At 40.6% G+C, this 122,265-nt stretch overlaps 7 protein-coding genes, 2 long non-coding RNA genes and 5 pseudogenes across 9 annotated transcripts in view; 12 read left to right on the top strand and 2 right to left on the bottom strand.

Annotated features, from left to right (window-relative positions):
- Window positions 1–2,594: 2,594 nt before the first annotated feature.
- LOC122640908 (G-type lectin S-receptor-like serine/threonine-protein kinase LECRK3) lies at window positions 2,595–4,173 on the top strand. Its single transcript, XM_043834194.1, has 2 exons — window positions 2,595–2,613; window positions 2,969–4,173. The coding sequence occupies exons 1-2, from the start codon at window positions 2,595–2,597 to the stop codon at window positions 4,171–4,173; spliced, it is 1,224 nt and encodes a 407-aa protein (XP_043690129.1).
- A 4,123-nt stretch (window positions 4,174–8,296) lies between these two features.
- Window positions 8,297–9,541, top strand: LOC122640833 (G-type lectin S-receptor-like serine/threonine-protein kinase LECRK3). Its single transcript, XM_043834085.1, has one exon. The coding sequence runs from the start codon at window positions 8,297–8,299 to the stop codon at window positions 9,539–9,541; it is 1,245 nt and encodes a 414-aa protein (XP_043690020.1).
- A 4,415-nt stretch (window positions 9,542–13,956) lies between these two features.
- On the top strand, window positions 13,957–16,525 carry LOC122640730 (annotated as a pseudogene).
- Window positions 16,526–19,895: 3,370 nt separating this feature from the next.
- On the top strand, window positions 19,896–22,301 carry LOC122640595 (annotated as a pseudogene).
- Window positions 22,302–30,141: 7,840 nt separating this feature from the next.
- On the bottom strand, window positions 30,142–37,328 carry LOC122640432 (annotated as a pseudogene).
- A 6,476-nt stretch (window positions 37,329–43,804) lies between these two features.
- LOC122640417 (G-type lectin S-receptor-like serine/threonine-protein kinase LECRK4) lies at window positions 43,805–45,154 on the bottom strand. The gene has a single exon (XM_043833605.1). It carries the CDS (start codon window positions 45,152–45,154, stop codon window positions 43,805–43,807), a length of 1,350 nt encoding a protein of 449 aa, XP_043689540.1.
- Window positions 45,155–47,110: 1,956 nt separating this feature from the next.
- Window positions 47,111–47,651, top strand: LOC122660806. The gene is made up of 3 exons (XR_006332790.1): window positions 47,111–47,271; window positions 47,384–47,512; window positions 47,604–47,651. It is a non-coding gene; the product is annotated as an uncharacterized LOC122660806 (long non-coding RNA).
- Window positions 47,652–47,719: 68 nt separating this feature from the next.
- LOC122660813 lies at window positions 47,720–49,734 on the top strand. The gene is made up of 3 exons (XR_006332791.1): window positions 47,720–47,730; window positions 49,353–49,426; window positions 49,598–49,734. It is a non-coding gene; the product is annotated as an uncharacterized LOC122660813 (long non-coding RNA).
- A 10,963-nt stretch (window positions 49,735–60,697) lies between these two features.
- LOC122640333 lies at window positions 60,698–63,249 on the top strand (annotated as a pseudogene).
- Window positions 63,250–75,320: 12,071 nt separating this feature from the next.
- LOC122640191 (G-type lectin S-receptor-like serine/threonine-protein kinase RLK1) lies at window positions 75,321–76,947 on the top strand. The gene has a single exon (XM_043833348.1). The coding sequence runs from the start codon at window positions 75,321–75,323 to the stop codon at window positions 76,908–76,910; it is 1,590 nt and encodes a 529-aa protein (XP_043689283.1). The 3' UTR covers window positions 76,911–76,947.
- A 2,282-nt stretch (window positions 76,948–79,229) lies between these two features.
- Window positions 79,230–79,943, top strand: LOC122640122. Its single transcript, XM_043833260.1, has one exon. The coding sequence runs from the start codon at window positions 79,230–79,232 to the stop codon at window positions 79,941–79,943; it is 714 nt and encodes a 237-aa protein (XP_043689195.1).
- Window positions 79,944–81,208: 1,265 nt separating this feature from the next.
- On the top strand, window positions 81,209–83,028 carry LOC122639996 (annotated as a pseudogene).
- A 5,709-nt stretch (window positions 83,029–88,737) lies between these two features.
- Window positions 88,738–91,196, top strand: LOC122649145 (G-type lectin S-receptor-like serine/threonine-protein kinase LECRK3). The gene has a single exon (XM_043842518.1). It carries the CDS (start codon window positions 88,747–88,749, stop codon window positions 91,168–91,170), a length of 2,424 nt encoding a protein of 807 aa, XP_043698453.1. The 5' UTR covers window positions 88,738–88,746; the 3' UTR covers window positions 91,171–91,196.
- Window positions 91,197–114,742: 23,546 nt separating this feature from the next.
- The window catches only part of LOC122667256 (PH, RCC1 and FYVE domains-containing protein 1-like), a 16,637-nt gene continuing 9,114 nt past the window's right edge, over window positions 114,743–122,265 (top strand). The window contains exons 1-5 of the mRNA XM_043863508.1: window positions 114,743–115,298; window positions 118,021–118,107; window positions 119,233–119,322; window positions 119,655–119,741; window positions 119,874–119,993. Of these exons, the coding sequence (XP_043719443.1) occupies window positions 115,251–115,298; window positions 118,021–118,107; window positions 119,233–119,322; window positions 119,655–119,741; window positions 119,874–119,993 (432 nt within the window). The 5' untranslated portion in view covers window positions 114,743–115,250. The remainder of the gene's footprint in view (window positions 115,299–118,020; window positions 118,108–119,232; window positions 119,323–119,654; window positions 119,742–119,873; window positions 119,994–122,265) is intronic.

The following is a 122,265-nucleotide window of genomic DNA, read 5'->3' as shown; positions in this document are numbered from 1 at the left end:
TTTTTTTTGTTGGTTTGTGTTACTTGTCCAGCTCTCCATACACAGATGAATGACAACTTTTTTAATTCCCGCCCCTCTTCCTCTAAAGTTTCGAGATTGGAGACCACTCCATCATTGGTATAGAGATCAATCTGGAATTGCCAAACGCTTCCCAAAATTAGATTTTTCTTATGGAGGGAAGCAATAGAGCGGTGAATCTTCACGTACGTGAGTGTACGTGAACGATTCACAGCCGTTCAAATAGAATATTCTCACAGATTGGATTCCATTTGAACAACAGTGTACGTGAAGATTCCCCGCTCAAAGCAACAGATGGCCTTGCCATAGGGGAAGGATTATGTAAACGGGGTATGTCTATTGAGTCACGTTGCCTTCACTGTGGAGCTACAATGGAATCAATATTGGACAATGTGCTTCTTCACTGCCCATTTGCGAAGGCAGTCTAGTTTGGGAGTCTCATTTCTTATAAAATCCCTATTTCTTCCCATGAGGACTTCACTGTGGGCTTGTGGCATCTTGGATTCAAGATTAATGGAAACGATCTGATGTGTTAGGGAAGAAAAGGAAGAGGGGGTCTCTGCAGCTTTATAACATGGACTCTATGACTAGCTCATAACGATTTGGCCTTTGGGAACAAACAAATGTCCCCTAAGGAGGTGATCCAACCAGCTCAAAATGCTCACATGGAATTCTTGTCAGCTTAGTACAGAAACCTTACATTAGCCCACATTCCAACAACCCCTTCAGTGGTTTGCGCATCATGAAAGCCTCCAAATCAAGGTGTTTTGAAGCTCAATTCTGATGCCTCATGGAAACCTGGTCATAAGATTCGGCATGGGTATCATGATCAAAGATCACCTAGGGCGACCTCATGTGGCAGAATCCAAGGTTGTCCTCTTCGAGTCTATCATGTGGGCGAGGGTCTTGCAATTAGGTGTGGAATCCTTGAGGCTATTTCTATTGGAGCGGAGCGGATTGAGGTAGAATCAGATTGTAAGAATGTCATTTCTCACATTCTTAATCCTTCAAGTATCATCCCTGTTTATACTCAGCCTATCATTGAAGATATCACTCACCTCTCATCTTATTTTTGTGGATTGTAAGTTCAATTTTACTTCTAGAAAATCCAATGGTTTAGCGGATTCATTAGCCATGCCAGGAAGGCTCTATCTATTTCGTGTACGATAGTATGGAGGGAAAACTGTAATTCTTCTTCCATGAGTTTAACACGAAATGAAGTCTTTTTCTTACCCAAAACAAATTTTCACGTATAATTTCTTGATGACAAACATTTCTCTAAACACCTTTAATAACAACATGAAAGGGTAATTGTGAAGGCAAAAGGACACATGGCATCACGATATCGTAACATAAAGCATTCACCTGGAATAATCTCAACATTGCCTAGTTCCATAAAAAGAAAAAATCTCCAGTGAGTTTTTCCAAGTCTTGTGTTACTTGTAAAATGAACCCTAGAATAGTCCCAACATTATTGCCTAGCAAGTCTCCAATGGGTTTTCTGAGTACTTGTAAAATGAACCCACCATCATTGGTATTTGTGGATTTTAATCCTCTCCAATTCCCCAAACTATGCAATGTGGCAGTTTGGGGAGGAGATTTTGGGATCAGGATCGTTTCCAGGGAGCAGGGAATGCCCAAGGTGCTGCCAACCGTTGGACTGTGTTGCACACATCCCTAGGTGTGCGCCAAGATGTGTGCGGCATAGCTCAACCGCTGGATGCCCCCTGGCAGCACCCTGGGCGCACGCCTCCCTGGAGATGAGCTAAATTTGAGATTTTGACATGTGATAGCTCGGACATCCAGACATCCAACGCTTCTCCATTGTGTCGAATTTGCACAAGGATCTTTATTTCTTCCAGTTCTCTGCCCGGCCCAGTTTCCCAGTTATTCTAACAAGCGGGGCTGGAATGACCACCCTACCCTTGCCCGAACACTCTGCCCAGGTGGGATCCACCACCCCTCAGAGGAACTGAGGACTGGACTGGACAGGGAACTGGAGGAGATACTTTTCCATTTGGACAACCGTCTTTTTAGGTTAAGCAAACCAACTTCCAATAGCAAATTAATTAAGCTGTCACCTTGTGGATAAATCCAAAAGCTAATCAGCCAGAAGAAAGGATTCTTACCTTATGTTCAATTGTCTTTGTTAAGCGGTCAAAGCTGAAAGTGTAGAGAGGAGTAGATATGCAAAGATAGGAGCCCGGAGAAAAAGGAGTTTAGAAATTCTAGTATACTTGCTTGGTACTCGGTGATTTTTATAATGTTATTGTAACAAGAAAAAGTCAGGTTTGAATTGTCCAGATAAAGAAATGTAATCCAACTTACGACACAATGGAGAAAGTTTCCCAATAACCAATATTTTACATGGCTCCTTTCCATTGAGGTTCTTGTTTGAGGTTTTTAATTCTTCATTTTATTACATTAACAAATATTTTAAGAGATAAGTTCCTGCAGAAGACCGAGTTGGCCGGTAACCAGCAAGCTCAGTTCCTGCTTCCAAGTTTCGAAATAAGTTTGAAAACTAATTAAATAACGTGCACAGAAGGTTCTTCAGGTAACCTTAATTCATTGCCATGACGTTCAGTGATCAAGGTGACACCAACTTTGCAGCTACTTATATGATCCTGAATTTTACTACCCGGCCTCAGATTGGATTTATACCAACTCGATCCAAGGATATCATTATGACTGGATTGACACAGTCTTCGCTTTGTCGTTCAAAGAACTATGTAGACTGAGTCCCCTCTCTCCCTATCTCTGAAGAAGCATTCATGGCAGAACCGCGCAATTAAACTTGACTATTCTTGTTATCAATAACTATAAAAAGAGACCACTACTATTTATTGTAAATCACCAACCCAACCAATTACTCGATCTCTTCCAATTCTCACGGCGTCTGCTACATTTGTGTTTCTACTCCTTTCATCAGCACTTTATATTTCTGCAGTAGTAGCCGATCATCATAGATCATCCAACATTAGCTTAGGTTCCTCCCTGTCCCCTTCCTCAACCAATTCATCATCATGGCTTTCACCTTCTGGTCAATTTGCTTTTGGGTTTTACCCACAAGGAAATAGCTTTGCCATTGGAATATGGTTTGCCCAAATACCTGAACATACAGTCGTGTGGACATCAAATCGAGACGATCGACCTTCCTCTCGCGATGCCACGTTGCTCCTTACCACTGATGGTAAATTAGTCCTGAAACGCACACCAAAAGACCAACCAAAATCTATTGCGGACGACTCACAGTCTGCTTCTTGGGCTTCCATGCTTGACACCGGCAATTTCGTTCTATATAATTCAAGCGGAATGATCTTTTGGCAAAGTTTTGATTTCCCTACAGATACCCTTCTGCCAGGTCAACGTCTACATGCAGGACATGAGCTGTTCTCTAGTCTATCAGAAGCCGATCACTCCACAGGAATTTTTAAGCTCAACATGCAAAGTGACGGCAACCTTGTTCAATATCCAAATGAAAATCCACAAACAATCCCAAAATCGTATTGGGCAACAGGTACGAATGGTCAAGGTGACAATGTGACATTAAATCTTGATGATGATGGTCACCTTTATTTGGTTAATAGGAAGGGTAAAACTATCTATAATCTATTCACCGGTGGAAATTCCGTCGACGGGACGGTTTTTTACCGTATGACGATCGATGTCGATGGGATCTTCAGAGTCTATTCCATTATTGTGAATCAGAAAAGTTACTACTGGTCGATGAAATGGGAATCGTCCACCGATAAGTGTAAACCCAAGGGCATTTGTGGTTTGAACGCTTATTGTACTCTCATGAATAAGACGGCCATATGCGACTGTATTCCTGGTTTCAGCTTTAGAGATGAGAGTCACCATAATTTGGGTTGCGATCGAAAGTTCAATGATGAGAATTGTGGAAACGAAACAATGTCTACGTTGAAGAACACCGAATGGGAAGAAAATCCATATTACGCAATTCTATCATCCACTACTGAAAGAGAATGCAAAGAAGCTTGCTTGGCAGACAAGTACTGTGAAGCTACATCGTTTCCAGACAAGCAGTGCAGAAAACTGAGTTTCCCGTTGAGATATGGCAAAAAAATACAAGATACAGCCACCACTACAATTTTTGTGAAGTCAGCAGGTAAGAGTTGCAGTGCCACATGATTCCACCACTCCAATAAATCTTTTTCCTCATCAAGGCTCTGCCTGATTGTACCTAGCTAAAATAATACTGGGAAAAAGTGCATGTTGAATTTTCATTTTCGATGTAAAATGTCATTTGTAAGGCTTGTTGTCATTTATTTTATATAATAAAATTATTTAAAAATTACAATTAAATGCCATTATAGTCACATGTGAATCATGCAACCCTCACCATATAGATGTGAAACCCATAAATGGACATAGGTCCCGTATGTGCATAGATATAAACATCTCATTTTATCACCCTTGTGGGATAGGAAATAATGAGCAAGGTGTCCTAAGAGGTTGTGGGACCCGTTTTTTAAACTCTGGTTCCTATTAACTCTGGTGATGTTTTGAATCCTTATAAAGAAAATGGCTTAAGATATATATGTCAGAATACACTTGGTAAGGTCAGCCAAGTCGACATAGGATAAATGACCTTGAAATTGGCTTAAGTTTCAAGATTTAACAGTCGCCATTATTAAAAATAGTTTGAAAATGTTCTAATTTGGCAATTTTATTTTATAAGAATTACTTTTTGGTCTTGTGGGACACATTGCAGAATTTATTATCACTAAAATAGTTTCTAAATTAATTTCATCTCATTTAAAAGTATTTGGAATAAGCTTTCAAAAGAATTTTGAATCATAAAAATTGAAGTTTTAATGAAAAAGATATGAATGTTTTAATTTCAATGAAATTTATGGAAAAGTGGCTAAATTAGACTTGGCTCGACTTTGGTCCAAACCCCTGGTCCCATACTAAGATTGAACCTAGCATAGACCCAAAGCCTTAAAATGGCCCTAATGCCCTATGAATAGGCAAAATCCAGGCTTGGGTTGGCATGTAAAAGGAATCTGTTGAACGTCATCGACTGGTTGGCCGACCAGTTGCCGACGCTAGATTTTGGGTATTTCCAAAATACTAAAAAGTCTTGAGTTTCGCGGATTTTCACGTGTGAATAAGCCTTATCTGGCTATTTCCAACCCAAGGGCCCACCTAAACTCAACCAAAAACTTCCTAAGAACGTAATGAAAGCAACCAATTGAATTTTAATCAATTACAAACCAAGGTTTGGTACCATGAACGGCAGCTACGATATGCCAAAAATTCATTGGTTTTTCTTGAGTAACTTGGTCTTATCTAAACATTATCACATTATCATAAGAGCCTCTTTGCACAACCTCACTTCAATGAGTCCGGATCAGGTTCTTGTACAAGGGGATTTGAATCCTCTGTAGCGTGTAGCGTGACAAAGAGTGTAGCACATCATTTGACGGCCCACAGTGCTTGAACACGCAATCCAACACACAGATAGATGTTGGGCTACATATCCAAACACTTTGGGCCATTGGATATGCGTTACATTTCCTGTCGCCTTACAGACGAGCCCAACGCTGTCCTGTACTGTGGCTATGTGACACCTATCCAAGGGGAGACGGAGAGACTTTCTTGTATAAGGACAACCTTTTGACATCTAGGATCAGTGGGCCCAGAGGGGGCAGTAGATCCCATAATTGGGTGGAGATTGGGTCCCAAAGACCAACCTCGTTCAAGGACCCGATCTGCACTCTAATATCCATTGGTGCTTTGGAGTGGGCGGCGAAATTCTTTGAATGTTGTGAAAAACGAGATTTTAAGTTAGGGAGAATGTTCTCTGTGCCATGGGCGCAATGATCACCCTGCCCCCCTGAGTGGCAGGCCCATGTGTCTGGGTGCAGCCTGCGCAGCAGCACAGAGAATATGAGCCCATAATAGAAGTTATTTTGTCTCTCCCTCTTACCCTTGGATGAGAGAACAAAGAAAAGCCCACATACAACAATTTTACCTACTTTTAACATAATTTTCAAGGGTGTGTTCGTTGGTTTAAATGCAGCTTGTCAAGTTTATGTTTCTGTAATTTATGCCACAAGCAGGGAGGGGCAGGGTCGAGTGGAACAGGGGAGTGGGGCTGGGTTGCAGAGGGCGGGAGAACAAGGGATGGGGTTGCAGGGGTTGGGAGGAAGAAAGGGGGTGGGGCGGTGTTGGAGGAAGAAGAGGGGATGGGGCGACGGTTTTACTTCTTCGTCGCTGGTCATCACCTTATGCGAAGAAGAAGAGATAAAAATGGAGAATGTCCGAAATTGGAGCTGAAAAAAATCCAAGAGAAGAACAGGTATGGAAGGGATTGAATTAAAAATTAGATAATTATTATTCTCTTGTAAGGTTAGGAAAGTTGGAGTGGAGTAAAAATAGGGAAAAGTATCTCCTCCAGTTCCCTGTCTGCTCAGTTCCCCAATGCCTCTAATAAGGCAGGTGGATCCCACCCGAACAGAGTATTCGAACAGGGGTAGGGTGGTCATTGTGCATAACCCCTTTGTTAGGGGCACTGGGGAACTGGGCCAAGCAGGGAATTGGAGGGATAAAGATCTGAGTAGAGAGTGTATCCTCTCTTAAAAGGATATTTCTCCAAGTACCTTCTCCTTATGCCACCTATCCATTCAGGGAGAGAAACCTCTGTTACTTCTATTATATTTTTTTTGGGGCACTATTCTCTGTGCCGTAGCGCAGGTTGCGCCCAGGCACATGGGGGTGGGCGCAATGACCACCTTGCCCACTGCATAGGCTGCCCATGTGTCTGGGTGTAGCTTGCGCTGCGGCACAAAAAACATTCTCCCACTTTTTTATATTTGTTTATCTTCTCTCCCTAGGAATCCATTAAACATCATTTGCATTCAAATAGGTAAATAACTCTTTTTGAGTGGTGTAATATGCTCTTCCCAACTCTATACAGTTTTACCAAGAAATCGCTAAAGTTTAATTTGAAAGCGGTGAGACAATTTACCATGGTTTGAGATATGGGTATCGCATCTCCTTATCGATATCGCAGGTCACTTACCCCAGTATTATGTCAAAACAATACAAACAAAGGATAAAACAATAAAAAAATCAGAGGTAAACTAACTTGTGTAATACGACCGATCTATATCGATACCATATTGATATTGTATCGGTTTTACATGTGATCAATACCCGATCCGATACAGTGGACACTAAAACCATGTTTTTTCATATCATATTAAATCACTGTTTTTATGTTTTCTTTGATATAATTTAATAATAAACTAAATGATGACAGGTTGGATCTCGTTTTATCACTAGGAGTTCCACAGAGCACTCGATAACATGACATAAGAAGAAGATAATTAGAGAGGATATCCTCGTCAATGTCGTTGGAGACTATTCAAACTCGGAATTTATAACGACTGAAGATGACAAGATTATTACTTATCAAAAACAAAAAAGATGACAAGATTAATTTCTCCGTCTGTCCTTGGACAGGTGTTGCACTGCCATCATATCAGGACAGCTATTACTTTGTACTCAATTTTTTGTTTTTTGTGTTTTTTTTTTTAATTCGAATATTATCTTAGAAATCCTCTAAAATATTATTAAAATAAAAAAACCAATAAGAACAAAGGGTAACCCGAAAAAGATCTTGTGCATCCGGGCAGCCGGGCTGCATGTGCAACGCCTAACTCAAGGCACCGCGCTTTAATCATCTTGACCTTGTTTGGGCAAGACGCTTGGGCAACGGTAAGACGATCAAAGCGCACCGTCTTGAGTCTGACGCTGCACATGCAGCCCGACTACCCAGATGCACAGAAGCCAAGTCCCACATAACCCGCCTTACCCCAATTGATCAATCGCCCATTCCAAGAAATACTCCATAAGACAAATCATAAAACAACAAAGAAGAGGAGACTTCCACGTTCATTAGAGGCTCCACCAACGGTGGCTAGACACACAGTCCCGAGTCCCGACAAGTGCTGCCTTCGCTACTTGTGGTGGCGTTTTAGTGTAGTCGTCACTCACAACTCACATCTCTCTCTTTCCTCCGTCCCCCATACTACTAAGAGCTTTGTTTGATTCGTTATACATCAATTACGACGACTTTATTGTATCAATTTAGATTTTGAACACACTATACCCTAATTAAGGTGACACCAGCTTTGTCTCTCTTTCGCTCTCTGAAGAAGCCTTCATGGCAGTATAAAAAGAGGTCACTACGTATACACAATTGTAAATCATCAACCCAACGAACTACTCTCTTCCAATTCTCATGGCGTCTGCTTCATTTGTGTTTCTACTCCTCCTCTTTGCACTGGTTTATATTTCTGCAGTAGTAGCAGATCAGTCATCCAACATTAGCTTAGGTTCATCGCTTTCTCCTTCCTCCACCAACTCATCATGGCTTTCACCTTCCGGTCAATTTGCTTTTGGGTTTTACCCACAAGGAAATAGCTTTGCCATTGGAATATGGTTTGACCAAATACCCGAACATACAGTCGTATGGACATCAAACCGAGACGATCGACCTTCCTCTAGAGATGCAACCTTGCTCCTTACCACTGATGGTAAATTGGTCCTGCAACGCACACCACAAGACCAACCAAAATCAATTGCAGACGATTCACAGTTTGCCTCTTCGGCTTTCATGCTTGACACCGGCAATTTCGTTCTATACAATTCAAACGGAAAGATCTTTTGGCAAAGTTTTGATTTCCCAACCGACACCCTTCTGCCAGGTCAACGTCTACATGCACAACATGAGCTGTTCTCTAGTCTATCAGAAATCTACCGCTCCACTGGAATATTTAAGCTCAACATGCAAAGTGACGGCAACCTTGTTCAATACCCAAATGAAAATCCACAAACAATCCCAAAAGCATATTTCGCAACAGGTACGAATGGTCAAGGTGACAATGTGACATTAAATCTCGATAATGATGGTCACCTGTATTTGGTTAATAGTAAGGGTACCACTATCTATAATCTATTCACCGGTGGAAATTCCGTCAACGGGACGGTTTTTTACCGCATGACGATCGATGTCGGTGGTATCTTCAGAGTCTATTCCATTATTGTGAATCAGAAGAGTTATTACTGGTCGATCAAATGGGAATCATCCACCGATAAATGTAAACCCAAGGGCATTTGCGGTTTGAACGCTTATTGTACTCTCATGAATCAGACGGCCATATGTGACCGTATTCCTGGTTTCAGCTTCAAAGAAGAGAGTCGCCATATTTTGGGTTGCGAGCGAAAGTTAAATGCTGGGTATCGTGGAAACGCAATAATGTCCAAGTTGGAGAATACGGAATGGGAAGAAAATCCATATTACGCAATGTTATCATCCACGACTGAAAGAGAATGCAACGAGGCTTGCTTGGCAGACAAGTACTGTGAAGCTACATCGTTCTCCGACCAGCAGTGCAGAAAACTGAGTTTCCCGTTGAGATATGGCAAAAAATTACAAAATACCGATACAGCCGCCTCTACAATTTTTGTTAAAGTTATCAGCTAGGAGTTGTAGTGCCATGACTACGGCACTCCAATAAATCTTTTTCCTCAAGGCTCTGCCTCTATCTAAGTAAAATAATACATGTAAAACTTTCAATTGAAAATTTTACAGGGAACAAGTACATGTTGACTTTTATTTTCAATGTTTAGAAAGTAAAATATAATGTAAAATGTTGGGGAGAAAACGCTGCCAGGGCTTCTAAAGCCTGCACGCACATTGTGGCCAATGAGAGCATGCTATTTTTCATGGGGACAGAGCGACATTGTGTCTAAGCATTGGAGCCATGCTAGCCATGCGACTAGGTAGCGTTCTTTTTTCATCACTCTCAAGTGTGTTGCATCATCTGATGCGCTGCGTGAATGTACTGGGTAATGCACCACACTTGAGGCAATGAAAATCCCTCCCTCCCATAGAGTACGAAAAATTATAAAGTACCGACCTATTAAAAAAAATAAGTGCTATAAATCTCGAGTCCGGATCGTGTACTTGTACAAGGACAACAATTGTGGTTGTAGGACACTTCTCGTCCATATCAATTTTTTCATTTATTAATTCTCTCTTTCTTATGCAAGGATAATACTTTTTTCTTTTTTATTTCTTTTCAAGGTGGGTCAAAAAAACTTTTCCCTTCCATTAATTACTTTACACATTACCAGAAAAATCTCCAGGACCTTCCTTCTTCCACCATCTTTGTCTCTCTCAACGCCATATGAACTGAGAACATTCTTTTTCTGTTTTGCTTTTTTTTTTTTTTTCCTTCTCACAGTGAGAATACATTACTTTAAGATCGTCTTAGAATCTGGGTGGATTGCAAACTACTATCTATCTCAACAATTACACTACCCAATTAAGCGACTTGGAATTTAGGTGGATTGTTACAATTCTTAGGGAATCACTGTATCCCATCAACGCATAGAAATAAATATAGAACAGATGAAATGTGCCCAAGTCACTCCATCAGTTAACATAATTATTGAAGAACGCTAATAACGTACATTTAATCTGATTCAATGACCCAGGAACAGTTGGTGTAGATCCATCAAGTCTTAGATTCGTAAGGTCATAAGCGATTGGTGACCAAACATAGGCCGATCTGATACGGTATTAGTTGTGACCAATACCGATGCGTATTGTAGGTATAGATTGACAATTCTATAATGAATATTTTCTTGGCTGATTTGACCAATATCAGATTTATACCAGTGGATGAGTATTAATCTTGTATCGATTTTGGAACTGACCGAAACCAATTCCGATAACCTAACCTATCTCTCTATAAGGGAAATCAAAAGCAAAACATGGGATGAGCTCAAATGCCGTTGAGAGAGAGAGAGATAGAGGGGAGGGGGGAAGAGGGAAGGGAATCGGGATCAGCTACGTACCCACATGGGGATGGGTGGGGACAGATCTGACCCCTCCATGGGATGTGAGAATGTTCACGTATGTGAACAACTCACAATCGTTCAAATGGAATCCATTTTATGGAAATGTTCTATTTAAACAGCTGTAAGTCGTTCACGTACGTGAACATTGACTGGTGTGGGAGTAATAAATGACAATGAAAAAGATTATTTTGACTTTTGGATATTAAATGAAAAGGTTCATTTATTAAATCTTTTTTTGCATAAGAAAGAGATAATTAATAAATGAAAAAATTGATATGTAGGAGAAGTTAACGGAACTTTAGTCTCCGTCCTCCCTTACACAAGTGTCATATAGTCACTGGACAAGGACATGATCCAGACTCAATCTTGGGGACGAAATAACCTGGGAGGGTATTTATGAACCCAAAGGGAAAATGAATTATTCCATTTCTTTGGCTGCTAGCCTTGTAGCAGGAACATTCCTGCTATGTCTATAGAAGTAAATTTTTTTCCCAATCTCTGCTATAATCACAGAACAACACAATTGGTCTTTAATTCCATTTCCCTACGGCAAAACTAAGTTGTTGAAAAATCAAAACCAGAAGTCTCACCGTCTTGCAATCGACGTAGCCCTTATGTTGACGTGCATTAGTGTATGTGGCTCAACGAAGAGTCTGAATGGACAGGAAGACTAAGGAGCGATGAGAAAATATTGGACGATCATCTTCTTTTTGGAGCTTTCAATCTTCTTGATTTTGTTAAATCATACAGTACGTTCTACTAGAGAAAGGAACTAAAGCTTATGTTGACTGACCTTCTTTGTAGGGAAAATTTCATGGACACCCCTCTAAGTATGCAAAATGTCACAGATATTTCAAACTTGGGTAAAATATCACAGACACCCCTTAGTTTATAATTTTATTTCAACTTAGTCCACTTCGTTAGGTCTCTACAATTAAATTGTTGTTAATTCTTTTATAATTTTGAAGTTACCCTTACCACAGGGTTAACTTCCCATAATACCCTTAAGGGTAAAACACAAACACATTAACATCGTTTTCGCTGGGCACACCATTCTCTTTCATCCCTTTCCCTGCGTTGAAGGAGGAAAGAAGAAGGAGGAAGAAGCAAGAACAGGATCTTCTCCAGGCAATCGATGCCATATTCTATGGACCAAGAATAATCTATAATCTCTGTGTCTTAAAAGTGGTATTTAGGTGGGAAGGGGGCATGGGTTCTTCTCCACTTGTCTGACCTCCTTCCTTGGAACCCGACAGACGGCGGTGATTTCTGTTCTCCACGATGAAGATTAACTTGACCAATATACCATCAGAATAGTATTATTTATAAGAGCACTGAGCTAATTAACTCCTTATCTGATGTCCTTATTTCACCTAATGAGCCGACCATAGGATCTGGACTCTTAGCAGTGATGGAACTTATTCTTCCTTTTAAGTTGATCTGGAAACTTGAGGCTCCTAGGGCCCTCTGAAGTTCAAGATTCTGGCTTGGAAGGAGACTCATGAGAACGTGAAACCTGTAATTCCCTATGTGCATAGTGAAAAATTGCAAATTTCGAATTCCAAGAAATCCCTAATTGCTAGATGCAATCTCGTTCATGAAATATACTACCTAAAACCTAAACAATTAAAAGCATAACCATTTCATTTAATGGAAAGCACGCGAAAGAATGCAGGAAGCTGTGACAAGGAATTGGAGAAGAATTACGCAAGGATAAGAGAGAGAATTAGTTGTATTGAAATAACACCGTCAAATTTTCCAAATTTAGGGGTGTAATTTGAAGCAGTGAAATTAAAAATGGATGGAGAAGGTTTCCGCTCAATTGTCTGCTTTTTAGCTTTTGATCGTTTCCCACAACTTGAATTTTTGGATCTGATCGATCCATTTCCTCACTTTCATTTGTAATTTTCTCTGAGCAGAGAGATCGCATAAGTAAATGCTTTGTAAAGGGCTGAGGTTTCTGCAAGCCCAAACACCAATGCTCTGTAGAAACCTCTCTATTTTTTTTCTTGCCGATACCTTTACTGGCTCTAGCTCTTCTTTCACAGATACACCCCACTTTCTGGAATCTTCAAAGCCAAAACGAAAAATCAGAAATAGAAAGAGGGGAATTTCACAAATTTATAGGAGTTATGCTGGATCTTAATGTTGTTTCGGCTGATTCAACCTGCATTGAAGATGAGATGATGGCGGACAAGCTACTCGATGGATTCGGAAGACAATTGGACGACTCCGGGACTTCGAATTCTTTTATCGTTAATGCTGAAGCTTCCAGCAATGGAGGCGACGAGGACTCTTGCTCCACTCACATCAGGCGTCGTGGTGGTGGCAACGACCTCTTCGCTTTCAGCTTTGATATTCTTAAGAAGCAAATGACGCCACCGACGCCATTGAAGTTGAAGACGATGACGATGGTGATGAGGCAGAGAACGTTAGGAGAAGGTAAAATGGACATTTTAACTTTTAGAATTTTGTATTGAAATTACTAAAGGGTAAATTAGACATTTTAACTTTGGATGCTAACTGAGCTTAACGTCAAAGGAAAAGTTGATATTTATTCCAAGTTTGAGATGTCTGTGACATTTTGCATATTTAGAGGGAGTGTCCGTGAAATTTTCCCTTCTTTTGTAGAGCAAATTTTCCCTTCTTTTGTAGAGCTGTAGTCACTAGTCAAAGCATAACGTATAGAGAAGAGTAGAAATTGAAAGAGTCCTAGGACTGTAGGAGTAGTGCTCTGTGATTGTTCTAGAGTGCCGGACCACGCAAGTGGGTGGGACCCACTCCCCATCGTATGGCATACGATGACCGTTACAGCCATTGCTAATAGACCGAACAAAATAGACTTCTTCAATATTCTACATCCCTAACACGCTTAGACAATGGTTATTATTGCTTTAACAATTATTCTAAGTATGAAACCTTGACTATTCTTCTTCTTATTGTTACCAGTAATAATAAAAAGAGGCCAACTACTACTACTACTACTACTACTACTTAGACAGACAATTGTAGATCACAGACAAGCCCAACTACTCTCCCTTCTTCCGACTCTCATGGCTGCTGCTACCTTTGTGTTTCTAGTATTTCTCTCTGCACTACTTCATATTTCAGCAGTAGTAGCAGCTCAGCAAAGATCATCCAACATTAGCTTAGGTTCCTCTCTCTCCCTTTCCTCCACCAATTCATCCTGGCTTTCTCCTTCTGGTACATTTGCCTTTGGATTTTATCCAAAAGGCAACGGGTTTGCCATTGGAATTTGGTTTGAAAAAATACAGCAACGTACCGTCGTATGGACAGCATACCGAGACGATCCACCTCTATCTACCAACGCTATGTTGCTCCTTACAATCGATGGTATGTTGATTCTGCAAACCACATCACAAGACCAAAATAAATCTATTGGGTACGTGGATTACAATTCTGTCTCTTGGGCTTCCATGCTTGACACCGGCAATTTCGTTCTATATAACTCAAGCGGAAATATCTTTTGGCAAAGTTTTGATTCCCCTACTGACACACTTGTCCCAGGCCAACGGCTACTCGCAGGGCAGGAGCTGTTCTCTAGTCTATCAGAAACTGACCACTCAACTGGAATATTTAAGCTCAACATGCATAGCGATGACGGCAACCTTGTTCAATACCCCCAATGAAAATCCACAAACACCTGCAAAAGCATATTGGGCATCAGGTACTGATGGGCAAGGTGGGAACGTGACATTAAATCTTGATGATGATGGACACCTGTATTTGCTTAATACTATGGGTGTCACTATACTGAGTCTATTCACCGGTGGAAGTACTCCCATCGACAACAGGACGGTAGTTTTTTACCGTATGACGATCGATGTTGATGGGATCCTTAGAGTCTATTCCCTTATTAAGAGTACTACTATTGTGGATGATCAGAAGAAGAGTAATTGGTCGATCAACTATGAATCATTGGCCGATAGGTGTGAACCCAAGGGCATTTGCGGTGTGAATGCATTTTGTACGTATAATACACCCATGGATCAGCGGGTCGTATGCAATTGTATTCCTGGTTTCAACTTCACTGACGAGACTCGCAAAAGTTTAGGTTGTGAACGAAAGTACTTCTTATATGGTGATCATCATCAGGATTGTGAAGTCGTCGAAACAATGTCTATATTGGAAGACACCGCATGGGAAGGAAATCCATATTACATAATTACAGCATCCACAACTGAAAGAGATTGCAAAGAGGCTTGCTTGGCAGACAAGTACTGTGAGGCTGTATCGTTTACATATCAACAGTGCAGAAAACTGAGTTTCCCTTTTAGATACGGAAGAGCAAAAGTAGATTCAACCCCTGCCAACGCCAAGACCTCTACATTTTTTGTTAAAGCTGTCAGCGAGAGACGTTGGTTGCAGCCCCACCGGTTCCGGTACCACTCCTCCAAGTCCAAGTAAAGGCGGGCTAAGTACTAAAGGTATCTTAATTATCTCTCTTGCATTCACTGCTTGTACATTTATGGTACTAGCATTTTCCGGTTTCCTTGTTTACCAAAACCGTGTTTTGGCATATAAAAAGATCTCCTCAGATCAGGCAAACAATAATAATAATAATATAGGATTAGTTGAGGAGATTGGAGGACTTCGATCATTTACTTATTCTGAGCTGGAGAGAGTGACACAAGGTTTCAAAGAAGTGGTGGGTAAGGGAGGTTTCAGCACGGTTTTTAAAGGAACAATATTCTCGTCAAATAATATTGACAGAAGAAGCAGGATTGTAGCTGTCAAGAGAATAGACAAATTGTTTGATGAAAGAGAGAGAGAATTTCAGAGTGAGATGAGAGTAATTGCCAAAACCCATCACAGAAACCTAGTTCAATTGCTTGGTTACTGTTGTGATGGCCCAAACAGGCTTCTGGTGTACGAGTATATGAGCAATGGATCACTTGCGGACTTCCACTTCAAGTCCTCCGATGAATTAGGACCACCAACATGTTGGCATGAAAGGGTGGAAATTGCTCTCAACATAGCTAGAGGTATACTCTACCTACATGAAGAGTGTGACACCCAGATCATCCACTGTGACATAAAGCCTCAAAATATCCTCATGGACGAGAACCGATGTCCAAAGATTGCTGACTTTGGATTGTCAAAGCTGTTAAAGGTAGACCAGACCAGAACTCAGACTGGGATCAGAGGGACGAGAGGGTATGTTGCACCCGAGTGGTGGCACCGGAACTTGGCTATAACGGTTAAAGCAGATGTTTACAGTTATGGGGTCGTGCTTTTGGAGATAATATGCCATAAAAGGAGAGTTGATGCGAATGTTCCAGAGGGAGAAATCATCCTCACAGATTGGGTCTACGACTGTTTTGAGTCTGGTGAACTTGGTAAGCTGGTGGGTGAAGAAGAGATGGTGGACTACACAATGTTGGATAAGATGGTTAGAGTCGCAATTTTGTGTATACAAGTTGAGCCCTCGCTTCGTCCCTCCATGAAGAAGGTGGTCTTGATGTTAGAAGGTACCGTAGAGGTACCCATTCCTCCTCCTTGTCCCACTTCTTTTCTGAGTGCCATGTAACTAATTAGTCAGAATTGTGTAATCTTGAAGCCTTATTGTCATCGGTTGTAAACTTGATGTTACAAAAATTTTGAGACCATGGGTAGTATGATTGATATATTATTAATCAACCTAAAATGATGTGTTGCTATTTTGTATATATTCCTAAGAAATCTTTTTCCTCCAACTTCTCTAATTTAATAACCAAATATGGAATGATTTGGAGTTATTGAGATCTTTATCACCTACAATTCTGACACCCTCCAATTCCCTACAATCCCTCACATGGGAGTGAAATGACCATTTACCCACTGCCTTGAGAAGTGTGTCCAAGCAATGGGTAAGTGGTTATTTCAGCTCCCATGTGAGGGATTGTAGGGGAATTGGAAGGTGTCAGAATTGTAAGAGATAAAAATTGTATTGTCACATGGTATCACATGGGGTAATGATTATAAAAATTCTTTTTTTAAGTGTGAAAATTTCCCTTCCCTTCCCTTTAATTTCCCATGCAACCAAACGAAGCCTTAGGAGTTTATCTCCAAATTTAGGGGGTACTATACGGGCCTACTATCCCAAACAAGGACCTATTCAGCACAACATAAAGATCAAGCTTGGTTATTTAGGGGGTACTATACAGGCCTAACGCTACCTTGGTTTTGTGATGCTCTACCTCGAAGGATGAAATTCCAAAATATCTATATATCTCTATTAATGCATAATTATTAATTCATTTTTTTTTTTTTGGTAATTAACATACATAATTATTACATCTATATGCTAAAGTACACAACCAAAGTTTTAAAAACCCAGAATCAGACACAGGATTGGCCTACAGTGATCAAAATCAGATAGAAACTGTCAGAAATCTAGAAATTGGAATCGAAAAGAAAAAGAATAAAATTTCCATAAATCGGTGATTTAGTGGAGTTTTTATTCAAAAGACTTGTACATTTTTCTACAAGAAGTAATTTTAATTGTTTTTCTGCTATTGTACTGAGTAAAAAAATGAAGATTAAAGAATATTAATATCTGATTCCAAAATAATTTGCAGGAGGAATCGACATTACTACAAATCAGAATCAACCATTTCTGATTTAAATTGTCCTATTTTATCAATTCTGCTCCGATTTCTAAAACCATTTACACAACTCATATCAAGCAATAGTAGACTAGTAGCATTACTTAAAATGATGGGTTTTCTTAAACACCTCCATCTCTGGTTGCCCGGTTGGACCAGGTATAATATGGTCCATGTGATCCCTATATCCATTAGAGTACATATGTCAACAAATTCTCTATATCTGATGGTTGGCCTTTATTCTTCCACCTTGAAAGCTATCATAATCTGTAGAAATACAGAGGAGTTCCACAAAACACACAAGCCCCGAGACCCTATAGAGTCGATAGCAAAATAAAACCAAAGGTGGGCTGGGCCTTAAGATTTGGGTTCTTATGGGCTTCTTTTTGGATTTAAATAAAGTTAAAGATGGGCTAAGCCTTAAGATTTGTTGGGTGTTGGGTGAAGAAGAGGCTTTAGCTTAAAAGAAGTATTCAAAGATATTGTGGGGTACCTGAGTTAAAGCGGTATCCCAGTTGGTTTGGTGAGGGGGCTGCAAGCCCTCTAGCAACGGCAAAGGCGATGGAGTTGGGGCAGCAGGGGCTTCTCCATTACCGATACCGCAGGCCCTATCGTTCTCTTCTCCATTAGGATCTTGATGTCCTCCATATGAATCTCAAAAGGTAAATGAAACTGGTCAATTAAAATATGATACAGGAACCAATGGAGAGCTGAAAGTGGAGTGGTGAGAGCGATCGGGGAGAGGGAACTGAAAGAGGAAATTTCCTGGGAATAAAAAAAATTAGGTAAATGAAAGTAATTGATTAAAAAATGTTAAAAGATCAAGGATGTGGGTAAAGCAAAGCAAAAGAATAGAGATTTAGAACAGAGGACGAGCAAATTAAGGAGACAGTTTACGTAAAGGTTAAGATCAACAGAATGCTTGGAAACAGAATGCTTGGAAAGGGAGGAAGGAAGCACCCAGAAGAAAGACAAAACATTGTGGGTTCTCTGATTGCCCAGAACTGTCCATTGCATAACATTGAAACTTTGAAAGGAAAGAAAGAAAGAAGTCATCCCCTCTTTTTTTTTTTTGGTAAATTACACATCACCTCCTGATTTTTGAACGAAACTCAGATCACCCCCTGGTTTAGACCCCAATACGATAAATTAGTCCCTAACATTAGTTTTATGTCGTTAAGTGATGATGTTACCAAGTTAAATAAATTTAATTTTCTAAACTACCCTTTAGTAGTATATTGTAAATTTAATATAATGTTTTACTACAAGGGTAAAATAATTCTTTCACACCAATAATTAACAACAAACTAACACTGTTACTATAGAGGGAGTGATTTGAGTTTTTTCAAAAATCAAGGGATGATCTGAGTTTTGTTTGCAAACCAAGGGGTGACATGTAATTTACCCTCTTTTCTTTTTCTTTTTTTTTTTTAATTTTTGAAATCCATCTCTTTGATCAGTCGTATCATACTTAGCTGGACAACTAGCTTTTCTTTTTCAGCTCATAAGATGGCAAGGAAACAACAAAAAAGATGGCAAGGAAAGTGATCAGCAACCATGACCTCAGCTTTGTTAGGGAATCCCACGAAGTTCATGACTCATGAACGTAATACGACTCACTTTTTGACCACTTACACGGGGTAGAAGACCAAAACACGTAGACGCGTCGACTGCTTAGGCACATTTACATCCAGATTAGGGCTGTTTAGCAGTTGGTTCGGTCTGGTTTCGATAAAGTAGAATTGGTTTTGGTTTAAGAGTGAGTGAGACCAAAATCAAACTGTTAAAAAAACTTTGGATTTCAGTCGGTTTAGATCGATTTGCTTTTGAACTTAAATCGCAATGAAAAATTGATTTCACTTGTTCATGTTATAACAGGATACAAAAATGAATAAATTGTACAAGAGAAGATAACTAACATTGGGGTATAGCTCATATAATACAGCATTTATTGCTATACCACCGTTCCTAACTGAGGGAAAGTTAGAATTTTGTTTGCACATACTGTTTCACGTTGTGCCTGTGAAGTCCTTTTTTTATTTTTTTTGTTGAAAAAGATTAAGAAATAATTAACTGGCGTTTAAAACTTTTAATTTGAACCGCCATGTTCATTCGAGGTAATAATCAGCTTAAAAGTTGCAAAGCACTTCCCGCGGCTGTAAAGATAAGTGTTTTGAACTCTTCATCCCACATCCGTATTCACTCCGAACCCATTGACCACGGTAGTGCTTTTACAAATTTTAGTGTGAAACGATGACTTGAAACTACCTTTTGTATTCTTGTTAACAGAAAAAACCTATAAAAAGAGGCCAATTAAACAAAATGTTCTTAGATCACACCCAAAGAACAACAGTTCTGTTCCAATTCTCATGGCAGCAACTGGTACCTTTGTGTTTCTACAACTCCTCTCTGCACTGTATTTTTCTGTAGTAGTGGTAGTAGCAGCTCATCATCTAAGATCATCCAACATTAGCTTAGGTTCCTCTCTCTCCCCTTCCTCTACCAATTCATCATGGGTTTCTCCTTCTGGTCGATTTGCCTTTGGATTTTATCCACAAGGAAATGGGTTTGCCATTGGTATTTGGTTTGCCCAAATACCTGAGCGGACAGTAGTATGGACAGCAAACCCAGACGATCCACCTTTGTCTAGCAACGCTACCTTGCTCCTTACTAGTGATGGTAGTCTCATCCTGCAACTCACACAAGACCAACAAAGATATCTTGGAGATTACGTGCAGGCTATCGCTTGGGCTTCCATGCTTGACACCGGCAATTTCGTTCTATATTATTCAAGCGGAGAGATCATATGGCAAAGTTTTAAAGAACCTACCAATACCCTTCTGCCAAGTCAAAGTCTTCTCGCAGGGAGTGAGCTAATCTCTACAGTATCAGAAACCGATCACTCAAACGGAAGATTTCGGCTCAAGATGCAGAATGACGGCAACCTTGTTCAATACCCCACTGGAACTCCGGAGACAACTCCATATGCATATTGGGGATCAGGTACCAATACGTATCTTCCAGGAGACAACGTGACATTAAAGCTTGATGATTGTGGATCCCTCTATTTGTTTAATAGTTTCGGTGTCACTGTTAAGAATCTATCTACCGGTGGAACTCCGGCTATCAACAGTACAGTATTTTATCGTATGACCATTGATGTTGATGGGATCTTCAGAGTCTATTCCATTGGTGTGGATGATCAGAACAAGAGTAAGTGGTCGATCATGTGGGAATCATCCACCGACAAGTGTAAACCCAAAGGCATTTGCGGCTCGAACGCGTATTGTACTATCATGGATCAGGGTGGGGCCATATGCAGCTGTATTCCAGGTTTCAACTTCATCGATGAGAGTCAACAAAGTTCGGATTGCAAGAGAAAGTTAAATGTTGACTGTGAAAACCAAACACAAAATAATTTCATGTCTACCCTGGACAACATCGTATGGAAAGATGATCAATATTCAGTTTTATCAGCCCAAACTGAAGGAGAATGCAAAGATGCTTGCTTGGCAGACAGTAACTGTGAAGCTGCATCGTTTGCAGATGGCAAGGACTGCAAAAAACATGCGCTCCCATTGAAATACGGAAGAAGAGAACTAGAAGTAGCCACCGTAACTTTTATTAAAGCCTGCAACAGCAGTCGTAACCTCACCAAGGGGGGTAGCACCACCACCACCACCAAGGGTGGTAGCCTCACGGCTCCCACCATCAACACAAAGGACGATGGGCCAAGTAAAGTTATCTTAATTACCAGTCTTGCTTTTAATGCTTGTGCATTTATGGTATTAGCATTTTCGGGCTTTCTTGTTTACCGGTATCGTGTTTGGGCATATATCAAGCTCTCAGGTCAGGCAAACATGGGATTAGTTGAGGAGATCGGACTTCGATCATTTACATATGATGAGCTTGAGAAAGTGACAGAAGATTTCAAAGAAGTGCTGGGCAGGGGAGCTTTCAGTACGGTGTTTAGAGGAACCTTGTCAAATGACAAGAGATTTGTAGCTGTCAAGAGATTAGACAAAGTGTTGGATGAAAGAGAGAGAGAATTTCAGACTGAGATGAGAGTAATTGCAAAAACTCATCACAGAAACCTAGTTAAATTACTTGGTTATTGTTGTGATGGCCAAAATAGGCTTTTGGTGTATGAGTATATGAGCAATGGATCTCTTCAATTCTGAAACACCACCATGTTGGCATGAAAGGGTGGGAATTGCTCTCAACATAGCTAAAGGTATTCTCTACCTACATGAAGAGTGTGACACCCAGATCATCCACTGTGACATAAAGCCTCAAAATATCCTAATGGACGAGAACCGATGTCCAAAGATTGCTGATTTTGGATTGTCAAAGCTGTTAAAGGCAGACCAAACTAGAACTCGGACTGGGATCAGAGGGACAAGAGGGTATGTTGCACCTGAGTGGCACCGGAACTTGCCTGTAACAGTTAAAGCAGATGTTTACAGTTATGGGGTTGTGTTTTTGGAGATAATATGTCGTCGAAGGGGAATTGATTTGAATGTTCCAGAGGAAGAAATCATCCTCACAGATTGGGTCTGGGACTGTTTTGAGGCTGGTGATCTTTATAAGCTTGTGAGTGATGAAGAGGTGGACTATATAATGTTGGATAGGATGGTTAGAATCGCTATTTCGTGTATCCAGGATGAGCCGTCCCTTCGTCCCTCTATGAAGAAGGTGGTCTTAATGTTAGAAGGGACCGTAGAGGTACCCATTCCACCTTGTCCCACTTCTTTCCATTGTGCCACGTAACCAAGTTAAATTTAGTTATGTGTAATCTTGAAGCTTAATTGTCATCGGCTGTAAGCCTGTAACCTAGATGCTATAGTTGTGAGATCATGGATTTGAATGATATATTTGTATTCCTAAGAAATCTTTTTCCTTCAACTTCACTCTGTATGAGTATTCTATAAAATTTAATTTTTGTTAAATTATATATATCTGGCGTTATCTTATGTTCTTGGGTCTACTTTGGGATCTTATCTGTAAATTTAGGGGGTCCTATATGGGCCTTGTATCCCAAACAAGGATCTGTTTGGTGCAATATAAAGACCAAGCTTATAGTGGCCTTACGTAACTTTTGTTTTGTGCTGCCCTGCCTCAACAATGAGGTTCCGAAATATCTATATCTCTCTACTAATGTATAATTATTACATCTATAAGCTGAACTACACAACCAAGGTTTTACAACCCACACAATTAGACACATGGTTCAGCCTCCAATAATTCCAATTTAATCAGACCAGAATCAATCCAAAGTCAGCTTGTATTGGTCGGAACTTTAGAAATTGGAATCGAAAAAAATAATAATAAAGATTTCCACAAATCAGTATTTTTTGGAATTTTGATCTAAAATACCTATACATTTTTCTACAAGAGATGATTTTCATTGATTTTCTATTATCTTATAGACTAAGAATGAAAGAAAGAATGACAATCAAAGAGCATTTATATCCGATTCCAAAATAAATTATAGGAATCAGCATTAATCCAAACTGGAATCAGCTGTTTCCAATTTAAATCGACCTCTTGTACCAATTTTGATCCAATTTCTAGAACCATGTACACAAGCCATATCATGTACTAGTATTACTTACAATGATTGTTCTTAAACAACCTCTCCCCCCTCCCAAAAAATAAATGAAGGAAAAATGTTTTATGCACGGGGCCGCAAGATGCACCCAGACAGATTAAAATCCTCTCCAATAGGAGAAAATAGGAGGGAGGGTTGGTCTTTTCACTTTAAAGGATAAATTTGTAAAATCATTTAATCTTGTTGTTTTCTACATGTACAAAACCCCTTTTTTTAGGGACAATATCTTAGATCTACTTAGATAAGAACGGAAATTACAAGATGTAGGTTTCTAATGTGATTTATATCCACTACTAATTGAAATCCTCATAATTTGTTAGCACTCAACTACTCATGCCACCCAAGAAAAAAGTAAAAGTAAACTTCTAAATTTCCCTAACAATCTTTTTTAAACCACAATGGAGAAAATAGGAGGGAAGGGGCGCACAACTCTCTACCTATTTTTTTTTTTTTTTTTTAATTGTTTCTCTCACTCCTATTTTTTGCTTAACCTAACAAAATGGAAAAAGATCCACGCCCAAAATTGGGTGCTGCAGACGAAATTTTGCTGCTACACTTGTGGCTGGTAGCCAAGGAAATGGGATCTTAAAGTGCATTTTAGACAATACTAAAACCAAAGAGGGTATTTATAATCTCAAATGGAAAGTGAATTATTCCATTTCCTTGGCTGCCAGCCTTGTAGCAGCAAAATTTGGATGGATGCTAAGATTGTTGAGAGCTCAACACATTGGAGAAGATTTTAATCCAAGATTTCCCAACTTTCAATTTCCCATTTGTGTCCGCCAAATCTCCTAAGTAAGAAAATAGCTTCCACTTTGGATCTTTCTGACATAAAGCCACATTGGTTCTCCAGAATAGTAGTTTGCTTCTTTAGATGGGTATCAATAACACTCACGCATGACTTCATCGTACGACTTGAAAGCTTTATGCTTTTGTAATTTTTGAAGCTCTGAATATCACCTTAATTTTTTTAAATTGGGACTACGTTACTTTTTTATGTAAACTGGCTGTCTAAAACCAGCCGCAGGTGTAGGGGTTCTTCCCTACACCAGCATAATTAACCATCGGGTAGGTGTAGAGATTCTTCCCTACACCAACAGCAGTCGTGGGGATTTAGATTAGTATTTGCTTTATTTGTTTTTATTATGTTTTATTCTTTATTGAGTTGTAATTCTAATTAGGATTCTTAGTTCAAATCTGAATCCTAATTAGAAGTCCTAGTTTTGAGTCCTAGTCCTAGTTGGCATTCCTATTCCTATTTTGAGTCCTAGTCCTAGTTAGGATTTATATTTCATGTCCAGCCTTGAAGGCTATATAATGTAAGAGCTCCATTGAGCCCCCCACGATTTAATGAATAAGAAATTTGCTTTGTTGCATTCCACTGTCCTGAGATAGGCTGTGAAGGTGAGGCTGAGATAGCCTTCACGAGTTCACTGTCTCTCTCATTCGTGTGCATTCAGATTTGTTCAAGTTTGCTACTGCTGATTGTTTGAAGGATCATGGCTCAGTTATCCAAATCTGCTACCAGTTCAAGGATCCACTACAGAGGAAAAGGGTAAGGCCCCCATGGGTAGTCAAACACCTAACAAGTGTTTCCATTGCCAACAAGATGGTCATTATGTAAGGTACTGCCCCCAAAGAGGGAAGTCCAATTCAGTGATTACAGCCATGGAAACTAGTCCAGATGTCCAAGTTTGTGACCCGCAGTTTAATGACAATTGGGCCGTTAATGCTGCTCTTGAGGGAGAAGACTGATGATGCTTTGGAAGACGAAATTTATGAGGTAAATGTAGTAACTCGCATTCTGGTTGCTGAATCTAAAGGAGAGGACTGGCGTCGACATTGCATCTTTTATACACTGATGGATAGCGGGACAGCAACAGCACAAGTGATCGTGGACAGCGGTAGTTGTGTCAACATGGTTTCTAAAGCTTTTTTCATTGAAGAGAAGCTTAAAGCTGAACCTCACCCACAACCATACAAGGTATCCTTACTTAATAATAATACTTTAGAGGTTAATCAGCGATGCTCAGTGCCACTCAAGATTTCTGGTTACGAGGAGAATGTCTGGTGTGATATAATTCCTATGATTCTGACTGATGTCTTACTTGGGAGACCATGGATGTATGATAACAATGTATTGACGAGAGGTACAAAAAATCAGTGTTTCTTTGACTTCAAAGGGAAACCACTGGTTCTCAACCCCCCCAATGTACTATTGATGAAGCCAAGGCTTAGAGCTGCCCAAGCGACAACAGTCTTGAAAACTATTGACAATAGACAGCCAATGAAAGGAGGGTCAAGCGAGAAGACACCACATGCTAGTACTAGTACTACTAAAGCACAACCCATGGAGCAACGAATTCTGTCCCTGCCTCACCGAGAATTCCTTACTACAAGTGAAGAGATAGGGTTGATACTAGCCCTAGTCACGAGAGCAGTGTCACCAACCCCTACCACTATTCATCCCAAGTCCATAAAAGATCTGCTTGATGATTTCTCAGATCTAGTACCAGACGATCTTCCAGATGAGCTACCTCCGATGAGGGATATTCAGCATACCATTGATCTAGTACCAGGTTCGGTGCTACCAAATCTACCCACTTATCGTCTCAGCCCTACTGAGCATGCCGAGCTCAAGAGACAAGTGGATGACCTGATTCGCAAGGGGTTTATTGTTGAGAGCATGAGCCCATGTGCTGTTCCAGCATTACTTACTCCAAAGAAAGATGGTACATGGCGGATGTATATTGATAGCAGGGCAATAAACAAGATCACCGTCAAATACAGGTTTCCTATTCCAAGACTTGACGACATGTTAGACATGCTCACAGGTGCTTCCATCTTTTCGAAGATTGACTTAAAGAGCGGATATCATCAGATTCGGGTCCGCCCAGGAGATGAGTGGATGACTGCTTTCAAGACAAAGGATGGTCTATATGAATGGAAGGTGATGCCTTTCGGTCTCACAAATGCTCCAAGCACCTTCATGCATGTAATGACACAGGTACTTCGTCCATTCATCGATAAGTTTCTTGTGGTTTACTTTGATGACATTCTTATCTATAGCCACACCACCGAGGAGCATCTCGATCATCTAAAGCAAGTGATGAGAGTGTTACGTATAGAGAAACTCTTCATCAACCTCAAAAAGTGTTCTTTTATGTTACCTAAGGTTATCTTCCTTGGGTTTATTATATCTTCAGCCGGGGTTGAAGTTGATCCGGAGAAAGTGCAAAGCATAGTCGATTGGCCAGTGCCACACACCTTGACAAAGGTTAGGAGTTTCCACGGCCTAGCATCTTTTTATCGGTGTTTTATTCGGAACTTCAGCGGCATCATGGCACCCATTACTGAGTGCATGAGAGAAAGTAAGGGCAAATTCCAATGGACACCGGCTGCTACCAAAGCATTTTCCTTGATCAAGCAAAAGATGACCGAGGCACCTGTTCTACGACTCCCAAACTTTGATGTCATATTTGAGGTGGCTACAGATGCATCCCATGTTGGGATTGGAGGAGTTCTCATGCAATCAAATCATCCCATTGCCTTCTATAGTGAGAAACTCAACGATGCTAAACGGCGTTATTCTACCTATGATTTGGAGCTTTATGCAGTTATCCAGATTATAAAGCATTGGAGACACTACGTTGTGGGCAAAGAATTTATTCTATACTCTGACCATGAGGCCCTTAAGTATCTCCATTCTCAGCGATCCATAAGCAACCGCCATGCTAAATGGATCGCCTATCTCCAAGAGTTTCATTTCGTTCTGAAGTACAAGGCAGGCAAAGAGAACCAGGTTGCTGATGCGCTAAGTCGGAAAGTTCTCACCTTATCCACCTCTTCTACTCACAGCACAGGCATCGAACATATCAGAGATGAGTACACGGCTTATGTTGATTTTTCCCTCATTCATACTACATTACAGCAAGGCGGTACTGATGCCAAATACTCCCTACGTGATGGATATCTCTTCTTCGGGACACACCTATGTATCCCTAACACATCCCTTCGGCAGCACCTCATTAGGGAACTACATAGCGGTGGCATGGGAGGGCATTTTGGCATTAGCAAGACATATGCTGCAGTTGCTGATTTGTATTATTGGCCACGTCTTCAACGTGACGTCCAACAGGTGATTCAGCGTTGTCGAGATTGTCAGCTTGCCAAGGGTGATAAGCAAAACATGGGCTTCTACACACCTCTTCCAGTGCCTCATGCACCCTAGTTACATATCAGTATGGATTTCGTTCTCGGTCTCCCATCTACACGGGAGCGTCATGACTCTATATTTGTGGTGGTGGACAGGTTTTCGAAAATGGCTCATTTCATTCCCTGTCGGAAGACATTTGATGCAAGTCACATCGCCAAGCTCTTCTTCAAAGAGGTAGTACGTATTCATGGGCTACCCGAGTCTATTGTTTCTGATCGTGATGTCAAATTCACTAGCTATTTTTGGAAGACCTTGTGGATGAAGACCAATACCAAGCTAAAGTTCTCCACCGCCTTTCATCCTCAGACAGATGGGCAGACTGAAGTGGTTAATCGCAGTTTAGGCAATCTCCTCCGATGTCTTGTTCGTGATCATGCGAGAGATTAGCCTTCTGTCCTTAATATTGCCGAGTTCGCGTACAATAGTTCTGTCAATCGGACCATTGGTCGTGCTCCATTTGAGATTGTTTTGGGTCTACAACCCAAGCGCCCCGTGGACTTGCTTCCTCTTCCTCCTCATGTTCGTGTTAGTGTGGACGCTGATGAGTTCCTCCGCCACATCACCGAGGTCCATACCGACGTTCGCCGACGCATTGCTATTAACAATGAAGGTTACAAGGCAGCAGCTGATCGTCATCGCCGATACGTGGAATTCCAACCTGGTGATTTGGTGATGGTCCGTATTTCTCCTGAGCGACTTCCTCCTGGAGCCAATCATAAGCTCCACCCTCGCAAAATGGGTCCTTTCAAGGTGCAACAACGCATTGGGACCAATGCCTATATGCTCGAGCTTCCTCCGTCTATGAAGATTAACAATGTTTTCAACGTGGCCGATCTCACTCTTTATGTCGGCCACCATTCGGACGACGGTGATACTGCACATGCTCTCCGCCTCCCACAGTTTACCACTCCTACTACTGATGTCATTGAGAATGTGCTTGACAACAAGTTCACTACTATGCGGGGTGGTCACGGCTATTACTCTTTCCTTGTTAAATGGAAGGATCGCCCTGATAGTGACAGTACCTGGATTCACGCCGACGACTTCAGGCGCCTTGATCTTGATCTCTACGAGAGCTACATGTCTTTCATCCATTTGTCGGAGACGAATGTTTTTGAGAAGGGGGGAGTTGATGTAAACTGGCTGTCTAAAACCAGCCGCAGGTGTAGGGATTCTTCCCTACACCAGCATAATTAGCCATCGGGTAGGTGTAGGGATTCTTCCCTACACCAACAGCAGTCGTGGGGATTTAGATTAGTATTTGCTTTATTTGTTTTTATTATGTTTTATTCTTTATTAAGTTGTAATTCTAATTAGGATTCCTAGTTCAAATCTGAATCCTAATTAGAAGTCCTAGTTTTGAGTCCTAGTCCTAGTTGGCATTCCTATTCCTATTTTGAGTCCTAGTCCTAGTTGGCATTCCTATTCCTATTTTGAGTCCTAGTCCTAGTTAGGATTTATATTTCATCCAGCCTTGAAGGCTATATAATGTAAGAGCTCCATTGAGCCCCCCACGATTTAATGAATAAGAAATTTGCTTTGTTGCATTCCACTGTCCTGAGATAGGCTGTGAAGGTGAGGCTGAGATAGCCTTCACAAGTACATTGTCTCTCTCATTCGTGTGCATTCAGATTTGTTCAAGTTTGCTACTGCTGATTGTTTGAAGGATCATGGCTCAGTTATCCAAATCTGCTACCAATTCAAGGATCCATCCAATAACCAGTAAGTAGATCTCCATCCCCAAACCCTTCTGTTCCTAACCCTCTAAGCCAAACCCTAATATCCCTCCATCTCCAAACATCACTTCCATAACCTAAAACCTGCCCAACCTGATTCCACCATTAGAAGCAGCCTAAACTTGGACCGAATCTCCCCCTCACTGTTTGGGAAACTCAATCCAAGCCCCTAGCCATAATACTCATTATAAACCCTACATCCCTACATTAATCTCCTTCTCAAACCCTAACCCTAACTTCACTATTTATCTAATTCCACCCTAGCCAATCCATTAAACCCTAGTAAATCCTGGTTCTGGTTCTAGTTGGCTTTATCCCCATCTAGGATTACATTACTTTTCCACCATTCATCTAGCATTTTAGTACCCATAATCTTGTTAAACAACTTGGTTAGTCAAGCTAAACCACAAAATTGAGGAGAGAGTTTAACCTAAATTCGACAACTAAACAAATTTCCAAGCTTATTGAGCTTAGGTTGCCATAGTCCTCATCCCTTATTAGAACTCATCTTCACTTTTAAAACATCTCACAGGGTCGAAATCACTACTCATCCTTTCTCTAACTTTAGCTATTCTAAAGATAGTTTTTTCCCCTGTGTTCAGATTGTTATACAAATCATCATATTTCTTTGCCCTTGCTTCCCCACAATCTTTTAGCTTCATTTCTAGCGGAAAGGTGTTACAACTCCCATAATTCCACCCAAGTCAAAAGTTATTGGAAGTTGCACTGGCAAAATAGTATTTTTGACCTGATAGGGTGGAATTCTGCAGGTCCAACCGATCAAGAAATTCTTCAGAAATCTTCTCTACATCAGAATGACAACCTATGCATCCAGTTTTTACATACTCTACCTCAAGGTCTAAATCACTTTAACTGAAATTAAGAGCCTATCAGTTCGATGATTGACTTGGTTCCTTAAACTCTGGTCTCCTTCAAGACTTGCTACTTTTCACTCATTTTAGTATCTATAGCAGGCTTAATTGACCATTTTCTAGGTTTTCTCAAATCTGACTGTATTCTCTCTTTGAATGGCATACAATAGTTCCATTAACCAGTACTTTTTAAAGATAACCAAGTCCGGGTTGAAACAACATGAATCATGTAATCAGCATCATTTGCTCTTATAACCGTTATGCAGTACATACTAATAGTACTGAGTACTGTACTCTTCTGCTCATACTTAATGCGTAAAATTCCTTTACGATAATACATGGCCTGCTTCATAAATTTACAGGAACGAACTTTACTATCTCATGTATAGCCTTTTCACACTGTGGGTGGAAGCCCAGCACAGGAGGAAGAAGGCCCAGCCCAATGACTTATGTTAGAACCAGCTGATATAGGCCATCGACTTAAGTTAGTCATGCTCATACTTCGGCCCATATGTTGGTAATACTTAAGCCCATCTTCAAACCCATATTCTGCCCCATATGTAGGATGTAGCCACCAACCAGTAGCTTTGGAGATATTGTGACAGATTCTGTGGGTCCATGATGCTGCCAATATGTGGGATATCTATTTAGTTTCTATTTTTTCATTGTTTCTACTTTTTGTAGTAGCTTTAGTTGCTAAGCCATTAGAAACATAGGAGTTTCTATTTTGATGTTATGGCAACTAAATCTTATAGTAAGTTTTTATTTTTGTCAAGTTATAAGTTACTTGATGGCTAAGCTTTCCTTTCTTGTACCACAAACTTTTACCTTGATAAATACAAGTGAAGGAACAGCCCTCCAACGATTTTAGCAGTCAAGTAACTATGTCTTCGTCAATGGAGCAGTAGCCCTTGTGGTGAAACAAGAGCAACCCAAGGTAATGAAGCCTTGGAATGATGAGTGGTGAAGCCTACTGCATGCCTAGGTGGTGTTGCCAGGTCATATCCTTCCCTCTTCCATTCTACCGTGGGTAGCCATTGAAGGTGATTTAAAGTTCACTTCAGAGGTTGATTCTACACTTCTCTCTTTATTATTTCTATAATCTCATTTATTACCCACTTTTATTCTGCTCAAAACTTTTCTCAGTTACATTCTACGATTCCATCAAGCTTTCAATTCTGGTCTCAAACTTCAGTCATTGTTTTAGGGCTATCTAGCCATCGAATGGACATCATCTTTTGAGTGTTTCTTCACCCATATTAGGCCTCCCTTCAACCAGGGTTTAGAGATCATCTGAACTCCAGATCTGAAGTTATCTCAGTTCAACTCTACTTTCTATTTTCTGTTGTCCTCTTTTCTATTGTCCCTTTTGAGTTTTCTGCATACCTGTCCATTGGATCAATCCCATCTTTGGAGCACAAAATCAACAGAATCTACCCTTTACTTGCCTTGAATTCCAGTTGCATCCAAGTGCTTGATATTAAGTTATATGGCTTCCTTACATTCTACCCTGCATACCCTGATTTCCATATTCTTCCTATGACTGTGATCCTAACCTGTGTGTGTGTGTGTGTGTGAGTGAGAGAGAGAGAGAGAGAGTATTAAACCTGTTTTGAGTTCACTTCTTGATCCACTTGTGGATTGTCACTAATTACTTTCCACTGCAATTGCAGCAAAGCCCTTTGCCTTTCTTCCTGTTATGTATTAACATTTTAGTTCAGATAAGACATAAATAATCAATTGATAAAATAGACCTATGTGGTATACCTTTGACTTCTGGAGATCAAGTGCCTCTTGAAGTTTTCTACACTCGTTTTCATGTTGACGCCTCACAGCTTCTATCTGAACCTCATGCTCTTCTCTAAGTAGCATGGTTTTCTAAAATTTGACAAAATCAATTAGCAATTGAATAAGGCTCCTAGACAATGATAATATCAGCACTTTAGATATGTTTACCTCCTCCAATTCAATTTCAGCATGAAGCTGGATGCGTTTCAGCTCTTCCTTGTAGTCCGCTCTAATACTCAGTTCTTTTTTATCATGCTCCAGCTGGATATGGTTAATCTGCAAATTGAAGAAAGGTCATTCCTTTAAGTACTGACTTCCTTTTATCTAAGAAGGGAAGCTTTAGCACATAAAAACACTGATGCCCAACAGTATCAGAGTGCTGATAGAACATGCACAAATATTATATCTAGGAATGTGCTACATGAACACAGTATGCAACAGTGTAACCCTGTAAAGTGTGAAAGATGTTTGGTGTTCATCAACGACCACTTCTACAACTAAGTGCATTGTGTACATATAGACCTACAAAAATCAAAGTCACAACAACCAATTTAAAAGTTTGAAAATAAAAAACTCATTAATTTGCTGATGTACATAGATAATATAAATTAAATAAACATTATTAAAAATAAGTTCAAGTCTGGATTTATGGATGTTGCATTGACATGTCTAGCAGAGTTTTAAGAGATAATCTTAAAATTTCTAGTTATTTATTCTCATCAAGCATGGAGTCACATACTTTTTTTCTTCTAATATTAATAAAAAGCATATTCATTCACGGATGGGGAGTGCCAATAATTGTACAAGAAATTACATGTGTGAAACCATCTCCGCATGTATCATATGGATGAAGATGGCTATCAATATAATCAAAAATTAAAGAATTATGTTCACATAAGTCCACATTTAAGTTAGTCCCTTCGCAAGTACAGTGATTCTAAGGTATGGACTGAAAGTAAAAAAAAACCCGAAATCATAACACAAGAAGCAAAGTCAGGTATGAAAAATTGGGACTTGTAAACTCACAGAACATGTTAAGTTACAAACATGAACTCAGAGAAGTGAAATCATTGATCATCTATCATTCACAGGAAATATGAATATCATGAACATAGAAGAAAGAAAGATCAATTTGTTCAACTTTATATATGAGCCACCACTGACCAATCTAAAACATACCAGAATAAGATGTTCCCCCTGAACACGCATCAAATATTGCCTCGATTCTTCTTTGCTCTCTGTTTATTTCTGATCACATTTTCCTTCTATTTCTTCAATGAATCTGTCTGCCTGAAGGTCAGCACGTATCACCTAAATAAATAATTGGCAAACCACAACAGATAACCTTTAAACGCTCAGACCTTTTCCTTTTCATGATTAACAATCTCAAGCTTTTCACCTCGTACTTCCTCCAGATGTCATTGATTGCCTAATCACATTCCTCTTAGCATCAAACTAAAGGGGACTGTGTAACCATAAGGAACTTGATGTAATCTGAATGGTTAAAAACATAAAACCTGGTCATTCCTCTGAGATATTTCCTTCAAATTCTTTGATAACGCTAATTGTTTACTTTCCAGCATCAGATCATGTTGGTTTTTTGCTTCTACAAGTTTTCTGTCAGCCACTGCTAGCTGTGATTGAATCTGCAATAACATATTTGGTTGTTTGTTAAATACTCAGTCAGCTCTCATAACATAATAATACAACTTACTCCCAACTGTTACAATAACCTTTCTTTTTGATCTTCTAACTATATAACTCTGTCCCTGAATTGCTGGTTCTTCTCTTTTGAACTGTCATGAAGATGACTTACTTGTTTCTCGAGGTAATCCACAAGCTCCAAATGCTTACCGATCTCTTTCTCAAGAGTTCCAATTTTGTCTGCTTTCTCTTGTAGCATTTCTTGTGACTTCTCTTGACTATCTTGGTTCTCAGATTCTAATGTTGAAATTTTCAACAACAAATCTCGCCTGCAAAGTTCAGTAAAACAGATTTAGAATAGAAAAGTAACATTCTACAATTTATCCTTGAATCAGAGAAAAATTATTTCAAACCATTTTGTTTTCACTTTTCAGATTGATTTGTAGTCTCTGTAAGATTCTTGATTTTCTCGTTTAACTTGGTTACCAACATCTCCAACTCAGTCTTCTTTGAAAAGAGTTTCTGTCTTGGACTCCAACCTCCGAATTTTCGCTTCAGCTAGATGGCATTCCTCAGCATGCTGCACCATCGCAAATTCTTGAACCTTTTGCAGCTCAAGGACCTTATTGTTGAGACATTCATTGACTGATTGCAAGGAATCTTTTTTCCGAGATAACATGGAGAAATTGACCATGGACTCGATCAAATTGGCATTGAGCATGCTTGGCAGCCAAGTCTTTCTCTTTCTTGGACAACTTGTAGCAAGTATCAAAAGCGGAATTTAGCTGGACAACATTGTTTGACACAGTCAGACTTTGTTTATCCAACTCAAATCAACATTGCCCTTAATCCATGAATAAAGTCTTCAAGACTTTTTATCTCTTGACCCAATATAAGCAGCTTTTTAGCAAATTCTCCATTGCTAGAATGAAGAACATTCTTTTCTTTCTCCAAGTTTTCCTGAACGGATCTCAAGCCATTGAAGATATCTTCTTTTGAACTTAATTGAAGATGCATCCCCTTCAACTGATAATTAAGACCATCCTCATGCAACTTTCTAATTGTTTAACAAACACATAATGTTGAACCTGTACCATTCTTTTCAACTCTCAAAAACCAGTCAAATTTGTCAAGACTGGTCAATCTGCAATTACTAGAATACTTTCAATTAAATTTATTTTAAAACTTTTCACCAGAAAAGCAGCAGGAGAAGTGACAAGGAAAACAAGCAGACCAGGTCGACTGTAGGATTTCTCACCAGTCGGCTGGTGAGAAATTTTTTAATCCCTAGCAAGGAAACATAAACCTTTGTCCTTTATGAGATCAGTGGTTCTGCAATGTTCATCCCTATAAGTTTTCTCCATTTCTTCTTTCTCAACTCTGAGTTCCATAAGCTCTTGCTCCCCTACCAAAAAATCAAGCATGTTACAAGAATTAAGCGTAGAATGTGATGTACATCGAAGCATGAAGAATAGAAGGACCAAAATAAGAGTCAGAAAAAGTTACAGTTCATGTGAACAGTACCTGAGGTGCTGTTCACGTGAGCAGTGTCAAAGCCATAGTGCCTTGGTGGGAATGTTACTAGAAGATCCTGTGGGGCCCAAGACCAGATTGCAGGGAGGCTTTATTAGAAGATTCAATTTTGTCTATGTGTGGGGAATTTAGGAGTTCAGTTTTGTCTCTATTTTTAGTTGAATTGGGTAACAAGTTAGTGAGTTATTGTCCTAGTAATAGTTGTCTAACAAAAACTAAGTTAAGAGTTAATTAGGCAGCAAGTTATTCTTTGTTTTATCTTTAGTAACTTAGTCCTACATATTGTAATAGACCCAAAGGGTCTCCCCAACGTTTTTTTGATGAATGAAAAGCTTGCTTTTAGCAATTTCATGTCCTGAGAGAGGATGAGAGGCTGAGAGCGACCCCTATCCCCTATCTATCTATCCCTTCTATCTTCTTCTTCAATCGATCTCCCTTCTCTGTCTCTTTCTATTTTGATTCCCTGCCTGCAACACTACAACCATGGCCTCTTTTATTGAGTTCTTAGATCAGTTTGAAGACTCATCAACCTAGCTGCTGCTGGAGGTTACCTGTTGGTTGTGAAGGCCCTGCAGACCTGCGGATAGATCACTTTCTACTTTCTGGGCTGCTGGTTTGTTCCAAGTTATCCCAGAAACCAGAGGCCCTACTGTGCTAATATTTTGAGGGTCAATCAATCTCCCTAAGGGCTTCATTCGAGTGCTTTATTTTCCCTGATTTGGCTTTGTTGTTCAAGCCCGCAGAAGCCACCTGTTTTTCCTATTTTGTGCCATCGGCTGGGTTATTAGAAGTCTATTGCTGCTGCAACTTGGGGAGATCATACCTCTGCAACCACTGTTCAGAATTGGCTGAGATTTAGATGCTTTCTTCCTGTTACCAGGACCCTCCTTCGATCCAAGTTTGACATCAAGCTGCTGGCTGGTTTGCCTAGAACTGCTTACCTTCTATTTTGATATTTTACTTTCTAATTTTGGTTTCTAACTTACTGTCCTGCGAATTAGGGGTTTGTTTGCTACCTGGGTTTCATGGTATTATGGGTAATTCTGGGGTTAGTTCATTTGAAAATTAGCCTTACATTAGAATGGGTACCATGCTGCCACATTAATAGTAGTTTCTGACCTGATAGCAAGTTCAGCAACCTTTTGCAAGGAAATGAAACAGATCAAACAAAATGAAAATCTTCACAAAAGAATAACTTCACAAGGAATTACTTATTGATTCTAATAGTTTGCTCAACTGACTCCAATTTCACAGACAGATCATTCATCTAAAGATTCAAATGTCAAAGGCTTTTGAACATGCAGACAGTTTGTCTTCAAATAATTTCTTATCTTGCTCAGTTGTAGATGCAGTTTATGAATGTTTAAGACTCTGAATGTGCTAAAACAAACAATGTAAGAATCAGAATGCACCCACCATCCTGAACCTGACCAGCTAACTGCTGTAGAGTTTCAGTGAACTGATCATATAAGGTCTTTGTAGAAGATAATTTCGACTCAAGCCCTTTCCAGAGCTTAGCATCTTCACTCTGCCTCACTGAGAGCTTGCATTTTCATTGATCGCTTTTTGTAATTTCTCCTCTGGTAAATAGATATGCTCCGCTGATTTTTTCAGCTTTGAGTTCTGCATAATTAACCAAAATGAACCTATGTACAACTGAAAACATCTAAAAGTGACTGATGAATAAACTATTTAAAAAAGGAAGAAAATGATATGCAACCCGAAGTGTTGAAGAGAACATTCAAGATTGAGCATGAAAGAAAACGATGGCACTTGAACCTTGGTAACTCTGATCAGATAAACAAAAATATAGGGGAAATTCAATAGTCAACCTAGCCGTTAGTAAATGAACAAGCAATTGAAATTAAGGGAAAACGTTTTTTAAAATCAATTAATTTAGGCAACTACGTCTATACGAGAAAATCCAAATAGTTGTATTAGTGTTGTGGAGAACAAACGACAATAGAGGCGAAGCCAACCAGGAAGTGAAAGGAAAAGATGAAATAAGCTTCTACAAAAAGTACACACCATAAAATGTGTGTGATATCAGAAAAATTATCCCCTAGTTTACGACAAATAGATGTGGGAATCCATTTTACCCCATTTCAAGATCAGTTTTCATGGAGGCTTGTGCTTTAGTCAATTTCTCTGCAAATGAACAAATCAAGAACATATATCATCACTCGCATTCAGACTTTCCATCGATTTAATTGAAATATTAGAGTTCCTCAGCAAGAACCTGCAGAGTGAGCTTCAAACTGCGAAGCCTGACGATGAATATGAATCAGATTGCGACCGCGAAGATGCCGAGAAGGTCTTCACGGCTCCTGAAACTGATCTTGATAACGATCTGAGCTGATCTAAGCTCTTCATCCTTGAAAACCCTAGCTTATACATCATGACTTCGCACGGAAATCTAGCGAAGGTCTGCTCTGAAGATACCTGAACTCCGATGCCGAACCAATTGAAATAAATTGGGCGCCAAACCCTCTATTTATGGAATCGGAGACGCGCGTGCCTCACTTCAAGCGGCTGGCTTGATATCAACGCTATCCCTAATTTTTTAATAAAATTACGATAACACCACTTCATAAAGTTCTTTTTTTTTACCCAAAAAAAAAAAAAAAGAGTTATTCCGAAATCGGTTTCGAGATCGATGTCGGCCAATATCAATTAGGATCACTCTGAATTGGTCTGGATCGGACAAATTACTCTTTTTTTTTAATAAAAATCAGTTTTTATTAATTTTTTACCCTTGGGTCATACCAATGCAACGGTATCAGATCGGTCAATATTTGGGATCAGCCTTGGTCGATACCGATCCAACCCCAAGATTACGAACCATGCTACGGAGTCAAGTCAACCATTAGTAATTGGTATCAATGACAGTATCAATACAATTAACGATATGGATTGGCCTAGATCAGATGGTTTTTCCCCTATTTTCTTATAAAAAAAACATTTTTTTAAGGTAATTTTACCCTTACTCCACATCATTGTACTGATATGGAATTGGATAGGAATGCCTCTCAAGCATTATTTGAGGAATCAATCGATTCGCATTGATATCGGTGGAGACTAATACTGATTCTTGATCGATCTGTATTAATGGATCAGTGCAAAATAAGGGTAAAACATAAAAACAAAATATGATTTTTTAAGAATACATTGGTAAATCTGTCCGACATGGACCGATCTGGATTGGTATCGGTCAAGATCAATACCGATTACTAAAACCTTGCTCTAGAGACTTGTACTATTACCAGATTAATGATACAGTACCATTACTGTTGGTTCGTGCTGTTACACCGATACGAGAGACTTGAGAGTTATTTGGTCTTTTCTTTGTGCTGTTTCTCACCACACAGGAAGCCAAACTCCTACAAAAGTGTCATGTGCCAGTGGGTCAACCCCTTTTTGGCTGGAACTCGTCAACATGCCGGAAGCCAAAATCATTCAAAAGTGTCATGTGTCTTAATTTTACTCATGATTAACATTAGACATGTGGATTATCGGTACCATGTCTTTTCTATTTTCTTTTTTTTCTTATTTTTGTAAAAATGTCTTTTTGTTTTTGTTTAAAGTAAAAAATGTCTTTTCTATTCAATAGTTGGAATTAACATATCATTTGTCCACGTGACAAAAATACTAATTCACCTTAAAATTATTAGAAAAGCATAAGCAAAAGTTACTTTAGAAAGCCATGATGGCTTAAAAGTTCCATATATTGCATTGTTTTAATTCATGGAATCGGATCAGCGATGGGCCAATTCTAAAATCAGTATTAATACATATCATTTTTGCCTTCAAAGATATCAATACAAACACGATTTTTCACCATTTTACCCTATGTTCGTACAATATCATATCATTGATTTGATATCAGCCAAGTATCGGTGTTGACGAATACTGATTCCTAAAACCATGTTCTATTGGTATACGTGTTTTTATATTTTCAAGCATCCATGTATGCCGTGACATCCTCTTATAATTCTTAGATTTTCAAAACTTTATTTTACCACTCAACAACTCTACTTGCCCTAATACTTGACACATAAGTTAGGAAGCTTGAGGTATAACCACAAAATTAGGCCCCATTTGAATAGTCACATGGTAGAAACTTGGGTCGTCTTGACAAACTCATCAAGAGTCAAGAGTCAAAACCCAAGACAATTCATCGTCAATAACTTAAGTTGTTCTTTATGAGGGAGTTTGCGTCCTGTGTCCAGACATAAAAGTGGGTGAAATAACCGCCCGCCCTCCACGAAAGGTGGTAATAATGACAGCCCTACTGATGTCATCGTGCGTGCAGTGGTCACGCTCCCCACAAAAAACTCTTGCCCTTAAAAAGAATGGAAAAAACTTGCCCACGATGCCAGAGTGCAATTTTCCTTTCAGATGATTTTTTTTTTAATTATTTTCTCTCTCTCACTCTGAATATGTGAGTCTCAAAACGATACCTTTTTCAGGACAGCCAATGGTATGGCATTTCGATTCTTCCCACACTGGCATCACAAGAAATCCTCTCCCTAAAATTAAATAGAAAATGGCTTTTTGAGAAGACAGTTGCTAGTGCAGCCAAGTGGCCTCGGTTCTTTGGGTTGTCTGGGCAAGGTTTGCTAGCACCTCTATTTCTATCTCTCACCTGAAATGATCTTACTATCCTCCAATATATGATACCGTTTTACCAGATATTATTGGTGCGCTCTTCTATGCCGTTTGCTCATAGAACCCTTTCCCCCGAAAAACAAAAATTAGAGTTGAGAAAATAAAACCATCCATAGAATTAGGGAAACCCTGTTCATGGAGGTAATATGGTGGGGAGTTGGGATAGTTTCCGAGGCCTAATGATAGGCCATTGAGATTCCACTTTAAGGGGATCAATGCCCTTGGCTTCTACTTTCTACCAATGCTTCGAGTTTCTAAATGGAGAAGCAAAAGGGATTAATACCTGATAGGCAATCCATTGAGTATAGCCGGAAGCATATTGAGTGAATTAGCTTCGTGTGCAGATACAGTTTTATCTATTTGTCAAAAGAAAACACAGATATTCATTCCCTGAACGGAGATATTACATCCAAATTAAAGAAGTAAAAAAAATTTGCTCAAGGAATTGAGAATTCCAATCTTTTTAGAGAACCTGATCAAGCATGTCTCGCTAGAGAAATGAGCAGCCATGAGCGTGTGACCCCTAGAAATATAACTAATCGAAATCAGTGAAACAGATAACGCTTGAAATTTATATGATTTTCTTATTGATTCATAAGAAATTTATAAGATTTACTGATGCAATTAGTATCGCTAACCGGCTGCAGTCTCACCTTTGAAGGATTGGATAACAGATAGCAATTGCCTTCAACTATTTGTTGGATCTGCCAAGCCTAAGAAATATTCAAGTGTTACAGAACAGAGGCAACTGTCTCAAAATGTGAATATGTACTAGAAATCGCACATGCACATCTACACCCACTCACTGAAACAGGTTCCCTGTCCGGTCAGGTTCGCAGGTTTCTCTAATAGGGAGGGCGAAAATGACAACCTCACCCCCTGCTCTAACACACTACCCGGGTGAGGTGAGGTCGTCATTTCCGCCCCCCTATGAGAGGAACCTGCAAACCTGACCGGTCAGGGACCTGAGAGGAGAAAAATTCCTGAAGCAAACATGATCAACAACAACCACTAGGCTTGAACTAGCCCATCACAATTGTGGCGGATTAAGGTGTATCTCAGACCACGGTAATACGATGTATCACCACTACTAAGTTGCGACACAGAATCTTTGGCGCGTATATCTCAAGATCAGTACATGGTTGGGGAACACTTGCGTACCACATCTGAAAAGGTGGTTTCACACCTTTCGATCTCCCATTGGTCCGATTATATCTAGAGATATCTTGACCATTGGATTCAAATCGAAAGATCTGATGCAATTTGGGCGCTTAGATTTAAGATCCATGCTACGGTGTATGATGGATGTACGGGGATCTTGCGTGTCACACATCGCGCTCCTATGCGCACCAGAACTTTAGCTGCCAATTTCGAATCAACCCACATGGCAGCATCTTAACCGTCCAATTTTGTTCCGGTACATGACTGTGTACCACTTTTTCTGTCCTCCCAGTCTATCAGAACACCCAAAAGGGAATCTAAGCCATAACTTCTTCGTTTTAGTTTTGATTTGAGTGTTGTTTGTGGCCACGTGTTCGTGATGATGAGCACTACCAATTTAAATTGACCACATCAGCAAACTCCTCACTATTTTTCTCAAAGAAGACAAAATCAATTCGGATTGTCTAAAATGACCTTCATTTTTAGATGACCTAACAAAACTCTCTATAACTTCATCGTTCGAACTTTGAATTGCACGATTCTAGTTGCGTCTCGAAGAAGACTCGATGAACTACAATTCTCATCCACAGTCTGAAACCCAGATTAGGCGATAGACCCTCTAAAAATTCCAATGAAGCCACCACTAGTGCAAAAACCTATGAAATTAATGCTTCCACTGCACACCGCCCATACTTGATGCACCGAGGCATAAGAACAATGCCAAACGCCATAAATTAAAACAAGGAAAGCAGTTTTCAGACGGAGTGTGGCTTACGTCAACACTTCTCACGTGTCTATCTCTCTCCTCCTTAAAACAAGGGAGCGGTGTCTTTTCACATGGGAAGGAGAGAGATTGACTCATGCGCGCTAGCACTCCCGGACAGAGAACTTTTTCCCTTAAAACAATATGAGTATCTGCGCCCCAACAAGAATGTACAGTCGGATCCAGAATCCTTCTTGGTGTTGGGCCTTCTTGGTTATAAAACCATAAGAGGTCACAACTATCGGATTTCATCAACTATCTATATCAGGGTGTCAGAGTTCCAGGTTTCATGGCCGCTCCTTCATTGCCGAGAGAGAGAGAGAGATAACTAACGTCTAACCTTAAATGGAATCTGACATTTTAGGAGTGGTAACATAAGAAAGCTAAGGCAGGCTAAGTACTAAAGGTATCTTAATTATTTAAAATTGGAGACTTTGACAGGTACTATCAAAAAACCAGGTTTTCTGACTAGACTGGCACTTCTCAAAACCTGATGAGTAAAGCGAGTCAATCCTAATGAGAAACAAATTTTTTCTATAAAAGGTGAGGAACAACTCATGTGTTTGTATTTTAAAATATTTAAAATGTAAATAAAATCGAAAGTGATTGAAGGACATTTGAACTTTTCAGCTTATTTTGGCCTTTTTTACATATAAAAATTGAGAAGATGATTTCGTTGTTTCCGAGGAATCAATACGGATTGAAAATGATACATTTTTGAATGCCCATCTAAGTCATCTAACAGTCTACACACTTTAATACTCTTTTTATATTACCCAAGATTTGTCTCTTCTTCAGGACTTGAAGAAAAAATGGTGAAACACAGTACAGCGAACAGTGGAGCATGTAATTTCGAAATGGCAAAACCGAAGTTGGAAGGTGACGCCACCTTTGTACGGACGTATATAAATAAATTTTTTTTGGGTAAAACGTATATGAATTTTAAAAGGCTTAAAATGAGAGCGTCGTCGACCCGTTATTGTAGTGGGATCTTTATCCCCTCTGGTTCCAGTTCCACTCCGTTTCTCAGTGTTGTCAGTAAATTTTATTATTATTATTAAATAAAAGAGAAAGGTTTCTCGATTGTGTAAATCGTGTATGTGAGAGGGTAGGAGTTTCAAGACATTAATTAATGGGTGAAGATTTATGACTTTTTCAATTCTTTGTGAGGGACCCTCTCACATATATGATTTACACAACCGTATATGAAAACTTTTTTCATAAATAAATAATATATTTAGTTTAAACTATTTATCACATTTTAGATTTTAATTTAATCAAATATTCTTCTAGATCTGAATTGACTTTGGGAGAAGTGGTGAGAAAAGACATATCCGGATCGTCTCCGTCGCCCGCCCCGTAGCGGCGAGTAATGCCCCGATGAGGCACGATACAAGGACCGTCTTACCGCTCGGCGCCTTGCCCTAGCGGGGTAAGGCGATCATTGCATAACACCTCATTAGCATGCTTCTGCCGCTACGGGCAAGCAGTCGTGAGGATCAGGGTCCGTAAAAGACATGCATAGTTTAGGCCTTGTTACAAGTATGACCGACTTTGAATAGAACTGATTGGAGGAAAATGATTCATGCAGCCAACACCATTAAATTAGTATATATAAGTCTGAATTGTGTTATGTGCTGTGTTTCTTGAGGTAGAGCATAAAAAACGTGATCTTTATGTTTTTATGAATAGGTAGTCCTTCAGTCCTTGTTTGGGATAGAAGGCCCGTCTAATACACCCTAAATTTACAGCTACGATTTAATTTAGAAATTGGAGAATATATAAGAGCATCAAATATATATAATGCCATACTTATACAAACATAGAAGTTGGACGAAAAAAAATTTCTTAGGAATACAAAAAAGGCTAATCTTCTTATTAGGTAGATTGATAATATATGAGTCATACCCATGATATCAAAACTATAGCATCAAGTTTACAACCGATCGATGACAATAAGGCTTCAAGATTGCACATATATAATTTTAACTTGGTTACATGGTACTCAGAAAAGAAGTGGGACAAGGAGGAGGAATGGGTACCTCTACAGTCCCTTCTAACATTAAGATCACCTTCTTCATGGAGGGACGAAGCGAGGGCTCAACCTGTATACACAAAATTGCGACTCTAACCATCTTATCCAACATTGTATAGTCCACCACCTCTTCGTTGTCCCCCACCAGCTTGCCAAGCTCACCAGACTCAAAACAGTCGTAGACCCAATCGGTGAGGTTGATTTCTCCCTCTGGAACATTCGCATCAACTCCCCTTCTATTGCATATTATTTCCAAAAGCACGACCCCATAACTGTAAACACTGCTTTAACCGTTACAGCCAAGTTCGGGTGCCACCACTCGGGTGCAACATACCCTCTCGTCCCTCTGATCCCGGTCTGAGTTCTGGTCTGGTCTGCCTTTAACAGCTTCGCCAATCCAAAGTCAGCAATCTTTGGACATCGGTTCTCGTCCATGAGGATGTTTTGAGGCTTTATGTCACAGTGGATGATCTGGGTGTCACACTCTTCATGTAGGTAGAGCATACCTTTTGCTATGTTGAGAGCAATTCCCTTCCTTTCATGCCAACTTGGTGGCGGTATTTCAGAATTGAAAAGGAGGGCAAGTGATCCATTGCTCATATACTCGTACACTAGAAGCCTATTTGGGCCATCACAACAATAACCAAGCAATTGAACTAGGTTTCTGTGATGGGTTTTGGCAATTACTCTCATCTCAGTCTTAAATTCTCTCTCTCTTTCGTCGAACAATTTGTCGTCTAGTCTCTTTACAGCTGCGTTCCTCGTACCATTTGATAAAGTTCCTTTAAAAACCGTACTGAAAGCTCCCCTTCCCACCACTTCTTTGAAACCTTCTGTCACTTTCTCAAGCTCAACATATGTAAACGATCGAAGTCCTCCGATCTCCTCAACTAATCCTATATTGTTTGCCTGATATGAGGATATCTTCTTATACACCAAAATCCGGTACCGGTAAACAAGAAAGCCGAAAATTGCTAATACCACACATGCACAACCGTTAAATGCAAGACTGATAATTAACATACCTTTACTTGCTCCACCCTTGCTTCCTTTTGTTACCGCCCCATGATCACTTGGAGGGGTGAGACTACTACAATTCATCCTGCTGACTTTAACAAAAGTTAAGGTGATGGTGGCGGATGTATCTTGTAACTTTCTTCCGTATCTCAATGGGAGCTTCCCTTTTCTGCAATTCTGGTCTTTAAGCGTTGAAATATCACAGTTACTGTCTGCCAAGCAAGCATTTTGGCATTCTACTTCAGTTGAGGATAATAAAATTGAATATTGATTGTCTTCCCATACAGTGTTCTCCAATGTATTTATGGAGATGCTATTTTGTGTTTTATTTCCGCAGCTCTGATCAGCTTCTAACTTTGCCAGCTGGCAACCCAAATTTGGGCGACTCTCATTGATGAAGTTGAAACCAGGAATACAGTTGCATACGCCCCACTGATCCATGATAGTACAATACCCATTCAAGCCACAAAGTCCCTTGGGGTCACACTTATCGGCCGATGATTCCCAGTTGATTGACCAATTACTCTTCTGATTCACAGTATTGGACAGTATTGGATAGTTGAGAATCTTTTCTCCCATTGGCCAAAAGAGTATCACTCACCTTTGATCACATGTCAATATCCAAAGATTGATTGTGATCCTCCAGAATTGGTAACTCCAATCCTGGACAGCCATGGCACCTACCTCACCTACCTCACCAACTTTCCTAAAGAGTGCATGACTCATTTATCACATGTGACATCCACTACAAGAAAATGGTGCAACAACGGCACATTGGGAGGAGATATGTCGGCGTTTTTGGTAAACGTCGTTATATATGACTATGCAACGGCGTTTCGCGATAAATGCCATCATATATGAGTATTCAACGACGTTTGTAAACAAACGCCGATATATATAGGTAAACGTACATATTTTAAGGCGTTTTTTCAATAAGCGCCGTTGTAGATAACAAAACAACGACATTTAGTAATAGTGTCGTAGATTGTTTATTGGTGGACTAAGGGGAAGTAGGGCTGCAAGTTTGGCCCTGTTGGCCCGAACCTGCCCTGAGCTCGAACAGGATCTGGGCTAAGATTTCTGGCCTTGAGGGCGGGTTAGGGCCAAAAATTCTTGGCCCTGAGTCAGGGTCGGGTCGGGTCAGGGTTGAGACCTCGGGCTCAGCCCGACTCTGATTTTGACCCTAATGTTTATACCTGATGGACCGGAAGAAAATTCTTTATTTATTAAATAATAGAAGGTATTATACATATAAAGTGGTCTGTGGAGCACTTGGTAGTTTGTGGTGCATAAAATCTAATTGCTATAAGGAGGTCTTGGGTTCAAGCCTCCTCTTTCACATCTTCCCTATACTTGTTCTTTTAATTTGCTTATGGCAGGGCTAATCAGGGCGGGCTTGGGCTGGGCTTGGCCTGTCAGGGTCAGGGTTAGGGTCAAGGTATTTAGGCCCTAAGTTAGGGTCAGGGCGGGCCTGGGCCTAGCTAAGGGGACTCAAGGTTGGGCTAGGGTTTTAAAAAGCCCGGCCCAACCCGGCCCTGTTGCAGCCCTAAGGGGAAGATAGATATAGTGTTTCTATTAACGGCGTTTCTTATAAAGTGCTGCTGTAGAATACAATACAATGGCGTTTCTTGTTAAACGCCGCCGAAAATCCTAAGCCTTATTTCCTTTCCGCTCGAGCCCGCGCTCACCATCTTCTTTCAAATCTCTCAAATTCCCAAACCCTATATTCACTTTCCCGCTCCGTGCCTGCGCGCTCACCATCCCTCTCTCAAATCTCTTTCAATCTCCTCTCTCACTGCTCCCAAATATCTCTGCCACAGCGATCTCCTCTCTCACTGCTCCTGGCCGACGTCTCTGCCGCTGTGATATCCTCGGCTCAACCTCAACCTAGGGTTTTGGAATTCCTCCATCGGCGTGCAAGTCTTCCTCTTCAAAGCTCCACTCTCTCTGAAGGCGAGATTCTCTTCGTTTTCTGACTCAATCTCAACCCTAGTTTCAGACTTCCTCCTCCTATGTTCTCAGACTCTCATGGTATGTGTGTGTGTGTTTTTTTCTTTTTCTTCTCTCCTCCTCCTCTTCTTCTTCTTCTTCATCTCTCACTGTGGCTGAGAGTCACTCGAATCACTCCCACGAATTTTTTCCCCATCTTCCTCTGCTCCTCACGATAATTTTTTTTTTCTTTTTTCTGTTGCTGCTGCTGAAGACGCTGCTCATAGCCAATTATGCGTTCTCTCCTCCCATTCTCAAGCTCCTAGGCGAGAACAGATTGCTGATGCCACTGATTAGTGCTCTCCCACCTTCTCCCTCACTCACTCTCTTCAACTTGCCATAGACAAACACAACAATCAGAGCCTTTCTTTTTGGGTGTAGGGAAGCTTGCCACCTATATCCTTCCCCAGTTGTTTGCATATGCCATAAATTATCCAATGCAAAAGTTTTTGCAGGCTCAGAGGAAAGTAATGGTAATAGCTTGGGTGTCAAGAACAGTCATGGTGATACATGTATTTCTTAGTTGGTTGCTCATATCTGAGCAGTTGCTGCAGTTCCTGATGATGTAAACGCATGGGAGGCACTAAAGGGGAGACCTCATAATGTAGATCTCATCTTGACAGAGGTGGAATTGCCATCAATATCTGGATTCACTCTTCTTACCTTGATAATGGAGCATGAGATCTGCAAGAAAATTCCTGTTATAAGTATGATCTGATGAAAAGACATCATTTGGATGATATTTCCATAACATCTTTAATATTTAACATTGTGGATTTCCATTCCGAATAAGTCTGAATTTCTGTTGTGATAATGCAGTTATGTCCTCAAATGATTCAATTAGCATGGTTCAAATGCATGATGAGGGGTGCTACTGACTTTCTCATTAAACCTCTTAGGAAGAATGAACTTCGGAATTTGTGGCAGCATGTTTGGAGAAGACAATCTGTATGCCCTGTCCCTACATTTTTCCTTTAAATTATGTCTTTTAAGACTTTGAATTCAAATTGATCTTGATTTATTTGTGTTTTCTTATTAGTCAGCTGGTGACAGAAGCCTTGCACAACGAAACGTTGAAGCAATATCTGAAAACAATGTGGCGAGTAATCACTCAAGTGATTATGTGGCTTGCACACAAAAGAACAAGACAAGCAGTGGAAAAGGAAGTGATGCTCAAGTAAGTGTTTTCTAGCCACCCAGTAGTACAAATTTTCTGCTTACATCATATGTCTTTGGAATTAACTATGCCTGTTTCTTGTTGTGCTTCTGAGGCTTTGTGGTAATACTTTACAAGCACTTTCAGGATGCCACTACTATGACACATATATTAACATGACAAATGTTTGTTGATGAGGTTTTGTGGTAGTACTGTTAACTTCATGCATCTAATGGTAAATTGGTAATGGATTTTCCAACAGAATATTAGTACTACATATTGTTCATATTCCAATTCTTGCAGCATGAACATAAGAGGTTGGAATGCCATGATTGGACTTGGATTCAATGCTGCAATAAGGTTGTATACACTAATATGAAGTTAATTAATGAAGTAGTTACAGAAATGTGATTTTCTTTTCTCTTCCTCATTTCCCTTTGTATTCAAATGGTTGTATATCCCCTAGTGCTGCTTTTTCCTAATTGTATATATACTTCTATGCCATATCCCATTAGCAAATTATTAGGCCTTGGACTTACTCTTTGTTTTTTTTTTTTTTTTTGGTCTATCCTACTCAAGGGCCCATAGGCCAACTACAAGCTAAGGGGAAGGCTAAGACAAGCCCACAATCTACAACTAAGGGGGGGAGGGGGGGGGGGGGGGGGAGAAAGGTGCCTTTTTTTGGCACAAATGCAATCCAGGAGAGTCGAACACTTGACCTCCTGGGGGGCATGCACCAACTTGCAATGCCTCCAGCCAAACTCAAGTTCAAAACTAGCTATCAAGTCTAATTTCTTTAACAATTCTGTGAGTGGTTTTATTTTTTATTTTTTAAAATTGTTCCACATTTTATCTTAGCTTTGATTGATTGATTACCTGTACTTGCAAAAATCCATCCAGGGATATAAGTAACAATAATCTTGGAAATCGGATACCCTATCAACTCCGTCTGAATGTGCAACAACTGTAAGTTTTTCATTGATCTAGTAGTTGAATCATTTTTCTGATTCAATTTATGACTTGAAGTTGACTGGTTGCTCTACTTTATTGTTCTTGTGGTTAATCCTTTTGAGTTAGTGCTAGTTGTAGCTTGAATTTATCATAGGTAAGTTGTAGTTTTTACATGCATTATCTCTTTCTTCTCTTCTTCACTTTCTCTCTTTATTTTCTTCCCATTATAATTCAACCCTCCTTGTTGAACACTTCCTTGCTGTCCTACATCAAGAAAAGATGGATGTAACTTTTGGATAGTTGGTCAAGTAAATCTTTGTTTCGAGTCTAAAATGTGTAGGATATTTGGTCAGGTAATTAGTACTGAAATGGATATCAGTGAATGTAATTTCTTAGTACTGATCTGGATGAATTTCTCATGCCCAATACAAATTGTACTTGGGAGCTCCTGTTTGCAACAGACTTGTGATAATACACCTACAACAAACTTTTGTACATTCTTAGTGAAACTGCAAGCAGCCAATGTGCCATGGGAAGCTGATGAGCATCCTTGTTAAACATTGGAACTAAAAAGTAAAAGGGAAAGATGTAAACAAGGATAGAAAATGTTCAAACTCAAACTTGGAAAGCTTGATGCCATCATATTGGAGTAGTTTTATGTCTTTCTCTCTCTCACCAAAGAATGTTTGTCTGCCCAGCTCTGCCTATAATTTCTGGTAGAACTACTTGTTTCCAAGCAGTTTTGTAACCTCCAGGTAATCTCCTCTCTCTCCCCACCTAAAGGAAAATCTCTGCTCATATCTGGCCGTGATATCTAGGGAGAACTTTGGCCCTTTTCAAGTAGATCTCCAGTGGCCAATACTCAAATCTTAGTTTGAGCATTTTCCTATCTGTTGTTGACCTCTCTCTCCTATTTTTTGTTTCAGATTGGTGACAATCTTTAGTTGAAGTCATCTTCCATTGTTCAGAGAATTGTTTAGTTGAAGTAGGTAAGAGATTAGTTTTGTATGCATTATACTGTGGATTATTTTTATATAGTAGATTAGGAAATTGTTGGCGGGATGATGTTTATTTATTCCTTGTTTAAATGTTGATGGAATTGGTGTTCTGTTATTAGTTATTACATGGTTTAATTATTTTAGAAAATCTCATCCCAACAAATGGATTATAAATCTTTGTTCCTCGGAGATTTTTATTTTATTTTATCTAATGTCTTTGTTATGTATGCTTTGTATAATGAGTTCTTACATTCTTATATAGAGATGGATTTTTTGTTTCTTTTGATTAGTACCCATCTTTCTTTATGTTAGTTCTTGTCAAAGTTCAAGTCTTTCGTTTTGAACTTGAGTTTGCATTAGTTATGAACACTTATTACATATTTTAAAAATTATGCTCTTGCACATTTTATGTATTGAGTTTAAACTATTCAGATCACCAGCATCCCATTGCATGTAACAGCCTTTTATTTTGAAATAAAAATTGGTTGGGTGTTCAGTGGCTGAAACAGTTCCCTTGAATTAATAACTAAAAAACTATTAAGTGTTGAATCTATTCTCAATTTGATGCAGATAAATCATAAAAGTGGGTATTTTAGTGGATTTAACCCTGGATTTGGTTACATATCAGTTGGGCCTTTGGGTCAAGGGGTTTTCATTGTAATAGGTCGTTCTAATGGGCCTATACTAAGGGTAGGAGCTAGGACTACAAGATTAGTCAAGTAGGATTATTTTAGTACAAATTTGTGGGTAAATCTTAGAACCATTAAGTATTTGTGTCCAGATTTCACTATAAGTTTATGTTATGCTTTTAGAGTCCCAGTTTAAGTTCCAAATCATTATATGAATATTAGAGAATCATTGTAGAAGTGTTATAGCTAAAGAGGAACAAGTTAGTTTATATAGTTGAGACCAACTTTTCAAGAGACAGTCATTTCTAACCTATTCTTATACTTAGTTGACCATCCATACTTGTGATATTGTTTGTTTAATCATTAACAAGTATTTGTGTTGGATCTCATACTACCTAATGTGCTTCATGTTTCTGTACCAGAGCATTCATTGTAACTTACCATCTCCTGACAGTTCTAGAGATATACCATCAATTATTAGATTACAATCCCCTCAAGTGTGTTAAGGCATCAGTTAGACCTGAGCATCTCAAACTCAGAATTCTTTTTAGATGATTTGTGATGAATTTTGAATTTGTGCATAAAAAGACACGCTGTTTTAGTCTATTGATTTGGATAATTACTTGCTCAAGTCCTTGTTTCTGCCTATTGCTTATAAATGGGTCAAATTTGAGTTTGATTTGGACTATTGATCGCTTAATCTCTGTTTCAGTCCATTGCTTTTTAAATGTATCAGACTTTAACATTACTTGGATATATTTACTTAAATTTCTTATTTCACTCCATCTCTGTGGATGCACTTCGAATCTGAAATGGGTAGGGTATTTGGTGAGGTATACCTCTGTTTTATATATAAATTTGGTTTGGATATAAAAATAGGTGACATGATGAATCAATTACCTTTGAAACAAGTTAATGGATTGAATATAGAAGTAATTTTTTTTAAAAAAAAAAAATACATTCAGCGGCGTTTTTTTACAAACGCCGCTAAAAGTAAAAACTCAACACCTATGACGGCACTGTTTAAATGCCGTTGTAATACACTTTCCCCGGCGTTTATTGTAAAACGCCGCAAAAGAATAGAAATTCAATACCTATCACGACACTAATAAAAATGCCGTTGTAGTACATTTTCCCCCGACATTTATTAAAAAACGTCGCGACAAAGGTACATACACAGACACACTAAAAAAATGCCATTGTACAAAAACGCCATCGTGGGCCCAATTTCTTGTAGTGATCACATGTGATATATCTCTAGAACTATTATTGACAGTCAATTAATATCAATCCTAGCCTTGCATGGCAACCCTATCCCTTTGATTCATCACCTTCTATTTATTGTCATCTATTATATATATTTCATTATCCAGAGAATCCCTAAGGCAATGAAATATACTTTGCATTATTATACAGTACTGTTAAGAGAATAGACTCTGAAGATTCCATCAACATCGATCGTCATGCAATAAAAAACTTTCCTGTTGTTGATGGGAGTTGGAGTTCCACTGGAAAATAGATTCTTTATATTGAAATAGGTACTATTCAGCAAATACAGGTTCCATCATTGTCAAGATTTAATGTCACGTTATCTCCTTAATTGCCCACCTGTCCATGATGTCCAATATAAATATGGAGCTGTATCTGTAGTATTAGTGGGGTATTGAACAAGGTTGGCGTCATTCTGCATCTTGACACGAAATATTCCAGTCGATTGGTCGGTTTCTGATGCACTAGAGAACAGCTCCTTTCCCTGCGAGTAGGCGTTGACCTGGCAGAAGAGTGTTGGTAGGGGAATCAAAACTTTGCCAAAAGATCTTTCCACCTGAATTGTATAGAATGAAATTTCCAGTGTCAAGCATGGAAGCCCAAGAAGCAGGGTGTGAAGAATCGACGTATCCAATAATAGATTTGTTTTGGCCTTGTGGTGTGGGTTGCAGGATCAACCTACCATCAGTTGTAAGAAACAACGTAGCGTTTGCTAGACAAAGGTGGATCGGCTCGGTTTGATGTCCATACGACTGTTTTTTCAGGTATTTGGGCAAACCAAATTCCAATGGCAAACCCGTTTCGTTGTGGATAAAATTCAAAAGCAAATCGACCAGAATGAGAAAGCCATGATGATGATGATGATGAATTGGTATTATTGGAGGAGGAAGGGGAGAGAGAGGAACCTAAGCTAATGTTGGATGATCTTTGTTGTTGAGCTACTACTACTACTGTAGAAATATGAAGTAGAACTGCAGAGAAGATCAGTAGTAGAAACACAAAGGTAGCAGCAGCCATTATGAGAATTGGAAGAAGAGATCGAGTAGTTGGTTGGGTATGTGATCTACCATTGTTTGCATAGTTAGCATCTTTATATTGTCACTGGTAACTAGGGCCATCTTTGGTATTGTTTTTATTTTTGATTTTTGATTTAAAAAACGTTTTTAGTTATATTTGATATCATTTATGGAACTTGTTTTTATTTAAAAAAGATTAAAATTAAATAAAAAATTCAAAAAAAGGTTGAAAGCCATTTATGATTTTTGGTTGAAAAGTGTTTTTCGCTATTTGTGCACTGAAGTTAAGAACGTTAAAAAACACGTATAAATTGGTCCTTAACAACGGTTCTGTTGTGAGGTTAAAATTGTAAATTGTCCACTAAAAATAAGAAAACAAAACCCCCTCTCTCACTCTCTCTCTCGTCCCTCATCTCTCATCTCTCATCTCTCATTCCCTATTTTCTTCTGTAGCGCCTCCAACCCTATACTCTCTGCAGCTTCGTTTGGCTTCTTGCTGGCACAGGAAAAAATTCCTTGACCCCATTTCTTTCAGCTTCTCCTCCCGATTCAGATCTGTTTCAATCAATATAAGTGTATCAACATTCCTAATTCATTTTCCCCAAATCTCAATCCATGAAAACTAAAAAGAAAGAAGGAAAGAAAGTTATCTGATTTTAGATTTCTTACTTTCTAAGCTAAACTGAGAATAATGGAGGATTTCCGCAAGGTCCGTCGTGGGCAGCAAAGGCCTTCTCCCCTCCCTGGCATACAACCTTTGCGCCGCTGCAAACAGATCTCCAACAGTCGACTCCGGTGACATCACCACCTGTACAGCTCCCAAGCTCCTCTGTATTGTTACATTCAGCAGCAACTTCGTCAGCCTGGCCGGCATCTCTCATGAAATTTCCTGTAATTTTCCAGCAGAAAGCAGATCCGGGAAAGTCTTTGGCCAGCGAATCTCAACCTCAGTCAGATGGGCTCGCCAGTAAAACGACGCTGCCCTTTCCACAATTTCTTTCCTCTCCCATTCTCTTCAATCCCTCTTCGGTGCCCACTCTTGGAAGGGCTCGGCATATTTTTTTTCTTTTCGATCTCTCTGTATTGAGTATCAAACTACGAATTGATCACCTCAAACGGCAGTAACGGTAAAACCTAGCACCGTCTCTCTCAACTCAACTCTCTGCGGCCTCCGCCTCCAACCCTAAACTCAACTCTCTGTGGCCTCCGATATCCCTCCTCTCTCTCTCTCTCGATCGTCTCAGTTTTGTAAAGTTTTTTTTATGGTTTTAATAATCTTCAAAGTTTTACTGTACCACGCCACAAATTCTCTTTGGGCTAAAGCTTATCATGCGAGCAGAGTATGGTGTGAGTGCAAACTAAATTGCCACACAATGTCTCTAAAAAGAGAAAGCTTCAACCTTCTTGCAGCTGGAGTAGTCCTAGCCTACAAGATTTGGGTAGGAAGGAACCAAAAACTTTAGCTTAAGCAACAACCAGACTTAAACCGTTGATCCAAAACTGGAAATCATCATTTCAAAACTACTCTTAACTTTTCTTCAAAACACAACAAAATATGTTGTCATCAGGAATTAGTTCTTCACCAACCAACAATGGTGCACAAAACGCCATCCTTCCTTTTAAATTGTTGGATTGGACTGGATTAAAATTGGATTATTGAAATAGAGTCTGCACCAGGGTTTTAAAAAAAGGAAGCGAGATCTGAATGAGTCCAGCCAATTTTGAACTGATTCCGGTTCTGATCTGCTGGTATTGGTAAGAAATTGGCTGGAATTGGCCAGATCCCGCTTACACCCTAGAAACCCAGATGGGACACCCTCCTCCAAAATGTTAGGAGTCAACTATTCACCTAATCCGATTCCAATTTTTAAATCCGTGGTTCAAACAGATGGTAGCTTGGATGAGTAATCTAAAGGAGTAGGGTAGTCTGCAATAATCTTCATGTCTGATCTCACATTTTCGCAGCATCAACTAGGTTTGGACTTGCAGCATCATCAACAAAAGCAGAGACAAAAAGAATCCTCCAAGGAATAAAACTAGCAAGTTATTTTGCACATAATAGGTATACTAAACCTATTTTTAGGGACACAATCTATTATGTCTATTGGTTACTAAATGAATTTTATATTTTGATCAAAAATGATTTTCATAAATGAATTTTATTAAATAGACAAAAAAAAAAAAAAATGGGTTCTTTCTACAGTCATTTGTCTCGACCTGAAGACCCTTGAATCTTTGGGATCTGGAACAATAGCTTTCTGGTTCTTCCGATTTGGAACCGAACAGAAATGCAAAAACTCCATTTTTCTTTTCAAAAAACAAAAACTCCATCTTCCCACCGACAATACACAGGAGGCCGGAGGTGGGAGGAGACAATAGCTTTCTTAAAAACAAGAGGGTTTTGAGAAAAAAAAAAATCAAAACAGAGAGAATCAGTTTACAGGGGAGTGCTTCAAGGAGATGGGTTTTGGGTTGTAGCGGTGGTTCTTTATTTATTTATTTCTTTATTTTTGTAAATTGATTATCTGTGGGTTTGCAGACAGGAGAAGAAAGAGATTTACAGGGGATTGCTTCAAGGAGATGGTTTTAGTTGCAGGTGGGGTTCCTTGGTTGTCTTTGGGAGTGGGAAAAATTGGGACTTGAAATATCCCTAAGATCGACCATCTGGTAGAGACTCCATCACCGTCGCCCTTCCGGTGTCTGGTCGTGGGCATTAGACCCATGTGAAAGCTCCAGGTCTTTGCAATGTAGCTGATGATGTTGCTTCTGTTTCTTTCTTTTTTTTTTTGTTTTTTTCTGAATGTCAGTCGTTTGCTATTCTTCTTCTCTGTTTTAGTCTCCGCCTTCCTTCCTTCTTTTTGCTTCTTCTTCTACTCCCATTGTTTTTAATGTTTTAAGGAGAAGGGAAAAACAAAGTGTTGGAAAATAGTCAGAAATACGAAAAAAGGGCATAAGTGTAGCAACACGAATTTGCCATTTGCCAAAAAGAAAACAAGCAAAATCCGAAGCAGAGATGATAGGAGAGAGAGAGTCTGGACTACATATTTCCTTCAAACAATATTATCGATTGGATCTAACGTCTTCTCCGTCTTGCAGATGTGGCAAGAACTGTGCGGAGCCCAGGCGATGGCGTTGACGCTGGCCTGGTGCCTCTGCAACTCAAAGAAGAAGGAGAAGAAGAAGGAGAAGGAGGAGAAGGGACGGTGGTGATGGGGTGGGAGTTTTTTACAATTACCACCCCAAAAAGGGCATTTTGGTCTTAAAAAATCCATGACAACGACACATTATCACGATTAACCTCCGCCGTTACGGGTCTGTAACGGTGGGGGCCAGTTAGTTATTAATAGGCAACAGGGGAAGGTAACAGTTATTTCAAAGTTTTTGGGAGATAATAATAAATATGAAAGATTTTGGGGTGATAATTGTAAAAAACCCAAAATAAAAACTATACGAAAAGAGCCTAGGTTTCTAATCAAGGTTTCAAACTTGGAATATTGTGTTGAACCATCATTATCTTCTTTTATTTTTGGGAGAAACCATCATTATCTTCGTTCTCCCATTTTGAAAAATTCCAAATAACTTTTATTCTTGGGAATTAATTATATGGGATCAAATGAGTCAACCCCTTCTCTTCTTTGATTTGGTCAGCTTTTTATTCCCCTTCTATAGACTATTTAACGGATATCTTTCCAATAGTAAAAAAAAAAAAAAATTAAAAAATATGAAAAAAGTTTAAACAATGGTTTCTAATGGTTAACGAGTTTAATTAATTTGAATTTGTAAAGTATATGCTAAGACCATAGAATCTCGTTTCGTATGACCCCAAGGGCCACGGCAAGGTTTAAAGAACAAAACCAATACATTTCGCCCAATACCAGCTATAAGATACCAAAACCTCAAACCATGTTTACAGTGTCGAAGAATTTAGATGATTATCCTTGACAACGATTCTTTATGCAATAACTTTGGTATGCAATTCAGATTCTAAAATCCAAAGAATGCAATAAACATCACTAATTCCATTATAAAGTAGGGACATTATAAATTAAGTTATAAATGGTGACATTCGGAAAGATCGATCCTTTTAAGAAATTAATTTATTACCATATTATCATTGAACTTGTGGTTTGTGGAGTTAAGTGTCGTCGATCTCATATGTCAATTTCACGGGACAACACAATGTGACAGGTTCATGTTCACGCATCTGAGCGTAGAAAAACGGGTCATATCCGTTCAAATGGAATCCATCCTATGTGGGACCTAGATAAGGTGGATTCCATTGACCTGTTCTCGTATCTGAACGTGAGCCCAACTTCAATACAATCGTTCTTCAAAGTCTCTCTCTCGATCGATTCCCTACTTCCTAGAATAATTAAGTCTTCAACAGAAAAAGAAAGAATAATTAAGTCTTCACTGTACCAACCAGAATTCGTCTCGCCCGACCAGAAATCGTTGTATTTTGGAGTATCAAGAACTTCGTTCTCGCATTTTGGAAAATTCCAAGTAATTTCTCTTCTTGGGAATTAAATATATGGATCAATTCCTCTCATCGAAAAAAAAAAAAAGAGTCAATTCCTTCTCTTATTTGACTTGGTCAGTTTTTTATTCCCCTCCCAAAGGGTATAACATCTTTATAATGGGGAAAAAAAAAAACCAAAAAAAATATAAACAATGGTTTCTAATGATCAATGAGTTTAATTAATTTGATTTTGTAAAAAAAAATGTTAAGATCACAAAATCCCGTTTGTATGACCCTAAGAATCATGGGATTTAAAGACTTAGAATAGAGATATAAATAGATCGAATACAGATCAAATGCGAATTGAATAATTACCATATCTTAATTACTAAAACGAGGCACATTGGATAACAATCATATTAACCCTTTTATTCCAAAGTGGCTTTTAAATTCCTAGAAGAAAAGAAAGTGAGAAACTCGAAAGCAGAAAATCATCTTATATTTCAACGTGCTAAAAAAACTCTACATGTAAAAGATCTAGGCCTCAACCACAAGAGGATCGGACAAAATTATCCCTTGATTTCTTTAAAAAATGAGTTTTTGAACCATTTTACCCCTTACCCATACTATGCTATCAATACAGTATCGGCACGGTATCAATATGGATGAATAGCAAAATCGACATGTATCCCGATACGGACAATATGATACCGATACTTAGAACCATGCCCTCCAAAGACACAAAAACCTAGCTAGTTCACCTCCAGTGTGGAGGGAACTGCCTCCTACTAAAACTTTATGCCCCACAACAACAAAACCTATTAGAAATCATTAAAATTTACATCAGATTTGTGTTCCTCTCCAAATTATAATACATGTGGTTAAGATCTCCTCCTCTCATAGTTATTTGCTCAATCGACTCTAATAGAGCTGTTCTTTTATCTAAATTGTAGAATTCTCATTTACCAGAAATTTTTTTTTTGGGTAGAATTCTCCGAATTTCACACGATTTGGTTGCAAATCAAGTGAAATGAGATCTAGAAGTTCATTGGCAGATGAATCACAATTTTGCATGTATTTTTATATGCAGATTGGATGATCCAGATCGAGTAGATCAGATCAGCCGATCCAACTGCAACAAATCGAAAGGGTAGAAAATCAGCCTGTCAATTCCCATACGAATCAGCCAAATCTACCCAGCCGATTCTTATTTCTCCAAACCCTATCCTTTTGGAGTCTACAACACCAGATTCCACGGTTCTAATGCGTGGTTTACAATATCAAATCAAATCTTTTGGTATTGGCGTGTAATTACAAATATATATATGGGAAAAATATTTCTGCTTGGGGGAGTCGGAGTGTGGCTTACGCTATTCTTGGACAGAACACTGTCTTCTTTGGTCTATAACTACATATTTGCTTTTTTTCTGTTCTTTTCAAAAAAGTAATCTGAATTTTTTTAATTTGGATCCTCTATTATCGAACTGTCTACAGAACCTTACTACCAAGGCACAACAAGACGAATAATTGTCTTATACCTGCCGAACACCTTGCCCGAATGGGCAGGGATAAACTTTTCTTTTCCCATCAAGTGTTTTAAGTTTTTGTGACTTAATTTTATATCTCTAGTCCAGATTCCGGATCCACTGCAATAAATGATGGGGCCTTACTTTTATGAGGAGAATTATTGGTGTGAGGTCCACCAGGCAATGTTTTTGGTTTGGTCATCTAAAAATAACAGGGGAGAAGAAGAGGCGAGAGTTCAATTTTTTGGTGGAATCAAAGGTAAAACTTCTGCCAGAGAATGTTGGGCCACCCTCCAGCTCTAGAGCTATGGGGTTCTCCCTTGTTTCTCGCTTCTCATCTCAGACTGTTTCAGGCTATCGTCATCCTTCGAGGCTTCGAGCTGGTTCTCTTTGTTCACACCCTTCATGAAGCCAACAAGGTCGCAGATGTGCTTGCTTCTCTAGGCTCCTCGACGCAATTTAACAGTTTTTGGCACTCCCCTCCCCCGGCTTGTATCACTCTTTCTCTCTTTGATGATTGTACTGGTACTTTCTTCAGATAATAAAGCTTTATTACCAAAAAAAAAAAAAAAAACTTTGAGTGAATAAGGTGTAAATTGCAGGGAATGATAGAAATTTTCCGTCGAAATTTGGGCGATTGATTTCACGGCAAATTCCAGGTAAATAAATACGGCGATTGAAAAACAACTTTTCTTGTTGTGGTGGAATTAAAGTGTCATCAGTCTCTGACTCTCTCTATTTACTCTATTTCAAAGATTTAGTAATGGTATCAATCTCGGCTGATACTGATTCGATGTCGGTCTAGATTCATCTTAATCGGATGATTTTATCCTTAAATTTCAATAAAATTAGGTTATATTTTCATTTTTGTTCTTAGCCATTATTAATTTTTTTTTGTCGTAAATTCATGGCCATTATTTGGTCAAGAATCGATAACAGTATCCTTGCCTTAAAGGTTCGTATAATTTAAGAAAAAGAGGGCTGGGCGCTATATGAAATGACCACATTGCCCAGACGGTATTACAGTCATGCAACCGACATTGCCCAGAGTTCGGTTCCTCTGGACGTACCAACAAGTTAACATACATGTGAGAGCCAACCACATGTTCTATTTTTTATCATTTACGAGGTGAGGAGGGGTATTTATGGAAACAAAATTAAAATGTGATTGGCTCTCATATGTACGTTCACCTGTTGATACGTGCAGATGATCCATTCTCCATTGCCCATACGTAACGTGTGCGTGAAGCAATGGAAAAGTGAGTCTAGCTCACGTTCAGGTATGTGAGCGTATGAGAACAGCTCCCACCTGTTTTGATTTGAGACGTTCTCGCACATTCACGTGAGTCCAACTATGGAAAAGTCTAGAGCGATGAGAAAATATTGGAGTCACGAGTCACGATCATCTTCATTTCAACTTTTAATACGGGACCAACGCATGTTCATTCCACGTGATATAATTTTGTTGGTTTGTGAAAAGGTTTAGGAAATAATGCAAGGGTTGGTCCCGTCGTACGTAGTATTGGAATTCAAAAACTTTTAATATGGGACCACCGTATGTTCGTTCTACTTAATATAATCGCCTTATAAGTTAGGTTCTGTCTGTTTAACGAATAAAAATATGTGACAAATTTGTGAGGGTAGGTCTCACATGTTGTGGGTTGAGTTTCTTTTTTTTTTGATGAAAAATATTTAGGGTTGAATTGCCAAAGAAAATAATGGATTATGCATTTTATAGTGGGGTGAGATTTATTGGCAGAGAGAGTAAATGGACGTGGGATGGGATTCCATGAGAAAAAAAGGATTTTTATCCTCTCAATTTGTAATCAATCAATTTTTGTCAATTTATCCCTTCAAATGTTGGCACGTGACTATTTAAATTGGCACATTTGTGATAATTTGTGGAAAATAAGTACAAGTTTTTCATTTTTTTTTTTTTTTTTCTACTTTTCTCAGTCAAAGTTCAAACAAACAGAACCTTAGAGATACTCCTTCAGTCCTTCCTACACGACGAGCTATAAAGATGATCAGAGTTTTGACTTCTTAATTCAATATCCTTGACTAGAAATTAACCTTGACTATTCTTATTGCTACTAGCTAGTAACAATAAAAGGGAACCAAATACACACCCAACCAAGTGCCAACTACTGTCTTCTTCCAATTCTCATGGCTGCTGTTGCTACTTTTGTGTTTCTACTACTCCTCTCTGCTGCACTTCATAGTTTTGCAGTAGTTGCTCAACAAAGATCATCCAACATTAGCTTAGGTTCCTCTCTCTCCCCTTCCTCTTCCAATAATACCAATTCATCATCATCATGGCTTTCTCCTTCTGGTCGATTTGCTTTTGGATTTTATCCACAAGGAAATGGGATTGCCATTGGAATTTGGTTTGCCCAAATACCTGAAAAAACAGTGGTATGGACATCAAACCGAGACAATCCACCTTTGTCTAGCAACGCTACGTTGCTCCTTACAAGGGATGTGCTTGACCCTGCAACGCACACAACAAGACCAACCAAAATCTAGTGTAGACGATTTTTCACAGTCTGCCTCTTGGGCTTCCATGCTTGATACTGGAAATTTCGTTCTATACAATTCAAGTGGAAAGATGTTGTGGCAAAGTTTTGATCATTTCCCTACGGACACCCTTCTGCCAGGTCAAAAGCTAAAAGAAGGGCAGGAGCTAATCTCTAGTTTATCAGAAACCAACCACTCAATTGGAATGTTTCGGCTCAAGATGCAGTATGATGGCAACCTTGTTCAATACCCCATTAATACTGAAGACGCGAAACCAAATGCTTATTGGGCATCAGGTTCGAATACGCCAGACAACCTTACATTAAATCTTCAAGCTGATGATGGAAAACTATATTTGGTTAATAGTAGCGGTTCCACCAAAATGACTCTATTTTCCGGTACTGGAACTTCCAACAACACCAAACTTTTTTACCGCATGACGATCGATGTTGATGGGATATTAAGAGTCTATTCCCTTACTGTGGATGATCAGAAGAATAGTAGTTGGTCAATCAACTGGGAATCATCCACCTATAAGTGTGAACGCAAGGGCATTTGTGGCGTGAACTCGTATTGTATTCTCATGGATCGGAGGACTGCATGCAACTGTATTCCTGGTTTCAACTTCAGTGATGATAGTAGCCAAAGTTTGGGTTGCCAGCAGCAGGACTGCGGAAATGAAACAGAAACAAATAATAGCAACTCCATATATACGTTGGAGAACACTTCATGGGAAGACAGTGCATATTCAGTTTTATCATCCCAAACTGAAACAGAATGTAAAGCTGCTTGCTTGGCAGACCTTAACTGTGAAGCTGCAACGTTTCAAGACCAGGAGTGCAAAAAACAGAAGCTCCCGTTAAGATACGGAAGAAGAATAGTAGACACATCCACCACCACCACCTTAACTTTTGTTAAAGCAGCACTCAACAAGATGACTTGTAGCACCACCACCACCCCTCCAGGAAGAAAAGAAAGCAAAGGCGGCATCCGGAAAAGTACTAAAGGTATTTTAATTATCTGTCTTACATTCACTGCTTGCGCATTTATAGTATTAGCATTTTCTGGCTTTCTTGTTCACGAAAACCGAGTTTCGGCGTATAAGAAGATGATATCCTCAGATCAGGAAAACAAACATAATAATATAGGATTAGTTCATGAGGAGATCGGATTTCGATCATTTACATATGATGAGCTTGAGAAAGTGACAGAAGGTTTTAAAGAAGTGGTGGGAAGGGGAGGTTACAGCACGGTTTTTAAAGGAACCATATTCTTGTCAACTAATAATGACGACAGAAGAAGCAGGATTGTTGCTGTCAAGAGACTAGACAAAGTGTTGGATGAAAGAGAGAGAGAATTTCAGACTGAGATGAGAGTAATTGCCAAAACCCATCACAGAAACCTAGTTCAATTACTTGGTTACTGTTGTGATGGCCCAAATAGGCTTCTGGTGTACGAGTATATGAGCAATGGATCACTTGTAGACTTCCTGTTCAAATCCTCCGATGAATTAGGACCACCACCAAGTTGGCATGAAAGGGTGGAAATTGCGGTCAACATAGCTAGAGGTATCCTCTACCTACATGAAGAGTGTGACACCCAGATCATCCACTGTGACATAAAGCCTCAAAACATCCCCATGGACGTGAATCGATGTCCAAAGATTGCTGATTTTGGATTGTCAAAGCTGTTAAAGGTAGACCAAACTAGAACTCAGACTCTGGTTAGAGGCACAAGAGGGTATGTTGCACCCGAGTGGTGGCAACGGAAATTGCCTGCTGTAACAGTTAAAGCAGATGTTTACAGTTATGGGGTGGTGTTTTTGGAAATAATATGCGGTAGAAGGGGAGTTGATGTGAATGTTGCAGAGGAAGAAACCATCCTCATAGATTGGGTCTTCAACTGTTTTGAGGGTGGTGAGCTTGGTAAGCTGATTGGGATTGGTGATGAAGTGGCGGTGGACTATACAATGTTAGAAAGGATGGTTAGGATCGCAATTTGGTGTATCCAGGACGATCCCTCGCTTCGTCCGTCCATGAAGAAGGTGGTATTAATGTTAGAAGGGACCATAGAGGTACCTATTCCTCCTTGTCCCATTTCTTTGTGAGTTTCCATGTAACCAAGTCTGAGTTGTGTAATCTTGAAGCCTTATTGTCATCGGTTGTAATCTTGATTAGCTAGCTAGCTATTTGTATTCCTAGGAAATCTTTTTCCTCCAACTTCTCTGTCTGGTCTGTATGTTTATGCTACATAATTTAATTTTTCGTTAATTTAAATTTTTTTTTTTTTTTTGGTGATAATTTTCGTTAATTTATATATTTTGGGAAAAAGCTGTTTGTAATTACCTTGGTTACAAGGTATTGTTGTAAACTTGTAACCATGTTTTGTTTTCCATTTATATCCTTCATTTTATATATCAATCTTCTTTTAAAATTGGTGTGTTTCGTAATTTCCCCCTCTACCTTCTCCCTTTCCCCTTCTTCTCAGTCTCCGGCTCTCCTTTCCCTTCTCCTTCTCCTTCACCTTCTCCTCACCCATGTTTCCCAACCTTTCCCTCACCCCACTTCCACCTTGACCCTGACCCTACAACCCTACGCCCCGTTGTTCTCTCTTTCTCTCCCCCGCCACTGATTTGGCGCAAAAGACGAATACATTGCAAGTTGTGAAGCAAAAGTTATATCGATTACTGCTGATGGATGCAAACCAAGAATGTCGCCTAAATTGAGCTAGCTTATGTATTCAAATATTACTTTATTGTATTCCGATCCTGACAATAAATTTGTAGGCAATCATCTCCAAATATCCATCTCAAACTCCAAGTTTTAGGATCTAAAATGCTGCTCAGATCAAAAGATTTTGTTTAAATTTGGGCTCACTATCGTCATTACTGCCATCATCACTGTTGAGATGTTAAAAATATAAGCTTCTAGTCCCAGCTAAACGACCCATCTCCGCTTCCCTCAGGAGATAACTCACCAACATCTCTTTCTTCTCCTCCCCTACCCTGTCAAGTGTCCTCCAACGAAGCCACGATCCCTGACCAGAATTTGTAGAACGCATTTTTTTTGGTCTTAAAATAGAGAAGATAAAAGAAAGAAAAAAAACACCGAATCAACTTTGACAAAAAAAAAAAGAATCTCTGATTTCATCAATGATTTTGTGGTGTATTCAAGAGAAAAAAGCGAGAAAAGGACGAGGAATTGGGACTTGATGGGGGCTCCAAGGGAGACAAGATTGGATAGGAGTCGGATGTGCCCATGATTGCAGGAATCCACTTGTTGTTCCGATGGACGAAGCCATGGCAGCAGTATAGGTTGCAGCGGTAGAAGAAGTATGCCAGTGGTGCCCGCTCGACCCTGATCTCCCTCTATCTCTTTCCCAGTGCAAAATTACTTCTTTTGTCTTTTTAATATATTGCCACATCATTTTATAGAGCGCAAAAGAGTCTGGTTACGGATTCTATTTGTAACCTGGTTACAAACAGACACACCATTTATATATATCCGGCATTCCCCCAACATGACAATCAAGCTAGTAAGGGCTTTATTAATGCAACGATCAAAGTTTAACAACCCAAAATCAGCCATTAGATAGAAATTCCGAGCAACTCAAGCAACGAGATCAACAACTAGTTGAGATGCTGGTGGTTGAGGATCAATGGCTTACGCAGGAACTATATCTACTGCATTTCATTCTGAATACTAGTCTATTGCACAAAGAAAACAGGTTTTGTTTTGAAGGGCTGGCTCTCGACCACGAAATGAAGGCGTTTCAGTGCTATTTCTTGGGGCCGGTCCAAAATCATTCGGAATCAGTCAAAACTTTAGAAATTAGAACTGAAAGAAACAACAAATATTTTCAAGGATTGGTGATTTTTTTGGAATTTTTGATTCAAAAGACTTGTACCTCTTCCTACAAGGCCAGCAAGAAAATGGAATCTTCAAGGGTATGTTAGAAAATACTAAAACCTAGGAGGGTATTTATGAACCCAAAGGGGAGGTGAATTATTCCATTTCCTTGGTTGCCAGCCTTGTAGCAGCAAAATTTTTTCTTAACGTATTGCGGCTTTGTGGGCACATAAAATGATAAAAACCGTTGTTGAATGGCAACTTTTCAGGAAAAAAAAAATTCCTTACAAATTTTTACTATCGGCAATCACATGTGCCTAAAAGGAATAATCCCCTTTCCTCAAGACAATCACAAATTTTCATTCCTAAAGAATAAATTTTGGTAATCATTACACCATGTCAGTATTCATTCTGTATTTGGTTATTAAATTCAACTTTACTTTACATCGAATTCCCTTTAGTTTAAAATGTAAAATAAAAATTACATGTATTATGTATCATTACTAAATATAATATAAAATTTAAGTAATTTATACAATCACATGGTATAATGATTACAAAAATTTATTTTTTAAGTTTAAAAATTTTCACTTTCCTTTCCTTTAATATCCCTTTCAAATTAGAGATGTAAAAGGATCGGATTCGGGTCAGATAATGCTATATCCGCATTCGCATCCGATTAGCTTTCGGACAGATTCGAATAATGCTAAATGAATACGGACACAGATATGGATCGAATATTTTATCCGTTTACATGTAAATATAGCTTTTCGGATAGCTATAGCCTATCCATATCCATATCCGCATCCGTTTAACTCTCGGACGGATTCAAATAATGCTAAACAAATACGGACACAAATACGGAAACGAACTTCGACTATTCATTTACATCCCTACTTTCAAACAAACATATGCCTAAGAGTTTGTAAATACCCGGTAGGTTTTATTATTTTTCGAAAAGAAGGATTTGGGTCGTCTGGGGCGTTATTTGCAGTGGTAGCATGATTATGAGCGCGCCACGTGGATTTGGTTGTATCTAACGATTAAATTTAAATTTGAAGAGAAGTGATTTGACTCTAAACCGTGACCAATCCAATTACATGTATTATATATCATTACCAACCCCCAAAATCCTACTTACTCTAAATCACCCAAATCACAGTCGATCCTCAAACACAATGGCCCCAAGTCGAACTCCTTTCTTCTTCTCAGTCGCTCTGCAACCAAATCAAACAGAAAAAAAAAACCCCTTCTTCTTCTTCTCCGTCAGTCTGCAACTCTTCTTCCTCTCAACCCACGGTGAAGGTCCCGCCCCCAAATCAAACTCCCTTCTTAAGGCACCCTAACATTATAAGGAAAACAATGGAGGAAAACCCAGCTATGGCTGCCATCTAAAGCAAATTTTCAGGTCCAGACATTGAATAATTTGAACCCTTTGTATTGAAATCTACTGTATGCACATGAGAAAGCTAGTTCACTACTTCTCATATGGTTTTACTAGATCTCTCTTCTCGGGTAACAAAGACTTGGATTTTTATAGCATTTACTTTCAAACAATTATTTGACACCCCCATGAAACCTGACGGCCTATTGTTAGTGGTTGAATGAAACAACCCATTTTATCCTTATCTTCTTCTTCTTCTTCTTCTTCTTCCTCCAGCAACCACACCTCTTGCTGCAACCAACCAACCCACCCCTACCCCTTGAATGGAAAAATCCATTCCACCCTAATTTGGTCAATAATTATGCATCAAACAGTTCCAAAAGCATGAGCTTAAGCTTATGCAGGAAAGCGAACCCAAGATCGATTAAAACCTTCCAATGCGACCCCAAGTCTAATACAGAGTAAACAATTCATTGTTCTGAGTAGCAAATTTCCTAATAAATAGTAACTTTTCATTTTACAAAAACTACGGAAGTTCTGAGATTCTGATCAAACAGACAACGAAACAGAAATATGTAAAAATGAAAGGAGGAATTCATAAGATCTTTGCGTCTTCAACTCACCGACTTCCATATATCTCGATAATAAGACCAAATTGGAGTGATGGGTCCCAAGTCCAAGACTTCGATTAGCAATAAGTGAGCAGTGGGATCGCATTTGCCTTCTTGAGCCAAATCAAGACTTTCTCGAGATATGTTCTTTCAAATCCTGGGCATAATCATGAAAATACGGAGAGCAATCGAATAAAATACGTTATTTTTCTAATCCTCCTTATCTATGAATCCGGCGATGGTAACTTGATCTTCTTCTTCCCAGAAAACCCCTTAGCAAAAGCTTCGACGATTCGCTGCTGGGACTCGAGAATCATCACGGTCCTCTTCATCTCCATGTCCATCCGCATTCTCGATCTCTCTGGCCACATCGATCTTCCTCTGCTCCATCTTCACGAACCCTTCTCCCAACATTCTAATCGAAGTAGCCATATCGCAAACCGGATCCATCTTTCTTAACCCCTTCCTCCACCTCCATCATTCCTCCGGCCAAAGCTGGACCTCGACGAGGAACCACCATTCATGTGAGAACGCAGGCCTCAAAAGCCCTAAAATCACCCAACCCAACTGGAAGAAGAAGAAGAGCAAAAAGGTCAATTCACTAGTAGTTTGGACATTTAGGATTTTTTTTTAATTTATGACGTCATCCTTAAACGGTGACTGAGTAATGGACAGAGGCTACTTGTAAGAAATTGTAACAGATGTTCAAATAGTAGTTTGAAAAGTTGAGGTCATCAAGCAATCACATTGGGTGTACAATTAATTTTCCCTTACAATTTTTATGGCAAAAGGTTTTGTGTACGATCGTGCATGGTACACGACCATGTCTGTAGACATTGGATGGGAATGAGGGCCTATGTATTGTAGAATAATCATGCTTATCCAACGGTTGAAAGCAAGACTGTGCACCATGTTCGACCATATACAAAAACTTTCACTGTTTTTTATTAGGGTTGTTATTCAAGTAACAAAGGTTGAATACATTTGGAAAATTAACAAAAGGTTGAATTGACCAATATGCAATGTATAATAAGGTATTAAAAGGTCAATAAGTGGGGGTAAAATTGACATTTCAAATGCTTTTATTAGAATCTCATAAATTGAGATTTAAAATGGTATTTTTGTCATTTCATCATTTTTTTTTTAACCTTAACCCACCTATTAGCCAGAGAGATTTTTATCTACACCCCCAGTTCTCTCCCCAGTATCCCCTTACAAAGTCGACACATGGCATGGGAAGATCAAACGGTCCATTTTGAATCGAACTTGATTCACCCTACAAGCCCTAACCTTTCATTCTCTCTCGCTGCCGGAGTAGCCTTCGGAGACGGAGTCGCCTACTGCTGCCAGAGTAGCTCTCAGAGACCCTTTCCACTGCTGCTCCCTCTCCGGCTCTCTTTGCCGATCGCCTCGCTCTGTTGCTCAGCTCTTCCCCTGCTGCTCATCCGAGCCTCAGTCCACCGATCCCCTCACCCTGCTACTCCCTCTACGGCTCTTCGACGCACGGTTGTGTTAAGATGGTACATTTGCTTTCTGAGTTCTTAATTCTGATTTATTTTACATCTCGCTCCATTGTAGTCTCTGAGGAAATCAAACCTAATCGATTTGGGAAGGTAAGGTTTCTCCGTTTTAATTTTTTGAATTTCCTTGCTGAACTTTGATTTTGTGCTATGGAAGTACAGACGTTCACTGCTAGGGTAAGCCATTAAGGCCCTGCACTTTTGTCTGGACAGTACAATATTGGGGATACTTATTTTGAAAAAGAAAAAAGAAGAAAAAACCCTACTGAAATTGTCCTGGATAATCAAGTGCAGACCTTCGTGTTCATATTACCAGATTCACCATATGCCTGATTTACCTGAACTGATTCTCGATTCACTGTGAATAATGCCCAAGGCTCTAATCAAGTCTTCAGACTACTTTATACTTTAAGGGAGACAGTATCTACAATTCTGAAGAGTGAAACTAATGAGTCAGAAAAATTGATTCTTGTTAAGGATCAAGTTGATGAATCTTGCAAATGAAACTAGTGAACTAAGGTACTAAGCTAATTGACCAACTAAATGAGTCTATCAATTATTGATTGAATTTATGTGGAATCGAATCTAGATACTTGAATTCACTAACCAACATAAGAATCACTTACTGCAATTGAACGCTTATTTTATGGAGGTTTTGAACTCTTACAATCACTTCAAATTTGTTTGAGGGTTGTTCATTCATCTTAACTGACTAAAGCAGTGGTAGCCATGGACTTTCATGGCTTCTTCTTTTCTTCCACAGGTTTAGACTTCCTGCAAAATTTCAGTTCAATGGTATTTCAACAACCAATGACCAATTTCTGCTTCTTCTTTTTTTATTGAAATTTCTTCTTTTGTTTTTATGAGTCTTTAGCTCAAAAAGGAAGAGCACCTGGGTTTGTTCCCAAGAGACGATGGTTCGAGTCCATCAAGACTCTCATGTATGAATTTACATAAAAGTTGTTTGGCTTGGATATGGCTTTGTTGAGATGATTTTACAGAAAAGAGAGTCCATGTAATTGATTCTGTTTAGCTGGGATAAGGCTTAGTTGAGCTGCGTTTAGTTGAATTGAATGAGATCCATTTACTTAAATAGTCGTGTGTTTGGCTTCTGATCTAATTAAGCATGTTTCGGCTATTTTGAATTGTATGTCTGCTAGTATTAGGTGGAGAGCTCATGAGATACTGATTACCTCGCACTACTGTCATTATTTCAGTTTTTTATCACTACTATTCCAACAAAGTTTTAATTGGTGGAGCCATCTTACTTCCGGAAAATGAATTATGACAAAGAACTGAATTTTATTTTTTTGAAATTCGTTTCACCCATTCAAGTTTTGCATTTGTACATGATGTTGTCCAAAGGATAGAAAGAATAGCTGTTACATAACCAATAAATCTGTCAACTCAGACTATGGGATTTCATCACACCTTTTACAGTCAAAATTATTTTCCATTGAAAGGATGCAAATTTCCTTAACTTGTATTCCATGAACCAGACCACCCAACAGATGTAAAATGGATCCAAGAGGCCCTCACTTCATCTCCTATCTCAAATAAAAGCAAATTTTCATTAAGATTGGACAAATAGGAAGTAAATAATACAATAACCTAGTGCACTCATAATACCTGAAACAGCAAATAGCTGGTTTATAGGATCACCAACCCCAAACTGAGTGAATTCTTGAGTAACACAGTAAAAGAGACTAAACTAGGAGTACATGTAAAGAACCCAGTTTTAAAGAAAAATCCATGACAGTAATAAAGAACCTACTGAATCATACATGAGAGTCTTGATGGACTCGAACCATCATCTCCTGGGAACAAACCCAGGTGCTCTTCCTTTTTGAGCTAAAGACTCACCTATCTGCATAATCCATGTTAGTAAAGGAGTAATCAATCAAAAAAAAATTTAAATTGTCAAACTATAAAGTCTAGAAAAATAGACTTATGACAATATTTCTCTTGGTGAGGCTGTCAAATAAATAGTGGCTCTCTCCATTAATCTTTCGTTGGTCAGCTTTAAATTTCCCTTGGTGTATACTTTCTCTTTCAGAGTTCCATAGGGCTTCAGTTTTTTATGTTTAGCTAACATAAAAATGCATTTGGTCATAAGTCTGTTCATCTATATGCAAGTCTAACAAGAATGAATCAGAACTCAGAAAGAGCATAGTTTGTTGAATAACCATTGTCATAAGTCTGTTCATCTATTAAGAAAAAATGCATATGCAAGGCTAACAAGAATAATTCAGAATTAAGAACTCAAAAAGAGCATGGCTTGTTGAATAAATGTTGTCATAAGTCTGTTCATCTATAAGGAACAAATGCATATGCAAGTCCAACAAGAACTCAGAAAGCAAGAACTCATTTAGCACAAGGTTGTAATTGACAATGATCAACTACCAATACCAAAAGCAAAAGCAAATACAAACATATATAGACCCTCTGCATGGCATTGCCAAGGATGGATATGAGAAATGACTAAAAGGGTATCTCTTTTTTTTTTTTCTTGGGTGAAAAAATGGGTATCTCTTAAAGGAAGAAACTATAAAATTCAACTAAACACCCGAAGAGACTACATAAAGGAAGAGTGAGCCAATAGAGATATACCAGTACCAATAGCATACTATAGAGCTAATAATGCAAAGAAATGCAACAAATACCCCTGGGTTTAATAATCATGCCAGAACAGAGCCCACCTAACAAGGATATAAGAAATGAATCAAACTAAATGTGCTAAGGAAATTCAAAAAAATTAAACCAGAAACCTTACCTTCCCAAATTAATTAGGTTAGGTTTCCTCAGAGACGGAGAGAAACTCGGGTGTGCAGCAGGGGAAGAGCCTAGCAGCAGAGTGAGGCGATCGACGGTGCGAGTCGTGGAGGGAGCAGCAGAATGAGAAAGCAATGGTACCACCTTAACACAAGAGCCAGTTTATTTAGAATAGAGTGGCTAGCTGACGGTAGCTCCTTTCTTTTACATCAGTGTTGTAAATTTTAAAGCAATTTAAGAGCCAGTTTCTCCTCTCTTGTAGACTCTTCCTGTATGAGCTTCATCTCTCAGTTATTAATCATAGTCAGGTTGGGTTACCATATCTAAAACCTCTTCTTAAAAAATGCCAACTGATGAGATTTTTCAATCCAAGATTCTACAAGAATGGTCATAAGTTTAGAAACATGCTGATGAAGTTTATTACAGAAATCACATGTGGCCTTTGACGTCAATTGCGCTGAAATCAGGCCCCTTTGCAGTCTCTATAGCTTCCAAGAAACAATTAAGACTAATTTGAAGCAGTAGAGTTACAACTTCCACAAAATATTAACATAAGAAGAAACTGAAGAAGGAATATAAACCAACAAGATATATTCAAGTACTTTAAGATTCACTAAATAAACTAACAAATATTTATACCTCCTCTTATTGTCGAGCCAAGAAAGATAAGATCTGCTTTTGTGCATCAAGGGAGCTCTGGGTCTCAGAAATAACCTCCCAGCCTCCAAAACTACAGTGAGCAGGAATGGCCTATAGCACAGACATTAAACCTCATATTTTAGATTTTTGGACAGCTACATCTTACAAAAGAGAGCATGAACTTCAATGTTGACCAAATTAACCTCATTCTTACACAGATGGTTTGGATGTCAATGCTCTAGATTATATACTGTATTTGATTCAATCACTTTCTAGTAAAAAAAAAAAATTGGTGAAATCATAAACCACTAGCAGAGTTAAAGATTAATTATAAGTTATCTGAGAATAAACCAATAAAAGAGCTTATGAGCAAAAAAATAAATTAGTTGGTTCATGTGCCACCTCGAAGGATTCGTGTAAGAAACAACAGTCTTTAGTGATGGGTACATCAAATGTGTATCTAGGTCATACATGGTCTGATTACAGGTCTTCCACTCAGGGCGAGAGATTCTGATTTATTACCTCGGTTGCAGATACGATGACTCGACCGTCGCACGGTGTGCGTCGCTGCCTCAGCAGCAGAGTCCGACAACTCGGACCGTCGCACGGTGTGCAGGGAAAGAGACTGGGAGAGAGGAGTCGATAGACTGAGGGGGAGGGAAGGAGGAGTCCAGGGACCGACGGAGAGGGCGACCGATTAGGGGATAATTTGAAAGCAATTTTTCAGGGAACCTTAGCTCCGCCAAAAACAAGAGAGGGATTGGGCAGATGATGTCCAGATCGGGTGGATCGTTTGGGGTTATTTGGGGACATTTCTGTACTTATTTGGGTCTGCGATGTTCGAAAGCAATTTTTCAGGGAACCTTAGCTCCACCAAAAACAAGAGAAAAATATAATTAAAGGTTTTTGTTTCTTCAATTTTCCAGCAGCGAATGTGATTTCCCTCAATTATCCTTAAAAGTTTATTTCTAACAATGTCTTAACTGTAGTTTTAAGGGGTAATGGGTGTCTTGTTATGTTTGGATAAATAATAGACCCTTGTTACATTAATTATTTTTTTTTTTTATTATTAGTTGGATATCTATTTGAATCAGATAAATTTTTTTTTGGATATCCCAAAACGGATTAATTTTAAAATATTCATTTATATCCCTAATTGCAGGTACATAAAATGATAAAGACCGCGGTTGAAAGGTAACTTTTCAGAAGAAAAAAAAATTCTTACAAATTTGATGCTATCGGGGCAACCACATATGCCTAAAAGGAATAATCCCCATCCCTTAGGTTTTAGTATTTTTCAAAAATATATCTTTCAATCAATATGAAATTTCAAATCTGCACCTGCAGCAATTACGGTGTTGCAGGAAATTTGTTTTTTGTCTCATCATACGTCGTGGCCCAATTTCCATAACTTAGAAACCGTTGGTCGGATTTTACAACGCAATGCTTATCTATAGTAGACTATAGGTTCTCGGAATGCAGAGTATTATTTATTATTTGACCCTCCCAAACGAGTCCGGTGAATTTTTACGTATGTGAGCGTGCGTGAGCAATTCAATCATTCAGATAGAATATTCTCATAGATTGGATTCCATCTGAACGACTGTGTGAGTCTACGCCCACGTACGTAAAAATTCCCCATTCACCGCCCAGATACTTATAATGGCGGAAGCCTTGTGCACTAGATATGGCTACTCTTCCAGAGGTCGTGAGGTGAGGTGATACTCTTACAGAGGAGAGAGATACCTACTCTCTGAGTTCGGCGGCGACTGGGTGGAAAAGCAAGAAGAAAGTTTTGTTGTAGCGTAGCCGTAAAGTGTGGAATTAAATGCAGTCAGTCTCGTGACCGATGTTGTGTTTTCGTGTTTTTTTTGGTGAATGATGTTGTGTTTTCGTTGATGTGCATAGGCACAGACCAAAGGAAAAGTTCTTTGGATGGACAGGAGGACTATCTATCTATTACTCATGAGGAACGATGAGAGAGAAGGACATTGGACCACCGTCTTCTTTGGAACTTTTATTTATTTATTTATTTGTGGGTAGAAGTTAAACATCTCCAAATTGTCGTAGGAATGGTCTATTGGCTTGACTTGAAGCATATCTAGGAAGGTACTGCTTTTACAATTGTTCTGGTAATCATGGTTTGTGAAGAAGTTTAATTAGGAAATAATACGGTAGAAGCGTATGTTTAATCGAGTTAATCACCTTATTAGTTGCAGAGTACTCCTCACGCCACGCCAGGAGTGTAAAGATGAGAATTTTGATGATTTCTTCATTCTAGCTTATATATACCATTCAAAGTTTGAAACCTTAGGGACTAGAGAAACCTTCCTTTTTGTTGTTTACCAGTAACAATAAAAAGAAGAGGCCATGCAACTACAGAATTTGTAGATCACAAACCCAACCCAACCCAACCAACGAAGGAAAACTAGATATCTCTAGCTAGCTTCTTCCGATTCTACTACTCATGGCTACTAGTAGTACCTCTGTTGTGTTTCTAGTATTTATCTCTGCAGTTCTACTTCATATTTCTGCAGGAGGAGCAGTAGTAGCAGCTCAACAGGAAAGATCATCCAACATTACCTTAGGATCCTCTCTCTCCCCTTCCTCCTCCAATAATACCAATTCATCATCATCATCATCATCATCATCATCATCATGGCTTTCTCCTTCTGATCGATTTGCTTTTGGATTTTATCCACAAGGAAATGGGTTTGGCATTGGAATATGGTTTGCTCAAATACCTGAACATACAGTAGTATGGACAGTAAATCGAGACGATCCACCTTTGTCTAGCAACGCTATGTTGGTCCTTACAAGTGATGGTAGGTTAATCCTGCAACTCATACCACAAGACCAACCAAAATCTATTGCAGATAGTTCTTCACAGTCTGCTTCTTGGGCTTCTATGCTTGACACCGGCAATTTCGTTCTATATAATTCAAGCGGAGTGATGATATGGCAAAGTTTCGATCATTCCCCTACCGACACCCTTCTCCCAGGTCAACGGCTATTCGCAGGGCAGCAGCTCTTCTCTAGTTCATCAGAAACCAACCACTCGACTGGAAGATTTCGGATGGAGATGCAGAGTGACGGCAACCTTGTTCAATTCCCCATTGATGCTCCAAATGCAAACGAATATAACTACTGGGATTCAGGCACATCAGTGGGAGATGACAACGTGACATTAAATCTTGATGCTACTGATGGATATCTATATTTGGTTAACAGTACCGGTTTCACTATATGGAACCAATCTTCTTCTTCTTCTGCGGGTGATAGTGGAACTCCCATCATCAACAGCAAAGTTTTTTACCGTATGACAATCGATGTTGATGGGATCCTCAGAGTCTATTCCCTTGTTATTAAGAGTAGTAGTACTAACCACTGGGGATGATCAGAAGAAGGGTAGTAGTAGTTGGTCGATCAACTGGGAATCATCGACTGATAAGTGTGACCCAATGGGCATTTGCGGTTTGAATGGGTATTGTACTCTCATGGATCAACGGGCCGTATGCAACTGTATTCCTGGTTTCAACTTCATTGATGAGAGTCGCCAAAGTTTGGGTTGCCAACAGACAAAGTTAGAGGAAGAAGCTGATCGTCAGGGCTGCAGCAGCGGGGGAAATGAAACACAAAATAATAGCAACTCATCATCCATGTCTACGTTGGAGAACACTTCATGGGAAGATAGTCAATATTCAGTTTTACTATCCCAAACTGAAGAAGAATGCAAAGATGCTTGCTTGGCAGACGATAACTGTGAAGCTGCAACGTTTAAAGACCAGCAATGCCAAAAACAGAAGCTCCCATTGAGATACGGAAGAAGAAAAATAGATAGATCCACCACCACCACCTTAACTTTTGTTAAGGTCATCGGGAAGAGGAGGAGTTGTACACCGAGTGATGATGATGGGGGAGCGGTAACTAATAAAGGTATCTTAATTAAAATTATCAGTATTGCATTTACTGCTTGTGCATTTCTGGTATTAGCATTTTCCGGCTTTCTTGTTTACCGGTACCGTGTTTGGGCGTATAAAAAGATCTCAGATCAGGAAAATAATCACATAGGAAGATTAGTTGAGGAGATCGGACTTCGATCATTTACATATAGTGAGCTTGAGAAAGTGACAGAAGGTTTCAAAGAAGTGGTGGGTAGGGGAGCTTTCAGCACAGTTTTTAAAGGAATCATATTCTTCTCAAATAAGCATAATAATAATAATAATAATAATGGCAGAAGTAGTACTAGTAGTAGGATCGTAGCTGTGAAGAGACTAGACAAAGTGTTGGATGAAAGAGAGAGAGAATTTCAGACTGAGATGAGAGTAATTGCCAAAACTCATCACAGAAACCTAGTTCAATTGCTTGGTTACTGTTGTGATGGCCCAAATAGGCTTCTGGTGTACGAATATATGAGCAATGGATCACTTGCAGACTTCCTCTTCAAATCCGAAGAAGAACCACCACCATGTTGGGATGAAAGGGTTGGAATTGCTGTCAACATAGCTAGAGGTATCCTCTACCTACATGAAGAGTGTGACACCCAGATCATCCACTGTGACATAAAGCCTCAAAACATCCTCATGGACGAATACGGATGTCCAAAGATTGCTGATTTCGGATTGTCAAAGTTGTTAAAGGCAGACCAAACTAGGACTCAGACTGGGATTAGAGGGACCAGAGGGTATGTTGCACCAGAGTGGCACCGGAACTTGCCGGTGACAGTTAAAGCAGATGTTTACAGTTATGGGGTTGTATTTTTGGAGATAATATGCGGTAGAAGGAGAATCGATTTGAATGTGCCAGAGGAAGAAAATATCCTCACAGATTGGGTATACGACTGTTTTCAGGCCGGTGATGTTGGTAAGTTGGTGGGTGCCAACGAAGAGGTGGACAAAAGAAGATTGGATAAGATGGTTAGGGTCGCAATTTGGTGTATCCAAGATGAGCCCTCGCTTCGTCCTTCCATGAAGAAGGTGGTCTTAATGTTAGAAGGGACCGTAGAGGTATCCATTCCTCCTTGTCCCACATCTTTTCTGAGTGCCATGTAACCAAGTCAAAAGTTATGTAATTTTAATTTGAATCGTTGCTATCTATAGGTTGTAACCTAGCTAGCTATTTGCCTATTTGTATGTATTCCTAAAGAGTTCTTTTTTCTTCCAACTTCTCTCTAATATATATGTTGCATTAATTGTCCAAACGAACTATTTCGTGATTTGGGACATCGTTTATTTTGGCATTGTTAATGCCCCATTTCTCTAGACTCTTTACATCTCGATTAACCTTTATTAATGAATATTAATGTCTCGCAAAACCTTTATAAATGAACCATCCAAAATAACTGGTCCTGTTTGCCATATGCGTTAGAAGCATTAATGTTGTGATACAGGTTCTCAATGTTGAGTCAAAGCGTACAACAACTGATGCACAAAGACACCAGCAGGACATCGAATTTTTTTCACCTACGGTTCCCCTGCTCGGTACGGTTTCCTAGTGCCTCTAATAAAAAGGGAGATGGACCCCACCCAGGCAGTGTGTTCGGTCAGGGGGTGGAATGGTCATTTCAGCCCCTCCTATGAGAGGAATCACACAATTGTACCGATCAACGAACCTCAGGGGATAAAGGTCCGCAGAACACCCAAATAGAAGATTGAAAGAAGACCCATATCACAACCCGCAATGTCTTTAATTAAGCTGCTCTTTAACATCAATGGGAACTCCAACGATAAACAATCAATCAGAAAACTTATCAAAAAAAAAAAAAAAAAATCAATCAAAAAAATAGAAAATTATTAAAATAATCTGTAATGTGAGCAGAGATAAATATTGACTAAAATTGGCAGCATCGCCATGTGAAGAGGGTGCCAAGTGAACAATTCGCACAGTCATTCAGATGAAACATTTTCATTGAATGGATTCCATCTAAACGGTTGTGAGTCATAACGTACGTGAACATTCCTTGCACTCACAGTGGCCCAACATCACCAGGCTTGGATGGTGATCACATAAATGGCAACTGCGTCATTGCCTCTTTAATTTGGTTTGTAGCTTCAAGACATTGACTTTTAAATGTGACTTTTAAATGCCAAACGAAATGCGTTCTCCCCAGGGCCTTGACCCATGAGGGGAACAAGATCGTCTCCAAGGAGCCCAGCGCCTAGGGTGCTACCAAGGGGCATCCAGCGGTTGAGCTGTGTCGCACACATCTCAACGCACGCCTAGGGATGTGTGCGACACAGCCCAACGGTTGGCAGCACCCTGGGCGTGCTGGGCTCCTTGGAGACGAGCTAAATTCCCCATGAGGTTTGGGGTTTGCGTTGCAGGTGTCGTTCAGTTTCCCATGAACAATAGGAAAGTAGAAGTGGAAATAATTAAGAGCGAGCAATAGAGGTGAGAGAGAGGCAAAGTGACCATGAGGCTCTCACCATGATAGCCAGGTCTCGGTTTATCGATGAAAATCTATGGACGATTGAGATTAACCACATGATAGAAAGGATTTAATTTGAGTAAATTTTGCATAATCAAATTTTTTTTTTTTGGGTGCAATTCAAGGGCCCACCGGCCATCAACTCCATCAGGGCCCCATAAGGAGGCAAGGAAAGGACCCACAAGGGGTCAAATATGGTACTCATAGGCTCCACTTCTTTGAAAGCAAATAAATATGGACTAGGTGTCGCAAAGGAGACTTGAACCACCAATCAAGCTCCTGACGCAGATCTCCCAAGGGAGTAGCGAACCACCAGGGCAAGCCCTGGATCGACTTGCACATCCACTTGGGAGTTGGGAGGCCCACTCAATTTCAGCAGCCCAGCATATCAAATATCAATGGAGTGATGACCATAGAATTTTTATCCTGTCCTGATCCTTGCCCGAACAAGACTGTCCAGTCCCCTCATAGGGGGAGCGAAATGACGACTTAACCTCCCTTGGGCAGTGTGTTTGGGCAAGGGGTTAGGTCGTCATTTTGCACCCCCTATGAGGGGACTGGACGATCCTGTTCGGGCAGAGAACAGGAGATGAAAACGATTCGATGATCACATGTCATCATTCTGCCATATGAAAATCATGATATGACAGTTCTGCGCATTGGATAAATAATATATGGTCTAGATTACACTTTTGTTATGTTTTAGAATTTAATTTAATCAAATAATATTTTTTTTTTTGTGTATTTACATGCATACCTATGTACGTTCATGCACAACTATATATGCCATCGTGCTCTTTTCTTTATTCCTTAATTTCCAAACCTGTACTTTGCCACATGCTAAGCTATACTTGGGTTGAATTTTACATATACACCACCAGTGGAGCCTAAACTTGTGGAGTGGTTGGGTAGCTGGGACGTTCTGTTCAGGCAAGATAAGAAGATGGCTAGGGAATTCCTCTCACGGGCTTCTTTCTTTTGCTGGTATCTCTGGAGAGCTAGGAATGATAAGGTCTTCAAAGTTAAGGAATGGACAGTGCATGAAGTTATTAATGCTGCAGAGAAGGCGTACAAGGAATTCGCTGGAGTGCAGAAGGTTCAACCAACTACCAAGGCGCCATCTACAACTCATGCTTCTCTGCCTAATGTAGCGTGGAAACCGCCCCCTGCAGGTTTTTGGAAGGTGAATTGTGATGCTGCTGCGACATTGGACAAGAGGAAGGGTGGCTTGGGAGTCGTATTCAGAGATTCGGCAGGTAGCATCGATAGAGCCATCTCGCTGCCCCACTCTTTTAGCTCGATCAACCAGGGTGAGGCCCTTGCCATCAGGTTGGCCCTCTCGACTGCCTTGCAAGCTGGCTTTACTAAGTTACAAGTGGAGTCGGATTGCCTGGAGATCATCAACCTGCTGTCTAACCCGGCTATGATAACCCAATGGGAGGTGGCACTGATATTGGATGATATCCGCACCTTAGCTACTTCCTTCACCATGATTTCTTTTGTATATGTTCCAAGGAGTGTCAACTATGTTGCAAACACCTTGGCTAGGAAGGCCTTGTCGTGTGTGTGTTCGACAAACTTGCCACTTTCCACTCCGTGGCTTCAGGACTTGATTAGGTCTGAAGCCACTGCTTGTTCACACGTTTCACTTCAATAAATTCAGTACTTACCAAAAAAAAAAAGAAGCTATACTTGGGTTGAATTTTACATATGAAATGGAGGATTCTTGGGATCTACTTATTTACAAATTTTTAAGGAAAAATTACCAGATTACACAAAATCTGGATTGACTCAACCGGTATGGTCAATTGGCTGCTTCAGCCGGAACAAGACCCATGGCCCTGAGAGGTTTTTTCACTTCTTTATGATATTTAGTCTTAGTTAAATAATTTTGATTTGATTGGATCAGTATTAAGATGATGGATAGACATTGTATTAATGTAGCTCACACTTTAATAGTCCAAGCTACATAGGCATATGCTGGGGGATGTTAGTAACAACTAACAATATTAACTGTTAACCTCTATTTTCTCTTAGGTCTGGTTACCAAGAAAAAAAAAAAAAACACCTCTATTTCTGTTTGATTTTAATTAAATTCTCTTTTCACCCAAAAATAAATAAAATAAAATAAATCAATGACTTTTCTACACCGTAAAAAACGGAATATCTCCCTAGAAATCCTTTGTTGTTCACCCCTTCAAAAATATAAACTTCAATAAATTAGAAGACTGGCAACTTCAAAATTAAGACTTAGAAACTTGAAATTGAAATTTCGGTTGGGCTGATTGCAATATCGATTTTGGTGATGTGGTTGATGTTGACACATCAAAGGAGACTTAGACTAATTCGAGATGGGCCGCTAGTTGGGGCGAGAGTTGGGGTTACAACTTACAAGGGTGGCCTCAAGGCGTAAGAGTGGAAACTGCCATGGGAAAAGCTGGCTAATTGGTTCCGTTCTAGACGGGTAACTCACCGTGTAATCGCCGGTGATGACAATAAGGGTAGGAGTGACTGAATGGTCTATTTCTACTTCTTGGTCGTCGACCGGAGTTGGATTTGGAATCGTAAATTTTGACACACGTATTATTTATTTATTTATTTATTTATTGGGTAAGAAAAAAGGTCTATGAATCAAAGTGTAATCAACGCAAGATATGCGAAATTGCAAATGGAATCAACCGTATAAGATTAAACACATTGACTCCTCTGGTCCATATACCTACTTTCCAGTTTCCATCCTATGGTCAACCGGACCTTTATCCTTAACCGTAGAACACGGTAGTGCTTTTACAATTCAAAGTTTGAAACCTTGACTATTCTTTATTGTTATTAGCCAATAACAATAAAAAGGGTCAAAAGACACAATTATATTGTAGATCACACACCCTACCAACTACTCTCTGCTGCTTTCTTTAGATTCTCATGGCTTCTGCCGCTACCTTGGTGTTTCTACTACTTCTCGCTGCATTTTATATTTCTGCAGTAGTAGTAGTAGTAATAGCAACTCAACAACAAAGATCATCCAACATTAGCTTGGGATCCTCTCTTTCTCCATCCTCCACCAATTCATCATCATCATCATCATGACTTTCTCCTTCTGGTACATTTGCCTTTGGATTTTATCCACAAGGAAATGGGTTTGGCATTGGAATTTGATTTGCCCAAATACCTGAACATACAGTTGTATGGATAGCAAACCGAGACGATCCACCTTTGTCTAGCAACGCTACGTTGCTCCTTACCGGTGATGGTAGATTGATTCTGCAACACACACAAGAAGGCCAACCAAAATCTATTGCAGACGTTCCTTCACAGTCGTCTGCCTCTTGGGCTTCCATGCTTGATACCGGAAATTTCGTTCTATACAATTCAAGCGGAAAGATGATTTGGGCAAAACTTTGATTCCCCTACCGACACCCTTCTCCCAGGTCAACGTCTACTCGCAGGGCAAGAGCTGTTCTCAAGTTTATCAGAAACTGACCACTCCACTGGAATATTTCGGCTCAAGATGCAGAATGACGGCAACCTTGTTCAATACCCCATTAAAACTCCCAGACACAGCCCCATATGCATATTGGGCATCAGGTACGGATGGGCAAGGAGACAACGTGACATTAAATTTTGATGATAATGGATACCTGTATTTGCTTAATAGTACTGGTTTCACTCTTAGGAGTCTATTTCTCGGTGGAAATAGTACTTCCGTTAACAGAACTTTTTACCGCATGACGATCGATGTTGATGGGATCTTCAGAGTCTATTCCCTTACTATGGATGATGAGAAGAAGAGTAGTAGTAGTTGGTCAATCAACTGGGAATCATCCGCCGATAAGTGTAGCTCCAAGGGCATTTGCGGCTTGAATGGGTATTGTACTGTCATGGTCCAACGTGCCGTATGCTATTGTATACCTGGTTTCCACTTCATTGACGCGACTCGCCAAAGTTTGGGTTGCCAACAGACAAAGTTAGAGGAAGCTGCGGATCGTCAGGGCTGCAGCAGCGGGGGAAATGAAACACAAAATAATAATAACTCCACCATGTTTACGTTGGAGAACACTTCATGGGAAGATAGTCAATATACAGTTTTATCAACCCAAAATGGAGAAGAATGCAAAGTTGCTTGCTCGGCAGACAGTAACTGTGAAGTTGCAATATTTAAAGACCAGAAGTGCCAAAAACAGAAGCTCCCGCTGAGATACGGAAGAATAATACAAGATACATCCACCACCACCTATACATTTGTTAAAGTCATCAGGAGTTGTACTCCTCCAACAAATGATGATCATGTTCATGTTCATGGGGAGGTAACCAAAGAAAGAAATAAACAGGGCGGAGGAGGAGCAAGTAGTAAAGGTATCTTCTTAATTATCAGTCTTACATTTACTGCTTTTTCATTCCTGGTATTAGCAGTTTCCTGCTTTCTTGCTTACCAGTACCATGTTTGGGCATATACAAAGATCTCCTCAGATCAAGCAAACAAAAATAATAATAATAATAATATAGGATTATTAGTTCATGAGGAGATCGGAGGACTTCGATCATTTACATATGGTGAGCTTGTGAAAGTGACAGATGGTTTCAAAGAAGTGGTGGGTAGGGGAGGTTTCAGCACGGTTTTTAAAGGGACCATATTCTTCTCAAATAATAATGGCAGAAGTAGTACTAGTAGCAGGATCGTAGCAGTCAAGAGACTAGACAAAGTGTTGGATGAGAGAGAGAGAGAGAATTTCAGAGTGAGATGAGAGTAATTGCCAAAACCCATCACAGAAACCTAGTTCAATTGCTTGGTTACTGTTGTGATGGTCCAAATCGGCTTCTGGTGTACGAGTATATGAGCAATGGATCACTTGCGGACTTCCTCTTCAAATCCGAAGAAGAACCACCACTATGTTGGCATGAGAGGGTGGAAATTGCTCTTAACATAGCTAAGGGTATCCTCTATCTACATGAAGAGTGTGACACCCAGATCATCCACTGTGACATAAAGCCTCAAAACATCCTCATGGACGAGTACCGATGTCCAAAGATTGCTGATTTTGGATTGTCAAAGCTGCTAAAGATAGACCAAACCGAGACTGAGACTGGTATCAGAGGAACAAGAGGGTATGTTGCACCCAAGTGGTGGCACCGGAACATGGCTGTAACAGTAAAAGCAGATGTTTACAGTTATGGGGTCTTGTTTTTGGAGATAATATGCCGTAGAAGAGGAATTGAAATGAATGTTCCAGAGGAAGAAATCATCCTCACAGATTGGGTATACGAGTGTTTTGAGGCTGGTGAGCTTGGTAAGCTGATTGGGATTGGTGATGAAGTGGCGGTGGACAAAAGAAGATTGGATAGGATGGTTAGGGTCGCAATTTGGTGTATCCAGGATGAGCCCTCGCTTCGTCCCTCCATGAAGAAGGTGGTCTTGATGTTAGAAGGGACCGTAGAGGTGCCCATTCCTCCGTGTCCCACTTCTTTTCTGAGTGCAGCCATGTAAAAGCCAAGTCAAAATTAAGTTTTGTGTAATTTAAAATTTGAAGCCTTTTGTTATCGGTTGTGACCTAGATCGATGTTGTGGTTTTGAGATCTTGCATGGCCGGGTATGATTAATGATATATTATCAATCTACCTAGCTAAGAAGACTACCTATCTATTTGTATTCATAAGATCGAGTTCTTTTATTCCAACTTCTTTGTCTCTATGATTATGCTACAGAATTTAAATATATAAATATCCGGTACGTGCTCCCTTTATGTTCCTGGGGTCTACATTAGGTAGGTACTCATCTGAACTGAAAGTTTAGGGGTACCGTAAGGAACTTCTATCCCAAACATGGATAGAAGATAAGGGTCCAAATTAAAATATCTTTATTTCTCTCTAATGCATAAATTATTTATTACATCTATAGTCTCAACTACACAGCCAAAGTTTAACAACCCAGAATTAGCCACTGGATTGGCCTCTATCGTTTCCATTGAGTCGGATCAGGATCGGTCCAGAACCATCCGGAATCAGTCAAAACTTCAGAAATTAGAATCAAGAGATTATAAGTTTCATTGATTTTCTATTATTTTACTAATTAAAAGATTATTAAAAAACAAATGAAGGACAAAGAATATTCATACCCAATTCCAAAATAAGTTGCAGGCATCGTTAATTCAGAATGGAACCAGTTTAAATCAATCTATTTTAGGGACTCTAATTCAAATTCTAAAATAGGAACACAACCCTTATCATGCTTTTAAGGGTACAAGGTCCGACTGGGCCAGATTTTTGAAAATCCAGCCCAACAAAGGCTCCACAGGGCTCCCAGCCCAAGCCTGCCCTGGCCCTAGGTCATGTTCAGATATTTCAACCCAACGCTTGCTTAGAATGGGACGGAGTGGGCCCTGTATTTTTATTAGACAATTTGATTAGCTCAACATAACAAAGTTTTTTCATTAGGTAGGAGGCGAATTCGTGACCTTTTATTGTGAAGTATTGGTCCTTGCCAACTAAGCTAAGCTATCTTCTACCCAAAAAAACAAAAAACTAAGCTAAGCTATCTCCTTGGGTTAGTAAATAATTTTTGAAAATATATATCATCTTTCCCTCTTATTTAAAGACTCTCTTCCTTTTTTATTTTCTTAAATTTCGAATGTGGGATTAAAATTTATTGTATCCTCTTAGTCTTTTCTCCTTGAAGCAAAAAGAAGTTTTTTTTTCCTAGTCATTGAAATTTTAATAGAATCTATAGAGAATGTAATGTATATCAATAAGGCAAGATTTGACCCCAAAAAAAATATCAATGAGGCTAGATTTGACCCCAAAAAAATATCAATAAGGCTAGACATGCCAAGTCATTTAATTTTTTTTTTTTTAAAATTATATCTATATAAAAAAATGCTTAAATAAAATACAAGGCAAGGTTGTTCTAGGTTGGGTTCAACCCTTGCCTGCCCTATGGGCTGGAAAGACAACCTTGGTGCCGTCGGGCTTTGGGCGGACTCGAGCTAAACTTGCACCCTGTACATGTAATAGTATTGCTACAATGATGATTCTTAACCCCACCCCGCCCTCCCTCCCTCTCCCAGGGTGTAAATCGGTTCGATTTCTATTTTTCGGTTTAATTTTCTGTTCGGTTCAAGATACATGTGGAAAACAAAACCGAATTGAAAACCAAATAAGAGCCTATTTTTCAAATCAAAACTGAATCGACTAGGTTCAATTTCATATTCAATTTTGATCCGGTTGTATTCGGTTTAGGTCCTATTTTAGGTGTTTTGACAAACTTTTTATATCTTCAACAAAAAAAAAACCTAATTTGTTAAGACCATAATCCATCAAAAAATTTTCAAATATTAAAAAAGAATAGCATTTATCATTCACATTAATCAAAACATTAAAAAAAAAAAAATCGATTAAAAATGGATAATTCAATTTAGTTCAATAGTTTCAATCATAAAAAAAAAAATAATAAAAAGTAAAAACCAAAACCTCTTTTCCAATCTTTATCGCGGAAAAGATCACAAGACAATTGGGTCATGTACAAAAAACTTTTCATCATTTAAAAAAAATACTATTGGGTCTTGTACGTCTTTTGTTTAACCTGATTGTATGGCTCAATGATGACCGAAAAAGGGGTGTAAACAGTGGGTTCATAGGAGAACGACATGGAAGGTAATGAGTCTTCACCGAATGGATCAATTAACTACGATCAGGAGGAATTTTCAAGTGAAATGGGTAGTTCAAAGATCAAGAGGAAGAGGGACAGGGTGCACGAAGTAGCCCAAAACAGTATCCCTGAACCAGATTCTGGAAGAGTTATAGTGCACATGGTCAAAGCATTTGAGAGGATTCTTTCAATTCCAAATTCTAAGGACTCAAAGGAGAACGAAGAGGCAGAGAGCGAAGGTATTAAGAAGCCAACGCAATGGGCATTACCAGGTGTTCTTTCTCCCTATATATATTTGGGGGAAAGTTTTCATATACGGTTGTATAAGTCGTGTATGTGAGAGGGTGGGAGTTTCAAGGCATTAATTAATGGGTGGGGGTTTATGACTTTTCTAACTCTTTATGAGATGGGACACGACTGTGCATGCTTACTTTGCTGTGTATGAAAACTTTCCATATATATTTATTATGGTTCTTTACTCGGAAAATGTTAGACTTTGGGTCCTTCTCTAGAATAATATGTTCTTTCTTTCTCTAATCCAAGTCTTTGGACTTCATTCTACATTTTTAATCCAGACCCTTAGAACATGGTAGTGCGACCACAATTCTAAGTTTGAAACCTTCGATTGTCAAAGCTGTTAAAGGCAGACCAAACAAGGTCTCAGTCTGGGCTGAGAGGGACAAGAGGGTATTACCAGAGTGGCACCGGAACTACTTGTCTGTAACAGTTAAGGCAAATATTTACAGTTTTGGGGTTCTGTTTTGGAGTTAATGTTAGATGGGAACGTAGAGGTGCCGGTTCAATCTCCTAGTCCCACTTGTTTTCTAAGTGCCATGTAACCAAGTCAAAGTTGTTTAGAATCTAGAAGGCTTGTCATCTTTTGTAACCTTATACGCTTTAATATTTGTTTAGATCTACCGTATGATTGTTAGATTTTCAAGCAATCTAAGAAGATTAGCTATTTGTATTCCTAAGAAATCTTTTTCTTCCACAACCTCTTTGTCTGTATTAGGAGTATTCTACAAAATTTATTTTCTGTTGAATTTATATTTCTGGTGATCTCTTATATTCCTGGTGTAACATTAATTTTTTTTGCTAAAGGTCAGCAACATATGTATTATAATAAAATTAACAGGTGGTACAGAATTACAATTCAAACTGTATAGATGCCTAGCTGTGGCATGCCCTACTCATCCTTACAAGTAAAGCACCAAGTCCTCTAACCAAGACGCCTAAGCGAATCTGTAATGTGGGCGATTCATTGCCTCCCAGCCTATCACTCTAGCTATGATCTGGGGTGTACTATTCCACCTTGTCGTTGTCTTTGTTTTCGCTGCATAGTTTGCCAGTGTGTCCGCAACTGAGTTACCTTCCCGATAGCAGTGTGTGATCCGCCACTGAATTGTAGCAAGGTAATCAACCACTGACCACCATAGCTATAAAAAACTCCATGGCATCCTTCCAGTAAGAACCGAGCTAACCACAGCTGCAGAATCCGACTCGATCCATAATTTAACATTAACTTCAAATGTAGGGGTACAATTCAATATATATAATGATCTATCCATCAAGGCTAGATTTCATATGATTTTTATTTCAGTTTTAGACTGATTTCATGAAATAATCAACAAATAGATTTTTGTTGATAATTTTGAAATTGTTTTTGTTGTATCAATATGAAATATTTCAAGAAAAGAAAATTCATTTGGTAGTTCAATTTCTAAGAATAGATTCTCTATATTTCTTTAGGAAGGATGGTGATGGTGGCATGGTAGTGTTGATGACGGTAGCAATATTGGTGGTAGTGGTGACGTGAAAGTGGTGGTGGTGGTGAGACCATGAAGAGAAGAAGAAGGATGATGTTTTATTTTTAACATGAAATAACTATTTTATCTATCAAATTAACCATGTGCTCATTAAAGAGAAATGGTGAAATCAAATGAAATAGAAATTCTGAAACAACTCCTTAGCTACTTTAGAATTTCCATTCTACTTGATTTCTATTTCATTAAAATAAATTATAAAAATCAAACCAACCGAAATAGAAACTATACCCTAAAATTGATATATACATGTCATACCAAGTGGATCAGGACTAAGCCCATCAAGTGTTTTATTTACCAAAAAAAAAAAAATGAAATTTCCTTTTCGTCCTCACTTAAAACTTCCTTTTTATGGGGGGGGGGGGGGGTTCTTGCAACTTTTTCCCCTCAACTCACTTTCAGTCCAACTTGCTCTTAGGGTACATTGACCCATTATTTTTAAAGTGATCTCTCTCAATTCTCTTTCCTCGCAACTTCATGTGTCTCATAGATGAATGATGATAGCTACACGCCACCTACTAGCACAGAGAGAAACTTTTTAACCTGAAAAATAATGGGTCAATGTACCCTAGTCATGTTGACTTGGGAAGTAACTAATGGTCTCGATGGGATCATTTGGAATATTTTTTATTTATTTTTTTTATGGAAAGATCATTTGGATTGATATTATATAATTTGTAACCAAAAAATGATAATTGAACCTCATGAATATCACAAAACCAATCAACTGTGTGAAAAATAATTTTTAGTTTTAATTTCAAAGGGAACTGCACAAACCAAGTAAACGCATTGACTCCTCCTTATGAAGAAAAATTAAATAGAATTTCCCAAACCTTGACTATCCTTAGAACACGGTTGTGCTTTTACAATTCTCAATCTGAAACCTTGACAAGAACCCTTGACTATTCTTCTTGTTAACAGTTCCAATAAAAAGGGGCCAAAGACACAAACGTAGATCACACACCCAACGGTGGAGCTACTTTCTTATTCCGATTCTCATGGCTGCTGTTACCTTTGTGTTTCTACTACTACTACTCCTGTCTGCTGCACTTCATATTTCTGCAGTAGTAGCAGCTCAGCAGCATCAACAAAGATCATCCAACATTAGCTTAGGTTCCTCTCTCTCCCCTTTCTCCACCAATTCATCATGGCTTTCTCCTTCTGGCCGATTTGCCTTTGGATTTTATCCACAGGGAAATGGGTTTGCCATTGGAATTTGGTTTGCCCAAATACCTGAACTTACAGTCGTATGCACAGCAAATCGAGATGATCCACCTTTGTCTAGCAACGCTACGTTGGTCCTTACCAGTGATGGAAGATTCATCCTTGAAGTCACACCACAAGACCAAGAGAAACTTATTGCAGATATTTCGCAGTCTGCCTATTCGGCTTCCATGCTTGACACCGGCAATTTCGTTCTATATAATTCAAGCGGAAGTATCATTTGGCAAAGTTTTGATCATTTCCTTACCGACACCCTTCTCCCAGGTCAACGTCTACTCGCAGGGCAAGAGCTGGTCTCAAGTTTATCAGAAACCGACCACTCCACTGGAAGATTTCGGCTCAAGATGCAGAATGACGGCAACCTTGTTCAATACCCCATTAAAACTCCAGACACAGCCCCAAATGCATATTGGACATCATGGACGGATGGGCAAGGAGATAACGTGACATTAAATTTTGATGACAATGGATTCCTGTATTTGCTTAATAGTACTGGTTTCAGTGTTAGCAGTCTATTTCTCGGTGGAAGTAGTACTCCCGTTAACAGAGGTTTTTACCGCATGACGATCGATGTTGATGGGATCTTCAGAGTCTATTCCCTTATGAAGAATAGTAGTAGTAGTAGTAGTAGTAGTTGGTCGATCAACTGGGCATCATCAACCAACAACTGTGACCCCAAAGGTGTTTGTGGATTGAACGGGTATTGTACTCTCATGGATCAGCGGGCCGTATGCAAGTGTATTCCTGGTTTCAACTTCATTGACCAGAATCGCCAAAGTTTGGGTTGCCATCAGGCGAAGTTAGAAGCTGATCAGGGCTGTGGAAATGGAAAACGCAGTAGCAATTCCATATCCATATTGGAGAACACCGTATGGGAAGATGATCAATTTTCAGTTTTATCATCCCAAACTGAAGCAGAATGCAAAGATGCTTGCTTGGCAGATGGTAACTGTGAAGCTGCGACGTTTAAAGACCAGGAATGCAGAAAACAGAAGCTCCCGTTGAGATACGGAAGAAGAGTTGTAGATACATCCACCACTACCACCTTAACTTTTGTCAAAGTCTTCAGTTGTAGCCCCACCAACAGTACTACTCCAACTGATCATGAACTGGGAATGAAAGAAAGCAAGAACAGAGCAAGTAAAGGTATCTTAATTATCACTCTTGCGTTTTCTGCTTGTACATTTATGGTATTTGCATTTTCTGGATTTCTTGTTTACCAGTACCGTGTTTGGGCATATACAAAGATCTCAGATCAAGCAAAATTAGGATTAGTTGAGGAGATCGGACTTCGATCATTTACATATGTTGAGCTTGAGAAAATGACAGAGGATTTCAAAGAAGTGGTGGGTAGGGGAGCTTTCAGCACGGTTTTTAAAGGAACCTTCTTGTCAAATAATGGCAGAAGGATCGTAGCTGTGAAGAGACTAGACAAAGTGTTGGATGAAAGAGAGAGAGAATTTCAGACTGAGATGAGAATAATTGCCAAAACACATCACAAAAACCTAGTTCAATTGATTGGTTATTGTTGTGATGGTCCAAATAGGCTTCTGGTGTACGAGTATATGAGCAATGGATCACTTGCAGACTTCCTCTTCAAATCCGAAGAACCACCACCATGTTGGCATGAAAGGGTTGGAATTGCTCTCAACATAGCTAGAGGTATCCTCTACTTACATGAAGAGTGTGACACCCAAATCATCCACTGTGACATAAAGCCTCAAAACATACTCTTGGACGAGTACCAATGTCCAAAGATAGCTGATTTTGGATTGTCAAAGCTGTTAAAGGCAGACCAAACTAGGACTCAGACTGGGATCCGAGGGACAAGAGGGTATGTTGCACCCGAGTGGCACCGGAATTTGCCTGTAACACTTAAGGCAGATATTTACAGTTTTGGGGTCCTGTTTTTGGAGTTATTATGCTGTAGAAAAGGAATTGATATGAATGTTCCAGAGGAAGAAACCATCCTCACAGATTGGGTCTACGACTGTTTTGAGTCTGGTGAGCTTGGTAAGCTGGTTGGTGAAGAAGAGGTGGACAAAAGAAGATTGGATAGGATGGTTAGGATCGGAATTTGGTGTATACAGGATGAGCCCTCGCTTCGTCCCTCTATGAAGAAGGTGGTGTTGATGTTAGAAGGGACCGTAGAGGTACCCATTCCTCCGAGTCCCATTTCTTTTTTGAGTTCCATGTAATAGTCAAGTCAAAGTTATGAAATCTTGAAGCCCAGCCTCCTCAACTGTTTTAATTACCAATTTGTTTTCTATTTGTATTGCTAAGAAATCTTTTTCCTCCCCAACTACTCTCTCTGTAATAAAAGTATTTAACAGAATTTAAATTTTTGTTGTTAAATTTATATTTCTATAGTGTTCTCTTATAATATTCCTGGGTTCACATTAGGAACTTACCTACAAATTTAGGGATAAAATAAAGGGCAAAGGACCTATTGATCCCATAAAATTTCCTTTGGCTGCTTTGCTTGCAACTTTTCCCTCTCAACTTCTTGCTTTGTTGCTGTAATCCATCAAATTGACCCTTTTCACCCCATTTAAAACCGAGTTTCGATTGCTTACAACTTTTTCTCCACAACTCCTTCCAATGGTGAAGGTGGGAAGCGATCTGTAAGACTTACTGATTGCCAGGCCATGGTCCTTAGTAGCACACTAAGGTACCACCTTCCACCTTTTCAAAACTTTCTAAGAAATACAGTTCTACTCCTTCATTCGTCCTTATACCTTCGTCCATTATTCATCATTGCCTCTCCCCCACATAAAGTAAAAGGGTTGCGAAGAAAAATCGAGTTTGGATCAGGTCCCCACATTGGGGGGACGTGTAGGATCAAATCTGGACCTCCATGAGGTGTCAGCCCTAAACACCCGAGGGAGTGAAATGACCACCCCACCCCTAATGGAAGGTGGAAATTCTGCCCCTGAGATGTTAGCACGCGCTCTCATTGGCTAAAATCATGTTTCTTGTGGTGGTCCTGAAATTGAGAGAGAGAGAGAGAGAGAGAGTTTGGAGGAGAATTTGATTACCGGTCGCGTGGTTAGTGTGCTTCTTGTATTTACATGAAAATCAATGCCTTTGTGCATGAAAAGACCATTCAGTCCTCATTGGAATTGAAAATCACATCCAAACCAATGCCCCTATGTGCATTTTCATTAGCTACCGTGCTAGCGCAGGGGCTACACAACCGATTAGCGTTCTCTTGCCCTATAAAAAATGATTACATGCTTATTGTAAATAATCGGGGTTATATTAAGCACAACCCTTTTTTGTCCATCTACCCCTTGTTGAGGGTTGATATCTTGTATTCTATGGACGGGATCGGATTGTGGGCTGCCTTTGGAGGGCCGTTAAAAAGCCCGTAGGTGGACATATTGAGGATTGATATCTTGTATTCTGTAGTATGGGTTGTGAATTGCCTTCCAAGAGTTGGAAAATTTTTAGGGTCTTAAAAGGTAATTATCAAAATTTCTATCTCTTTATAAGTGTTGTCATATGGCGTTAATAGGATTACTGTGACGACTTCTTTGTAACACAAAGAGAAATGAAGAAGAGAGTTTGTAACCTTTTTCTCATCTCTCCGTAGATAAGCACCTTACCGAACCATATATCCTTGTGTTGTATAATTATTTGTTTGCTCTTTCTATTTGTCTTTTACATCATTATAGGATTTTGTTTCTATACGTCTATATTAAATCTTGAGGAAAGGTTGGACACACTGTTAGGCGGCTAAGGTGTCCAGCATGTGTTATCATCTCTCCTCTCCCTTTGAAAAATACTCCATTGTCCACCAGTATCTAGCCCTGTGATTAGTGCAAACCGTTAGCTTAGCATAACTGGCAATGTGCCCTGAATTAGTTTCACTTCCCTTCATTTTTATCGACTTGTAACGAAACGGAGTGCGAAATGGTTATTTCCAACTATGCAAAATGAAACTCAATACTTCAATGTATTTCAAAATATTCAAAATTTGAACCAGAATTTTGGAGCAATTTATAAAATTTTACTTATATTGCTGCAGAAAGTAGTATATAGCAACGGTAAAAAAAAAATACCGTCCACATATAAAATTTTACTTTAATTTCCATTGCAACCATAATGGAGCGTTAAGAACTTCTTTCCCGGAGACCCTACCATAGCCTGGACGAAATTTTGCTGTTACACTAATAGCAGGAATGTTCCTACTACAAGGCTGGCAGCCAAGGAAATGGGATCTTAAGAGGTATTTTAGAAAATACTAAAACCTAGGAGGATATTTATGAATCCAAAGGAGAAGTGAATTATTCCATTTCCTTGGCTACTAGCCTTGTAGCAGGAACATTCCTACTATGGGCGTAGCAGCAAAAAATTTTCCCCATAGCCTCTCTTTCTCTCTCTCTCCCAAATTATGTAGTAGAGGTTCGAGAATTAAAATCCCTTGTTAATGATTAATGTGTCTAAGTTAAAAGGAAACTCAAATTATGTAGTAGAGAATCGAGAATTAAAATCCCTTGTTAATGATTAATGTGTCTGACTTAAAAGGAAACGGAAAACTATGAAAAAAACTACAAATAGGCTGTTATATATGGCACTTGGGAGAACAATGGGCCTAAAAAGGTAGAGATCTTCTGGGCTGGGTTCACAAATCTTATGCTGCAGAGTGCAGACTATGGTTCAGCTAATTTTTTTTCCCCAAGCAGGATTTTGAACATAGAAATGTCAGGTCTTACTGGAATGAAAATCATAATAGCTACGCTTTATTCCAACACAGGAACAGGCGAATAGCAATGCTGGGCCGGAGTTTCAAAATCTATTTGGATTAGACAGTAAAGACAGGTCATGGGCCTCATAAATAGGAAACTTCTTACTATAAAAGCACAAAAACCAAACAATTAATGCACTATAAACTTTAGAAAGTATAACCCCCAACCCCTCTTGAAAAAAAAAAAAAAAAAAAAAAAACCCTCCAATCAAAATCTAATTTTGAAACATAAGTAATCACGAGATGAGAACAATGCAATTAGATCACATGATCTTTTCACCTACAGTTGGATCAGGGTTTCAAGAATCGGAATTGGATCGAACCGGTTGATTCCGATCAAAATCGATCAAGCCTGATCCATGTTCGCCAAAGCGACAGATCCATGCTCGGTTTCTAGGGTTCATGCTGATTCCGGATGTTTCCATTCGAATCCTAGCAAAATTGAAAGTTGGACCCAATCCGAATCCCCATTTCGAGTTCAATAACCTTGAGTTGGATGGTTTGTTCGTACCATAAAATGTGTGATTGGAGGATTAGATTAAGAGAGTTGAAGGCAGGTTTTGATCCTACCACCTGGCCACAACCTATCGGAGTTCTTACAATCCGAGATTTTAGATTAGATACCTTCTTTGTCTTTGAACACTACTCTAACGATTACCCCCTAAACACGTTACATATACCCCTTCCACAAGAGGGGGTGTAAACGAAGAATCACTTGTGGTTATAATGGGAAAAATTAAGTGCATTTGGGAACGCTCTGTGGGAGCTGCTTTTTTTATTCAGTGGGAGTTAATAAACACCCGAAAAAGTGTTTAGATATGTTGGTCACCAGCTCTCAAGAGTGGAAATGAAGAAGCATTTTAAAAATACTTTTATGGGAGAGGGTTGGCCACACCGCCCACTTGCTGTAAGCTAGTGGTGTGCATCAGCCGCCAATCGGAGCACGGGACACACAAGGGTAGATGGTCATTTCCATAAGGAAGAGAGAGAAACAGACACAGGTTTAGGCAATCCAACAGAACAGTCATGCTTGTGAAGGCCGAGAAATACACAATATTACTGGATGGAGGGGAATTACCCCTAATATGCTTAGACATCCGAGGCCGAAACTTTATGACCTCAAGTTCATGCATGACTGAATCCCTTCACAGTATTAATCCGGAAACACGTCTTACTTTCTGGCATCAAACCAGTTATTGTCAGACTTTTTATTTTCTCAAGTGCAATACATTGTCCAATGCGCTACACTAGAGAAATCAACTGTACACCTAACATTTGAGAAGATAAAAAGACGTCACTGTCCATGTTTTTACAATTGGATTCTCAAGTGAGATGTATTGAGAAGTGCACCACCACACTTGAGAGGATAAAAATCCATTATCATCCAACAAAACTACTATTTGAGGACATAAAGCTCTTAATGTGGAAACATTCCTATAAAGCAACAGTGTTGTCAAGCGCAACCTTAACTTTAAAACTTCTAGTCTCGTCTCATAGGGGAAAAAAATAGTTTTTTAATCATCTGATAAAGTAGCTATCAAGATAAAAAAAACAGGAAAAAGAACGTTACCTGATCATGTGTGGCATATGGCTTCTACGTCTAGACACAATGTCACACGAAATGACTGTCATTCTCCGATTGAAAGACAGAAATCCCCAAGGGTACAACGATCATTTTGTACGACCTTGTGTCTGATCGTAGAAACCGTGCACCACATACAACCAAGTAAAAATAGTTTAAGAACTTAATGTATAAATATAAATTCAGTTAAAAAAATAATTATTTAAAGAATAAATGAGAAAGAGATTCGATGGTAGCCAGTAGCCTATTCTATAGAGAGGGTAGAGGTAAAGAAAGAAGGAATTAAAAGAGAAACAGTGATGGTGGCTTTGTTTACTATTTAAAAAACAAAGGACACGATCAGGAGACAAACTTTGTTTTTTGGTAATGACGATCAGGAGACAAACCAATGTTATTTTATTTAGGAAAAGATTCTCTGAACAAAAAAGACGCTAGAAGGTCAATAAAACGTGGCTACAAGATCTTATAGTCACTCTATAATATATATATATAAAACTCTGTATTAGATGACAATATACTAATACATGGTTATGATGCAATCTCAAGTGGATCTAAAGGCTATTTCTTCTAAATTACTAGATTTTTTACGGGTTAATGTTCTTTGTGCTGCAACGCAGGTTGCGCCTAGACACATGGGCCTATCACTTAGGGGGTAGGGTGGTCATTACGCCACCTCCATGTGTCTAGGTGCAATCTGCACACCCACCACACAGAACATTCTCCTATTTTTTATTTAAAAATAATAAAAAATAAAATGGTAACAAAATAGAAAAAAAAATATTCCAGTTGTCTCAATGTTAGGTGGATTGATCTTATTGGATAATACTTTGTGCGATAATACTCCTAAGTCCTAACTGGTTACCCTTGTGGACATGATCTTAAGTTGGCTCACGTCGTGACTAGAGCTATGACTGTGAGATGCTACGTAATGAATTGCTAGTGGTGCCCCATATGCCATCTATGTAGCCGACCATCTCCACATTTGGTTGCTTTATTCGCAAAGTTAGTCTTTGGAACTTGGACGCACCAAGGAGCTCTCTTTCAAATTTCTTGTCTTAGGGATGATGAGCATGTGGAAGGGGGGCTGTACAAACAAAAAAATTATTAACATATTCTTACAAAAAATTTGATTCTATTTCTCATTTAATATGATAATAGAAAGAGAGATTTTCTTTGCTAGAACCCAATATGATGTAACATAGTTAAAAAACTAGGTTTTGACTCAGACAAATCATTGAGTCGAGGGAGAAAAAAAACAAAGAAAATATGAACCTTTATTAGGAGTCATAAAGACTCACCTAGGTTTAAGAAATAGCCATACCAAAGTCAAGTTAACCCAAGTATATATTGACTCTGATGTTTTTCTCGAGTCATATGAAACTCATTGAGTCTGAATTTTTTAGATCATTTACTGTTAGAACTACATAAAACCCTATAACTTTTGTTTGTTATCTTCAATATTAGTCCTGTTTTTTTGTCTTTTTACATGTGAAGCAATCATAGCCTCAATCATTTCTCACTCGTAGAAGAAGAAAAAGGAATATATGTTAAAAAAAATTAAAAAATGACTCATCCTGCCAAGTTTGACTCGTCTGACTCATCAATTTTTGAAAAGGGCAAGTAGAGTAAAAAACCCTAGGTTTCCATCTATATGATGGTGAAATAAAAAAAGGTAGAAGCAAATTTAATAAATAACTTTTTAACGGTGTAGAGAATCCATCTTTTTTCAGCTTATAGTGATTACAGGTGGTCACCTTGAAGTAAAAACAAAACGTCGTGGGAGATGAAGACGATGACAAAGGCTTTCGCTACGTTCAATTCCATTTTCTTTATTACTGATTATTTTAAGGGCATCCTCTCAATATGGATGCCATTCAGGTTTAATAAGAGAGGCAAGTTGAGCTTAATATGAAGAAAACAAAAATAGAGCAAAGATGATACAGAGAACTAACGTGGTTCACACATCAATATGATGTGCTACATCTACGGACGAAGCTGAAGATGATTCATCATGTAATGGAAGAAAAGCACAGTGGAGATCTCTCAAGAACACCAAAAGTTGCAGCAAGAACTCTCCCTAGAAAACCCTAATTCGAAAAATAAAAATTTAAAAAAAAAAACCCAAATCTCATTTGTTTCACTTTCTTACACATTAACACGATAAAACATATAGTGATATAGATACTCCTCCAAGTCAGGTCGATCCATTGGGTTGGATCGAACCACCCTCCACAACCATCACAGACCTTAGGGGGAAAAAAATCATTTAGGTCATTGTACAAGAATTCAAGACACACATGACATTCCACAAAAGACCAAGTTGAGACTTTGCAAACCATTTGGGATACTATAACTTAATGGGGTCAAATTAGACAATAAGGAGTAGGAGTTTTGGGCCAGATGGTGCCTTGAACCCGAATCGGCTCCTATAGATGAAGGTTTCATGTACGCTTTCATGATGATAAATGTCATTTTGCTTCTATAAATGGCCCATTATGCTACCCTTAGGAGTGCTTTTTTAGGTAAAATATCATTAGGAGTGTTTAGAGGAACATTTTTGTGAAGAATCGTTACACTTTATCTATGGGAAGCTAAACACAATGTCTTGGCTCTTGACTCTCGACTCTTGACTCATGGGTTTTTTGTTTTTTTGTTTTTTTATATTTATTTCGAACTACTCTCTGATAGGCCAAGGCTGTATGTATCTGTATCGGGAGTCTGTCCCCTTCTTCATTAGTTCCTCCAATAAACTACTCTCATTTTCTAAATTGGAATCATCCGATTTCTAGGTCGTACCCAGTGCACAAGGCTCCCACGTTTAGCTGAATCAGAAATTGGAATCTTCCGATTTCTGAATTCAAATTTCTGATTCAACTAAAATTCGCTAGAATCAATCTGAACCCTAGAAGGCCAATTTAGATGAACACTCCAAATCAATCGAGGCTAAAAATAAATGGACTGAATCCAGTCCGATCCAATTGGGCAGATCCTAATTGCCCAATTGGATCTATTCAATTCTAATTCTTGAAAATTCCTTCCACACTTATATCACCTCACGATAGGCAGGTAAGGTAGGGCTAGAATTCCCTTCACTTTCAAGTTTCATGTGGTGCCTTGCAACTATTATTTCACCGTAATGTTAGGAGGGAGCATCACAGCCTCAGCGTCATCATCAGGATGAAGCATGGGGAGTTATTTTCTCCTCGTTGTCACCGTCGTTGTCTTCTACAGACTACTTTCTGAGTTCCCAAGCGGACTTTTCTATACCAAATTATCACCTCAACTTTCCAGGGGCGGCTTTCACTTATTCGGAATTGTTATTATTATCATTGATACGGTTTGCCACGGGTAGAACTACAACTTATGTTATAAGTAAATCATCCACTCTGTTTTGTACTTTTATGGACATTATTGCCAAACAGTTTAAAAGCTTTGGTAAATATTAATAATCTTGTGAACAGTCGGTTGCGCGTTTGGTGGTGGTTTGTTAGTTGAAGTGCATGTTTCGATTTTGTGATTTTGTTCCGTTGGTTTGTCTTAGTTTTCTCTGTTTAGTTGTAATGGATCTATGACTCTTGATAGTACCCCCAAAAAAAAAATGTTTTCAAAACTAACTTGAATTACATAAAGTATTAAATTTGGATGAATTTTGTCATCCCAAAATAGTGAAATGAGAAGTTATAATCTTCTTTTGATTGTTTGGTATCACAAGATTTTCTCATTTGTTTCATTGTAAAATTTTTGTATAAATGATATTTTCCTCCATATACCCATGGGGTGATTTAGTTGGCAAAGACCAAACATCCCACGGTTAAGAGTTCGTGAGTTCAAGTGTTCTACTCTCATTGGACCTACCTAAAAAAAAAAGATATTTTCCTCCATTTATAAAATTTCTTATTTTCGATGAATTTTTTTGCCTTTTATGTTGAAACAATTAATAAAAAAAATTTATCTTAAAAATAAAATTTTCTTTTCTATGTTTTTTTGGGTAGAATTTCCTATCTTTATACATGAAAACAAAAGGAGCCTTTAAAAGATGCAGATGGCGCCGACTGCCGAGAGTATTGACAATCATATCTTGTGAGGTTGTCAATTGTCTTGGCTTGTTTACCCCCAAAAAAAAAAAAAAAAAGTCTTGGCTTGGAAAGATACAATTGAGTGGAGCCCACTTAATAATCTTAATGTCTACATTGTAAGTAGGGATGTAAATGGATATTTGTAAATCCGTATTCGATTCGCGTTCGTATCCGTTTAGGAGAATCTGAATCCGTCCGAAACTAATCGGATACGAATATGATAATCCCCCTATCCGATCGATTATTATCCGATTCGTTTAGCAGTCCGACGGTAATAAAATATCATAACTCTGTGTTTGTCTATCCGTTTAAGTTGCCTTATTGAATTTTGTTATCTTATTTTTATGATTTTATAAGTTAAGATAATGTGATTCTTTTTCTAGATTTGCTATTGGTTTATATATATTGTTTTATGCAATGTAATACGTGAAATTACATATCTATTAAAAAACAAAAAACAAAAAACGTAAGAGTATAAAAGACTAAGAAGAGTAAAAGAAATGGTAGTTACTGAACTCTCAAGTCTCAACCCTAACCCTCATCATAAAAACGGTAAATATGTCAACGGATAGTCGAAAAATCATATTCGATCCGTATTCATATCCATTTAGGAGAACCTGTATTAAAAAAATCACTATCTGAAAATTATCCGAATCCGTCCAAAAATCGATAGGATATTATCCGAATCCGTTCGAATATAATCGGATACGAATATGATAATGCCACTATCCGACCAAATTCGATCCGTTTACATCCCTAATTGTAAGCAAGATCTATAAAGATTCCTTACGTACATATGGGTTTTTGTATAGGAGCATGTCTATTGACTCTATATCTTGGGAGTCCTTGGGCACATATTGTTGCGTCAAGAAATCGTCGAGCGGTCCTGCGAATGCCGTCACCTGCAAGTGGACCAAAGGGGTCAACAGAGAGAACCGGTGTGGTCCCGGCCTAGAGCTCTCCGATGCCAAAGTTAGATCTCCTGGCGCAAACAAATGAATAGTGATTATTCAGTATGAGTTTAGATGTCCCTTGATGGGGTTGCGTACCTTGCCTTTTATAGTAGCATATGGCGGTGTATGGCGGTGTGGAGAGTCCCCGTTTGATGGCAATTGTGCCGTTGAGTGGATAGAGGTCCTGGGTAACGGGGCTCTATCCTGATTGGCCATCTCCCCGTGGGAGGGAGTGTCCTGGTGGCATCAGGATCCTTGGTGGATAGATACCCGCGTGTGGCGATAACGTCCTTGGTGCTTGAATCCGTCTGGATGACGTGACCTCTAGGCGGCGGTCTAGAATCCTGGTAGTGGCATGAGTCTTAGCGATACGATCGGATCGTAGATGGGTGGCCCCCACCTCACGTGCCCACGATGTTGTGCCTGGGTGCAGGCCACGCCTGGGTGAGGCTGCGCCTGGATGTGTGGCTGCGCCTAGGTGAGGCCGCACCCAAGTGGTGGCCGCGCTTGAGTGAGGAGGCCGCACCGAGTGGTGGCCGCGCCCGATGGGGCGTGCCAGTGGTGGTCGCCCCAGTGGTCTGGGACCCTCGTTCCCCTTAGCTATGGAGCGGGTCGCCCGTGACACGTGGCGGTCGTTGATTGGCCCTGAATATTGGATGTATTATTTGCCCCCACTCTCTTGGGATAGGATGTCCAAGAGAGTAGGTGTCTTTGCATAGTGAGGGGTCCGCTGCGAATAGATTTTCCTGTGGGGTTTGCCTGTAAATCCACTAATGAGGTAGGAGAGGTTGGGGGTTCAAACCTTACCTCCTACACTTTTTCTTTTTATTTTTTGTAGGTATATGTTCCTTCCTCTCCCTTCTTCTTTCACTTCTCATTTCTCTTTCTTACTTTTTGTCTCCCCTTTTGCTCTCCTTTAATTCCCCCTTTTTGTCTTTTGTCTTCTCTTTGGTGCCCACCATGTGCTTGTTTTTGGGTCACCTCCACTAGTATCCATTTTGCTTGATTTTGGGTCCTTGTGTTGGGGTTGTGTTATCTTGGTGCCTTGGTTTGCTTGGAAGGCTTGAGTGGTGCTTGGCTTGAGTGCCTTGCCTCTTGTGACCTCTATCCCTTGATTGTGCCTCGTGGTGTGGCCACGTCGTCGCCGTGTGCCTGTCTTTCTGCACGGTCACCTTTTGTCTGAGGTAAATCGGTCCCCTTTCTTCCTTTTGCTCTCTTTTTTTTTTTTTTTTTTTTTTTTTGTAAGGCGGTGCCTAGGTGAGGCCGCGCCTGCGGGTGTGGCCGCTGGTGAAGTCATGCCTGCGGGTGTGGCCGCGGGTGTGGCAGCGGTGAGGCCGCGCCCCGTCGGTGTGGCAGCTGTGAGGCCGCGCCTGCGGGTGTGGCCGCGGTGAGGCCGCGCCCTGCGGATGTAGCCGTGGTGAGGCCGCGCCTGCTGGTGTGGCCGCGGTGAGGCCGCGCCCTGCTGATGTAGTCGCGGTGAGGCCGCGCTTGCGGGTGTGGCCGCGGTGAGGCAGCGCCTGCGGGCATGGCAGTGCCCTGCGGATGTGGCCGCGGTGAGGCCGCACCTGTCGGTGTGGCCGTGGTGAGGCCGCGCCTGCGGGGGTGTCCGCGCCTCGGTGAAGCCACGCCTGCGGGTGTGGCCGTGCCTGTGGGTGTGGCTGCGCCTTGCGAGGGTGGCCGCCTGGCTGGCCGCGCCTGGGTGGCCATGCCTGGGTGTGGCCCGCGCCTTGCCGATGATGCCGCGCCTATGGTGGCCGCGGCGTGGGCGTGATGGACCCTCGCTCTTCTTCCCTGTTCTTCCTCTTGTATGTGATGGATCTGCTGTTTATATTTTGCAGGTGACATTCCTTTCATTTTTCTTGCCAGCTTCGGGGAGATTGCTTTCTCGAGTAAGTAGTTCGTTCCCCTCTTGTCCTTCATGTCGTTCCCGGGTGACCTTGGCCCTGCTTCAGTCGGGGTTGGATCTTCAGAGGAGCGTTCCCCCGGATCGCCTTCTTCTGTGGGTACTCCCTCCTCTATACCCTCCCCTAGTGATACTGATGGAGGAGTGGGACCTTCTAGTGTCTCCGGTCCCCGTAGGGATCGTCGACCCTCGGGCGGCATCCTCGCCGCCGGTCCTGGCGATAGGTTAGGCCTGTTGCTAGCATCTTGTCACCTTCGACTTGGTTTCCCTCCGTGAGGAGTTCCATATTCCCGCCGAGGTCATGTTGTGTGCTCCAGGGCCTAGCGAGTATGCCTTCTCTCATCGTGCGGGGGAGATCTGTCTCTACCGTTCATTTTTCCTCCAGGGCCTTTGCCTTCCTATCCCTCGCTTCGTCGAGTTAGTGTTAGAGCATTGGCACCTCACCCCTGGGCAGGTGTTGCCCAACTCTTGGAGGGTGATCTTGGGTTTCTATGTCTTCTTCGCCCACCTGGGGTGTGCCGCCACTGTTCCCCTTTTCTCCCACTTTTATCTGTTGAAGAAGGGGAACCATGGATGCTATCACTTTGCTCGCCGCGTGCTCAAGGGGCCCTATGCCTCTGTGGAGCTTCTCACGGGGATCACTAGTCACGTGAAGTATTGGAGGGATCGCTTCTTTTTTGCCACGGTCCCCCGATGCCCATTACGGACTGTTAGGGAAGTTATTGACCTCAAGAGGGTCAATCAGGGGCTTGAGCTGAGTGATTTTGAGGGTGACTCCCTCAAGCTGTGCCTGGGTCGCGATCCGTTCCACGTCCAGGAGTTTGACTCGGAGGCCTTCCAGTCTCTCTGGAAGCTGAGTCCTGGTAAGAGCATTGTCTTTTGTACTTGATTGGCATGTTGGTATTTGAATGTATGTGTCATCTGATTGGTTGGTCGATCTATGCAGTGGATACGCGTCCGGACTTCAGTTTGCTCCGCGGCAATCTGCGGAGGAAGGCCGCTTCTCAGGGTGGTCCATCTGCTGGAGTGACCGATGTTGGTGGTGCTTCTGCGCCTGTGGTTGTTGGAGCGAAGCGGAAGGGTGGACCAGGACATGCCCGCATGACGAGCTCTGGGGTGCGGGTCCTCCTTCCCCGTACTTCTCCTTGTGACGATGGCGTTCCAGGCTCTGTGCCTCTGCCTCCCTCTGTTGTTCCTTCTGGATCTTCTGTATTGCCCCTTTCCAAGGGGAAAGGTGTGAGTTCCTCTGGCGGTACTGCCACTGATCTTCCCACGCTGGGCGAGTCCCTGGTGATCACCTTGGGCGTGCCGGAGGGCTCGACCTTGGCCGAAGTCAGCGTGTCGCGGGAGTGGGTGGATAGGGGCAGGCTCCCTACCGCGAGGGTGGCCTTGCAGAGGCTTAGCGATGCTTGTCTGGCTCAGACCCTCTACCATGACATGGCTTCGGTGAGTTATTCCTTTTCTGTCTCATCATGTCCATTGCTCCATTTATTTTTACATTATTTGATTGCTTGCCATGTTGATTGTAGGTCCATCATCGTATTGCTGAGGCGGTGCTTCAACTGGAGGGTCACGCTTCTCGTGAGGTGTAGATACAACGCACCCTGCGTGACGTGGAGAGGGAGCTCCAGGGTCAGGTCGATGCCCGTGAGAGGGCCGAGGCTGACGCGCAGAGGGTGTCGGGGGAGCTCGCTGTGGCGTCCGGGAAGCTCCTAGAGGTGTCTGAGGAGCTGCGTGTGACCTCTGCTGGTGCGGCCGAGAGCTCGGCTAGGGTTCTTGCTTTGGAGGAGGAGCTTCATTCATTGAGGGGAAGGCATGAGGTGGAGCTGGCATCTGCAGGTGAGCGAGCTGTGGCTGAGTTTCAGGCATCCTCTGCGTTCTCGACGCTGTATCAGGCGCAGCTTCAGCCCGCCTATGAGGGAGGGGTCCGGGACTTAGCCGCTTGTGTCCTGGAGGTGACCCCTGACTATGACTTCTTTGCCTTGGGGTTTTCTGAGTTTGCTGCGGCGCTTCCGGGTGTAGCTGTGGTGGAGAGCGCTCCGGTGTCAGAGGTGGAGGCTGCCCTGCCTGAGGGGGGTGCTGCTGCGCGTCCTCCTGAGGCGGACATGATGTCTCCAGCTGGGTCGGAGGTGACCCACCACTCTGTGATCCCTTGACCTTACGGTCGTCCCGATCCTGTAGACGTCTCAACCTTTTTCCTTTTTTTTTTGAACTTGAGTTGTAACTACTATGACTTTTCTATGTGATCGCTTTTGCTTTTCTTTGATTGCCTTGTCTCTTGGTGATTATTTGCGCGTTGATGCTCTCTGACCCTTGATAGTTAACGCCTTAGGCGTAGAGCCTCAATGGTGGCATGGCGCCTTAGGCATGAAGCCTCAGTGTTGGCATGTTGCCTTAGGCTTGAAGCCTCGGTGTTGGCATGTCGCCTTAGGCATGAAGCCTCAATGTTGGCATGTCGCCTTAGGCATAAAGCCTCAATGTTGGCATGTTGCCTTAGGCACGAAGCCTCAGTGTTGGCATATCGCCTTAGGCACGAAGCCTCGATGTTGGCATATCGCCTTAGGCACGAAGCCTCGGTGTTGGCATATCGCCTTAGGCACGAAGCCTCGGTGTTGGCATATCGCCTAAGGCACGAAGCCTCAGTGTTGGCATATCGCCTTAGGCATGAAGCCTCAATGTTGGCATGTTGCCTTAGGCACGAAGCCTCAGTGTTGGCATATCGCCTTAGGCACGAAGCCTCGATGTTGGCATATCGCCTTAGGCACGAAGCCTCAGTTGAGTAGTAGAAGAAGCCGAGTATTCCCGAATTTTTTTTCAATTCATCCTTGAAACTGTAATGCCATCTACTGCTACTGTTGGTGGTGCCAAACTCCGCTGTTGTTACTTCTGCTGATAGTACTTCTTCAAGTATAGTGAGTTCCAGGTACGGTCTACCTTCTTGCCCCCTGGAGTCTTCAAGCGGTAGGTCCTTGGACGTATCTGCTTGGAGACTATGTAGGGTCCTTCCCGGTTGGTGTGAGCTTTTCGCCTTCAATGGGTCGTGATGCACTTGCCCTCCGTAGGACTAGATCTCCCTGGTGGAATAGCCTTTCCTTGACCCTGGTAGTACTTTGCTGGTAGGCGACATTCCTTAATAGTGTTCTCTCACGGACCTCATCTATAAAGTCTAGGTTCGCCCGTAGTCCGTCGAGATAGGTACGTTTGTTGAAGTGCAGAACCCTATGGGACATGGCGTAGACCTCTACTGGCGCCAATGCGTCAGTGCCATATGCTAGGCGGAAGAGGCTCTCTCCTGTGGGCGTTCATACTGTAGTTCGGTATGCCCACAGGATGCTTGGTAGCTCTTCGACCCACTTTGCTTTGGCTCCCTCTAGCCTTTTCTTGACTCCTTCCAGTAGTGTTCTGTTGGTGACCTCCACCTGACCATTGGCCTGTGGGTATGCTACCGACACAGGCCGATAGTCGATGTTGTAGCTGTGACAGAATGCTTAGAATTTGGGGTTGTTGAATTGTTTGCCATTGTCTGAGACGAGGATCCGTGGTACCCCGAACCTGTAGATGACGTCGTCGTGGACGAACTTCTCCATCTCTATCTCTGTTATCTTGGCTAAGGGTTTAGCTTCGACCCACTTGGTGAAGTAGTCAATCGCGACGACCAGGTACTTTCTATTTCCCGGTGCTGCGGTGAAGTTGCCTAAGATGTCCAGTCCCCACATGGCAAAAGGTATGGGGTTGATGATTGATGTCAGCTTGGTGGCGGGTAGATGGGGTACTGGGGCGAACAAGTGACATTGCTCACACTTCTTGGCATATTGGATGGCCTCCTCTTGCATTCGTGGTCAGTCTAGTCCCTGGCGGAGGATTTTGTAGGCTAGGGCTCGTCCTCCCATGTGGCTTCCACATATCCCCTCACGGACTTCTGCTGGGGCGTACTCGCCCCCTTAGGTCCTAGGCACCGGAGTAGTGGTGCTGTTGCCCCCGCTTGTACAAGGCCCCGTCTAGGAGGGTGTACTTTGCGGCTCTCATCCCGATCTTCCTTACCTCGGCCTTGTCTTCGGTAAGACGTCGTCTGTAGGTAGTTGAGTATAGGGTCCATCTAGCTAGGCCCCTCCTCAACCTCATTAACTTGCTTCTCCCGGCATGTTAGCTGATGTAATATTTCCACGTACACTGCATTGGCCAGGTTTCTGAGTTCATCATTGGCTAGCCTGGACAGTGCATCAACAGTTGCATTCTCGATCCTTAGAACTCGAACCAGCTCGAACTTCCTGACCTCGGACCTCGAACCTCAAACCTCAAACTTCTACCATGGTTTGTCGATCATGGTCCTTGGCCATGGCCAAAGACCCCCTTTTTATTTTTCTTTCTTCTCTCTCTTCTTCTTTGCTTTTGGGCAGCGGCCTTTGACGGATGGCACCCATTCATAAATTTTTTTTTTTCTCTCTCTCTTGATAGGTGACGTCCATTGATGACGACCATAGCCCTTTGGCCGTGGCCTTTTGGCCATGGCCTCTTGGCCGTAGCCACTTGGCCTCTCTCTTTTGATAGGTGACGTCCATTGATGATGACCATAGCCCTTTGGTCGTGGCCCCTTGGTCGTGGTCTTTTGGCCATGGCCTCTTGGCTGTAGCCACTTGGCCTCTCTCTCTCTCTCTTTTTTTTTTTTTTTTTTTTTTTTTGGCTCTGTCTCTGGTAAGGTGCATTCAACGACGAAGTCTGCCAAGGCTTGGCCTTTGATGGCGTCCTGGGTTGGAACCGATGTCATGCTCACTTAACTCCACCGCCCATGCTATCAATCGCCCGAGACGTCCGCTGCGCAGATCTTCTTCAGGGGTAGGTCCGTGAGGACTATAATGGTATGGGCTTGGAAGTATGGTCATAGCTTCCTGGCTGTCGTTACCAATGCATAGGCTACCTTCTCGATCCTAGTGCACCTGGTCTCTGCATCGATCAGGACATGGCTGACATAGTAGATGGGCCTCTGGACTTTGTCTTCTTCCTTCAGCAGTACTGCGCTGACCGCGACAGGGGTGGTGGCCAGGTAGAGCTGCAACTCTTTGTTAGGTTCTGGTCGCCCAAGCAGTGGTGGGCTCTCTAGGTACTCCTTCAATTCTCCGTACGCCTTCTGGCACTCTTCCGTCCATGTGAAATCTTTAGGGCTTTGGAGGTTCTTCAATGTTTTGAAGAATGGTAAGCACTTATCACCTGATCATGACACGAACCTGGAAAGGGCGGTAACCCTTCCATTCAACCTCTGCACTTCCCTGACCGTTCGAGGAGGTGCCATCTCTTGGATGGCCTTGATCTTGGATGGGTTGGCTTCTATTCCACGGACTGAGACCATGAACCCCAGGAATTTTCCTGACGTTACACCGAAGGCGCACTTTGCAGGGTTTAGCTTCATCTGGCTCCTCCTCAGTACTATGAATGCTTCCTCTAGGTCGGTCAAGTGTTGGTTGGTGTGGACGCTTTTCACGAGCATGTCATCCACATATACCTCCATGTTGCGCCCGATCTGCTCCTCGAACATCTTATTGACCATTCTCTGGTAGGTGGCCCCTGCATTCTTTAACCCGAACGGCATGACGTTGTAGCGGTAGTTCTCTTTGTCGGTCCGGAATGCGGTGTAAGACTCATCATCCTCATACATGAGGATCTGGTTGTATCCGGAGTAGGCGTCCATGAAACTCAGCATCTCATGGCCGGCGGTGGCGTCGATCAGTAGGTCGATCCGGGGCAGTGGGTACTCATCTTTTGGGCATGCCTTGTTCAGGTCGGTGTAGTCGACACACATCCTCCACTTCCCACTTGGCTTTGGTACCATGACCACGTTGGCGAGCCAGGTTGGGAACTTCTCCTTTCTGATGAACCCTGATCGGCTTAACTTCTCGACCTCCTCCTTGATTGCTGCTTGTCAGTCGAGGGCGAAGTTACGTCGCTTCTGTTGAACGGGCTTCCTGGTTGGGTCGACATGTAGTCGGTGTTTCGCTATGGAACGTGGTATTCCTGGCATGTCGGAGGTCGACCATGCGAAGACATCCATGTTCGCTTGGAGGAGGTGTCCAAGCCCTTCTTTCTGTTCCTTGCTTAGCAGAGCCAACCGAACGACCTTGGAGGGGTCATCTGGCCGAGGGGCCATGGGATGAGGTCTTCCACGGCCTTCCCCTTCTCTCTGTCGGTTCATCTCTCTGGTCACTGATCATGCTCTCTAGGCAGAGTGCCATTCCACTGGTGTTGCCATTATTCTTTTTCATGAAGGTGGCGCAGCACTCCCTTGCTTTCTTTTGATCTCCTCGGACTTCGCCTACCCCATTCTCGGTGGGGAACTTCATCTTCGGTGAAGTGGTGATATGACTCCTCTAAGGGTCATCGGTGATGGTCGCCCTAAGAGGCCGTTGAAGGACACCACGGACTTGACTACCATGAAATTTACCATGATGGTTACTTGTTGAGGGTGTACCCGAAGGTGACGGGTAGCTCTATGGTACCTCGATGGAGGCGGTGGCACCGAGAATCCATGGAGATAAGTGGGCTCTGGTTTGAGCTGGTCGTCCCGAACCCGAATCGTCGATAGGCATCCAAGGAGAGTACGTCAACGGACGCCCGTGTCTATCGGTACCCGTGTGCAGGTCGATTGGCCACCTCCACTGTACTACCAAGGCATCTTCATGCGGGAAGTTTAGTCCTTCCGGTCTTCATCCGAGAAGGAGATCACCGCCTCAGTCTTGGCTATCTTGTTGGGCTTCTCTGCCACTCCCACGAACCTGGCATGAGCTTTAGCTTTTCTGGTGGACTCTTGCCCTGGTCCTCCAAGTATGGTGAGGATAGGAGGTCCCTTGGTGCCACTAGGTTCCGTGGCATCTCTCCGCTCTTCCGGGCGGTCTCTCTATCGATCGTTCTTCTTTCTTCTCGTCTCGGTTCCACTCTATCTCGTCGCGACCTCTATCTCCTTGGCCTCGAGCGGTTGTCACGTCTCCCCTTCACATACTTGTTCAAGCTTCCTGCTCTTACCAGTTGTTCTATCTCTCTCTTCAATTGATAGCACTCCTCTGTGTCGTGCCCATTCTCTTTGTGGAAGAGACAATATTTGTTAGGGTTTCGCTTCTCTGCGGCTGCTAGCATGGGTCATGGCCAATGGAGTAGGTCACGGTCCTGGATCTCGCATGAGTATCCTGGGACCTGGTGGTGTTCAGTGGTGTGAACTCAGGGGTGCTTGCCCTCTCACTTCTCTCTGGGCGGCGGTCTATCCTCCTAGATGGGCGGTCGCTCTGTCCTCGACCTCTTACCCTCTTTGCGGTCATCAGGTGCTGACCTCCTGTTGTCCTGTGGCTTGGCCTCGATTATTTTTGTTCTAGCTTGTAGTACCTCGGCCATATTTACAAACTCGTTGCACCGCTCCAAGAGCTCTTTCATAGTCCTGGTCTCATGACGTGCCAGGTCCTTGATCAAGTCCAGGTCCCTAATACCTCCTGCTAGGGCTGCATGCTGTGTCTGGTCATCCAAGTCTCGAACCTCCAGGGACTCTTTGGTGAACCTGGTAACGTACTCCCTGAGAGATTCCCTAGGGTTCTGTACCACGTTTAGTAGATTGACGGTGGTCTTCTTCTGCTTGACGCTGCTTTGGAAGCGGGTGACGAACTGTTCGCATAGCTCTGCGAACGAGCATATAGATCTCGGTCGTAGCTTGGAGAACCATGATGTGGCTGCTCCCTTGAGGGACGCAGGGAATGCCCGACAGGATACCACGTCTGACCCCCCATACAGCGTCATCATGCCATTAAAGTAGTTGATGTGGTCATTAGGGTCAGTGGTACCACTGTAGAGTTCAAAGGTGGGTAGTCGAAACCGGAAGGTAGTGTGGTGACATGATCTCTGCCGAGAAGGGGTGTTGTCCAGGTATGGAATGTGTCTCGCCTTTGGTCTCGCTTCTTCAACCCTTCCACTTCTCATCCAGGTCGCGGAGTCTTTGATCGAGCTCCTCGTCCCGTGTCTCGCCCCCACGCCTAGCCGGACGTTCGCTGCGACCCCGTTCACGCTCTCTCCTGGATGTCCCCTCCCGCCTTGAGTGTTGGCGGGATGGTGAATGGTCATGCCGTGATGAACCCTGTCGTGAAGGTGAGGGGCTTTCTTCTCTGCAGGTCCGGCTTCGTCGTGGTATGTGACCTTCTTCCAGTCGTCCGTCAATCACAGACCTCCTGACCGATCTTTGTGGGCTAGACACCCTCGCCCTGGGTGTTGGCGTCCTCCCACGTTCTGACCGTGGCGAGAGGTCTCTTGTTCTCCTGGGATGCTGGGAAGGCTCCCCCCGCTGCGGAGTGGGGGTTGCCTGTCGCGCAAGTCTCTCTGATCTCGCGCCCCTGGGAGATGATCTCCTAGGGTTTGGCTCTTGTTGAGGTATGGACTCCACCCTTGCTGATGGTGAAGTCCTCCGACGGTGAGATGTCGCACGCTGCGTCAGGTACTCTCGAAAGAGTCGTTGTTCATCGAGGATCTGTCGTTGCAGGTCGTTGATCTGACCCACAGTGGCTGGAGCATTGGGGTCAGGTGTCACCTCCACCACCACATCGTCGGCCTCATCATTGTTGGGCTCGGCGATCATGAACTGGTCATTAAGGGGGATCTCCTCCTCCAGAGGGACATGGTCCTGGTTGTTGGCTCTGCGGTGAGAGCACTCTGGGGGTGGTGATCCATTCCTTGCTCCGTTGTTGGTGGTGGTAGTCTTCCTTCGTGCCATTGAATGAGTATGGAAGCGAGCTAGTAGTCGTAATGGCTAGCGTCGTTCCCACAGGCACGCCCAATCATTGCGTCAAGAAATCGTCGAGCGGTCCTGCGAGTGCCGTCACCGCAAGTGGACCAAAGGGGTCAACAGAGAGAACCGGTGTGGTCCTGGCCTAGGGCTCTCCGATGCCAAAGTTAGATCTCCTGGCGCAAATAGATGAATAGTGATTATTCAGTATGAGTTTAGATGTCCCTTGATGGGGTTGCGTACCTTGCCTTTTATAGTAGCATATGGCGGTGTATGGCGGTGTGGAGAGTCCCCGTTTGATGGCGATTGTGCCGTTGAGTGGATAGAGGCCCTGGGTAACGGGGCTCTATCCTGATTGGCCATCTCCCCGTGGGAGGGAGTGTCCTGGTGGCATCAGGATCCTTGGTGGATAGATACCCGCGTGTGGCGATAACGTCCTTGGTGCTTGAATCCATCTGGATGACGTGACCTCTAGGCGGCGGTCTAGAGTCCTGGTAGTGACATGAGTCTTAGCGATACGATCGGATCGTAGATGGGTGGCCCCCACCTCACGTGCCCACGATGTTGTGCCTGGGTGCAGGCCGCGCCTGGGTGAGGCTGCGCCTGGATGTGTGGCTGCGCCTAGGTGAGGCCGCGCCCAAGTGGTGGCCGCGCCTGAGTGAGGAGGCCGCGCCTGGGTGAGGAGGCCGCGCCCTGATGCGGGGCCGCGCCCGAGTGGTGGCCGCGCCCCCGAGTGGTGCTGGGACCCCGGTTCGTTCCCCTTAGCTATGGAGCGGGTCGTCTGTGACACGTGGCGGTCGTTGATTGGCCCGGTGAATATTGGATGTATCACATATAATATTTATCATGTGTAGCAACATCATATTGCACAATTTACATACCAATTTTGGTCAAGATTTGAATTTCTGATAATACAAGAAAAGGTGCTTAATATTTGACTAGTTATATAAATAAGCCTGCCTTCAAAATTTGGTGAAATGAATCTTCAATAAATTTCTTTATTTATTTGATAATTTTAATTAGGGTTGGCTTCCTTTCACTCATGGTGAGGAATTCCTCACCATGGCCATTGATACCGTCAGATTGACATGAGGGAATGATAGTTTTGACTTGTACAATATGGGGTAAGAGTCCAAGAACGGATAAAGAAAAACTAAGTCTTTATAATTAACATAGCAATCCTCCATTTGATTTTATGATTAAAAACACAATATGATTAGCCATATAATTGAAGACCACGAATTTTTTTCATATCTAATACAAAAGGGTGTTTGCCTATATCCAACAATTGAATTGGTCACCTCTACGTGGTAGAAATAAACTATATATCCATATTCAAATGCCTCTCTTTTTGTATATGATCATCTTAAAAAACCTGTCGTAGTCATTGTACAATCCATAGGAGAGAAAAATCCTTGTTGTCATTATCACAAGGTCTCTTCGAATTGGTGAACTTCTTGCCCTAATTTATAGAATAAGACTTGTGATAAGATTAATATGATCCCTTTTACAATCTCATAACTTTAAAAAACTTTCTTTAAAAAATAAGTCAATATCTAGTGTTCTCTAGGTTACTAATTTGAAACCAAACAAGTCACATTTATCAACCTGATACCAATCACCAATGGCAAACAAATGATTATAAATAAGATTCACCGTGAATGGCTGATGGACATCATGTGTGTGTCTCATCAGTGGTGAAATGGTGTGATACTCTCATCACAGTGATCCCTCGATCACCTAGATCTTTTGTGATTGCCATTAAAAACAATTAAACTTATTAGCAAGATATAACTATATTTGGGCATTTGGAAAACTAATTAAAAAATTATTTTGAAATCTCATAAACAAGCAGTAAAATATAAATTTTTTTTTTTGGATAGAAAACAACGAGTGAAAATTAATGATGATATTTATTATTCCAAAAATCCCATCATAGCGGTGAAATACTTTTTCAGTTGCAGAAAAAGCGTTTTTGGACTTTGAAGCAAATAAATCTTACTACTAGGGGTTTTACGGTAGTAAGATTCGATCCAATTTTTACACCAGTGGCCTCAAACTAGACTCCGCCATCGTCAAATGACTTGAAAATTATTTATGATGTGAAATGAATAGCTGATTCAACAAAAGGAGGTATTGATTATATTGGTCGAATCCACCAAGGCAGAACTTAGTCAAAGCTTCTATCATTTGACTCTCTGATGGTAGGTGAAACATTGGCTATTTGCACAACAATACTTATCTCAAAAGGTTTCAAACATATCATTGTCGAAATCGGATTACCATGAGGTTGTCTCTTATCTTCAAGAAACCTCCAAGTCCTCGCCATTGCTGGTTAGATCAATTTTGGAAGACATCTTGCATTTGAAAACATGTTGTCTTATAATTTTCAATTTGTTCCTAGTGTGCTAAGTAGCTTAGCCGATACCCTAGAAAGGAGGCCACCCTGTCTTTGACGTGTCTGACAGTTTGGCTCATTTTCGATCCCTGATTTCAGGCATAATGTGGCTTATCATCCATGAACTCTTCATGTCTTCTTCATAAACAAATTTTTTTTAATGATTTCATCTTAAAGACAAAAGTCAAATTTTTTGGTAATGAAAACAAATATCAAATTAAAACTTAATAAGTTAAAGGTTTTTTTTTTGGTAAAGAGGTAAAGGTTTAAAAACACGGAATTTAGATTCGGATTGATCACATTGATTCTGATCCGATCAAATCAGAATCGTTCTGTATCAACCCATTCAATGTTTTGATTCCTGGGTTTTATCGTACAAGAATCAGATGAGTCAGATAGGCGGGAAGGGATCAGCCTTGGCCGATTCCGATCCCATCCCAATTCTTGAATCCCTGAATAAGACAGATTTGGTCTGGGTCATTTTAGCAGCTGGACCACCAATGATTTGTGATGAAATAGTGCAATACAATTGTCATTACTACATATATCATGATTCGTGACCCAAACATAGAATGCCTCGGCCACAACAGGACAAATTTTGTGCGATAGCATGCTATAAAATGTATCTGACGGTTGAGATGATTCCGCTCGTGTTACATATCCTTTACCTGGGACCCACCGCTCCCATATCGCCGTCACAACGCGAACTGAAGCGAGGAAGGGGGTAGGTAAGTAGCCTAAGTAGGTTTGGGGCCCCCTACCCCAAATCTGGCTCGCCAATCAATACATTCCTTTATTTTAAGGGTACTTTTGTAATTTCGAGATTCACTTTCACAGTTGCAATCAACCTTTATCCCTCAATAAAATATCATTAAAACCAACGTCACCTTTCTTCAATTTCTGAAAAAGCACCGATACAATCCGATACTTTAGGTGTCAATAGGTCGGTTTAGTCAGTTTCGATCAGAATTAATCGATTCCACCAAGGCCCGGCATTATTACAGCATTGCTTAGTTAATCAAACGAAAGCTCCCATCACTGTGATAGTCTTACCTCTGTAAAGAAGCTGTTTCTAGATTTGAAACCATGACCATTTAATCGAAATGGAGTAACCTTATCGTTACACCAAGCACAGTACCGGACCGTTTAAATGGATTTCGTGGTTTAGATATTTGATTCAGTAGTTCCGGGTCAGCTTTTTAACCCCTAAACTTGGCCATCCCAATCCACCGATTCCGAAACGTTCCAAATATGAATCGTGAAAAAAGAGAAACTGTCTTTTTATGGAATTTTGTTCTCACTTCCCAGGCGATTTCATGCTTTTTTTTTTTTTTTTTTCTCTATCTTTGACTCGTACTTTACATTACACGGACGCGACCTTGAAGTTAAATCCGATTCTCTCTTCGTCAGAGATTTTCTCGTCGACGGGGAACTCCGGTTTCTCACCGGAATTACTGTCCGAGAATCGTTCCACTCTTCATCTACGACACTTTCTCTACCTTGTCGGAAAGTTGCTTGTCTTCACTCCATTCTACTTCTACAGGGTGATGATCGACTCCAAATTTTGAAGTTCAAACAAACACTGATTTCAGCCCATTTTCAACTTTTGTTGTGGTTCTCTACGCTGTGAAGCGAACAAAGGAAAACGTTGGCAGATCTGGAAATCTGTATAGCTTTAGGTAGGCTGACGGCAGGTTTCCGTTGGTCTTCTTCAACTTGTCTTTCTTGTTTTCTCGGGGGAGGGGGTAGACGAGAGGGCCTCTTTTTTAGCTGAATATTGATGGTAGTTCACGGACGAGGCCGTCATCTATGATGACTGTAATTCCTCCACGATCGATGGGTTTGTGTTTCCGGAATTCTCTCACATGGAATGGAAGATCTTGTTAGCCATGGGAATGCCGAACGAGACGTCGAGCAGGTTAGTGTTGTGAAGATTTTCTTAACCTTTGCCATAAATATCGGAACTATTTAAGGTAAAATTTTGTGACTTCAATTTCCGTTTTCAATAGCTTCTGGGCGGTTTCTTTTTTGGATCTCAGATTCTGATGTACATGTAAATTTGTGAAAATTCGATGAAATAATGTGGGATTCCAGGCGGCGTGCTATAAAGATGTATCGGAGACTATGAATTCTTGCTGGCCTTGGAATATCTTCTTGACTTGAAGGATTGATTTACTACTTACAATAACTGTAGCTCAAGACATTAGAATGTGTTGGTCATCAGTGTTGATTTTGCCGCTACGAGTTTCTCGCTCCGTGGCGCCTGGACTGTAAAGATATTAAATAGTCCTCCGCTCCTCCTTATACAGTGTGAGTCATGAAAATAGCTCCACACGTGGAGCTAAGCAACAGAATTTGGTTACTGAGTAACATGTGAGGAATTTAAGGGGAGGGGAGGGGAGGGGAGGGGAGGGGAGGGGGGGGGGGGAGGCGTAAAAGATGAGAGGTCCGATACTACAATGTTCTGCAAAACCAGCACTTACATTGCCAAGCACATTAGGTCAACAGATAAAGAATAGGTTTCAGCTGCATTGTTGATGCAGATGGTAGTACTTAAATGATTTGGGATATCCTTGCGACCTCCTTTGCTTTTCTTGTCCCAACTAGGTATCGCCTCTGTAAGTTAATTTCCATATCATGAAGAGAAGATGCACATTCTCTTGTTTTTGGCATTTGGATCCACAACATTATTGGCTTACCTTCCTAATAATAGAGTTCGTATTTCTTTCTACTCAATTATGTACACAGCGTTCTTACAGAAGGCTTAAAGATCGTGTGTTGTATCGCCTTCTCTGAGTGTATGTATCACTTTCTCTGAAGGACTCTCAATGAGTTCAGTCTCTGAAGTAAATGTCAAAAGTGTCAATAATCTAGGTGGATGAGTTTTCTGGCTTAACAGAAGCGCAGGAGTTGGAGGTTCTTTAAAATCCAGAGAAGACTAAGAAAGCACTAAGATGAAGCCCTGTATATGGAAGTCTGAAATTGATGCTGAATTATGCATCAGAATAACTGTTTTTTCAGGCATGAAATATTCATAAAGACAGAGCCAGATTCCCTCTGGTTGCCAAATATGTGATTTGGAAGTTAGAAGGCCTTTTGACTGCTTAAGAATTCAAAGAATGGAACAGGGTGGCCAGTCATCAGGAAAACCTTGTGCTGGTAAATCCCAGTCTTGGATATTATCTGGCTATGATTGACATGCTCTTATTTTATGGGTTGGTTATAGAATCCTAATTGTTCTGTCCAATTCTGAAACTTTTTCGTGTTCCTGAATCTTTGGAACTTCTGAAAATATAGGATCTTACTAGGCTTTGTTTCGTGGACTCTTCTGTTCACCCTAAAAAACCCATGTTGACAGAAATGTCCACATGTACAGGCATGGGATCTATGTGGGATCCTCCTTACATTGGTCTGTATTGGGTCTGTGTAGGGTCCTTCCGACAGTGCGAAAACATGGCTATATTCTTTTCTCTTCAAGAAAAAAAGAAAGAAGTGGGCTGCAATTCTGTTGCAGCAGCAGGCAAACACAAAGGCGAAGAAGAAGCCCGGGAGAGATTGAGGAGGGAGGTGGGAATCCCTATTCGTCATTGCCCTATCAGTCCTCTTCGGGCATCTGCTTGTGGATTGTAAGCCAAGCTCCAAATTTTGAGGCTTGTTACTTTTACAAATCTGTTAAAAGCATAAAAATATTTTCACATTTAAAAACTTGTACTTTAAAACATTTATATAAATCCCAACTCACGTTACTCATGTTTTACGTCATCGCTTATATGTTTTTACATTTATAACATCATATAAATATCGTCTTTTTATCTCTTCAATTCAATAGGGGTTCTCTAGACTAGCAATCTAGAGTTGCTAGTGTAGGGAGAAATCTCTTCATTGGCGGTTATGTTTTGCAGTGTGGAATGCTGTTGTAGCCAATCCAACTATTGGATAGATAGAGCACCACTGTGATTCTTTATGTATCAAATTTCATGGTCAAGTTATTAAAGCTACATGATCATGGTTAGAAAAAGGTGTGAAACTTCAAATATTAATATTTGGATACATATATTTCTGCCACATGGAAGAGTGATGTGGCAAATCCAACCATTGGATATTTAGGGGAATGGTACCACATTTCAAATTTCAGACTTGAATTCATTCATATACCCTCCCATGTAATGGCATACGTTCCCATGTTTGTCCCTGCACCCCTTAATAGTCCTAGATTTTTCAATGGTTTGTTTTCTACATGGAACACATTTTTTGGGATGAAAATTGACACATAAGAATGAAACCTTGGGGTCTTACTGTCTGCAAAGTTTCAGTCCCATCTGACCTGCGATGGCAGAACTATGTGCCCGTCAAGGAGATTCCATCCGACATGGCTGTTTGGGAAAACCAGGTCCTTTGGTTTTGTACATAATCCTTATCTGTGGATGTTGTGCATTTATAGATAGACAATTATTGCTGATTAATTAGATATCAAGGATGCACTATTAAATATATGTGGTAGTTTGGTTCCAATTTAATGTAAGAAACATAGATTTTGTATCTGTGTTGTCATATGTTGCATTACCATTTTCTCCTTTTACCTTGCCGAAGTGCCATATATCTTGATTTTTGGTTTGAATGGATTATTATACCTCTTGCAGGCATTAATTGCTCTGAAGAAAGGTGCTCAATTGCTCAAGTATAGTCGCAAAGGGAAGCCAAAGTTTTGCCCATTCAGACTTTCTAATGTACGTATAGTGGCTGCCATTTTTTCTGTAATTGTATTACTTTTTGTGTCTCTGTTTTTTGTCATAAATGGATATACTAGATCTTATGCTAAGGTCCTGTTCATTTGGCTGCAAATGCAAATTTATGTGCCTTTTTGAATGTTTGGGTCATACTTATTTCATGATGGTGCAAATTTAGGTATGAGCAGGACAACTCTGACTTATGTCAATCTGTCCTGTTTATATACATGAAATGTTTGATTCAATTTGTTGTAAACTGTTATACTTGTTATTAGAACTCTGTCTATGGGAGAGTGATATATTGGTGACCTCTCTTATCCATATTGCAACATGTTTGATATTGAGAGTTGGATTTTGTATTGGTTATCAATTTGCAAGAAAAATTTAGAACTGCAGTTGGTATTTTACTTTTGGTAGCAAACTCCAATTACTTGTCATCAGGCTTGGTTGAGTTGAGCTGAGCTGAACTGTGATGGATTTTCTGGGTTGCTCGACCATTATGCAGCAGAAATTCATCTTAAAAAAGGCAACAACAGTTGCTACTCCATCATGGTTTGGTAATACATGGATTGATAAGAGGCAACATCTAGGCTACTACTCATTTGGTTAGTTGTAAGGACGGTTCACTTCCTATGCCACTTTGGAAGGTCTGTAAATCCTAAATTCAATGCAATCCATAATTCGAGCTGATTTAATGACATGCAACTTTCAGATGCGTTAAATTTTCTTTTGCATGGCTATAAAAAACTCTGTATTCTTCACGAGTAAACCTTAAAGAATTCTTGTCTAAGTTTGTGGGCTGAATGGGCCACAGATCATTCTGGTCAAACTTTTTTTTTTAGCCAAAATTTCTATCCCTTTAATGGAGGTTTCACATGCATCGCAAGTCCTGCTGACATAATAACCAAACAATTGGTGTACTTTCTTACTGATAAATAATAATCTTGAACATACTTTAAATTTTATATAAATGTATTCAAGACTTCAAGTATTTGTTTTCGAGGATTTATCACTGTTATCACATGTTTTAATGAACCAGGTTGTAAAATCTATGTGCATGCATAGTGAGTCTCTATGTAAACAATTTATTACTTATTGATTATTGTTTTCACCTAAAATTCACAGGATGAGTCATCCTTGATCTGGCTCTCGAGTGGTGAAGAAAGAATATTAAAGTTAGCTTCTGTCTCAAAAATAATCCCTGGACAAAGAACTGTAAGATTTTGCGCTTCTCTAATTTGATATATTTCCTAAGTCTTTATTGCGACATTTATTTAAGCTGTGCTGATATGTGGGCGAGCCTTGGAGCAACGGTTAAGTTGTGCTATTGCAACCTGTTGGTTGTGGGATCACAACTTGGAAACAGCCTCTCCTGCGAAGCAGGGGGTAAGGCTGCGTACATTTGTCCCTCCCAGACCCTGCAGTAACGGGAGCTCGTGCACTGGGTTGCTCTTTTATTTAAGCTGTGCTGTTAGCTATTTTATTCTATGCTGGCGCTTACATCTTGGCAATTAAATTTATTTATTTATTCGGTTGTAATGTGCCAGTCTGTCTTCCAACGGTTTTTGTGCCCTGACAAGGATTACTTGTCCTTTTCTCTTTTATACAACAGTGGAAAACGATCCCTTGATCTGGTTAGTATGACTACAAAATTTCTGTTTACAACTATTTGATTGGTGTCTCCTTAGTTTCCGTTAGCTGTCATTTTGAATTTTCTTAAAAAAAGAAAGATAATTATTGTAAATCTTATGGTTGTTATTTTTCAGATTTGTAAGGACAAAGCTGAGGTGGACTTGTGGATTACTGGCCTTGAAGCATTGATATCTTCTGGTCAATGTGGACGTTCGAAAATTGATGGATGGAGTGATGAAGGACTTTATTTTGATGTAATCCTACTTGTCTTGAATTCTGATCCCCCACCCCCCGGTAAAAAAGTGTTGGTGAAGTAAACTTTCTCTTGCAAACATAAAATACTGCTTGGTCTTGCAAAAAACTTTCTCATGCCATAGCTTTTGGGATTTTAGCTTGCCAGTTTTAGAACAATTGATTTAAAGAAAGTGTCAATGATGCTCGACTTACTTTCTGTTCTTGTACATTGAGTTGTGTTTTTCATGCTGTCCTTATGTGGTACAAAAAACCAAAACAATAGTAGGTCATGGGTTAGAGTCCACTACAAAACGGAGCAAAACAAGTCCATAGAAGATATAAAAGGATAGAGGTCCCACAAGACAGCTTCTGTCTTTTGTTAATGGCACCTAGTGTACACCTGGAATACGATGCTTGCCCTGTTGTTACAGATTAGTATCAACCGTATTCTTTTGTAGTATTAAAAAAACGAAAGATACAAAAAAAGTGCCAGGTATACAAAAAGGATCCCAGCAGAATCCCCAGTAAGAGCCCATTGCCTTCCTCTAAACCCAACCTTGACCAAGTTATCTGCCAGAGAATTAGGCAATCTAGATGTCCACTAGAATGAGTTATTCATATTGGACACCAAACAGTCGAACCCAAGAAGAGTAGAGTAAATCTCCAGGTTCTTGTTTCTGATGAGACCTAGCCACTCACAGTTGTTGAATCTCCTTCAAAAAAGAAAAGAGCATCCCAGTGCACAAGGCTCCCGCTACTGCAAGGTCTGGGAGGGGCAAATGTACACATCCTTACCCTTGCTTTTTGGAGAACCTGTTTCCATGTTTTGAACCCGCAACCTGATGGTTGCAATAGTGCAACTTAACCATTGCGTCAAGGCTTGCCCACTTGTCAAATCTCCCTCAACCAACAAATATGGATGTGAAGATTATTGACCTTCTTGAGGCCAGAGGGCAGGCTCTCAATCCAACCAAGGCTGAATTTCCCTTTTAGAGGGGGCCAGAATATGCCATCATTCCCATCACCGCTGCTCCAGAGCTTATTTGAAACACATCCTCACCTTGATAGAACCTAGTTTTATAATGACCAACCATCAATGTTCAAGTTAAAGGAAGCTAACCGGGAGAAACCGTAATTTTTTTTTTCCTAGTACCTCAAAAAGTCAAATTGAAGTTCATTGAGGTGTATATTTCCTGAGTCCAATCCATAATCCTGATGATGATCTTGTCATAATCTTGAGTAATCTTACTAGAAAAACCTAATAGAAGAGGTGTTGGATCCTTTCCCTGAGGAACTTGGTGGCAGGCGAATACCCCCACTGACAGAGGTTTGCTTGAGTCCCACACCTTTGCTTTGGTAATAACTCTTGACAGAATTCTGATAAATGCACGAGAGATTTTAAAGATGATGATTTCTCAAAAGGGCATTATCCAGTATTGGTCCCGCTTATGCGAGTCTTGGGAGGGGTGAGTTTGGAGATGGTCCTAACTTTTGGCATTTTGGGGGCAAAGTGGCGGCACTCAAGACTCGAACCTGCAAATTTTCCCTGGCAGCCCCAACCTTTTACCATTTCTCCATGCAATGGCCCCTTAAAGATGGTCATTTCTCAATTGGTAAGTTTTTCCGGGTGGTTGATATTTCTCCCTGATGTTATTCGATATTCACAGTTTCTTTTACATCTTAAAGAAATTTCTGTTGATTATTTGGCCGAAGGTGTAAAGGAGGAAGAAAGGAAACAAAGTTCTGTTATTTGCAAGACAGAATGAAGTGGAGGAACCTAAAAGATTGATTGAAGAATTTCGTAATAATACAAAAGTAGGAATCACATTAGGCTTCTCAGAGATTCAGGATCGACGTGTTTTCAAGTCAATATGTGTGACTTGGTGTATTTTGTTGTGTGATTAGATTTGGATATTAGAAATCAGAGACACAACAAACTCTGCCAGTGCTTTTGTATTGCAGGTCTTTACCCCCAATTGGGTAAAGTGAGGCCGTGTCAGTTTTCAGATGGCACCATAAAAACCAATAGCCAAACCTTGTACACATTAGAGGAGCCAGACCATTAGATTGAAAGTTACTTTGGAGAAGTGGTGAGAAGGGATATTGATGGGTTTGAGCTGCAAACAAATATGACTTTAAATAGGGTTGATCAGTAGAACAAGATTCTTAGAGTGGCCCATTTAGTTGGCATAAGAGTCAGTTTTGTTGTGTACAGTTAATGGGATTTGCAAGGTATAGAGTTTGGCCACGTGCAACGTAGGCCTGGGACGCCCCAGTAAGGAGAAGTGATTT

This window comes from Telopea speciosissima, chromosome 1, assembly GCF_018873765.1.
Source record: "Telopea speciosissima isolate NSW1024214 ecotype Mountain lineage chromosome 1, Tspe_v1, whole genome shotgun sequence".
Classification (NCBI taxonomy): domain Eukaryota; kingdom Viridiplantae; phylum Streptophyta; class Magnoliopsida; order Proteales; family Proteaceae; genus Telopea; species Telopea speciosissima.
The sequence above is the reverse complement of the archived record's forward strand: the minus strand, read 5'-3'. Positions and strand labels throughout refer to the sequence as shown.

What these genes read in the sequence shown, in the direction of transcription:
- LOC122640833 (XM_043834085.1), top strand. Translation starts at nt 8,297, where the DNA reads ATGGCGTCTGCTTCATTTGTGTTTCTACTCCTCCTCTTTGCACTGGTT.
- LOC122640122 (XM_043833260.1), top strand. Translation starts at nt 79,230, where the DNA reads ATGGCTAGGGAATTCCTCTCACGGGCTTCTTTCTTTTGCTGGTATCTC.
- LOC122649145 (XM_043842518.1), top strand. Translation starts at nt 88,747, where the DNA reads ATGGCTGCTGTTACCTTTGTGTTTCTACTACTACTACTCCTGTCTGCT.
- LOC122640191 (XM_043833348.1), top strand. Translation starts at nt 75,321, where the DNA reads ATGGGCATTTGCGGTTTGAATGGGTATTGTACTCTCATGGATCAACGG.
- LOC122640417 (XM_043833605.1), bottom strand. Translation starts at nt 45,154, where the DNA reads ATGGGAGAAAAGATTCTCAACTATCCAATACTGTCCAATACTGTGAAT.